The 144179-nt window shown below is 32.5% G+C and overlaps 8 protein-coding genes across 8 annotated transcripts in view; 3 read left to right on the plus strand and 5 right to left on the minus strand.

Moving 5' to 3' along the window:
* LOC137920203 (UDP-glucosyltransferase 2-like) overlaps positions 1-6116 on the minus strand; it is a 20308-nt gene extending 14192 nt beyond the window's left edge. Inside the window, exon 1 of the mRNA XM_068763470.1 lies at positions 5894-6116. Coding sequence (XP_068619571.1) covers positions 5894-6040 — 147 coding nt within the window. The 5' untranslated portion in view covers positions 6041-6116. The remainder of the gene's footprint in view (positions 1-5893) is intronic.
* Positions 6117-18742: 12626 nt separating this feature from the next.
* Positions 18743-25295, plus strand: LOC137920204 (UDP-glucosyltransferase 2-like). The gene is made up of 7 exons (XM_068763471.1): positions 18743-18819; positions 19722-19914; positions 20729-20926; positions 21650-21869; positions 22424-22643; positions 23590-23809; positions 25025-25295. Exons 2-7 carry the CDS (start codon positions 19748-19750, stop codon positions 25293-25295), a joined length of 1296 nt encoding a protein of 431 aa, XP_068619572.1. The 5' UTR covers positions 18743-18819; positions 19722-19747.
* Positions 25296-27513: 2218 nt separating this feature from the next.
* Positions 27514-33921, minus strand: LOC137920449 (UDP-glucosyltransferase 2-like). The gene is made up of 8 exons (XM_068763815.1): positions 33768-33921; positions 32968-33055; positions 31893-32085; positions 31473-31667; positions 29962-30181; positions 29246-29465; positions 28206-28425; positions 27514-27787 (listed from the first exon to the last, which is right to left on the minus strand). The coding sequence occupies exons 1-8, from the start codon at positions 33918-33920 to the stop codon at positions 27514-27516; spliced, it is 1563 nt and encodes a 520-aa protein (XP_068619916.1). The 5' UTR covers position 33921.
* A 4569-nt stretch (positions 33922-38490) lies between these two features.
* On the minus strand, positions 38491-46525 carry LOC137920450 (UDP-glucosyltransferase 2-like). The gene is made up of 8 exons (XM_068763816.1): positions 46373-46525; positions 45239-45326; positions 44711-44903; positions 42150-42347; positions 41421-41640; positions 40498-40717; positions 39730-39949; positions 38491-38773 (listed from the first exon to the last, which is right to left on the minus strand). The coding sequence occupies exons 1-8, from the start codon at positions 46523-46525 to the stop codon at positions 38491-38493; spliced, it is 1575 nt and encodes a 524-aa protein (XP_068619917.1).
* A 5298-nt stretch (positions 46526-51823) lies between these two features.
* On the minus strand, positions 51824-59139 carry LOC137920451 (UDP-glucosyltransferase 2-like). The gene is made up of 8 exons (XM_068763817.1): positions 58987-59139; positions 57903-57990; positions 56488-56680; positions 55285-55482; positions 54832-55051; positions 53623-53842; positions 52847-53066; positions 51824-52094 (listed from the first exon to the last, which is right to left on the minus strand). Exons 1-8 carry the CDS (start codon positions 59137-59139, stop codon positions 51824-51826), a joined length of 1563 nt encoding a protein of 520 aa, XP_068619918.1.
* Positions 59140-68512: 9373 nt separating this feature from the next.
* On the plus strand, positions 68513-83203 carry LOC137920223 (UDP-glucosyltransferase 2-like). The gene is made up of 9 exons (XM_068763495.1): positions 68513-68605; positions 73782-73936; positions 74863-74950; positions 75916-76108; positions 77381-77578; positions 79567-79786; positions 80549-80768; positions 81498-81717; positions 82893-83203. Exons 2-9 carry the CDS (start codon positions 73790-73792, stop codon positions 83155-83157), a joined length of 1551 nt encoding a protein of 516 aa, XP_068619596.1. The 5' UTR covers positions 68513-68605; positions 73782-73789; the 3' UTR covers positions 83158-83203.
* Positions 83204-94233: 11030 nt separating this feature from the next.
* Positions 94234-103648, plus strand: LOC137920224 (UDP-glucosyltransferase 2-like). The gene is made up of 8 exons (XM_068763496.1): positions 94234-94392; positions 96481-96571; positions 96824-97016; positions 99517-99714; positions 100534-100753; positions 101169-101388; positions 101843-102062; positions 102907-103648. Exons 1-8 carry the CDS (start codon positions 94240-94242, stop codon positions 103187-103189), a joined length of 1578 nt encoding a protein of 525 aa, XP_068619597.1. The 5' UTR covers positions 94234-94239; the 3' UTR covers positions 103190-103648.
* Positions 103649-109983: 6335 nt separating this feature from the next.
* LOC137920222 (UDP-glucosyltransferase 2-like) lies at positions 109984-129514 on the minus strand. The gene is made up of 9 exons (XM_068763494.1): positions 129432-129514; positions 122067-122222; positions 121514-121619; positions 118911-119100; positions 116225-116419; positions 114865-115087; positions 113747-113966; positions 112058-112277; positions 109984-110260 (listed from the first exon to the last, which is right to left on the minus strand). The coding sequence occupies exons 2-9, from the start codon at positions 122220-122222 to the stop codon at positions 109990-109992; spliced, it is 1581 nt and encodes a 526-aa protein (XP_068619595.1). The 5' UTR covers positions 129432-129514; the 3' UTR covers positions 109984-109989.
* Positions 129515-144179: the final 14665 nt, after the last annotated feature.

Below are 144179 nucleotides of genomic sequence, written 5' to 3' on the forward strand. Positions count from 1 at the left end.
TAAAAGAGAAAGAAAAAGAAAAATGAAAATGATAAAGTTAAAAATAACGAAGATGAAAAGCGCCTGCTGTAAATATATTAACAGCTGCTACTACTAGCTACTTACTATAATGATATATAAGTATAATGTAATACATGTAGTACTTTATTATCACATATAATTCTTTATGCTATTATACATGTACATAAATGTGTATGATTTTTATAATAGTTTTGATTAATTGACATCTAATTTAATTAAAAGATAATTAAGACGCATTATATGTGAGTATATTGTAATATCGCACACAGTTGCCCACTAATTAATATATCATATCATCAGTAACGTTATCATACATAAATCTTTTCACGTACAGATTAGATAAGACTACATTTAGGCAAAATATTTAATGGAATCAGGCGTTACCTTGCGGAAGTCCATCCTAAGTAAGAAAAGGATCAATATTTAGGCACTTCCGCACATGCAGTGGTAGTCGTGCAACAAAGTCCACCGTAAAATCACTCAACACTTGTTTCACCCCTCCACGGGGCATCTTCAGTAGTTATGTTACACCGATTAGTGCCAAACACAGAGTCACTGCACTAATCGGTGTAGTTCGCATTGTTTGCCGCATGCCCATTTGTTTTGTTGCACGACTACCACTGCATGTGCGGAAGTGGCTAAATATTGGTCCTTTTCTTACTCAGGCAAAATCTATTATGTTACGTTGAGAATTCTGCTACCCATCCTCTGGAAACTTGTTTGTGAGAAGTGGCAATTCTATATAATTAATGCACAAAATATGAAATATAAACACTGTATACCCGGAATAGAACACGCGATCTAAGATCGCAATTATCAGTCCTCTATCGCTGTTTTTTATTTGAAACTTCAAAAGTAATATTTTCAAACCAGTTTTAATAAATGACCTATAGTAAATATTAAATCTATTCACGTTTTAAATTAATTTAAATTTTAAATAACTTTTTTAGATGTATGTGATTATTGTATGGCATCTTAATGTTATATTTTTTATATATATCTATGACTGTCTCACCCGGCAGTCTTCATTTTGTTTAAGCTTTGTATTGCGCCTCCGGCAATATACCGCAGATGCGCTTTGATTTTAATATTTAGTGGACTGTACTGTGACAGAACATCGCAGTACGATTTAGCAAAGAAACTGGTGGCTTTGTTAACATTGGTTATAATTACTGGTTTATGTGCTATGCTATAAGGTACCGTATAAGACACAGTGAGCGAAGATACGGGCTATATTCGATTGCTGCTTGGCGCTGGTAGCTTTTGGATTTTACAACTTCTTTGGACTCGACTAATTGATAAAAAATTTACGTCAAATATGACGCCTGACGTGTTTTATTGATATCTACAAGGTTGTCGGTTGCATTACGAGGATACGGTAATAGAGTTGGAACTTGTGCGCGACTTTCAACTGGTCGGAAATATCGCCATTCAGTCATTTCAGCGAATCTCGAAGCGCGCGGTTCCTTGTATGCACTCTCGGCGTAGGCCCTCAAAGTGCAGGACACGAGGATCTTCTTTCGTGTATGTATGCCTAGCTCATCGCTAGCCAAAGTACGATTAATCAATTTGAACCTCAACAAATAAATATTTAAATTTTCTAAGAACAGTGTTTATTGTAACGCGTTGATGTTGTTTGAATACGGAACTAAAGAAATGCAATCGGAATTGTGAATTTTTTTATCGTTTATAGGCGAAGCATTTGACCCGTGTGTCTCGTCTGATGCTAGGCGATTACGAGGTCTAGGATGGTATGATTGCCTAGAAAAAATTTATTCACTCTTAACTTAAATAATGAGAATAAAACTATAAGACATGTAAGTTGTTCCAGTCCTATAACAAACGTAGGTTCAACAACAGCCCTTGCGATTTATTTATCGATATTCAAAATGAAAGTCGCATTGAAAAATATTATTTGTCATTAAAGATCTTGTAAAAATATACGAATACTTGAAAAAAAAATATGAATGAATGAAATTACGCACTCACATGTTACGGCATGACCAAAAGAGGTAGTAAATAAGTATATATATATATATATTTCAAATAAACCTGGATGATTTGATCACTATGTAATCTGTAATACAAATTTATTTTCCTAGTGCAATCAGGCAGGCCAATAAATTGTATCACTAAAAAGTCTGCATTGTTTACTAGGGATAGTAAATTACAATTTATTCTATTTACGTTGTTTATTACTTATGAAAGTATCGGTGTACATTCATGCATTTGAAACATGTCATTGGAAAAGATATATGTAGCAATGACACACTGAAAAATATACTTTTAGCCCCTTGAAAGTCTAAAAACATAGTTTACATTTCTTAATGGATCTTTGAATCTTTTCAAATTTTATGTTTTTAATTTCGATCTTTTGGAATATAACCGAACCATACTTAAGGTATTATAGCAAACACAGTACAATATTCGGTATTTATAGAGCTCTAGAAAACACAACAGTACTCGGTACGTGTTTTCGTTTATATAATGCGATTTAAAATAACCAAAAAAATCGGCCTCTTTAAGTATAAATGATTATGAATAATAATTTGAACTAGAATAAATTTGAAGTTTAACGAACAGGTAATGATTAAATTTGAATTAAATTAACATCTATGTATATCATTTATACTTATTTGACAGAAATTTATGATCGAATTGGGTTTTTTATGTTAAACTTTTCTTTTTACTAGAACGTCAAATTTTATTGCACAATGGTTAATTGTTTTTAAATATTTAATTATAATGATTTAATTCAAATTTAGAATATTGTACAAAAATCGCAAATAATATATTACTTTTTATTTTTATCATTATTTCACGAGGCTTGGACATTTAGCATTTTCCCCTTTGTCTGTCCACCTTGGGTAGACGTACTCCGTTACATTTGCGGGTCCGTGGTTTCTACTATAGAATCTGAAGGCCATTACTTCTGCACACAAAGCCTCTCCACTGTCTATTATTGCCAATCTCTTACGTCTGTTTCCTTCATGTAGAAGATTCTCGAGGATGACTTCGAGCTGGCTAATAAGACATAAATAATTACAACACGTGATGTCAAGTGTCGCAAAATTCAATAAGTAAAGGTTTCTATGATTTATTGTTAAATAAATACAATGCAAATATTCAAAATACTCGTTTAAAATATTCATATCATTCTGAATTTCAGGTCAATCATGTAAAATTCGTTATTACGGTGGATCTAGATTCAAAGCATTCTTTGTCCATACCAATCTTTTTTATTATTAATATGAATAAATCACTACCAATCAAGAATATCGAATAGGGAAATATCAAAAATCTAACCGCAATTTAGAGTTGCTAATGTAACCGATAAGGTCGTATCTAAATTGTCAAGAAATTAATGTCATAATTGAAGTATATACAGGATGATTTTTATAGATATAAAAGCTTCAAAAGGGTGAGTGACAAACATTTGTTACACCTATTTTCATTCACTCTGTATTAAGTGATCAGTCGGAAATATGTTATATTAATTTTTTTTATTGCAAAGCGCTGGACTAATAACGTTTGTCAGTACAAAGTCTGCAGAAATAGATAAGTAAATAATATTTAGTTTTAATATGAATTTATTCGAACTATGAAAACGCTTTTTCTTACGTTAAGTAGTATTTATGAAGCCATTGATTTTTGGACAGTGTAGTCGTTTCCGCCTATGCCTCCCCCAAAGATATCTATGGGGAATAAACCATGATTGCCACGCTTGGGAGGGAGAATGGTCATCACATTGTGGTAAGAAAAGAACTAATATATAGCTGCTTCCGCTGTCTAACAGTAGTCGTGCAATAAAGTGCACCGCCCGCCAGTCCGCTAATAAATGCGCATGCGGCAAACAATGCAAATTACACAACTACCACCGTAAAATCACTTAAATTTTGAGTAGCTGTATATTAGTCTTTTCTTACTTAGGATGGACTTCCGCAAAGTAACGCCTGAATCATTATACTTTGTGGTATTACAGTACGGTTAAGAGGCTACTGCCTATCCTCTGAAAGCTTGTTGGTGAACAGTGGCAATCCTATGTAATGCACAAAGTGTGAATTACAAATGATTGCATCTCGGGATTCAAACCTAAAGTATCGTTCTCTATCGCTGCTCGGATGGAGAGTAAATGAAATTAAATAATGGCAAATGCGATGTTATACATTTACACCAATATACATTACCCTGTATAACCTGATTTATTTTATGTTCGTGAAAACTTTACTTATTTTATCGTGTCTTATGTAAATATGCACCATTACAATAGCACGATAGTCGATAGTAAAGATAAAGATAAGAAAAGCATGTTCGTTTATTAAAAATGCGACTGAACAAATGGTAATAATTTCTTAAAAGTTCTGAGAGTCCGGTTGAGTTTTCACACCGATTCTCAAGTTAATACGTTTACAAGATGCATAACGACATCCATTTTTTGTATTATATTCATCTTTACCGAACAGACTTCCTACTTATCTAAATTAGAAATAATTTTAGAGCTGTCATATTTTTTCGCACTTGTTAGTCATTACCGAACTTACCAAAAAAGGTTAATTTCATGATTTAAACGGAATTAAAATCTGTTAAATTTCATTTAAAAAAAGAGCTGTAGAGTTTCCAGCACATCTCAGTAGAACAGCGTTCTGAGCCGATAATAAGTTATTACTTATAATGTTAAAATAATAAAAGATTTCAAATTTGAAATGGTGTTATTCGATTAAAAACTTGTGTTTAAGGCCCACATGTTTATAAATTTGGAATGCGTACAAAAACATTGATTCGGGTATCGATACAATCTTTTTAAAATTTAACGTTTTCTTATGAATCATCTACACGATTATAAACTTAAATAAAAACGTGCAGAGTAAAAACAAAACAATTATAAATCAAATTAATGATTTTTTTCCTTGTACAGATACAAAAGAAAGAATAATATAATATAAAACATAAATGCTTACATAATGAAAACCTTTTTTTATAGTTGATTTAATCAAAAACGTTGTTCACTTTTATTTATGTATGGATTAGTATTAAGATGAAATATAATGTTATTTGTTTATGTTTTTGTTAACAACTTTGACGTGCGTTGACTTATTAATGTAAAAAAAACATTAAAAATAGAAATTATAATGTAGTACAATTGACGGTCTTATCACTCGAGAAATTTTTTTTATAGAACCCTAGCATAGACGCAGAAGATGGGCAAGTAACGGGCAGTTGACATGTAAATATACGATATAGTATACGAAAATTAATAAATAAATATTTCATGCCTTTCGCACACAGCCTCATTGGAATCTAAACATGTACGTCTGTCTGTCCTCTGAGCCAATTTTAAATAAAAATTTACAAAGATAATGACAAAGGTTATTGTTTACTTTATTGCACACCTTATAAATAATACATTTACAAGTGTTTACGTTATTACACAGGAGTATATTTAGTGTTATCGCATTCCGAGTCTAAGCTTACTCTATAATAGTATGGTAATAAACGAAAATGATCAAATGCACGTTAGATACAAAATAAATAAATATGTACATATTTATTTACTTTCATTTATATTATTTATTTATTCATTTATTTAATTATTTAATGCCTCAACCATCAAAAAACCTAACGTGTGTATAACATGTATACGAGTGAAAATATTATTAAAATTTCGTCGAACATTTATATAAAATTAAAAACAATAAAGCATCGAAATACTATATGAACTTCGAAAACAGTTCAAAAGTTAGAAATTACTTGAGAGAGAAATATGTATAAGATAATAAAGTTGTTAATAAATTAATTATAATAAATAAATTAACGAATTCATAAATAAAGTGAATCGTATTAAATTTTGTTTAAAATATGTAAATAAAATTACCTCATGTCCATCATCCAAAAGGTTTCGAACAAATCCTTCACCGAGCATTGCGTGACTTCTACCGGGAACCGGAAACACAATTAAGACTTTATAAGCCTCGCAGACGAAAATAAATAACAAAATAAGTATACAACAAGCGAGCTGCATTTTACAACTTGTTTACAAGCGCTTGCAACTCGGAGTCAGCCGATACTCTGAACTGTATTTGTTCAAGTGGTTGATACAAGGCGTGTTTATTCATTATTATATATCGAATAAACAGTTAGTTCTTAAGTATACGTTGCAATCATAAATGCATTTAAGAAACGACAATAGGTAACATTTTACAGTAGGCTGTGCATTATTGTTATGGACTAGGGTGGCCAAACTTTTTTACAGTTAGAGACATTTTTTTAAATTTATTATTTTTCTCGTGCTGCAATCAAATATGTATTTAAATAGTTTTAATTAATAACAAAAATAATTTGTACTATTAATGATAAAACACGTTGGTCCCCTATACTCTAAGCCAATCTCACAGTCGCTAAACTGGCCTTCGAAAGAATTGTACCCGAGATGTTGCTATTAGATTAATTCAAAATGGGGAGATCCGTAGACGAAAGAGAGTAAAGCACATAGCTCACCTGATTGGCAAGTTGAAGAGATAGGCCACACGACCGCTAGAGCCTTCAGTTTCTGACACCTTGGATGGACAAATGGATATCCTCCCACAAGGTGACCTTGTTGTCTTTGTCGGAAAGCGCTAAATGCACGCTGCTTACAACTGATCCGGCAGTGGAAGTCGTGCGGTTGAAATGATGATGACTATGATGAAGAGAAAGCTTGCAGCAGAAAACTTGAAAAATACTTTATTTTCTTCTATGAATAAAACTTTGCCACGTTATTTTTTAGTATGTAAAAATTTTACCAACCTATACACAAAACCGGGCCACGAAGCGAGCCACGAAGCGGGCCACGAAGCGGGCGGGTTAGTAAGTACGATCAACCCTTACTTTATATTTGTTAATTTAAAATTTTATTTTTTGCAAAACAATGTTTGCGGGGTCAGCTAGTATGTATAGAAAAGTGCAATATTCACACGTGTTCTGAATTAAAATATTAAAAATTAAATACATTTTTATAATTCTTAATATATATATATATTTTACAGAATTTCTTAGTAATTCTTTTAGATGCTGATTAGTTAGCAGTAACAATGTGTTTGAATCTCACGATAATATTTTTTTAATGTAATCACTAGAGACACAAATTATCTATTATACTAATAATTCGAGGTGTGATTAAAATTCGGTGTCTAATTTTAATGCAAACAAAGTTATTAAGTTAACATTAAATTTAAATCAATCTTCTACAAAGTACTCTTCTTGGATAGCAATGTTTTAATGGGACCGGAAAGTAATGTCGTTTCTGTCGACATATTTCACAGAAAAACCAATTAATTTTTACCGTTCCGGCATTGAAAATTTGTATAACAGATGGCATAAAGTTGTTGATAATTAAAGTGAATATATTGTTGATTATAAATGAAAACTTGTTAAAAATGTAGCCGTGTAAATTTAACTCAAGAAAGAGGCATTACTTTCCGATCCCCCTAATACTTGTCCCAATATATTACGGTTGGAAGCATTTCTGAAATATCTCTTTCAGATGGTTTATTAACTGCTCTGTCGTAGTGTTTCCTTTCAGTGCATTGTCAAATTCCGCAACGACTCTTCTTATTTGCAAATGCTATATGCGAGACCGTACGAAATGTTTAGTTCTTCGGCAAACTCTCAAATCGTAAAGCGAATGATTTTCGCTATTCTTTTCAAGTTTTCATCGGTTTTTGAGGATAAAGGATTCCTCAACCTTTGCTTATCCTCAACCGATTTCTTTCCGCATTTGAATCGCTAATACCACTAAACAGCCTTCAAAATTATCACATTATTACCATATACTAATCTTAACATTTCCTGAGCTTCATTAGCATTTTTTTGCGACTTAAAATAAAATAACGTTAGCGTGTTGTGCAAAATTCACGTGCGGACATAGATACAGTAGTTCCTGATTTTAAAATTCATTCATCGTATTTCATATCACACCTCTTACTTACATATTATTTTTTATCCATACCCTTCGTTTATTTTATCTTAATAAATCATATAATACATAGTGTATATGTTTTGCTTTGTAGTATTTTATTTCTTTCTATAATGATTTTTATTTTTTTTATATTTTAATTCTTATTGTAGTATTAAAAAAGAGCATCGTTTCAACCAATAGATGCTAGACGCCCGCTGCAAGACATAAGACTCTCCTAAACATATCGATAAGGGGATATACTAACATTACCACCCTTCGGCAGGTGGTTTGGCGATTGTAATGTGGTTTTATGCTACGTTGAGGATGCTGCTGCCATTCCTCTGGAAACTTGTTCATGAGTAGTGGCTTTCCTAAATAATTAATGCACTAAGTGTGAATTATATATAATAATATATGCTGTATCCCGGGTAATGAACCAGAGACCTACGATCGAAAAACAGTTCTATACTGCTGGGTTACCACTATTCAAATTTGAATAGATATTTATAAGTAAATAACTTATAATATTTGTAATGTGACTTTTAAATCACTCTGCAGATTTTTATACAGGGTGGTGGTAAATTTTTTTTTAAATAGGATTAGCTAGGAGATTGGTGCCACTGGAATCATTGAATGTGCGATTTTTTTTCAATGGTTACTCATTCGCCGTCAAGGCATTTAAGTCCACTGGTAAAGACTGTGACATGCGATCGTTGGTCGCGGGTTCGATTTCTGAAACACCGTCATACTCCATATTCACATTATATAGGATTGACATTGCTTACAATCAAGTTTCCAGAGGATGGGCAGCAGCATTCTCTGCGTACCATAATACCATATACAGCGATTGCCCACCACCATCAAGCGTGGCGATTATGGTATATTGTACCTAGAATATAACTTCCATATTCAACGTACAAGTGATCGGTACTGTGCAAATATACTGCGTTCCTGGGCGAAAAGATGTTTTACACAACTGCTCGCATATGAATACCTCACGACCACGATCCAGCCGATCTTCAGGGACTCCCAAAAACGTTGAATTTAACATTGACTGAAGCCCTAAGTGAGGATCTATTTCCATGTAATGTCTCTGATTTATCATGTTTAAAATTTCATCAAAGATTTTACATAAGACTTGTAAAAAATGCTATTAGAGTGTGTACGATATATTAGTTTAATTATTTCACTATTATATTAAGTATTGTGAAACTGATGGCAAAAATAAACTCGTCTGAGTTTCTGGGCGGCTAAACCGGTGAAATTGTCGTAGCGGCCAGAGCCTAGGCTTCCTAGGGAGCCTTCGAGTTTTGCGTGTTATTAAGTCTCTTGGCGAATTTCATGTCGAAGGCATTCTTTTCCAGTTGACCGTTTGGGCAGTGCAGAGATTAATTGATAAACGCAGGTGAAACTGTTTAATATAATAAAATACTAGAAATATAATTACAAAGGAAATTCTATTATTACAATTTATAATATTATTATAATTTATTATATATTTCTAATTTTAAAAGATTCTAGCTTATATTTTATTGAGCTCCTTTGTCATTCTTCCGTTGACGTAAACGGTAAACGGCGGTTGTGTTTTCGGCTTTCGGAAAACTAGGTCAAATATAAGTATCTAATTATGTTTATAATGTACATTAACATTATTATATAACGTGTAAACATGAATACATTACAATTATTATATCACTGGGTATTTGAACTTTAATATTCAGCTAAAAAAGTATGATTTGAGTATTATTATTACATGAATCTCCGTATTTAAGATATATCGTGATTTATCTAATAATATCTAATAGATTAAAAGATCTCGTATAGTTGGAGTGTACTCTTTCAACGCTTGTGCGAGAAAAGCAAAGACGAGAGAAATAATTTTATTGCTCAGCGCCTGCAAGAATATTGCAAGTAATATTTTAATTATAAATATATGCTATTTTATCTTCGCCTAAGTTTAAAGATTTACATAGATATTATTACGAACGGTACGTCTACGTCTTTTGGCCCCAACAGCCTTCGTTTACAAGAGCGATATGACGAGCAATTCTTCGAGTTGTTTCCTCAGTGGACCTAGCCATTTTGTCATTAATTAAAAAAATTTAAAGTGCCGCTCGGAGTATGCGAGGACAAGAATCTGTTTGGAGTTGTTTGGAGCTGTTCAGTGGCACTTGTATTTATTAAATTAAAGAGTAATCAAGGTCGTTATTGGTTGGATTATATCAGAACACTTTTTTATAAATATATTAAATTTATGGTTCAATTTATTCAATATTGGTGTGAAGTTAGTACTAACTATTCGCATTTGTATTACTGCTTTGTTATTCACAGTTCGTTAGAATCACCATCGTCTTTATTTATGCGACCACATATTGTCATAATTTTTTTTTAATAGGTTGTGTGCCGTGTTTTCCTTAAATCGGGTTATTACTACGAATTCGGTACTTTAATGCAAGGCAATCATGATTGCGCATATTTTTTTTTACCAAAAATACTTATTTTATCTACGTGTTTATCTAATAATAATATCACGTTTATGATATAATGAAACGAACTATTTCTATGTGTATTTGTTCATTCGCTATTTTTATTATTCCTTTGTAAAGTAAAAAAAAAAACATGGCATTAACCTAATAATAACATGATACGTTAGGTATTTTTAAACACAAAATCCTTCGGATATCTTAAAGATTATTAGCTCAGATTGTTTGAAGATTTAAGTTATCCTGTGTTGCACACCTCGGGAGATTCAACGAAATTACCAGATGGTGATCTCTGCAACCTGCAGGCTTGTAACATAGTGTAGTTAGTTTTAGTATAAATGTATTTTAGTATGTATTTAAACTAGTATTTGTTACTACTGTTAATATGCTAAGAGTTTCTTTATCGTTTTGAGAGTTTCTCTCAGTTCATTAAATATTAAAGTCCAAGCGACTCTGCGGAATACGGCTGGAGGCACAAGATCGCAGTTTTTTTAATCTTTCTGTCTTTTTTTTGCTAGAATGATCTTTGAGGGCCATGATCTATCAGAAACGGAGTAATCATCATCTTTATGCCGCGCTACCTGTTCTTATCTTCCGCATCGTGGAGTGCGTGAAGTCTGGTGTGTTAGGTGTTAGGTAGTGTTATGTAGATTTGATCCATCTGATGGGACTACGACTTGAGGACGTTTGACCTGAACTTTTTCAGTCGCCAACAGTTGCTCAGGGCTATGAGCGTCCTCTGTGTGTGTATCCGAAAAACTACAATACTCAGCGCACGCACGTGGTTGTCAGCCTGGTTTTATTTAAGATTGTACAGAAAAAACGCCTTCGTGCAATCCATGCAATTTGCAATATCTTCCGCCAGTATTATACCTTGAATGCATCTATACGATTTCGATCACTCATCATCAAAGTACTTTCGTAGGACCCGTAGCTGAATATTTAGAAGACTAAAGAATTATCTAGTATTATTTTTGTAAAGTAAATACTATCTAACATTTAAAAATACTTATTATGTGTGTCCGTGATAACTTTCTGATCAGAGACGTGGTCGCTTACGGTAGGCTCTATAAGAACGGTCAAGGTCAGTCAGAGAGTTTCGAAGGTGGCTCGATTTGGCTGCGAGCTCGAATCAGAAATGACGTAATCCGTTCATTACCACGGACAGAGAGATAGCTCGAAGAATTGCTCACCGGAAGTGACAGTGGGCGGCGCACATCGCTCGTGCAATCGGTGGCTGTCGGGGCGGAAGTTCTCGAGTGGTTACAATGAGCCTGTACGATGTATTTGCGAGAAGTTCCTACGATCTTTGAGATCTTTGAGATATCTATCGACTAATAAGAAGTAGATACGTATTATTAAAAATATTAATTTGTATTGTGTAATATTAAATGTTCTTTTTTAAAACAATTATTAACGATTTCATATTTATATATCGTAGTTAATAATGATATGCATATGTTATGATATGAACTGTTAGGTATAATAAATCTCTTATTCGTTTAACATTATAAGTAAGAAGAGTTACACTTTTTTAGTATAGTTTAAGGTAAATGGGAATACCTAGTTTTATAGTTATGCCATTATAGTTGATATTGAATAAAATATTCATTCGTTGATTGACTGGCCAGACCACTAAGAAATAGACCTCTACCTAAGATTGTCATCATAACCGGTGTTATGCTGCCCATCTCCAGCGACTTCCCGCATCCTTGATTTTGTCTTCGATCCTCGTAGCGTGGAGGCTGAGTCTACTGGTTTGTGGTCGCCACTCGGGAATCTTTTGGCCCCAACAGCCTTCGTATAGACGAGCGATATGACGAGCAATTCTTCGAGTTGTTTCCTCAGTGGATCTAGCCATTTTGTCATTAATTAAAATAATTTAAAGTGCCGCTCGGAGTATGCGAGGACAAGAACCTGTTTGGAGTTGTTTGAAGCTGTTCAGTGGCACTTGGATTTATTAAATTAAAGAGTAATCAAGGTCGTTATTGGTTAGATTATATAAGAACACTTTTTTTAAAAATATATTAAATTTATGGTTCAATTTATTCAACATTGGTGTGAAGTAAGTACTAACTATTCGCTTTTGTATTGCTGCTTTGTTATTTACAGTTCGTTAGAATCACCATCGTCTTTATTTATGCGACCACATATAGTCATAATTTTTTTAAATAGGTTTTGTGCCGTGTTTTCCTTAAATGGAGTTATTACTACGAATTCGGTACTTTAATGCAAGGCAATCACGATTGCGCATATTTTTTTTTACCAAAAATACTTATTTTACTTACGTGTGTATCTAATAATAATATCACGTTTATGATATAATGAAACAAACCAAATCATATATACAATAAATAGAATATGCAGTTTGTTCATTCGCTATTTTTTTATTCCTTTGTAAAGTAAAAAAACCTTGGCATTAACCTAATAATAACATGATACGTTAGGTATTTTGAAACACAAAATCCTTCGGATATCTTAAAGATTATTAGCTCAAATTGTTTGAAGATTTAAGTTATCCTGTGTTGCACACCTCGGGAGATTCAACGAAATTACCATTTATATCTTAAATCTTCAAACAATCTGAGCTAGAAATATTTTCTCATTTAAAACATTTTAAATTATATTATAATAATGGTATTATATTGATATTTATACAGAGTTAAATAGAGTTTAGATTTAAAAAATAAAACTGTCTTAGAGTATATTTTAAATTATTACAATAATATCAATTTATTGAAGCATTTCCGCTTGTGAAAAATCAGTGCAGAGAGTTACTGTAAAAAGATCTGAGCTAGTGTTACCAAGACCGCTGTACTACGTCGTAGGAATGCGCGGGGAAGTGGGAGGTGTTGAAATAGAGCATCAGACCGATGGAACGCAGCGGTTGATACCCAATCCTCCCTTCTTTATGCGCGTTATACAAAAAAAGGAAAGAAAACATTTACGTGATTTAAATATAGAATCTAAGCAAAAGAAAACAGAAGAAGGACAAACACTAGCAAGTTTTTAATATTTTTTAAATTACTGGTTATTTAGTTCTAGTACATCATTGGAAATTGTTCTAGTTATAAACTATGTTGCAGTCGACAGCGTCTTTCTCCTTAAATAGCGACATAATTATATGATACATTTATACGTATTAAATAAATAAACTAAAAATTTAAACCCGAGAATCTAGAATAATGGTTAAACAGATATAAAAAATCATTAATATTAAAGTAAAACCCAGAGACAAAAAATAGGTTTATTATCTTTAACGTCATATCAGATATGATTTACTCACCAACTCACCGCCATTACAAAAGATATACGCAATTGGGCGGAAACAACAGCGTATCATTCGCTCCGGTGCAGTTAATCAAATTCGTAGCTGATATTAACATTGAGCGTGTTTATTCGTAACTAAATTTTAAATAAATAGATTTACATTATTATTAACATGATAGGATAATTGAAATAAAGTTTTATAAGAAAATATATTGGAATAGAAATATTTAGCGACGTAAAATATCAAAATAAACAAATTCAAGGTAAGTAAATTTTTTTTATACTTACAATTGGTTATCATTCCACATATATATATATATATATATATATATATATATATATATATATTCTTTATTGTACACGTTAAGATACATTAAATAAGTGTTACAATAATATACAAAAAGTACAATGGGCGGTCTTATCACACAAGGCAATCTCTTACAGACATTTGGGTAACACATACAATGGGTAGTTTACGTGTACAAAAAATACATACGAGTATTTACAAACAAACGAACATAAACATACATAGACATACATATATATATATATGTATATATATATGTATATATATATATATGTATATATATATATATATAAATATATATAAGCATAAATGTCATGTACGTAATTGTTACATGTTCTTATTTTATAACCGAAACCATGAAAAGTATTTAACAACTTAGCTGCCGGTCAGGCGGCGGCGCACGATGCCGGCGCCGGCGCTAGAAGCCTGCCGACCAACTTATATGAGCAATTACGGCGCCGGCATCGTGCGAAGTAACACGGTAACGTGTCTGTACTGTGCTTGAACGTTTTAACTTCGGTGTTAAACTATTAGTTTTTGGTTACGTGTTATAATTTTTTTTATTTCGCCTGCAAAATTATTACCGCTTCCGCTATGTGCCAAAAAACGCGAGAGTGATAGAGAGAATTCTTTTCGCAGTGTCGGATCTCGGGTCGGAGCGTAATATATTCAATTTCTATTTTTTTTCATTTTTATTAGTATAGCAAATGAAAGAAAAGGACCAATATTTAGCCACTTCCGCACATGCAGTGGTATAAAGGCATTTATCAGCGGGCTGGCGGGCGGTGCATTTCATTGCACGACTACCACTGCATGAGCGGAAGTGGCTAAATATTGGTTCTTTTCTTACTTAGGATGGACTTCCGCTAGGTAACGCCTGATTCTATTAAATATAGCAAATGGTACTGAATTAATAACATTTGTATCCATTTTAAACAAATAAACAACAAAAAAGAAAGTTGGCTTCTGACTGACAAACCATGTTCAAGACCCTCGCAGTGAAGCTGTTAAAAGTAATGAGCAAATCCTATATCATATAAATGATTTTGAAGAATAGCCTCTAAATGACTCAGTGTCGCAATATTAACAATTGAAATATTACTAACATGTATGAATACTCATAAATACAAACATAAATGTAGAAGCCATAAACTTTTAACTAATAAGTAGGTACTTTACCAAAACTTTTACCTGTTTACACACATCTTTGTCTATACTTTTATCCATCTAAACTTTTACTTCAGTTTGAACTATGTCTTCAGCCCAACATCGGCTTTTCATAATTCCTTTTGCTTCACAAAGTATTTTTTCAACTTAAAGTTGTTTCTGGACATCTGTTGCCTTGGCGGTGAGAGGTTTGTAGGCTTGACACTTCAGGCATAAGGCATCAGGCTTTCTTCTTCTCTTTTTGTTTTACGTTGTCACATTCTCTTCTCTTTTTTTCTATAATATCATTAAGTCTGATAATTCCTAGCAGATAAATTTCATTAAACACAGAGTGATTGATTTAAAAACTTTAAATGGGTAAATATATAGCTCATTTATCAGTAAAAAGATAAGTGATCACTATGCAAAATTGAGTAATATTTTTTTTTCTATTGGAATGCGTCAGGCCCGATCGATGCGATTTCCAGCAGTACAACGTCTACATGAACAGATAGTACACGAAAATTTATTTATAGTAGGTAGTAAACCTAATTTTGGAACACACTTTTCACTGCTTTATTATAATTACGTTTTATATAATATCTGAAAATAATGATTTTCAATTAGGGTGTATTATACATTAATAGCAACGGCAGCAAACGAGTTGTACATTTATTACTCTAAAGCAGTATTTCCCAATGATATATATAATCGAATAAAATCGAAATATTTTATGAACTAAATCAATTTTTAGAACAGCCTAAAACAGTTCGCGACCCTTTTGAATTTCGTTTTCAAATGCATTAATTTGCTAAAATATATATTTAAGCGTATTATTACGTTTATGTTTTACATATATTATTGCTGATATATACAAAACTTATTTGACTAAGATGATAAATTCAATTGATACTAAACGGTTTGTTTTCGCCTTTTAATTAAGTTTTGCAATCAACTCTGCACGCTTTTGGTTCATCGATAACTTTAAGTTTGATATTGTTGTTGTAAAAGGTAACTAAACGAGACTTCAAATTTATAGGGGTTGTAAGTTCCTCTAACATTAAAGTAAAGCAAGCTGCCCAGTTTTGCTGTGTTAAAACAATATTATCAGAGAAGGTTGAGTCTTATCATTGACCGTTTGAAGGCACTATTTAGAGGCACTGTAGTGTTTAAAAAAATTCCGAAGGATTCCAAAAGTATTGAGGAAATCAAAGTCGACATACGTTATTAAAGGTCGTCGAAAGACGCTGAACGTGGGCCGTTTCTTACCGGCTTTTTTAAATTTTTGGTGAAGGCCTATGTCTAGTAGTGAACGACCTATGGATATTTACAATGAGATTTTAGGGTAAAGAATCCATCATAAGTTTAACCAACACCCTTTTGTGGAGAAATTTGCAGACAAAACATTTCCTGATGTTAGTAGCAGGATACCAGCTTCATATTTTGTAACTGTCACACTCGAACCCACGTATGTTTACTATGTTTTCGTCATATAGCTATCCCATTAGTCCTGACCGATGCCACACTTTAAGCGAGAAAAGGAATAATATTCTTGTTAGGTGACAACGTATTTCGGATATAGAAATTTTCTAGTACAAAATTCTAAAAACAAACTACGGAGTGTCAAGTAAACTACTTATCTGTTCATCAGCCGATAGTCGCCCTCTGAAAAGCATAGGTCGCCCGCATAGATCGTTACGATGATCGGTCTTTGCGCTGTTTCGACCCAGCGACATCTAGTAACCTTGACAATGTCGTCGGTGCTACTAATGGAGGGCTTTTCCATGCCGATTCAACGGAAACCGTGTATTAACAGCATACGGCTTTTTAAACAACTTCAGGAATAATATATTGAAGTTTCTTCGCAGTCGCGTGGCTTACGAATGGCACATTGTGAGGACATTTGTCAATGCGATATCCTTTTTCAATTTAGACGTTACTTGAAATATTTTGTCTTTCAATAAAAAATATTATTACACTTTTCACTTAAAGCGAGGCGTCGATCGAGATTCACGGGTTAGCAATTGGTTTTTTTTTTTGACTGACTGTCACAGCTGCCCAAATGGCATTTACAGATAGTGCTAGTTTGAGGTGTCAGGGTGCAGAGGGTGCGTTTTTTAAAGAAGTGAAGCACAAGTATTCCCGGGGGAGCTTTGGCTCAGGCCGCTATGTACTAATATTTTGCCAGTTGCCAGTTGCCAAGCGGCGGACGGTCCATAGAGTGGCCAGGCTCAAGGGCTTCCACGTGTGGATCTATCACTAGTCGACAATAACCGTTTAGCATTCCTTCACAAAGGCGCCCTATAGCAATTTGGTGATAAAATATATATTTACGTAAGCTCAAGTGTGGCAGCTAAAAATCTTTTATTACACCAATAAACGTGATCCATGCTCTTCCTAGATAATTATCAAATATTACACTTATTTTTTATTATCTAACTTGTATCTGATACGATTATTTTCGATGTAAGTTCCAATAAATTTATTAAAACATTAATCTTGTTAATTTTTTAGATAATGGGTTTCAAGATATACTTACTATTACTTCTTGTTTCTTCGTATTTATGCGAAGGGTACAGAATACTGGTGCTCACTCCGTTCCCGGCGAAGAGTCATTTTATTTTGGGCAAAGGATTGGTGACACATTTGACGAGGTGAATATATAAAACTTTGTGATGTGTTCAGAATATTATTATTCCGTTATAATTTTTTATTAAAATAAATGGCAATGTTTAACCAAAAAGTGACTACCAAAAAGGTTGTAATTATTTATCTAATTCGTATGAAAAAAACTGAAAATGCAGCGTAGTACCTCCACCTATAAGTTGGACCGAGCACCTTGTTAATGTTGTGGGAAGACGCAGGTTGCAAGCCGCTTTCAGTAGGTCCTATTGGGAATCTATGGTAGAGGTCTATATCCGGCAGTGTCCTATGGCTGAAATGATGATGAACTTATTAATATAAACTTAAAAGAGTAAATATTCTTCTTAAGTTAATGCATGGTTCGCGACTATTTATTCTCGTGTCTTCTGGAAAATTCGACATGGTAATTAAGTATGAATTCCACGATTAACGCCGTCCGATGGTCAAAGTGATACTGGGGTAATATATCCAAAACAGTTACATTTAAATATGAACACGTAGTGTTTTATACTGCGACGCGGAAAAATCCCTGCGACAATGATTGGGATTTTTATTCATGGAAGAATACGAGAAGAAGTCCAATTTGATAAAAAATATAATCAGATTGAACTCCACTATAATAGCGTCTTTTAAATTTAAGCTTACAACTTACTTACGAGGTTTATAAACGCGACCTGATCAGAGAAGAACCCACAAAAAACTCATATGAGTTTTTATTTGGTAGCTTTAACAATATCCTTAATAGAGAACGCTTAAAACTCCTTCACACTGGAAAAGAATATTTTATTTTCGTTTAATACAAGAAATAAAAATAAATTCGCAGCGCATAAAATTCGACTTAAAAAATTTTAAAATCCTTAATGGTTATGGGTGTACATATATATAATAAAGTTCCGCAAGATATCTTACACCTTCTTTATCTTTATAGGTTACATTTGTAACAACGGAACCAGAAGAAAAGTTGGATCCCCGTGTACGGATTGTCGATGTTAGTGCGAACTATGAAATCCAACTGGGTATAAACATTTCAATATTTAATACATCTAATACAAATAATATAGTAAATGTCTGTTTGTTCATTAACTAATAAGTTCGATAGCTGAATGAAAAAGAACAAAATAATAAATTTCACTACTAAACAGCTTAGTTTAGAAATTAGCACAGTGCTGATGGAAAGAGATGGAAACTAACTTTAACAAAGAGAAAAACATTATTAGAAATACTAATTTACGGAAAAGCGAAAGAATATATTACAAAGCTATTTTGCAAATGAACTGGCGAAAATCGCGGTAGCAAAAAGCGTGCTTCTAGCGCCCGAGTACAGCCAACAATAGCGAGTGGCGGCCGACGCAGAGATTGCTTGATTCGTTTGTAACAATTTTGGAAAAAACGTTTCATTATGTGTTACTTTACTACGAGACTGAATCAGAAATGAAGATATTTACAGAAGAATCAATAGTCACCGAAAAAGCTTGAAGAACTCCTCGTCTGAGCTGGTGACGAGGCATAGGAAAGTCTTCACTAGATAGCGGCGTTCTTTAAGGGAGGTTGAGGCCTTGCAGTAGTGGTCTACCGGCTGAGAAGATGATGATGTGTTACTCTCTTATTGTTATCCCGTAATGAGTACAGGCCTTCTCCATCTTAGTCCAAATTTTCTCCTTCCTTCTCTATTTCATCACACTATCTATTTCTTCTTAGGTTGTCTCTTCTTTGTTTATCTATTGGTTGTTCCATGTTACACATTTTAGAATGTACCTCTTATAATTTACTAGATGATCCTTCCAACGCCAATTTCAAGAAACGGTTCTAAATTCAAAGAGTTTTTAATTGTTGTCACCATGTATTTGTATCTGTGGCAAATTTGTTTTACAATGTTTTATTATTAATAATAATAATTGTATTCACTGTTGTGTTTCAGATAATTTAATAAGTTTGGAAACCTCAATGGATAACGAAATTGATTTTATGGGCATCGTTGCTCTTGCCGAGTTATTGGCGAATTTAAGTAAAATGACTTTGGAGAATCCAAACATGCAGAAGATTTTAAGCGATCCTAATGAACACTTCGATTTAATTATTGGTGAATTGATGTACGACGAACTGTACGTTGGGTACGTATTAAAATTGATTGTAGAAAATACAATCGAATTTATAAACATTATTTGTGTAGCCGGTGAAATGGCTGATTTAATCAGAATGATCTTGGAAAATTAAAACATGCAGAGAGGGTATTCAATCTAAATGAAAGAATCGATTTGATTGTTGATGAATGAACGCGTAATTACTTTTATACCGTCGGATACTCACTGTTTGACATAAACCTCCCCTACAAATTTTAAATAGGATCGTTCGTAACGGTCTGCATTAAAATGTAGTCTTTCCACCTTGTGGAAGGACATTCTTCGCTTCGCGCTTGCATGTTCGTGGTCTATACTCCGAAACTTTATAGCTCCAGCGACCATCTATTTTGCGCTCTATGAGACCTGTCTACTGCCACTTAAATTGCTATGACATTCTTTCGTTCATCTAATAATCTCCTCGGAAAGATTGTTTAAAAAAATAACAAACACTTAATTCAAAGTTAAGTTAGTTAACTTTGCATGTTAGTATTTAATATAGACACGTCCAAAAATATGAAGGTACTTATAAAACAGCAATTGGAAGTTATTAATCTGTTTGTCATAAATGTCAGTATGATAAGTAACTGACATAGCAACAGTAAATAGAGGCGAGAGGCATTAGATTCACCGGATAAGCCGCAAAATGTTCGACGCAGAAAACTTGTTATCGGTCCTATTGGAGATTTATGTTAGAGGCTTTTGTCCATCTTTGGACATCTTACGTCTATAATAATAATGATCTGTTCTAAGGTCGCTTTGAACGTCTTTGGATTTCACCCGTAATAAATCATTTGTAATGTTTTAGGTTACAGGCAATATATAAATGTCCTTTCATATGGTTTTCTACAATGGAACCTAACAGTATGGTATTAAGGATCATCGACGAAGCGTCAAATCCAGCTTATGTACCTACCGGTATGACCAATAATATAACACCCTTCACTTTCGTGCAACGTGTTCAGGAATTAGTTTTTCAGTTAGCGTCTTTAGCTATGAAAACATTGTAAGTATTATTGCTGCATTTTATATGTTTTGGTATGTAGATTGTAGATTTATATACTAAAATTTATGTTATTATATTTACGCGAATATAACACATCAATCAATGTTTGTTTGTTTGCTTACAATATTTGAATAAATTCTGGTTCAAGAAAAGTACGCTATATAGTTAGATTAATTACATAAGCCGTCATTCTGAATTCAAAAAGGTTTTACTAACATATTTATTCTTAATATTTGAAGATGAGATTGCTAATGTACCTAATTTTAATAAAACAATTGATTCGCAGTGTCGTAGGTTCTTAAAGAAAAAAAAATTATCCTTTTTAATTGCAGCGACTTATCCAGCGTAAACAATTAAGTGAAAGAAATAATTTTTCTTTGTTTATTTATATTTTTTTAACCTTAAGTTATGAGTGCCTTGTTGGTCATTCTCATCTATAAGTACAAACAAATTGTTATTCCGTGGTGACTAAAAAAATATTATTATTGTTTGAAGAATATTTGTATAAAGAGAAGCAAATCCCAGCATTCCATATATTCAGCGTCCGGATGCTGTAGTATTGTAAACAGACGGAAAGGGGTAGGGAGCGCATACCTGACGAGCATAGCAGGTTTATTCGGGCCTTCACGTTTCTGCATTTGCTTCAACTTTCCCCGACCAAAACATCTATTAATATAATGGTATATCCATAATTCTTAAAAATGATTTATATTTCTTTTTTAGCTACCAATCGTACATTGAAAACAGAGCGTATGAGGAAGTAATAGTACCAATAGCGCGGCGTAGACACAACACAGTGCCTACATTTGAAGAGCTTAGATACAATGTATCGCTCATACTTGGCAACTCCCACGTGTCAATGGGAAAAGCTATCACATTGCCCCAAAGCTACAAATACATCGGAGGATTTCATGTAGACGAGAAAGTGAAACCTTTACCAAAAGTAAGGGAAAATATTTATTACAATGTACTACATAAATTTTGGTGATAATTCATTCATGAGACTTGCAATTGTAGATCTCGGGTCCGGTTCGTAGGATACAATCTTATTTAATCCACACTTTGTGCATTAATTATTTAGGATTGTCACTGATTACAAATAAGTATCCATAGGATACAGCAACGTCCTCTGCGTACCATAATACCACACTGCGATCGCCAACCTGCCTGCTAAGCGTAGTGATTATATTATATCCTACAATAAACAGGGATTAGCAAATTGAAGTGGCAATGGGTAGCCATGTAGTGCACAGAATAGATAGACGTTGTGGCCTAGTAGAGGTTCTTGAATTGAAGCCAACCGGTAAGCGCGTAGGTCCTCGGAAGTTCTTCTTTCAACTGGTATTATAGGAAATCTCTTTGGGACGCCTAAAATGATTATCAATTGATCATAACGATGCTTTCTATTTAAGCTGTCTCTATATGTAAGATTCAAATTAAGAAAAACTTGATTGAAACTGTACTAAACTAATTTGTAAAAATTATATTTTAATTCAGGAGCTAAAAGCTGTGATGGACAACGCAAAGAATGGCGTCATATACTTTAGTATGGGTTCATATTTAAAAAGTCACGAACTGCCAATCGAAATTAAAAAGGGACTTTTAAAAATTTTCGGCGAATTGAAGCAGACAGTCCTGTGGAAGTTTGAAGAAGATCTGCCAGACAGACCGAAGAATGTGCACATTTTAAAATGGGCGCCGCAACAGAGCATTCTGGGTAAGCGTTGATTTATTTACTGTAGTGCTACGTAAATTTCTATACTGCGTCTTAGATTTCCGCATTTTATATCGATAGGCAACAAAAAGAACTGACGAACTTTGTTTCGAAAGAGTCATATGTTTAAAATTATTTAATTATATTTTTATATCTTATTACATTTAAAATATTCCGGTTTGGTAATTTTTAATTTAGTTATACAATTATCAACGGCTCTACGGTTTTCCTGTGATTTTAGCATTCTTAAATTGCACCTTGTTCATCAAATTGAAAGGCTTTTTTGTCGGCCACCTTTAAATATGTAAATTAAAATAAGCATACTTTCGAATCGACAATCGACATAAAATTTAGGCATTGTTATTCCTATAAGAAGCTACCACGGGCTCGGAAGGCAGATATATATAAGAGTCGGCGAGAAATTCAGCAGCTACTCTTTTAGAAATATAATTTTATAAAGAGTTCTTGACAATGATTAGCTTCCTGAGTGAGCATCAAAAACATTTAATTCCACGCATTAACATCAGTATAGTATTCTTAGGTAGAATAATATATTTTTTTAAAAACGTTTTTGACATTGTCTTTATTTATTTTTTGTAAATACGAATAGCTTGTTAGTTTAGCAGTAGCTATCCTACATAATTAAATCACAAAGTGTGAATTGTATATGAGCCTATGTCTCGGGAAATGAACTCGCGACCTACGATCATAAATCTCAGTTTTCTGCCGCTAGGCTACCACTGCTCGAATGAATCAAAGATAAGATTTTATTTACGCCCGCTATAATTTTTAATATTATCTATTTATTTAAACGCACATCTTGTTATAACACAGTTGGTAACATCTTTTATATTATTCCAGTGACGTATTTATCGAAATATTTTCATAAATAATAGTTTTTAATGTTCTACATATTTAAATTTCGAATTAAATCGAATTGTTATTTCAGCGCATCCTAATTGTATCCTGTTCATAACCCACGGAGGATTACTCTCTACAACAGAGACCATTCATTTTGGAGTACCCATCATAGGTATACCGGCTTTTGGTGATCAATTCCTCAACGTTGATTTATCTGTGAAGAGAGGGTTTGCGAAGTATGTGCGACTCTCTAACAAGATTGTTGAAGATCTAAAGCTAGCCATTCAAGATATTCTTAATGATCCCAAGTAAGTAATTTCGATTTGTTTAAATCTGCACACGAGTCTAAAATGTTATTTTAACTTAAATCAAATTTAATGTTTTGTTAATCGGTAAATGTTTTTATTATTCTGATGTTACGGAAATAAAAATTAGTAGTCTCAGGATTACGTATCTTAATAACACTAGAATTATTGGCGGAATACTTGAATCATATGTGTCGTATCAGTACAAACGTGTTTTAAGAGCATTCACAGAAACTCATGTGCGATTCATTATTCAAATTTAATAATTCTTTATTCAACGTATTATGGATAACATCCCTTATTGTCAAGTTGAGTATACCAGTTTTTTGGTTTTTAAATAACTCAGACCTGTGAAGAACAGACGGAAGAAACTTAGCGTAAATATAATTTGTTTAAAGATAATATTCGATTACATGTTTAAAAAAATAGTTTGAAGGTCAACACATCAATCCCAAGAACTTGCTATCTTCTATGAAGTCATTTACTGTGTACACAAACGTCCTTTGCCATTTTTTAAATGTAGCAATAGAAGCTTTCTGGACATTAACTATGACAGGGGTTCTATTTTAAAAACTTTTATATTTCCCATAGAAAGATAAAACTATAATAAATGAATTGTATAAAGTCTAGGATTAGGAACACAATTTTTTATCTCTTTGAAAATCGGCAATGTTTTTGTTGACATTCAGGACATTTTAATAAAGGTATTCTATTTTATTTAATGACCCCCGTTTTTAGGCGGCGGAAAATGAGTTTTTCAATTTTTATCGTACATTATCTTTCGTCGTTCACATGATCTGTCATTCTTCGTGTGCAGATCTTCTTTCTTGCATCTCCTTCCATCATTCATCTACATTCCTAGATCGCAGTTCTTTACATAAATTACCACACATTATTTATTATCATGGAATCTTTATACCTGTTTTATTTATTTACATTTCTTTTGTTATTTTACTATTTGCTTATATACGTATGGGCAGTCGTATTAAATAAGTCCACCTATAAGATAGACAGACTACCTTGTAAAAGTCGACGGCTATAGGTAATCTCTGGGATAGGTCTTCCTCAATTAGTGCACACCTTACCTCTGAAATTACGATGACGACGACGACGACGACGATGATGATGATGATAATTGTGAAGCACCGGTCACGTTTTTTTTCGCTGAGTTGTTACGGTTGTATTGCAGTTTTAAACTGAATTTAAATTCCTTTTCAGATATACCGCAAAGGTTAAAGAGCTCTCTTTCATCTACCATCACCGGCCAACGTCACCCGGCAAGGAGCTGGTACACTGGGTAGAACACACGGTGCTCACCGCTGGCGCCCCACATCTTCGCTCTCCTGCGCTCCACCTGCCCTGGTACCAGAAGCTCTACCTAGACCTTCTGGTTCTCCTTTTATCTGCGTTAACTCTTATAACTTTTATCATAAAACGTTTGCTTTCGAGCGTCACACCAACGAAAAAAGACAAAAAGAAGATAGACTAATCTATTCAAAATATTTTAATAGATAATTTTTTATACAAGGAACCTACCTCCTATCCTTTAGGTAATATTATTTTTATTTGTAAATTATATTAAAAAAATAATTGTTTGTAATTATTTGACTTTTTATTTCAATATCATTATTATTTCAGTCACAGGACGTCAACAGTTGGAGATAGGCGTCCTTTTATTACTTATCCGTGATCTAGTACAAATTAGTTCAGACCATTTTCAATCAAGTATTGATTAATCTGAATCTTGTATATAGAGACAGCTTTTATTAGGATAAAAAAGCATCTATAAGATCAATTGATCATTTTAGCCGTTCGATGACCACAGATGGATAAAAAGCGTCCCATATAAATTTCCCATAAAACTGATTTAACTTACGATAACCCTAATAAAGTCTTTCGCTGGTTTTACCAGCCTGTGGTCTTCACTATAGAACTCTAAAGTTCCAGCTCTCATATTTTATATGTGCTATTATTTACGGCGTTTTCGACTCATTCATGATTCGATCTTGTCAAAAAAAAAAACGCCAGCGTAACCCACACCGCAGCTCGTCAAGCGACTGTTGTCTTCACCAGGTTTCATCCGTAAGGCATCGCTGTGTGTATATTACCTGCACAAATTAGTCGTAGATTTATAATTAAAATATTGCTTAAAGTTTTCTAGTGGGCTTTACTTACTATATTGTCCTGGGATATGAGAGTACCAAGGCGCCGAAAATCAACGTCGAGTCGTATGCTCCATGTATGCGTCTTTTTAATTGCGATCTCCCTCGTCTCATCTTCGCATACAAACTTCAAGCAGTTACGTGTATTATCTTTTAAACTGTAGAAGAAGAAATATCTTCTTCTGTATGGTACAGAAAATATAACATTTAGATGGTTCATCGTTATCATAATTTATAGCCGTAACAAGTCTACTGGCATGCTCCATATGCTTTTCCCATTTATTTTCAACAGGACTAGTAAGAAGTTGTGTATTGTACACTTCTAAATTCTATTATTAATAGTGTGGAATAAATTGAATTAAAGGATGTGGAATGTGAACGTAGGTTGGGTTGCTGTATTAGAACATTCAAATCAACTCAATCTGAAGGTATCAACATATTAAATTAAATAAAACAAACAAATTGCAAATTTCATTTTAATTTATTTGATTTATGTATCATTTTATGATTCACTTCTATTATTATATTATAGTTTATTATATAGTTTTTGTTGGTTTTATCAGGCCGCTTCTAACTAGTTCTTTTGGAAATATATGATTTTGTCTAGTAGATGATGATGTTTGTTACAGATAATAGTCTAGAAAAAGCAGTAGGCTGGTTTTGTATTGTTGAAAGAGTTTTATCGCAGTAAATGTATGGCCAGATCTTAAGAAACTAGAATTTAATGGTCCGCCGAATATTTGCCTATGTTTTCTTGGAACAAACTTTTCTTTAAAATACTTCCAGACCGGTCTCCTGCATTACAAATTATCAAATAGAATTAAGTCATCAATAAATATCGAGTATTAGGACCTCCGTAGGTTCCTTAGATGAAAAATTCCGGAATATTGTTTAATAACTGTATGGGGCGGTCGTGGTTCCACGGTAGAACTCGTATTCAAGAATGTCCTGACTTAATTTTTTTTTAATAGAAACCAAAAGGATTTCAGAAAAATGAAACTATTTAAAAAGAAACTAATGACTAATTCTGAAATTAAATTGTGCTTGTTTTTCTTTGTAGTTGAAAATCCAAGCTAATTTATGAAATATAAGCTAAAGTTTACTACCAATGCTTTCAATGCAGGTGCAAAGTGAAAAACAATAATTTAATCAATTAAAAGAAAAGTGAATAATTACAAACTGGTTATTTATTATAAAATAATTACAGTAATATTATTATTACAGTTACATATTAATAATGACAGTAATATTATTCTACTGATAAAACTAAGAGGTAGAATTTTCATAAAGAACGCGTTAGCCTCTGCCCGCTTCGCGTTGCCTGCACTGCCTTTGTTAGAAAAATGTGCATTTTGATGAAAAAAAACCTATACTTTAGGAGGTAGGCGTTCTTAACTGAATTCTAGTAGGTAAAAGAATTATTTTTCAAAAATTTCAATTCTCTGAGTCTTATGGATGCAGAGACATCGTGATGAGTAAGTACATACACAGGTGGAATTTTTATGTATATATAGAAGATAGACTTTAAAAAACATTTTAAATGGTCTAGTTTCTTTTCTTATTTTTGTCTGGATTCCTCCGTGCGATGTTCCTTAGCAAGTGTCTTATGATGTAAACTGCCAGACTGAATACTGTTAAAACAAGGGCAAGTAGATCGAGGTAGATCTTCTGGTACCAGGACACAAGGAGTGCGGGCGAGCGCAGATGTGGAGCGCCGGCGGTGATCACTACGTGTTCAACCCAGTGCACCAGCTCCTGGCCAGGCGACGTCGGCCGGTGGTGGTAAATGAACGACAGCTCCTTAACCCTCGCTGTGTATCTGAAAACGAATTATAGTCCAGTTTGAAAGTGTAGTACATGCAACATCACTCCAAAATGGATAGGCGTAAGCTCAGGATTCATTATAGGAGGTTCTTCCACTGAGAGTAAAAGCTACGATGTTAAGGTCGTCGCAAGACGCTGAATGCAAGCCGCTTCTAACCAGTCCTATTGGATTTTTTTGAAGTCGCGCTTTGTCCAGATGTGGACATGCTACGGCTGAAATAATGATACTGATGGGAAAGTAGATTTTTCAGGTAGCGGTGTGTTTCTACGAATGGTCTCATAACACATTTTGATTGTAAATGACAGGACATTTGTGTTTGATCAATAAAAATTAACGTCCGTCCATCACTTGTCTTGCGGCAATAAATCTTGTTTTACTGATTACGTATACATTCAAAATTAGAATTACTCACTTGGGATCACTAAGAATGTCGTGAATGGCTAATTTCAAATCTTCAACAACCGAATATGAGAGTTTCACTTGCTTTGCGAAACCTTTGTGCACGGCCACGTCGACGTTGATGAACTGATCACCAAACACTGGAATCCCTATGATGGGGACTCCGAAATGGATGGTTTCAGTCGTAGACAGTAATCCCCCGTGGGTTATGAATAACACACATTTGGGATGTGCTGAAATCGCAATTTATTTTAATTCATAATCTTAACAAATTCATAATCTTAACGTTAAAATATATCGATTACATTTGAAAGTATTTGGTGAAAAGAGTCGTTGAATGTAGTAGTTAGAGTTGTATTTTTAAGTTTATTTTCGAGCCCTGTCAACTTAGCGTGATAACAACATATTCATCAACAGAAATACGTAAGATGAGAATTTATCTAAAAAATAAGTTGGTACAATATTCAGAAATATGAAGGATGTTACCGTCGACATATTATCATTATAAGCCTCTGTAACCTTAACAATATGATATTAATATAAACAATGATTAAATAAGACTAATGTAAAAACGGTATAATAAAAACTTTTACATTCGTTTTGTCATTACTGTAGGTCGTTTTTGCTTTGTAACATCTAGACGGAATTGAAGGAAATCTGTTTCTATGATATCCTATCCTCTACTCAGCTCAGTAGAGACAGACTCTCCAGATACTGACTTGACTTGATCAGACTAGCAAGTAGAAGGTCCATGTAGTCTTTTACCATCTTCTTTCTCTACAATCAGTAGTTCTTCGTCTACAGCCAATGTGGCCAGAATTACTTAAGATCCATTGGTATTATGCATAACCTAAACTTTATATTGACTTGATTTTAAGTAATAATTTTTTGTGAAGACACAAACAAGAATTCACTGTACTCGTAGTAATTAAAATGCTTGTGACATCCTTAGAAATTGTAACATGTTTTCGTTCCTAAGTTCGAAATGGGAGATGTTTTGGACCTGCATCGAATAATGTAATTTCTTCTGTTAGTAAAAGTAGTTCGTCTTACCTAAAATACTCTGCTGCGGCGCCCATTTTAAGATATGTACATTCTTCGGTGCGCCTGGCAGATCTTCTTCAAACTTCCATAGTACTGTCTGCTTCAATTCGCCGAACATTTTTAATAGTCCTTCTTTAATTTCGGTTGGCAGTTCCTTGCTTTTTAAGTTAGAGCCCATACTGAAGTAAATAACGCCGTTCTCCGCGTTATCCATTAGCGCTTTTAAGTCCTGAATTCAAAAACAATGGGTAAAATTTAATTCGATTAATTTTTCAAATATGATTTGTTTGGGATTAACTATTATATCTATAATAGATAATGTAGTCTTAAGATTTAAAAAAAAACTTTTTTTTTTTGTGAAAAGTGTTAACTTTTGTTCTAACCTAACTCTTGTTAATGTACTTGTTAATGGCGGGCGGTGCACTTCATGGCACGGCTACTGCTACATAGCGGAAGTAGCTATATGGCTAATATATATGCTTACTTACTTAGAAAACAGAATGTCAGATATTGTGGCGGAGGAAAGGAGAAAATAAACAAAGTTCAAGTCCCAAAAATTCATAGGGGAGCTAGAAGTTCCCAGAGACAACGGCAATAAAATACATTTCTAACGCTAAATGCAAGCTATTGGAAGTCTATGGGGGAGGTTTATGTCCCGCAGTGAAGTTGGGAATATAATATATAGTTAAACGAAATATATGGATGGTAAAAATAAGTTATCTTACTTGTGGTAAAGGTTTAACTTCTTCGTCGATATGAAACCCGCCAATTGCTTTGTAGCTTTGCGGCAAGCGCACAGGCTGCCCCATGGACACGTGTGAGTTGCCCAGGACAAGAGATATATTATACTTCAGTTCTTCAAACGTAGGCACTATGTTGTTTCTACTGCGCGCGATTGGTGCTATTATACGATCGTACTCTTTAGTTTCAATGGACGTGTAATAACTAAAACAAAACGTTAATGATATATTTTTGATACAAGATATCTAACAGTATCGAAATGCAATACAAAAATATTCATTAACCACTGTATTTGTTTATATATGATGATTATTAGATTGGCAAGTGGAAGTAGCAATGGTTACGCTACATAGCGCGAAGAACAGTTAGCAGAAAAGCTCTTAAGGTTCTATAGAGGAGACTGCGGATCGGCAAACGTCGTATAATATTACAAATCACAAAGAAGACAGATATCCTTGTTAAGGTGGTTGAAAGACAAGAAATTTATGAGGTCTAATAGTTGACATTCTACAGCAGAAATGACAGTTAAGATTAGACAAATACAAATTTCAGTCTATATTCGTTAATAAAGCAGTGAAAAGGTGTTGCGTTTTAATTTCTATACAAATTACTTCAACTGGTAAATTTAAACACTGCTTTTCAATGTGATCTGACAAGGGGTACATGAATTAGTTTATAACAGTTTAGTTTAGTTTAATGATGAATTTTTTGAAATTAAAACATGAAAAGATATCCAGTCAAGTAAAAGATAACTGTAAAAGAAATTTATAGATATATAATACAAATAACTTAGTGATTAATATTGTAATGAAAAAGTAAATTAATTCGTAAAGTCGTATAAAATCTATACACGTGTTGAGAAAATAATGAATTTTTAGTTCAGGAAGCCGGACTCACAATTGAAGTAAGTTTTTTCTGTCAGTACCGACACTTTTTAATTTACTGATATTGACATCAAATCTTTATTCAAGTATACTTAAATATTTAATGAAATCAGGCGTTACCTTGCGAAAGTCCATCCTAAGTAAGAAAAGGACAAATATTTAGCCACTTCCGCACAGTAACATACCTCCTGAAGATGCCCCGTGGAGGGGTGAAACACGTGTTGAGTGATTTAACGGTGGCAGTTGTGTAATTCGCATTGTTTGCCGCATACGCATTTATCAGCATGACTAAACTATCTTCAGCTCGGAATGCTAATCTGCTAAAAATAACCGGCCAGAAACTCACTCAACACTCACTTACTAAAGTTTGGTGTATACATTATAATATCAACCCGGTAAATGAGTCAATAAAACAACTTTCACAGCTATCGATCATCCAAGAACTATTAAATGATATAATGTGGTTTATTTTAAAATGTACTTTTATTTTTTAATTTAAAACTAAGAAAAGATACGGTTAAGAAATCTTGTGGAAATTTATTATATATATGTGCACTCAGTCCAATGAAGCATTTGTTATCTTTTTCAAGGTTACAGGAACGAATACTTACAGGTCTAATGCCATACCGGATATTTGAATTCCTAGTTCCTGCACACGTTGAAGGAACGTGAATGGTGGTACGTTGCGAGACATACTGTCTGGTACATAAGCTGGATTTGTAATCTCGTCGATAACTCTCATTACCATCCAATGAGGTTCAAGTGTTGAAAACCAAATGTACGGACATTGGAATATTGCAGGCAACCTAGAATAACATCCATCAATGATATTAGTGTTAAACGTAATTTGAAAGTCATCAATGATATTACTTTAATTGTAGACCTTCGTTATGAAACCGTGAGAGATATTAAAAGAACTATTCGTACTTACTGTGTAACAATTACTTGTTTGTAAGTACATTTTCAGAAGTAAACATGAAATAGACACAGATAAAATGACATTGAATCAAATAAGCGCTTCTGATACCTACCCAGCATAGAGATCGTTGTACATCCATTCACCAATAATCAAATCAAACCGTTCATTTGGATCGTTCAATATCTTCTGCATGTTAGGATTCTCCAAGGTCATTCTGTTTAATTCTACCATTAGATTAAAGAATGTCACTGAGTCGCCCAAATCTATTTTATTGTCCATTACGGCTTTCAAATTTAGTAAATTTTCTAAAACAAAGTTAATAATAGTAGTAATCTCTTTATTAAAATTGTAAAATTAGAAATATAATACGCGGAAACGAAAGAAGAAGGATACAGATTAACTAAAATGAGGTAGATATAGTTAAACCACATAACATCGAAAAACTTTTGGTTGTAGACAAAATAGATGGTGATAGACCACGTGTACAAACACCTACCCATTTATCTGGTCAAGCTTAATCAATAACTGGACTCCCTATTTACTACTGCCTCCAGAAAAGCAGTGGATAGGGTGGCGCAGAAGAAGCTTGTTATCGCGATCCGTAAAAACGCTACTTACAGGGTGGGTATTTTTCATGACATAATTATGTGGGTTTTAGCGATGTACAATTCTAGGTAAAGACTAAAAACGCGATGACGCAGCTGCATAAAATATAGCCGCAAAATTTTGAGAAAATATGTAAATAAAACTAGTAGTATAAGTCAGCCGTGGCCTGTTAAATATTTAGCCACAGGTCAGGAACGTGAACCTTAAAGAAGGATTATCACGATTGTAAGTATTATTTCGAAATATGATACTAGAACTAGAACTTTCATAAGTTGTTGTAGATTCCGTGTATTACGCACAAAAAGCACGTACTACGCAATCTCGAAATCAAAACCAGGCTTTCACAAGTACCGGATTTCATTTGTCAGCTGACCATAGAATACGGACATAACCTCGAACAACTAATGGTGATTAGAAAAGTCGAGGGCAAGCGTTCAAGTCAAACTTAAATCCTATCACTTTGAAACAAAGTTTATGCCTCGCTCCACAGTACCAAAGATAGAAACAGGTGCCGCAGCTTTATGAAGACGAATTTTACCCCGTGTCTTTGGGATACCGATTTTCTCCGTTTATTTACATACTTGGTATTGCTGCATAGTTCTCACTAACGTCCACAACGCGTACCAGAGGATGTACCTTTTCTTTTGGATGCGCTGTTACAAATGTAATCTGGAAAAAGAATTGTTTTAAAAAAAAATTTGTTAATTACTTATGAGTACATAAAATTATTCTTAAATAATTTTATTAGAGTCAATATATTGACTATGAATTAAATAAATGTAAAATATAATAAACTATTAAGATTCTAAACTAAATTGATAATTTTCCTGATTTAATCTAGAGGAATATTACACGTATTACAAATTAAAAAGTTTTATACATTTGTCATACTAATACTTTAAGAATCCGTTTACTATCCGTTCGTTACATAAATGCTACAGACCTGAGGGAAATAGGTAAAATAAAACTATGCTTATATTTTTAAAATAATTTAAAATTGCATTCTGATTTACTTTAAAATACGTCTGACGTTTTCAATAGAAACATTTTTCCTGAACTTAACAGACACGCGTTGTTGGAAATTTCCTTTAATTTAAATATGGGAATTTTCTGAAAATTTGATATAAAGATTTAAGAAATCAATATAATCTCAGTCAAATTAACACAATGTTTTAAATAAGCTATTTAAAAAGTAACTTAAATCAAACAAAATATAACTATTTTTTAAATCTTTGCTAATGCGTTTAAGCTTATGGCTGTAAATTTAGTCTAATCTGATTGCAAAATTATTTTCGGCTCAAATTCTATAACCGGTGTCAGTTTGACATTCAAACGAAATATACAAAATAATGTATTATCGATATAAGTTGTATATAATTACCTCGTGTCCTGCTTTCGTCAAATGTTTTATTAATCCATTACCTAAAATAAAATGACTCTTTGCTGGAAACGGAGACATGAGTAGTATCTTGTACCCTTCGCAAAGATACGAAGACGTTAGAAGTATTATACATAAGCAAATTTTGATTATCATTGTCTGAAAATAAATAGAACAATAAATATTGAATTGTGTATTCTATTATTTAGATTGGTTCTAGAGTGGGGGCCACGAGCCGTTAAACGCTGTCTGAATCGACTTCCCACAAGGTCGACATAATTAAGGTCATGGGAAGTTCCTAGATGCGGGCAGCGCAAGATTGGTAGTTGTGGCAATTTTTGCTGAAAGTATATGTCTTATAATGAAAATGAGTGAAAATTCTAACAAAGTACTAGAAACAAGTATAACGATTGTGTTTGATCGGTCCAAAAACACTTGTGTATAAAAAGTAATGCCTATTTCTTAGTTGCGCCATATCTTATTACGGAGTTCATCGATTTCACGAAATTTTTTTTTAAAGTTTTTTAAAAGTCGTAGTACTTTTCAAAAGATTCTTTTAGAAATTTTATTTTTTTACTAATAAATACGCAGAAACTTTAAATATTTCAGAAAATGTAATGACACTGCACATTTGACAGTTCGTCATGAATTTCGTACGTTTGTCAATATGCTCTGAAATTATTTTGTTAGACAGTTGACACGCTGCTAATTTATACCGACGTTTAACAGCTGCAACAGTCTGTATTTGACGATTACAAAATTTATTTATTTATTTCACATTGAATCAATAAGTAAAGTATCAGAAAATGTTACATTAATATTTATTTTAATTGAAAAACAAATACTTCTGACAGCAAGACCATTTGGTACAGCTGAAATAAAATAAATTTAAGGATTGTTTTCTTTTTGTCAGTTTAACACTATTTGACGGTTGGCAATCTTAGATAAAACTTACTACTGTGTAAAATATTACGCATTATTATGATTAAAATTGATAACTGTCTGGACGTATTATTTGATTTTAATTTGTATATAAAAATGTAAAAATAGCACATTAAAATAATTTATTATGGTTGTTAAAAGACAAATTTACTAAAGAAAAATTTTTATTATTGTTTTAATTATTTTATTAGACCAAAATTTTTAACTGACTTTATAATGTCAATACGTAATTGTAGGCGAAATAATAAAAAATAATTATACGTTTACTTACCGGAGTATGTGAATATTGATATCACACGTATGTTTTCTTTCTGAATCAATTGTTTCTTTTATAAATCCGTTCGATAAACCAGTCAACGTCGAATTCTAAATGATGAACTCATTTTAAATAATATCAGTTTTGAATTTGATAAACCGTATCGGAGCTGCCGATACGTTGTTTCTCCGTAGACGTGCGTATCGCATGCATGTTTGTCTGTCTGAAAAAATCTTATGTAATTACGGGCATTTGACGTCACGGACTTTAACCGATTCTGTTTGCCGGTTCTTCGCGGCAATTTACACTTTTGAAAACCTTATTATAACTACTTGTTAGAAGTCAGATTGTGAATATATATTTAACTTAATGAAACAAACATGTTTTAGGTTGCATTTGATGTGTTTGAAGTTATGCTGCTAGCCGTTTAAGGCTTTGTGTAGCTTCATCGAAATGGAGTCTGCGGAAACGGGAGGTGCGCGACTAAAAATTTACACTGGGTGACATAGTACGTACCCTAGTTACATCGTAAACGCACACGTGAAGAGGGACTATACCCGTGTAGGTGTATAGTGTAGTGAATGAGGTGTAGTGTAGAGTGTAAGTTATAAGAAGCGAGAACTACTCGGCGGTCTGAAGCGACACGGGCTTCTCCAGGTCGCCGTCGCCTGAACACGTCTAGATGGGCGCGGCCGCTGTGTCATGAGCATAAGTGTAAATGAATATTCAGAGCATGTTGCCCTACGGGGGCTAAAATTTATTATGATTCAAATAGTTTGGTCCGGTTTGAAAGATCCTATTTTATGGCGACAAAAACAAAGACTGTCAATTTCCAAAAGTCTCAAAGTTTCTATTTATATGAGAATACTGGCTATTTTTTACTTAATAATGTCGTACAGAAAGATTTAAGAAGTATAATATTAAATGAAGAAAAAAATATGAACAAACATTACATTCGAATAAAAATATCATTGTTATATTTACCTAATTAGGCGCCTTGTTTGATACACTTTGTTGATAAACATGCGCATTTTGATAAAAAAATGTGTACAATCACGTTTTCTTGCATGAAATTAAATGAGGCGAATAAATTCTTCGTTTAATACATAGAAATATAATAATGCAAACACATTTTGTAATATTTCAACATCAGTATCTTGTTGTTGTCTCCGTTCATATTACGCGTCTTGTTCTGAAACTATTTTAAGTTTATTTATACGTATTTAAATATATCAAAGTTAGTAAGAGATGTCTCTTTATAAATTAATTACCAAAAGAACAATGATCGACAGTTATGACTTAGAAAGTGTGGGAAGGAGATCGAAATAAAGTGGAAGATAGAGAGGGAGAAAGGCAAAAAGAGAGATGGAAACTATTAAAATAAAAATTAATATTAATTGCTTTATCACTTAAATCAATTTTGTGTTATTATTTATTGTTACATATATTATAATCTTATAGAATATAAAAAAGAAATAAGCACACGTATGGACAGAAAAAGCTATCTCAGCTGTAAAATGTATGAAAAAATTGAAATATTTCGAGAAATACCAAAATAATCAGCTTCGTCTTTATTTTAACAGCCGAAGAAAGTCCTGCATTGCACAATAGTCTTATCCTTGGATAAAGGAATACCAATATAAAACTAGTCAATGTGTTAGTTATCTCTATATTTATCTACGGTTTAAAAACGTGGATATCGAAGAAGGTCGATCTATATCATATAGGTGGCTATGACATATGGTGCTGGTGAAAGACGCTGAAAATGCCATGGATTGCATTCTTCGCCAACGAGTTCATCGTATTATTATTAAGAATTTTAGAGGGAGAAAGGAAAAAGAGAGATGAAAACTTGATATAAATATTAACATTAATTACTTCATCGTTTTAATCAACTATGTTTTATAACCATGGTACTGAAAATTAAAAAAAAATGGTAAGTCAGGGGGTATGACCAAAAATGCTATCACAGCTGCACAAAGTACGAAAAGACTGCAACCTCTCTAGAAATATCAAAATAGGTAAATAGCTAAGGTTCATTTTTATTTTACAGCCGAAGAAAGTCCAACATTGCACAAAATTCTTATCCTTGGATAAAGAATTACCAATATAAAACTAGTCAATGCGATAGTTATCTCTAGATTTATCTACGGTTTAAAAACGTGGATATCGAAGAAGGTCGATCTATAACATATAGGTGGCTTTGATTGCATTCTTCGCCAAAGAGTTCATCATATTATTATTAACAATTTGAAGATCAAGGTTTTTTATCATATCTCTATCGAGTACAGGAATTTCTCGATCATGTAGCAAATGTCTGAGAGATCCCATTGAACTGAAGGGACTTCTACGCGCTGTAAAGCCTATCTACTGCCTTTTAAACTTGCCAATATGTGTTTCACCTTCTTCTTTTCAGCCGATGAACGCATGCTGTAAGGTATAGGCCTTTCCCGAAGATCCCTACTATGACCAGTCCCGCGCTCTCCGCATTCAGCTATTTCCCACAAATTTAACTATGTCATCGGTTTATAATTATGATTATAATTTCACCATAATTATTTTTTTACAATCGCATCAGGTCACCAATATACCAGTCAATACGTGTGGCTGTGACTTATGCAATGCAATTACCAGTAAATGTATTTACTTTTTTTTCATTGCGAATAAAGTTAAATCCAGGGGACTAGGTGGTACATATACTGAGATTATTTTATTTTTAATTATTTTATTTTTAATTTATTATTAAAATGTCACAGTGTCACAATTAGCTAGAAACTAGAAACGGATTGAATTATAAGGCATCAACAAACTTAAAACTACAAGCGTTTCAAAAGCACACAGATCAGTTAGCAGACAGAGCAGTCAATTTAAAAATTAAATATTAAAAATCTTTTACACTATAATAGGATTTCTTTACAATTTTTTGATTAATTATTTTCACAAATTTATTACAACATAATTTTGAGAGATAATAAAGAAACTTATTGTAATGTCATAAATAGTTTTCTCACAAATTTAGACCACAATACAATGACGTCAATTGGTGACGTCAGAATTTAGATTAAATATAGGCGTTCGAATTACTTTTGATTTTTATGCATAACTAGCTGATCCCGCAAACGTTACTTTGCAAAAAAATAAAGTTTTTAATTAACACATTAAAAATAAGGGTTGATCGTAGAGGGGTAAAAATTTAAGGTTGTGTGTATTTTTGTATGTTGTATCATAAAAAAATAAAAACAAAAAATTTTGTCTAAAAATTAAAAAAAAAATTTAGGGGTGGACCACCCTTATCACTAAGGGGTATGAAAAATAGATAGTAGCCGATTCTCAGACCTACTGAATATGCATATGAAATTTGGTAAAAATCGGTCTAGCCGTTTCGGAGGAGTTCAAGTTCGAACACGAAGATTTCTCCTTGTCCAGCTGATCACTACCCTTAGAGATGTGAATAACGATGCGAGGATTTATTACTCGAAATGAAGACAATGTGAGAGTTCTATTCTAATAGCAGTCTTCTAGAAGATTCTAATTTCGTTTCTTTTCTTTCGATATTGTCACAGAACACAATTTCAATAAATACTTAAAGATATATATCAGAAAATATTCTAAAATAATTAAACCACTGAGTAAAACAGCTGCAAGGTCCAAATACATCTTTTTATACCAGGCAACGTCCAGAGCTGGTGAACGAAGGTGTATCGCACCTCCTGTACGAATGACGTGTTCCACCCAGTGCACGAGCTCCTTCCCTGGTGGTACCGGTCTATCGTGGTACACAAGAGATAACTCCTTCGCTCTTTTTTTGTACCTGTAATAAAGATATGATCAATATTACCATACTGTATAGAAAAAAAGAGCAGGTCTATTTTTTCATTCGAATAAAAGAAAAGAAAGATTAATTGACATGTTGCTGGCTGGACAGAAAAATTACAAAAATCTAACTAATCTAATTCTACATAGAAAAACAAAAGTTTTTGTGTTTAAAGGTCTTGTTAAACTAAGTAAAGTTTTAATAACTTTTTAATTTTGAATCTCCACATAATTTGATTATAGTATCAATTTTCTCGCGAGATAATATCAACGCGGACATTTTATTAACATTTGTGTGATATTATGTGTATTCATTATTGATATTTTTTATACGTTCCAATATAGCTCTTGAATTGGCAAATTAAAGAGACAGTGGATAAGCCACAAGGCGTAGAACAAATAATCGCTTTGTCCTTGAGGTTTTGTAGGTCAGACCTTGGAACGGCAAGTCCAGTGGAGGACGTTAATCCGCAAGATGGAAAAATATCATCGGAAGATACTGAGCTGTCCGATAGGAAATCTATATGACCAGCTGTGGGCGTACCAAGACTGAAGTAACGATGATTATTTGTTCCAATTTTTATTGTATTAACTTAAAACTGTCACTGTTCTCAAATAATGGATATAACCGGTATAGTTTAGAAATAGTAGTCATCGAAATGTTATTTAATTATACTTAAAATCTTGATGTAAGGTTTTTATTTACAATTTTCATGTTAACGATTATTTTAATTTGAATCACAAACAAGACTCTACATAAAGTACAGAGCCATATATACATAACAGCCCTATGGTATCATATAAAAATATAACTCACTCAATCCGAGAAATGGATTAAAAAGAAGTAGACATTTCACTTTCATTAAAAACAAATTATACTTTTTTTTTCTCCGGTATACTATGAATTCAATTAAAAACAATTCCATTAAAATTCTGTAATTGATTTTAACTCACCTGGAATCGTTAAGAATGTCATAAATAGCGACTTTTAGATCTTCAACCATAGAGTAAGAGAGGTCAACTTTTTTAGCGTAACCTTTTTCAACAGCTCTGACCATATTACTGAACTGATCGCCGAATACTGGAATTCCAATGATGGGTACACCGAAGTGAATCGTTTCTGTTAAGGACAAATATCCACCGTGGGTGATGAAGAGAACACAATTTGGGTGAGCTGAAATAGAAATAAAAAATATAAAGTATTAAGAGAGTATGTTGTTAAAGCGAATTTGAATCTGATTTTTATTGACAGTTAACGGATAAATTTTAATCATTTATATTTAAGTCTCAAACCAAAAATCTGCAGGATTTCTACACAATTCACAGAACAACTACACAATTTTTTTTTCCTATGTGTATCTTATTTTGTATGTTACAGTCCAATTTAATCCGCGAATGTCGCTGCTACTGCATCTGCGGTACAGGTCTTGCCTAGTATGTGGAGCAACAGTACTCACGTTGGCACACTAGCATTATTATGACTGTAATTTTAATTTTATAATGCAATGTAGTTGTATACTATATAAATAAAAAGTTAAATTCAATATCAGAAGCAAACCCATTGCTGTAACAAGAGAACCTTACGGTCTAAACAGCCATTAGTTCTATACGCTATGTCCTGATTTCTGCCAAGTAACATTCAATTTGCAAATCCGCACAGTTTTTTCGTCACTGCAGAAAATATAACAAAGTCAACCATTAACTTAAAGTAACAAAACTAACCTAAAATGCTATGTTGTTGTGCCCACTGTACGATATGAACATTATTAGGCCGATTCGGCAAATCCTCTTCGAACTTCCAAATTACAGTTTGTTTGAGCTTTCCAAATATATCTAATAGTCCTTTTTTGATTTCGGAAGGCATTTGTTTGCTTTTTAAATTGGATCCCATGCTAAAATATATAACGCCATGTTTAGCAGTATCCATAATTGTCTTCAAATCCTGTAAAATATAAAGGTTTAAAAAGTTTATTGTTCAGTAAACCAACATGACACGCATCTAATCAGCCGTTGGATGTCCACAGCTGGACATAGGCATTCCCAATGGATTTTGGTGGACAGATGACATAATTAAGATCGCTGGAAGACCCCTTCGTCTTCATGGGAACCATAAGACCTGCCATCGTGGCGATACTTGGAGGAGGCGTTTATCGACTGATAGAAGAAGAAGTATTGTGGCTATAATCTTGGGTTTTCATTGTGTTGCGATGGATTTTTATACACTCACAAATGGTGTTTCTCTGTTGGCATTCATAGCTTCACCAAGTTTAATGCAGAACACAGTAGGAGTCAACCATGAAGTCTTTGTAGAAACAAGGCCCGGGGGCTAGGTTAGTAATCTTTTCTTTGTAGAACTAGTGAAAGATGATAGAAGAGAACGCTAAAAATACTGAAAATTATTTGTAACAAATATCTCTGTCATAGATTTAAAACAGAGGAACAAGATGGTCTCAAGAAGGAGACTACAATAAAAAAACTTCGACTTATTTCGTGTTTCCATTTATATGAAACCTTCAAGGGAAGCGAAAATAGGCTTTTATGGAGCAGATTCTTTCTACCAAACGCTTTTCTACTTTTTACCATCCAGCGGAAGAGTATTCAAGTTTGTTTCATTAAGTATTAATATTTTAATTAGTATTTATTACCTTGGTCAACGGTGTGACATTATTATCGATGTGAAATCCTGCTATGGGTATATAATTTTGCGGCAGACGAATCGTCTGTCCTAAAGACACGTGGGAGTTTCCAAGCATAAGCGATACATTTCGTTTTACTTCATCAAATGAAGGAATCTGTTTTCCTAGTCTTTTAAGAACAGGTACTATGATTTTTTCGTAATCTTCTTTTTGTGTCGGGTTCCATTTACTGTTAAATGAAAATCTATGTACTTAATATTGAAAAATGAACTTATCAACGAAGTATTCTCACATATCAATGTTAGCCATAAAAAAACATCGAATGGTTGTTTGAGCGAGCAATTTTAGTGTTTTGTTTTGCCGATGACTTAAAAACTTTGTAATTCAAATTTAAATTATCGATGATTTAGTCTAACTTATATCTATTGACTTTGTAACCAACGAAAATAAGGCCTATCTAATTTGAATTTTTTAATTCCTTAACTCATTACATACTTAATTTGCTTTTTATTGTGAAATTTTTATTTTTATAATGAATCGGACTTAGTAATCTTGTGTTAATTTTAAATTTAGAAAACTACTCTCTATGTTTGCTGTCAGACAGAATAAACTTCGCAGTGTCAGCTAATAAAATATATAGAAAGATTTTAACATAGTTCTCAGTGAACTTAAAAGTTTCTTGAAGTTAAGTAATAATAATGTATTATTGTTCTCTAAAAATAAATGAAAATCACTTACAAATAGTAATTTAATATGCCATTTACTTGGCAAAATAGTTCCTGTACTCGTTTTATGAAGTCCAGCGGTGGCGTATTAGTAGATAGGATATCTTGGTTGTATGATGGATTTGGTGGATCATCGATTGTCATCAAAACCAACCAAAAAGGTTCAGTAGTTGAGAACCATATGAACGGACAGTCGAATATCACTCGTAAACTGAAAATGAAATAAAATAAATGAAATATCAACGTATGTCATTTACTAACATAAAACTTGTACTTAAAATTTGATTTTAAATATATGCTATTTTGAATGTATTCACATCTAGTTATAGATTCAGTTACTTTAAGCGTTGCACTTTTCGGAGACTTAGACAGATCTTCAAGCTCTGCAATAATGTGACAACTTTGTAAAACAATTTGGTTCAATACTAACTTTAGATTTACGTTTAAATCGCATTCAATGTTCAGTAGTTTTAGGTTTATCTGAGTTACCAAGTCCAGGTAAAACATGTCTAGTAACCGTGAATAATCGAACTATATGGGGTATATTTCTGGGATCAATAATGTAACAACCGAAGTCAAGGTACCTGAGAAAGTCCTTATGTAATGTTGCTTAAAGTAGGTCAAAAATGACTATTAAGTCATGTTACATAAAACTCAAAAATGCTTTAAAAGTAAAAGCAATAGGGGTTTTTGTATGACGAAATAAAATTAATAAAATGTATAATTATTCATTAAATGATAATAATGACGATGGTTACTAATTAGAAATGAAAAGATCCGTAGAGGAATGAAAGTAACCGGCGGGCAGGCAAGTTGAAGTAGCATTGGGGAGGCTTAATTGCGCATAGAACAGATGATCCCTGGGGCTTTAGAGTTCTGGAGTCAAGACCATGGTTTAGCAAGTGAAGCGAATACATCGACCCAAAAGAAGCTAGCATCCAGCGTTCTGAAACGACCTGACCACCTGTCCACTTCAAACGGATCCTATTAGAAATTTACAGAGGAGGTCTAAGTCAAGCAGTGGAAGTTCAACAGCTGAAATAATAATAATGATGACTACAAAAAATGCATTGTCTACGAATGCTGTGTTTAAAACTCTACCGTGTATCATAGCTAGAAGACCACAATATAAATATATCATTTGACAAAAACAACTAATATAAACTCTTTGTAACGTGCTGCCGATAAAGATGATGAAATGTGTGTTTCTTCTGAATTAAGCTCGCATCCTACAATTGGGCTTTCACCTGGGTGACACTATTATGAACTATTTATACTAACAACTATTATCACTTCATTAGAATATCATCAAAAACTTGAAGCAATAAACGATGACATTTTTTTTTATTTTGAGTATGTCGTTGGCAACTGTTCTTGCTTAAATTGTATTATAGCATTGTTTTTCCCTTCTAAACAGCCAAGTTTTATTAAACATTTATTTGCAGAAGTGTAGGTTCGTATATTGTACAAATAGAGAACATAAATTGAAAGAAAGAAAAAGTAATTTATAAACATCATCATTATTTTATCGGTAAGATGTACACCGCTGGAATAGGCTTTAAGGTTCTCCAGAGGAGACCACAGACCGGCAAGCGAAGCGTAGGATTTTCATCTACAAGTAAGACAGACGGCTTTTCCAAGGTCCAATTAACCCTATTGTATATCTATCAGGAATTTATAATACCCACATTGTTAATAAATGTCTACATGTAATATTTCTTCATTATTTATTTATGTATGCATTTATTAACCTGTTATGCGTATCTAATGAAATGTAACAATTAATAATTTATATTACAACATTAGAAATAGATATCTACACGTCGTTAATTTTTTTATAATCCATTTACATGTTAATATATGTTCGTAAGAATTTTAATGTAAAAATTAAGAATTTAAAATAGCACAACACTAATAGATGCCTGCATGACGTAATATTTGTTCAATACTTATGTATAATTATTAAATAATAATTGTTCTGAACCAATTTCGGAACCTCTGCTTAGTCCTATTTATTTTAAGAGAGTAGATATCATTTTCACTATTTTTCCAGTGTTATATATTAGGTTACCATTGACGTTAGCAGTCCTGTGAGGAATAATTAAGAAATTTTTATAGTTGCTTTCCAAACTTTCGCATATATATGTTTAAATACATATGTACATATATTTATAAACGTACATATGTGTGTGTGTCAGAACCACGTAGTTCGGTGACACCAGATGGCGCTAGTTGCTCGTAAACCTATAAAGGCGTAACCAAGCGGTGGAATCAATATAAATAAAGAAGATTTAACAACAATACGTATATATATGTATATATGTACATATTAATAATCTGTACCATAAATAAATTGTGATCGTTTCAGCCGCAGGAAGTCTTCATCCGAGATTTCTGATAAGACATATTAGAAGAGTCCACATGTGGTCATCTTTGTGGGTGGTCGTTCTACGCAACAATTGATTATTCGTGATGATTTCCACTTCAGATGTTTAATGCACCGATGCTACTTCAACAAGCCAATCCACTGGACAATCATAAATAAATATCATAGGAATCTTGCACATTACTTACGCTGTGTAAAGTTCGTTGAACATCCACTCAGCGATTACAACATCGAAATGTTGCGTCGGATCACTTATCAGTTTCTGTATATCACTATGTTGCAATGTCATCACACTGTAACGTCTCATTACTGAAGTAACCAAATTCATATTGAATACGTCTATCTCCTTATTCATTATCTTCGTCACATTTCCCATGTGATCTGCAATTAGTAGAATTAATTTTTGTATTGTATTTTTACAATAGAAGTTTGTGCAGCTAGCCCTAAGTCTTTCACAGTTTCGCCGGACATGAGTTCACGGAGCGTATATATGTATGTATATATATATATATATATATATATATATATATATATATATGTAATGTACTGTCATTACAGTAAACATATGTTTGGATTATAGAATATGATCTTGCAAGGTATATTAAAATTTACTGTAGGAAACAGGCTGTATCTCTGTTTTACAAGTGGCACTAAGCGAAATGTTTGGCCTAAATGTAGACAGTGTTTTAAATCGTAATTATTCATGTATGTCTTACCTGATGTTTTATCGAGCGTGTCACCTACAAATATTTCTGTTAGGTTTTTAATTGGTTTTTTGTTTGGCGTCGAAGTAATTAATGTAACCTGAAACAAAATATTTTAACATGTTGTACCTTTACCTCTATTGATATAATTGTAATACTTATGAACAGAACTGTCTTTTCTTTCTCCCATAACAAAGTCGAAGAAAAACTTTTTGTCAAGAATTTTTTTTTTAAATTTATAGTTTCTTAGTTCACTTGAATTAATTATTTTAACATTTTACACAGTAAGCTACCACCGCGCCTACCAAGAATTACTATAAATAGAACATAACTCAATGGTATGATTATCTCGTCTAATATATACGCGTAAGAATAAAAATATACATAAAAATAGCTATGTAGGTAATGTTACCACTAAAGTCGAGCTTATTATATCTGTATCTTTATATCTTTATATCTCTGGACTCCATAAAAATAGTAACTGTTTTTATAGCAACTATATACAGTTATACAATTCAGTTTCAAATAATATCTTTTAATTATCATGTAATATATTTAAAAACATTACGAAACCCGAAACTTGTAAAGGTATGATTTATTTACATAGTCATGTTTTAGATAAAAGTGATAGCCCAGCGGTAGAAGATTGAGACTTGATATAATAAGTCATGGGTTCGATTTGAAGGATATAATCTTATATAGTTCACAATTGCATTAATTATATAGCATTACTACTACGGGTTTCTAGATGACGGACAGAAGCGTCCTCTGCGTACCACAATACCACACTGCAATCGCCAACACCACTGCCAAGAGTGGCGATTATAGTAAATCCCCCTTCTTATAACATCTTCAACACAGAAGTTAACGCAAATCATTTCTAAGCCGTTTTTTCAGATCTGTGATCATTATTACTATTTTAAAAAAAGAATCACCGCCTGAGTTGATTATAGATTCTTTTTAGATCATGGCGCCTCTGGAACCTTCTTAGTTTTAAGGTAAAGGATACCATTACAAAAAAGATCCATTTGATTCAAGTTTCTACGAGATTAGGATCTCCTGATATTCTTCTCTAACGTACATAAGTGATTATAAGTAATCATTTATAAATAAATGAGTAAATCAATAAAAAAATGATTTTATTACCTCATGTCCGGCGTTAACTAGATGTTTAGCTAAACCGTTTCCTAACATTTCATGACTCTTCCCGGGTATCGGTGAAACCAATAATATTTTATAACATTCACATTGTAACAATATGGTAAGGATTAAGACACACAAAAAAATAAACTGTTCCATTTTTAAATTTAACAACCGACTAAATAATAAAGTACACTGAAATACTGGTGTTCGTTTTCATGTGCATATTTAAACACTGTATTTAATTCGATAAAAATGTATTATCATGCTCGAGTGTTTATCTCGAAGACAGGTTGTTTTTACAATGGTACTATCAAATTTTATAAATTAGGAGACGCTTATGAAATTTAATTACTATGCCAAAAGAATTTATTAACGTACTATTGTTTGAATCTTTTGGCAGAATATCATCGTTGGACTACACTAGTATATTCTCAGAATGTGCAACGTTTACAATTATTTTTTATTTAATATCCTTTATTGTATATGTTAGAAAATATATACATAGTTTCATAACAGTAAAGAAAAAAAAAATCAATGAGTGGTCTTATAACACGAGTCAATTTTTCCCAGATGACCAAGGTATGGAAACACCAGAAGTGTATCACCACTAGAGGTATAAATAACAATTCGAATATATCTGTAACAAATAACAATTACACAAATATTCGAATCGTATATTTTTGTATAATCTGGTAATGCTTTTCAAGCATGCTAAAGGGCTTTTCGAAATACATTTATTCTATAATTTACTTTTATTTGTATTATTTCATATATGGAAGTATAAAATCTTATCATTAATAGATATTAATTATAATGAAATAAAACAAATATTACAATTTATTTATAATATGTATTATATCTTATTTAATATAAATATATATGTTACTTATGTAAATAAAAATAAATGTTACTTATGTTATAATGATATATGTGTGTTTGTACATTTGTCTGTTTTATACACGTTTACTAGCCATTATTTATAATTTTACCTTTTCCATACTATGGTTGTCTGTAAGAAGTTGCTTTGTGTGATAAGACCGCCCATTGTACTTTTTTGTTTATTATTATGAAACTATTTAAATGTATTCTAACGTGTACAATAAAGAATATTAAATAAATAAAATAATATATACGGTTTGCGTCTTACTTTATTATTATTTGTCTGTTTTATTCATTTACTAAAGTTTCGTTATAATCATATGGCCGGCGCAACTATACAAACATTTTAAAATTTGTGCAATTTTATACGAAACCTATACTATCATCATGTCAACGTAAGAATTTCACAGCTGGACATGTGCCTCTACTAGAGATTTACAATAGAACCGAAAAAACATATGTAAACATTTTTAGCCAACATTAGGTTTAGCCGTTGCCGTGCTTATTAATAACCAAAACACATAGTAATAAAGTAAGAAAAGAACCAATATTTAGCCGCTGATAAATGCGGGCTGGCGGGCGGTGCACTTTGTTGCATGACTGCCACTGCATGTGCGAAAGTAGCTAAATATTGGTCCTTTTCTAACTTAGGATGGACTTCCGCAAGGTAACGTCTGATTCCATTAAATACATAGTAATTAATCTAAAATAAAATATTTACAGTTTTTATCTTCCATACCAAGAGTTATATTGAGCTCTGTTTACAAATGCGGTTTATTTAAAAAATTCTCAACGAAAATAAAGGATTTTTAAGTGATAAAATAGCATAAAAATTAAATTTAGAATCTAGTTTATTATATTAAATTGCGCTTTTCCGGCACTCATTTAATAACGTATAAAAGTTATCACTATAACCGATCCTAAGTAAATATTGACATGAATAAATAAATATGTTGCATGTTTACTGTTACGTCTGAACGAAGATAAAAAGATAACCTTAGAACTGCAATATTCAGATACTAGTCAATAAATGTATGTGTAAGGAACCTGGTCAATATTATATAATATTTAAGGTTTTAATATAAAAACCTGCAATGCCTGAAGACGAAGGTCTTTAAGTGTGTATTGACGGTGCTGACATGGATCCGAAACGTGGCCGCTCACGGTGGGCGTTTTAAGAAGGCTCATGGTCAATCAGAGAATAACGAAGAGAACTATGATCCGTTTTTTTTTGTTTTGGCCCCTGCTATTGGAGGCCTCTCGTACCTACTCTAATTAGTTGGGATCAGAGTCTTTGTTTACAAATAAGTTTTTCAAATTTTTATCTTTATTCTTCACTCACTGTCATACTTCTCAATTTCTTTTATTCTTACCTTATTTCCATCACAAAATCTTTCATTTTGTTCTTTCATTTCTTCTTGCTTTCATCGCCTTTCTTCCATCATCTTATTAGTCTTAGGTGGCTAGGTACATTTTTTTATTATTTACATATTATTATTTAAAAAAAAACCATGATCCGTTGTTGGCTACAAGAATTATAAATGAAGAGATCCGCAAAAGAATGTCACTGGCGAAGCTGGGAAAATTGCTAGTCGGAAAGGCCATTGGTGCCGAAAGGTTTCCGACTGGCGACCACGATTCGGTAGACACTGTGTAGGTGTTCCCCACTGGGTGGACTTATGACATAGTTATGACCACGAGAAGTCGTTCAATATGGACAGCGCAGTGTTCTTTGCGGGAGGCATACACCTTGTAGTGGGCGTCTGTTGACTGAAAAGAAGAACTTGATTTAATTTCCTTTCGTTCCGTCATCTATAATATAGATAATTAATATATAGTAGCCCTCGAACAGATATACACATGTTACTTGTGCGCTATTTACTAAAGTCGACCCGTAAGCTACTTGGAACTACGTGCATTGCGTTACGTGATTTTCTTTCACTTGTGTAGAAGTGTCCGAATATTTTTCATAACCACTATCACCATTTCAGCTGTAGGATGTACAATGTCAGGATATATGCCTCCTTTAAACATTTCCAATATGAACAGTAGCTAGTAGCCAGCATTCATCACCTTCTGACGATCTTTACAAAGTATTATGTTCGCTGAATAATTAGCACAGTAGACAGATGACCTATAGGACCTATATAGACCTTTTGAAAATCTATGAGTAAAGATATGTACGACGGTGAACGGCTTACGGCTGGAATGATGATGTTTATACATCACGTACTTATATTGTTAATAAATATGTTTGATAGTTTTAATGAATTATACGAAATTGTTTTTTCGTTACGTGTTATTTCAAGTTGGGACTATTCGGAAGGAGCAGAACACGTTAGTTACCCTACCAAATGATTCAGCAGTTTCTTTTTTTTTAAGTATAAAAGAAATATTGGTATATTTATCATGGTATGCTTATCAAAATTAGCATTATTATCTACAGTATCCAGAGGTCAAAAAAGTCATTGGTAATTATAAGATTAACTGCTATGTTTGACTTACTAGGAAGGCATTTCTAATTTCTACGTTAAGCCATCGAGAATACGACATAGTGATGTATGTTAAAATTTGACTTGCGATAGTAAAGTCGAACGTGTATATCGAATAACAGCTTAACTGATAACGTGATGTTTGCGTCATGTATAATCATTATTTAACATGTGCGAATTGAAATTGTAAGCAAAATAATTATCGACAAGATCAGAATACATGTTTACTGTATTATCGATAATGAGTAAGCCTACACTGTGTGATATGTAGTTTGGTAGATAACTCATTTTTACTATTTATCTCTCCTTCTTTTTCTTTTCAGCCGATGGACGCCATATAGGAAATCAATAGTAACCGTCTATCGCTGAAATAATGATGACGACGGTGATAAAAATATTTGCTAATGGGTACTTTTTACAATGAACCGCTCTGGACACCTAGTGATAATCGACCTTAATCCTTTACATGCATGGTCTGAACTAGCTTCTCATGTTAAAGATATATACGTTATATATCTATTTGTAATATGTACCCGACGTAAAGAAGTTTCGAGGTGCCATCACTGTCATACGCAGTGATATGAAAAGAGAGTAGAATTCTTTATTTTTTTGCTGTTACAACTAGTCATCTTCGGCCAAGCAGAAATTTAATATAACTGCTATTAAAATGAGAATAATTTTAAATTTCAAATTTCGGGGCATCGCTGCATTGTTAGACAAATGTCTGAACCTACAATTTATCATTGTTGCCCGGATGTTCATTTTATTGATAATTTTTAGAAGTAATAAATGAGACGATTTTATTAAATAAAACAATGTCAATGTCTGTGACATTTTGCATTCGTACTCTTTTGATTTCCTTTTTTTATTTATTTACGAAACTTTACTTAAGCAGCGTTCGGAGAGACAGGGATTAAATATATGTTCTACTTAATCTATAAGACTTATATTACCAATCTTGCGATAATTAAGTCCTTAGTCTGACAATTTATACGGATTTTTTTTAAATGATGTATTATTTCTGTTACTTTCTATTATTTTTCTCTTTATTTTTTTTGAACATTTATTTCTTGTTAAGAGTTAGATATGAGACGATTTCCGACGGTTCTTCTCCTCCCAGATTCCTCACTCTCTTTCTTATTGTCAGCTGATGGACGCCCACTGCAAGGCACAGGCGTCCCAAGGCTGGACACGATGACCATGCCTGCGCTGATCTCATCCAGCGACTTCTCGTGATCTTAACTATGTCGACAGCCCACTTAGTGGCTGGCTTAGCCACGTTGCGTCTACCAGCTTGTGGGCGCCCATGGTCGGTTTGTTGGAAAGCCAACACCTTATAGTGGGCGTTGACTTTAACAATGAATGAATCAAAAATTATTAACTATTCTAATATAATTACTAAAGAAATGTTATATAAAAACATACAGTATTTTTAATTTTCAACCGATTTTAATGAGACTTAATTTTTGTATGGAATCTATGGCAAAAGTTATATTATAACCTGATATTTGAAGCATTAAATTATTTTTCAAATTAATTTATTGGTCAAATTTATTCGTATGTTTAAAAAAAATATGAAGGTTATGTACGAGGAATCTATTTAGCCTAGCGTATTAGCAAGCTGAAGGCAGTGGCAGTCACAAAGCACCAGAACGGAGGGTCCCTGGGGAGCAAGCGCAGCGAAGGACATCTAGTTAGAAGTTGAATAGATGAGTTAATGTTCTCGAAAATTACAGACCGCTTGCTATGGGTCTTATTGAATATCTCTAGGGAAAACCTCTGTCTAGTAAACGTCCTACGACTGAAATGATGACGACGACGACGACGATGGTGATGATGATGATGACGTTTTACACCAAAGATGGATATTGTACATATTTTTGTATTGTATTTGTATTGTAGATTTAAAATATTACAAAGGAATGAAAAAAAAAACATAGGTTAATTTTCCTTTTATATTCTATTTTTATGTAACAATAACGTATAAAATATTGACATATAAATTAAGATCAAGGACAATGTCTTTAAAATATTTATGGAAGTCATTCAGTAATAAAAGGATTATTATCTTATAGTGACACGTCTACTTTCGTTTCTTCTCATAGTTGGTTTCCTTTGTACATAATGCAAATAAATACCAAAAGAAATATTTCAACAAGATGAACACAGCTAATAAAAGTGCTACAAGATCAAGGTACAGCTTTTGGTACCAGGGCAGATCAAAGGCCGGAGAACGGAGATGCAAGGCTCCGCCTGTGCGAATTACATGCTCAACCCAATGAACCATTTCTGCACCAGGAGTAACGGGTCTATCGTGGTAAATATGTGACAGTTCCTTAGCTCTCTTTGTATACCTGTAATAGAATTTATATTTAAAAAGATTGTCAGGATATAAGAATATAACATCTGATAAGTCCAATATATTCACTACCAACAACGTGTTTGAAATTTCAAAAAACATTTATCGATGTTCAGGCATTTGCTTAATCAGCTTCATATAAAAATACATACAAATATAATCTTTACTTCAATTTTATTCAAAAACAGTACAAGGTTTTTACGAGACGGTACGCGATTTATTTAAAACGATTCGATGCTCTGTATACATGTATTTATATTTTTATACCTTTTAAAAATAGTAATAGTATAAAAGTAGAGCTTTTGAAATGCCACCTTTTTATAAAATGGACGTTGCAATGAAAGGATATTTTATTTTTGTAACAAAAAAAACCTTTCATTAAGTATAAAGGTTTATCGTGGTGTTTATCGCTATTGAGACGTGTGATTTGAAATTAGATTTCTTTAGGAAGTCAAAGTTAAGAATAAGTAGATCTGTCGACGAATAAAAGTTACCAACATGGCCTAGGGGATTGGCATGTTAAAAGTTTAGGTTGATCAACAAGCTTAGCGTAAGACGTTCTCCCCCAAGTTGGCCAATAAAGATATTAGCTGCAGGCTCTTGCCAGCCTGTCTTATTGGAAATCTATGGGAGAGTCTCAATGTCCATCTTTGGACTTACGACTGAAATTATGATGATTTGAAATGTTTTATCCTTTATGCAAAAGTCAATGCGAAAACAGCGAATTAACAACTAATTTTAACTCACTTGGGATCATTAAGAATATCAGCAATGGCGACTTTTAAGTCCTCTACCATGGAGTAGGAGAGATCGACTTTTTTAGCGTAGCCCTTGTTCACAGCTTTTACCATATTACTGAACTGATCCCCGAATACTGGAATTCCGATTACAGGTACCCCAAAGTGGATTGTTTCTGTCAGAGACAAATACCCACCGTGCGTTATAAAGAGAATACAATTTTTATGAGCTGAAAATAGATTAACAATTTAATTATCTTTGTAATTAGTAGAAATTATGATATATTTATTTATTAATATTATCATTCACAGTGATTTCTGGCTTCTCCATGAGAAGATTACCCCGACCCGATGCAAAATGAGCGCAGTGAAGCTTGGTTACGGAAACCAACAGGCAAGATAAGATCAGAAGGACAATGTCCCAATTTGATAGAAACTGGAATTATTTTGAGCTCCCATATATTGACTTTCTTCTTCTTAAAAATATGAGGATTCCAAATTTTTCAAAAGTTGTCGTGGAGTTTTTTTTTTTACTTATTCTCCACAACTATAACACATTGCGAAGCAGAGTAGAGTCAAAAATGAAATAGATTAAAAAATCAACAAGAGTTCTGTTACAAGTTCCTATTTACGTATTTTATCTTTTTTAAAATGCGATCTGATCTGAGAAGATCCAATAGCAGACTTGGGCGATTCTAAAAGGCAATCATGCCGATAAAGGCATAAACTATGGAGGACACAGATAAAGTATTTTTCCCTCCTAAAATAATTTTATTTTATTCTTACCTAAAACGCTGTGCTGTGGCGCCCATTGCACGATGTGAACATTCTTAGGCCGGTTTGGTAAATCTTCTTCAAATTTCCAAATAACAGTCTGTTTAAGACCACCGAACATTTTCATTAGTTCTTTTTTAATTTCATCAGGCAGTTCTTTGCTTTTTACATTCGAGCCCATGCTGAAATATATCACACCATGTTTTGCATTGTCCATCACCTTCTTCAAGTCCTAAAATTATTAACTTCTTTATTAATAAAAGTAATGCATTATTTTTTGATTTAGCTGTAACAGATCTAATCTTACTTTGTAGGATTGACATATTTGTTAGGATTACAAAATTATATCTTAATAGGATAATTCTTATCATGAAAAAAACTAGGGAGAGTTTCAACTACTTTCTTACAGATGTTACTGACATGTGGTTTAAAAAAAACTATCTCATATTCACTACGACACCCTAACATGAGGAGACGAAAATGCTATTACAATAGTGAATGCACACACGCATACAGACACGCATACACACATGTGCTCTCAACATAATAAACATGGAACAAAAAAAGTTAGTATGACGGTAAATTAAACTGCAGGTTTATTTACAATTAATAATCTCTTTGTAGATTTTATATATTAAACCAAAGAGTAATGTTTTAGTTATAGAAGAAATAAGTTTCTTATAAAAGTATTTATGACTAAAAAGACTCCAGCAAAAAAGCAATTTTTTAAAGCAAAAAAATGAAACGCAAAATCAAAATAAAGAATTAATTAATTTGAATGATTCTGTATTGACTTTTGTCATCATCGTTTTATCGTAAGAACCCTCATATTCACATTGGCCTCCCTGAAGGATCGGGTGGAAGCGACGGAAATAAGGAGTCGTTCCGACGACCTTAATGATTTGTCGACCTTGTGGGCAGACGTCCAGAGCTACGTTTGCCAGACCGTGGTCTTCATTATAGAACTTTGAAGCCGCTGCAACCATATGTTTTGCGCGCTTTGTAACTTGGTCTCTACCACTTCAAGCCGGCTACTTCTGTTCTAGCAGCTCGAGCCGAGACAACTCCAGAAGTTCTCGGAGCTTCGTTACATTAAAAGAGGCAGTGATAATGCAATAAAAAAAACTTTATTTTATTCATCTACGAATATACTCATTTGTAATTCGAATGATATTTAGATAATAATTGTTTTTAGGTTTTAATTTGATTGGAAAATTTTACCTGAGGTAATGGTTCCACTTTGTCATCAATATGAAATCCAGCGATAGCTTTATAACTTAAAGGTAAACGAATCGTCTGTCCCAAAGACTCGTGAGAATTTCCCAGAACTAGTGAAACATTTCGTTTAACTTCTTCAAATGATGGCACTGTTTTACCTCTTTTCTTAAAGAGAGGTGCAACGATTTGTTCATAATCTTCATTTTCGACGCGAGACGATACACTGTACATATAGAGAAATTGTAAAAACCTTTTTTTATTATTGACGTGCTAAAAGGGGTACATGAAAACATTAGTTTATTTATTTTTAATAACATGATTTTTTTTAATTCCGTATATATAACGTAAGAGCCTGGCAAACGTTTTCGTTGCGTCCTCAACAGAAGGTTATGTAAGACTTCTTTACATGCCAAAAAAAATAGATTTTATGTAAAAACATGATTAGAAGGTACTTACAATTGATGATATAACATGCCTATGATCTGAAATGACATCTCCTGCACTCGTTGTACGAAAGTCAATGGCGGCACGTTCATAGAGAGGATATCTTGGTTGTAGGCGGGATTTGGAGACTCGTCGATCAATCTCAAAACCATCCAAAACGGCTCAGATGATGAAAACCAAATAAAGTGGCAGTCAAAAATCGCCGAGAGTCTATATATAATAAAAGAAAATAAAGAAATTATTGTCTTATATACATCTAAATTTAAAAATGTAATAAGATATCTTTTTCATTAATTAAAGGTTTTACATTTATATTGTTAAATATCTTTAAATTTTCGATTTACATGATTACAAAAGAATTTTTTTTTAAATACAACAATTAATTACGAATGAAATAGCGTCGTCATTCATCATTTCAACCCAATATAGGGATAGGTCTAAAGATATCAATAGGGGATATACAATAATCGCCAGGCAATTAATTGGCAGGCGGGTTCGCGATCGCAATGCGGTATTATGGTACGCAAAGAACGTTGCATCCCATCCTCTGTAAACTTGCTTGTGAGCAGTGACAATCCTATATAATTAATGCACAAAGTGGGGAATCTTTGAAATTCTTTCCCGGGAATCGAATTCGCGACCTACGATTATAAATAAGTCCTCTACCGGTGGGCTACCATTGTTAAATAAGGTATATTAGATGTTTAGGTTATTTTTTTATAAGATTTTGTTTTCTAATTTTTTAATTTATATGCCCGGACTATTTTGATGTGGTCACTTTCGAAGTACCTCATTAAAACATTCTCCATTGCCCTATACATAACTGAGTGTTTTTATAGTGTTTTCTATATATTTCCAAGCAATATCAATATATATCCATAGCTAAAGAGCTATACTCGGAGTTTTGCTGCGATATCGAGTCAAAAGAAGGGATCTAAGGACAATCAAAGTCACTGACGTAGACTGTAGAATTAGCAGTGTGCGAATCACGCTGCTCGTGCAAGTGATGGCTGTTGGGGGTCGGAAGTTTTTCTAATGGCGACCACGAGTCGCAGACACAGCATGGGTCACAGGAAGTAGCTGATGTTGGCAGCGCAAGACTGATCATCGTGGAGATCTTTGAGAAAGGCAGGCCTTGCAGTGGGTGGCTATCGGCTGATATGAGATGATGATTAAATGTATTTATATATTTTTTGGGTTTCATTTATTACTTACGACGAGTACAGTTCGTTGAACATCCATTCAGCTATTACTAAGTCGAATTGTTGTTTTGGATCGCTAATTAATTTTTGCACGTTGTCATGTTCTAGAGTTAGCACGCTGACTTCTCTTAGCGTAGTTATTACGAAGCTCAGACTCAGAACGTCAAACTCCTTGTCCATTATTCTCTTGACGTTCACTCTATCGTCTACAATAAATACACCAAATTAAATGCTTGTATATTATTAATAATAATCTTTAAATTTTTTACGAAACATTATATGTTTCTTTTGTATAGAACCGTTCAACAGTGTATTAGTAATACTTAATACTATGCCTTGACTTGTCTAATGAGTAGACTTAATGTTCTCTAGAACTTTTGATTTATCAGCTAAGGCGGCATAAAGCGTCTAATTGTGACCCAAATAAGGTCAGTCCTTGTGGGTAGGCGCCCAATGCTACGCTTGCTGCGCCGTGGTCTCCATTTCAGAACCTTACGCTCGAAGCTTATACGGGTTTTTTTTAAATATAAATCATAACTTTGTATTAATTACTGAACCCTGGTTTATTTATATATACAGATATTATGTTGTACTAGGTGGAGCGGAAGAACCAGGATCACTAACGTAGCTCGAAGAATTTCTCGTCTGAATTGGCAGTAGTGGGCGGGGTATATCGCTCGTGCAACCGATGTCCGTCGGGGCTGAAAGGTTCTGTTATTGTAACTACGATCCGGTAGTCTGCGGCGTGGGTGGGCCCCACTTGGTGGACCGACGAATGAGTTAAGATCGCTGGAAGTCGCTGGAAGTCACTAGAAGTCGCTGGAAACGAGAAGCGCAAGACCGGTCCTAGTGGCGGTGTTTTTGGTGGAGACCTATGCCTCGCAATCGACGTCCAATGCAATGCGACGACGGCATTCTCTACCAGTTAACCATTTAGTTAGACATAAATTAATCAATGTAGATATCTTAAAGAAATAATGATTAACCAAAGAAAAATAAGTAGACACCTGTGAGGGGTATGAACGTAATAAATAATATATTACCGTCACAATTTCATCCCTAGATTAATAATAGGAAGTGTTTTAAGCGGCTTGCATCTAGCTTATTCCGAAAACCTCAACAAGTCCGTATCCGTATCCTCCTTAATGGTGGATATTCTACGCTGTGCTTGTCCTTGGTCCTCACTCCAGAGCTTTAAAGCCCCAATGGTCATTTGTTCTGCGCTCTATGTAGCCTACCTACTGTCAACTACTTTATTGGTAAATGTAATCTACGCTTGTTTGTAATTATTCCGTAATCTTCACTTTGAACGCTAATCCTTTATTGATTATTTTTCATTATAAATAATAAGCAGCAAAACAGATATACATGTGTGTAAAATTGCAAACTGTTTTTGCTTTTCGTAATATAAAAATATGTTTGATTTACCTAAAGAATTCCGTACTTTATCGCCGATATCGATCTCAGTCAGGTTTGCTCTTTGTTTATTGCTTGGACTAGAAGTGACTAAAGTTACCTAAAAAGATTAATTTAATTAACTACCGTTAACTCATAAATTATATCACATTGTCATCAATTATTTTTAAATAAATTTTGGTTCAATTGTATGGGTTATTTGTTTCGATAAATATTTATTTTGTTGACAAAATCTATAGACGCTCCTTGTTATTTTTGTAAACAAAAATAAAAGAAAAGTAACGGGAAAAGATTTTGAGGAAAAATAAAAAAAAACTAAAGAGAAATGCGTCGAAAATTACTATTTTACTTAATAAATTATTTAAATAATAATAATGATACGATTTTTTATGGATACGCTCTAAGTTTAAAACTTGTGTCGCCTATCTTAACAAACTTGTAGCAAAGAAAAATACAAATAAAAACGAAAGACAGCGGTCCTCATAAATAATTAATGTTAGTAAAAAAAATCTAATGGTAGTCTAAATTATTAATACAGATAAAGAAATCTTATTTCATTATTTTTCCATTAATTTAATTTTTAAGTTCTCGGTGTGTATCTTAGATCTGTAGAGACACACAATATGTGTTACGTAAAAACATAGTCAGAAAATAAATAATCTATTAAATATTAAAATATAAAATTATTAGAAGCAAAAATAAAAATGATTTCTTAACAAAACAGAATCAGAAAAAAAACACAATTGACGAATACAATATTTACGTTCTTATTTTAATTATAAAGAGGTGTTTACATTTTAATAATTATTACTGAAAACATTAATTTCTGGTAAAACAACTGAGTTCAATGTCATCATCGTCATAATTTCTGCCGACAGATATCCACTGCAAGGCACGCCCTCAAAGATCGTCATGATCCACGCTTCGAGCTGTGTCAATAACGGTTTTTCTTCGAATCTCCTCGTTTATAATACGATTTCGAAATGTATTCATTACAAATACATTCAAATTTATATACTCGTATTAAAAACGTTAAATCTTTTTCCAACATCTTAATTATTAAAGATTATGAATACAAAAAAAATACATTGAATACCTCGTGTCCTGCGTTGACTAGATGTTTGGCCAAACCGTATCCTAATATTGAATGGCTTTTACTTGGCATTGGAGAAATTATAAGTATTTTGTATGCATCACAGGAAATTAACACGGCTAGTATCACTACCAAATATCTTATAGGATAAGCCATCTCGTGAAATAATTTTTTAGATTATTATTTTTATTTAAATCACTATAAACATCACTGTATTATAGATTCGACACCGCGTGTATTATACGTATGCTTTACGGAAGCAAATTGTTTTAGGTGTCTTTACCCGATAAATAATTGAGATAACGCGATAAAATATTTTTTATCTAAAAAAAAATGTTTACAACGATTAGCAAATCTAGATCGAATGCTAAGAGGAATTGGTTCTAAACTATTTAATATGTATGTTATTTATCTATTTAGATATACATTAATCCTTTATAACATTGGGACGATCATTTTGTCCTGACTCGCTTATCTAGCTTTAATATATGAACTATACTAAAAAGTGACGGCTGTAATAATTATTAAGATATATGTATTATTGATCTTTAAAAAATATGCTCAGTCTGATTATAAATACTGTTATAATTAAAAATAAATAAAATATTAATTTTGAATTTGGAATCTGTTATAAGAATCAATGTTAAGTTTTCTCATTTTCGCGCCAAGATATTGTAAAATATTTTGTGATATTAAAAGGGAATGGAATGATAAAGAGAACCTAATCGCTGTGATTGTATTACATGAAGTAGGTATGTTGCCAAAAACAATTTTTACAACTCTCCATATGCGTGATATTGGTCAAAGGTTTATGTACCGGGCTATTGATATGTACAATGAAACCTCCTTTGTTTGTTTCAGAAAAAGATTTAGCCGTCTACGTATTGTTCGTACGTCAAAGGCGATTAAAGAGCACGGGAAAGAATTCGAAGAAATCTTGTTCCAAAGCAAAAGATTTTATCTGAGTAGATAAAGATGGCATCCAGAACCACGTCGCGCATTCAAAAAAAAGCTTGCAGCCTATAAGAGACCCACCGATGATTACTTATCAAATGTAAAATCATAACAACTGCTTAAGTGGTACGCAAAGGGAGATCACAGAAAAATTTTGTGTACGAATGTGGAATTTTTTAAAATTAAACAAAATTTTACAAACAAAATGACCGTATTTATTCTTAAAGTTCTAATGAAGCTTTACGATTAGTAAACAGAGTACAACGTAGGCATTATCTGACTTCAGTGATGGTTTGGTGGGGTGTTAGCTATGAAGGAGTGACTGAATTATATTTTTGAGAAACATCGGCACTAGTGCATCAAGATACCATTCTTAAGAAGGTAGTTAAGCCCGTTAACAACACCATGTTCAATAAACAAGAATAGTGCTTTCAACAAGACTCGGCGTCGGGTCATAAACCTCGATCACATAATCGTGGTTGGAAAGGCGCGTTCCGGACTTCATCAGAGGTGAAGAGTGTAGTCATGTAGTCCTGATCTTACTCAACTGAATTATAATTTATGATCGGTTTTAGAAAGTAAGGCTTGTTCTGAACGCCATGATTATTTGGAGTCACTAAAACAATTCATATGATTAGTATTGTAGCTAATACAGAATAATTTTAAAGATTTTAATGTTTTTATATTAATACATAAAAGTAATAAATGTTACGTACATTTAAAAAAATGTTGTTTTCCCTTGTTACAATATTTATGGCAAGACTATGTATGTATATATATATATATATATATATATATTGTGATTTGATATCTTTTACCGGGATTTTCAAAATATTTCTTTGGTTTTCTTTAAAGGAAAATGTTAAGAGTTATGATATATGATACTAGCTGATCCCGCAAACGTTTTGCAAAAAAAAAATAAAGTTTTTAATTTGAGGGGCGAAAATTTAGGTTTGTATGTATTTTTGTATGCTGTATCGTAATAAAATAAAAACCAAAAAAATTGTCTAAAAAATTATAAATAACATTTAGGGGTGGACCACCCTTATCACTTAGGGGTATGGAAAATAGATAGTAGCCGATTCTCAGACATACTGAATACGCATGTAAAATTTGGTAAAAATCGGTCAAGCCGTTTCGGAGGAGTTCGAGTTCGAACACCGTGACACGAGAATTTTATATATTAGATAAATCATTTATTTTATATAATCTTAAATTTTTCCAGCGTTTCGTAACTCAAATAATCTTTTAATTGGTCCGGTTTGCAACGATAACAATATTGCTATATACAAAACAGTTATCGTTAAGTTTTTATGTGAACTAGCTGTCCCTTACTCGTTTCGCGTGACTAATACTACTTATTGTGTTAAAAAATGTAAGTAAATAATTTCATAAATACGATCCTTGGTAATTAAGAACAAGTTAAAACAAAAACACGTGTTTTAGGTCCAAAAGAGTTACCGTTTGAAAATATATATATTTTTAATGTATCCTAAAGTAAGAGGCTTGCTTGCGGTGGAATATCGTGTAATCTTAACTGATCTTGAATAAGCGAAAGAAATATTTCTAACAAATTTGTGCCTTATAGTTCCAGAGACATATAGTGAGATATTTATTTATTGGTCAGTATACAGGTGGAAATCTCTTATAGAAGGTACAAATTATTTTGTTTATGTATATACAGAGTGATTGGTTCTAGGAGTAAAGTTTTAAATGTATGAATATATAGCTCGTTTATAAGCAATATTTTAGGTTGACGTGTATTTTAAATCACCTCTAGAAATGATCATTCTGATTTAAGTTACATTCTTTTTTTTTACTAGAATGCTACATACCAATAACTTTTTGCGGTATAAAGTCTGTAGTGTCAGAGAATAAACATTTACTAATTTTAATAGGTAGTTGTTCAATTTTTGAGGACGCTTTTTCTTACGTATAGTCATTGTTAGATTAATTATCAAACATGTATATTTGAATGGCAACATTACTTGGCTAAAATTATTTTTTTTTTTAAGTTCAACACTCTTCCAAAAATTGCCACGGCCGAAAGTTGTAGCTCTTTAAATTCAACAAAAAGCCATATTGGTTATATAAAGTTTCATACAGTATTCTATTTCTAAAACCCTTGGTTTTTGAACAGTATTTACTATACATTCATTTAGAGCTAATAAACTACACATCAACTCACTTAAACCTTATGCACCAATAACCAATTATCCTGTACATAAAACAATAAGGGAGTTTTTACCTACCACGTCGAGAAAGGAAATCATTTTTGTCATTCGCCTTAAAGGTTGGACTATGAAAATGTACATAGTACACTACGAGGGACTCAGATTTTTAACAAGTATGAAAAATAGTTTATATAAATTATCATAAGATTTGTATCGGTGTGAGATAAAATTAATGTATTTATACTTAGTAACTTGGTAGCGCAAGCGTGTTATTATATATTCACAATAATAATAGTAATAGAATAATGATTAGTGTAATCTATAATGTCAATAACGTAGCTTGAAAATTTTCTTGTCTAAAGTGGCAGTGCGTTGGGCACATCGCTGGGGCAATCTATGGCCATTGTGACCGAAAAAGACTGGAGACGTGACCACTAGGTGATAGAAGTATACAGTGTGAGCCTTCCACTAGATGTAACGATGAGATACTTAAAATCACGGGAAGTCGCTGAATGCGAAGATCTTTGGGTTAGGCCTATGCCTTGAATGATGATGATAATAAAATATCTTTTTTATTCTACTTCTTCTTTGTTCTTGTTTCTTCGTTCTTGACTTTAGTTCTACTGCAGACTTCCTGATTGATTCGATCTCGCAGTACAACTCCGAGCATACTCATCATTACTATCCGGGTCACCTTGAAACTTACATAATAAATACAAACCGATATTAAAGAGCAGTGTACGGGCTATTTATAGATTGCAACTTATATAAAATATTAAGAGGACAATCCGTGAATCAAGGTTATAGATGCTTATCTTTGTTTTTCTGTTCTGTTGATGTGTGATGATGTGATCTGTGATTCTTGCTTTTTGCAGTAATTAGAATAATAGTTCTGCCGTTAGCTACGCGCACCTATAGGTAGTAACATAGTAGTCAATCTCAAAAAACAAAATAATAAAGATGAAATAAGTTGTCAGTGTGTTTATAGATGTGTGTGTATGCGCATTCACGATGCGAGAGAATGTGTGTTAACCAGAAAGTTTCCTTTCCTGACCTCTCGTACTTATCTTGTTGTAGGACAGGGTTTGCAACGATTTCGAAGAATATTCTTTTATTGTACTAACAACGTCTTGATTAACAAAATTAATGTTTTTAGTGCCGTCGGCACATCCTTATTTATACCACTCTCTTGTTTACTCAAAATCTTAAATCACTTGTTTACGAAATATGTAAGACACATATTTCGTAATTTTTTCTATAATTAATTTTCGAGTTACGCGATTTTATAGCGCGATCTCGCCGGCATATTATCAAGGATTTTAACTTGCATATTCTCTGTAGAAGTACGTGCCCGAAGGCTTTAACAGCTACATCTGAGAGGAGTTCACAGAGCGGAAGGGTCCGTGAACCTAAAGGATTTTATCTATGTAATCATAAAATATAAAGCTCCATAAGTAATAATTTAATTAGTCAATCAATTTACAAAACTTATGAAGTTATTTACAACGTAGTCTGGCCGATATGTTTATCAAGAATTTCTTTATGTTACTAGCTGACCCGGCAGACATCGTACTGCCTCAATCGATAAATAAGATACCTAAACTATTGTATAAAATAATTTTAAAGCATATAAATTGAATCAGTATTTAATGAAAAAAGCATATTTTTTAAATGAAGCACGAAGTTTTATTATCATTTTCGACACATATTGCTTAATTACAAAATAGAGTTTTCCTGAAATACTGGCTATTAATAAGGTTTAAATTTGATATTGACAGACACACACTGCCATGTTACAGTTTGTAAATCAATTTAAAGCTTTCTCATAAACTACATTTTTTTTGTTTTGTGCTACGTAAATAAACAAAGAAGACGGTCTTCCAACGCGCGAACACAACGTATAATTGTCCATGCGCGAAACAGAGAAACTTCAAGTTAATTCCGCAAACTTCTAACGACTGTCCCTGCGATTTATTTATGGTCATCGCAAAGGCCATACTGGAAATTGTAAGCGTTTAAAATCGAATGGTAAATCCGGTGGAGTCATCGGTATCCGCAGGATCAAGACATCCTCTCCTTTGTATTTTCCTTTTATGATTGTTGCCTCAATGACGTTACTCATCAGCTTTTTGACAGGCGTCTTGTTTCGTTGCACAGTCGAGGTTGATTAATGTTACGTAGCATGATGACAAGTGTGAGGTGGTAATCCAGACAGTTCCAGTGAATTTAAAAACTCTGTGGGATAGTGGACTACGGCAACCTGGGACATGACGGTGTCGACTGATTTGAAGCAAACCAACTGTCCTGAAAGAAAATTCTGAATGGTCGCATTGAGATTCTCGACATCTTTATTTTTCGCCGCCAATATTGCTCGTTTAACCAGCCAATTATGGTTATTGAACTTTTGCGCTATATTTGGTAAAACAAGCTGAATAAGCTCCTCTTTTGAGTCTGTGAAGTGACAGAAATCTGTGGGTAACGTGACGAATCCGGTCTAGGTGTCCAACTGCAACTTTATTATTTCCAAGTCTAACAAATGCATCGCAAACATATTCGCAGTTTCATCTCGTTGCAAAAATACTCGCATGTTAGTTGTTAATTGGGGTATCTTTAAATACTGTCACAAATTCGATGATTTTAGGCATGCATTTAGTTCATCATAACTGGAAGAGTCTGACAAAAATCATCTGATAAGAGTCATGGCCCCACCAAAAATACTTTAGTTGTCACGAAGGTCTTTCAATGTACTGTCCAGTGCCTCCGGTGACCTTTTATGGACATTGTGCATTCATCCCAAACAATCAATTTGCATATCTGTAGGATCTTGGCCATTACGCTATTTTTGGCGATGTTGCAAATTGATGTTTCGGTGATTTGCATGTTTAATGTTAATTTTAAGGCAGAACGTGCAGTTCGCCCGCCTTCTAGCAGAGTCGCAGCTATTACAGATGAAGCCAACGCTAGAGCAATATCATTTCGCGATCTGATCCTCGCTAAAAGCAATAAAATTAAGAACGTTTTTATGATTCCTCTGGGAGCATCAAGGAAATAAATTCCACCAGATCCACTGTTCACAGCTTCTATCAAAGTGTTGTTCGCAATTTTTTGTTGTTGATTTAATTGTGCAACATTTGTACAAACTGTTTCAGCCAATACTTCAATATCATACTGTTGCTCTCTTTGCAAGTCGTTTTTTAATGCATCGTGCATATGACGATTTGGTGCTGTGATTCCCAAACACGAAAATACTTTTTTTGCCATCAATAGATACATATCTTCTATCATGATCAATGTCTCATTGTAATTTCTACAGTCATTTGTAGTGTATGATTCAAAGTTTGACGGCGCACACAATGCAAATTATCCTCAGACATATCATCTCTATACTTAATCCACAAATCTTTTGGATTTGCGGGGAAACATGTTGTTATAATAATCGCAAACAATGTACAAATTTGATGCGGCTTTTGTATCATCCTGGAGCGAATTGTTCTCAAGTAAATGCAATAGTTGACATGCCTCGGTAAGTCACACAGTTGTCCCTTAACTGTTCTCGGTTGTTTAAATTATGTCAGACCAAGACACAACCAACAACAACAACCGTAAATAATATCATTCATCATAATGTAAGATGAATGTATTCCTCTGATGGTAGCTGTCGTTGGTTCAAACTGATGTATGTTAATCGTTCAGTCTCAATTTTAGACATATGAGTCAACTGCAAACTGATGAAAAAATCTTTGACACATTAAAATATGATTTACTTCACCTTGACGGATCATGAGTCTGTATGAATAGAAATTCATAGAAATAACTTTTTTGTTGGTTTCAGCACCTGCGATCAAAAATTATAAATTTTTAATTTGTTACTTAGATGAATTGAATTAAAAATATTATTTAATCTTATTCAATTTGTTTACCTGTTACTTAATTTACCATTTTGATATAAAAATGGTATCCATCTTTCTCCTGCCAAAAGATCATAGGATATTGTAATGCATCATAACTCCTATGTGTTTCAGATACACATTTTAAAACACTATTCTGATGATGAAGCACAATATCTCTAAATTGTAAATTTTCTCCCACAATGACAACAACCACTTCGTCAATGCTAGGTTAAATTAACCAACTTGTGTCACCGGCAGGTGTTTTGTCAGCTCGAATGATAATGTTATGGCTATCAGATGGCATCCCACCCGCTACTTTAAACATGTTTTCTAAATTGTTATTCTGATGAAGAAACATTTAAATTAATGCACAATGGTTCTCTTCATTGTTGGATTGTGAGCACAATGATTATCAACTTCTGCATCTGAATTGCCCATAAAATAAATTTGTAAAAATTGACTATCTGCATCAGGTACTGGTAACAGTGTCCCCAGTAAGTGATAAATTTGTCCTTGTATCTGTAATATTTAAAAATTTGTAGATTAATTATCTCCGATATATATATATATATTTCAGTACATATTGAATATTATAAAAAATATTCTAGTAGAATACCTTGAAAGTGGGTATGAAATTGTCCTGTATAATATGTGTAGCGCTAAATGGTGTCATCTGGAAACAGCTGTTATATTTCTGAATGTTGGCCAAGAAGTGTTTAGAATAATTTCCAATCCCAGAAACTAAAGATCATAAAGGATTTGGTGGTGGGACCAATTGTCGCAATTTTACTTTGCCTCCAGCACAACATAATCCAGTAGATTCATGAGTGTATTTTAACGCCTTACAATATTTTCAAATTATTTTAATTTCCCCAATTGTTATTGATTTGTGGGCAGAATAATCAATTGCTGGATCATAGTGGAATGCAGCTGGTTCAGGAAACACAGGAGCACTCCTTCTGTGGATTCGATCAATTTCATTATGTCGTGCAACAGCAAGTTGTGTTTGATGTGCACGAACTCGTTTCATTCTAAGCCTATCTACTTCATTATCACTCACTAAATAACGCAGTTCTGACATAGCAATACGACTATTTTCTTGATCAGGCTCCCTCTGGTCATCGGTGCGGTTAGCACGTGAGGTAGATTTTCGCACATTTGATTGACTGCGACGACCTGAGTCAGGTCGTCTTCTCCTCGGCATCATAAATTGTAAATAATCAAAGTGAGAAAATTTCTCTCTCGCTTAGCAGTAGTGTCACAATCACAAAATATACAAAAAGGCACATTACTTGGAATGTCACTATCACAAAGGATCACCAAAGTAAATAAAGTTCTCGCGCACACATAGATATTTCGTAACACAATATCGTAATACTATTTTCCGTGTTCTGAAGTGCGACAGGATAGATTGACATATTAGTTGGTTGTCAAATCTAATGTCAAATATTATGGTTGCGTTCAGAAATTTAATTTGTGACAAATCCTAAATACAAAACTTGAAAACTAAATAGAAAACTTAAACACTTATTTATCAATATAATTGACTCTTTAAAGTTAGGAACACACCTACATTTCTTAGACAATAGTGAGTGATTATAATTTAATAAGAACATTATTGAATATCAATAAAGCTCAAATTGACTCTAAATTTTATTTAGAAAACGTTTATATAGGAAAAAGAAAAGGAGCTGTTTTTAGGGATTTCCCGGCAATTACTCGAATTTTTATCACTTTCCAAATTTTCCCTAGACCTACACGAACATTTTAAGACCAATATAAAATAAATTCGTTCAGCCATTCTCGAATTTTAGCGAAACTAACGAACAGCAATTGATTTTTATATATATAGATTACAAAATCCAGGGCTCATCAAAAGTAATCTGTGTATGTTTGCTTAATATGGCTTGATAAATAAATAGCTGATAAATATACTGCATATACATACTTAGCAAGAGAACTTAGATTAATGCACTTGGGGGAAACAATGTAAATAAATTGGTATACGGAATGATTAAAGTTGTAAATGCTTTAAAGGGGCGAATGAATAGTTTATTTGCCGTCAATTAATGTATGGTATTACATTATCTAAAAATCAATGGGTTCAGAAAATATTAAAAAACATAACAATGATATAATAAGAGAAAGCATTTTAAATTTTCGAGTTTATCGTTATTTAAAAATATATTCAAATGACTACATATAAAAACTAATTATTATTTACTATCTATCCCTGCAGACTTTGTACTTCCGGTAGTTATTAGCTTGTCGCTTTCTAATAAAAAAAAAACAATTTAAATAGGTTGATTACTTTTAGGAGAAAAAGTTATTTTAGTGACAAATGAGCTGAACATTTACTCTTTAAAGTTTTCCACTTATACACATACAGAATAATAACTAAAGTGTCGCCAAGTACTAGTTTATTTTATTAATATAAAACATGTTTTTCTACTCTGTTTATGATATGCACTATACGCGTGTACACAGCACACAAATTGTTGCTACACAGTGCACAGTACTCGTGCAAGTGTGTTGACAATACTTTACATATAGTTAAATAAAATATTAATCATTATTTCTTAAACAGTTTTGGTGTATATTAAGGTAATTTTTTATTTCTTTTTTCATCTAATATATACTATATTGGAAATTCTTTCGATAGCTTTGAGAAATCATCGAGGAAGTTATTCAATCAAATCAGAATATTACTTATTCAAATAGGTTTTTACAAGCAGTATTGTCAGTCCTATAGGAAGTTACCAATTGCTCAGAAAGCAATTCTGCTGAGAAGAGCCGGCGAGAAACTTAACAATTGTTCGTTTCAAATATAGTTTTACTCATTGTAAAACTAAATATAGTTTTACAATGGATCCACGACATTAAGTAGCATCTTTAGTGTGCATTATCAACATTTAATTCCACATATTAACAACAGCACAGTATTATTGGATAGAATAATAAACTTTTTCTATAATATATTTTTAATATTGATTTTAAATTTGTGAAATTGTTTGTTGAATTTTATTGTACATACTTACCTTAAACAATAAATAATTTAGTTTTATAAAACGAAATCTGGGAGTTATCAGCTCAGATCATGTGTTTTAAAGCCAAGTATTGGAAAATGAGAATCTGAGTTAAATGTGCATTGTAGATGATTTTTTTACTACCTCACGTAATATTTAGCTGAATAGATAAATAATTAGAAAAACATATCGTGATTATTTGTTTATCGAAGTAATTAGCAATGATAAATTGTGAACAATATTATTATACTGCTTAGATCAGTGTTTTTTTAACGTGGGGCCCACGCCCAACAGGTGGGCAATTCGAAACTGGGCTCGACACGAGTTTAACCCTTTCGCTTTAATGTAAAAATAATGTTTGTTACACGGCGTAAGAATTTAAGAAAGGCTAGGGTGTTGCATTGCACAAAAAAGGTTGGAAAATTCTGTCTTAGATTCGAATTCACCTAGTTAGTGAATCATTGTTTGGAAATATGTACAATTTTACAATAGGATCCCACGTCATTTTCAGAAAGCTTCTAGCGATATATTAAAAATATACCAAAGATTGCTCAAGGAATACTTGTGTGCCAAAGGTTTAGTTACTTCACAGAATATAGCTAGAACCATCTTGGGCATGAGATTTTCTTTTTTTTTTTCAGCCAACAGACATTCGCTGCAAAGTTATAGACCTACCCAATAGATATCTATGGGAGGATATACGATTATCGCAGGCGAATAGAAACGCGGCTTGGTTTTAGGTATACATAGGACGCTGCTACTCTCTGGAAACTTGTTTGTGTGCAGTAATAATAATATATATTAATGCACAAAGTGTGAATTATATAAGTATCCAGACGAACTCGAGACTTACGTCGCAAGTCTCAGTCCTCTACCGTACGGTTATCTCTGCTTAGTTATTGACTTGGCCTGATTATATCAGCGGGTATGTAATTATCAACATGGTCATTACCCGTCTACTTTCTTTACAATTATTTGTATGTCAAAGCTATCTGATGTCTGCATGAAGGTGGCCTCGGGGCCAAAAATAATTTAAGGCTGATTAGTACAATACGAGTGACTAACTTAGACTTGATCTTAAGTTAGTCAAGGTTAGACAAGCTGTTCATGGTATGCGTTAACATTTTACTCCCGCATTATTAAAGTAACGAAGGAAATTATGGAAAAAAATGAAAAATAATCCTAGATATTAATTTTTTACAATATATCACTGAAAAAAAATATGGTCTGAGACTTGCGATCATAGATCGATGATCCCCGGGATGATTACTATAATTCACATTTTGTGCATTCATTATATTTGATTGCCACTGCTGACAAGTTACTAGGGGATAGACAGAAGCGTTCAATGCGTACCATAATACTATGCTGTTTCCAACTTGTCTGTGAATATCCTCCCATAGATATCTTTGAGAGAGGCCTTTGTATTACAGTGGGCGTCTATGGGCTGAAACGGCAATGAACGACGAGTCAACGAGGCTCCCTATTACTGCCTCTGTAAGGAAAGTAAAGGCTAGATGGTTTAGATAGATCTCATCTTCAATATCATCAACTTAGATTAATGATGAAACAAATGAGAAGAAGATATCCTCAACATAGACACTCAATAATTTGTTGGTGTTAAATCATATGATCAAGACGGTCTTTAATAATAAAAAAAGCATTCAATCAAATTATTCGATTGGAAAACTTGGTTACATATATTATTAAGGAAAATGTGTCATATGGTAGTTTTCTTAAACAAAGTGATGTCATTTTAAGAAGCAATGTATCCTACTTTCTATTAAATTGGACTCCTTTATCATTCTATTCTTGACGTCCACGTGTGATCATAATAAATGATCTAAAGAGGAAAATAATGCAAATAAATCATAAAATTAAAAAAAAAAGATATAACAAAAACAATAACCTTTTCCTTTTACGTAATTCATTTCTTTTTCTTTTACGTAATTGAAACCAGATACGTAAACTTTGAAAAAATTATATAAGCGTATATTAATAGCGTTTATTTAGCGTTGCAAATCGTAATGGCGGTTTAAAAATGCTAAAGCAATAATATTCTAGAACGTGATTCAAATATAGAATGTGAAAAATAACTAAAGAATTAAAACAAGTCACTGATAGTTATTTTTAGATTGATAGATGATGTAATTTGAATCGATGGCCTTATAGTAAATGAGAATGCTCAAGGTCGATAAAATACATGAAGCTTCGTTGCCATATCGTATCTGTAATGAGGATATTTACAAAAGAACTTAGTTAATCAACGTAACTTGAAAAATTGCTCTACATAAGTGACAGTAGGTCGAAAAATTTTACAAGTCGGTAGACGCAGGATAGATAGGTCCCTACTGATTACATTGTTAAGGTTTAGGGAAGTTATTAAATGCGGATCTAAGACTGGTCATTGTATACATATTTGGGTGAGGCCTAGCACTGGGCGTCTTTTATCTGATGTTATGATAATAATTTGAAGATAAAAATCTTTATATGTGTAGAGCTATAACAGTTTTTCTAATTTCTTGATCGTTTATTTAATTTTGAACGTCGTGCACGTTTTGAATCTTATAATCGGCTTACCTCAATGTAGTAATAATTTAAGAATCCAATTGACTTGTATTGATCAGACTAGCGTGTATACTAGAGTTCCTCAAACTTTTTTGTGTCGTAGACCCATGCCATGTTTTTCCGTGTTGGGTAGACCCTTTACTTACCTGATATTGATTTCCTGTAAATTACTAACTGTAGTGAAGTTTAGTGTTAAAAACTTAAAGTAAAAACACATGTTAATTTAAACATTTATTAATTGAATTTAAAATTAAAACTACTTAAAATAAAATTTTGTATCTGTTATTTAAAATATAGGTAACATTAAATAAACATAAAATAAACTGTAAATAGAATAACATGGAATATATACTTCATAGGTACTTTTATAAATAATGTAAATAAATGTTTTGATATTATAAGATAGTATGATGTAAGTAAATAGGTACTATTAGTGTATATGTTGAGATCCACTATCGTGGACCCCCATTTTCATTTCATGGACCGCCAAATTTTTTTTCGCTTACGTAGAATCCTTGCAGGTTGTCATAGACCCCTAGGGGTCGATATAGACCACTTTGGGAATCACTGGTGTAGACTATCGTTCATGTGTTCTCTTACTGTCTACATACTACTCATAATTCGTCGAGCTTATTGGGTTGCCTGCAGTTGAAGTGTCCAGAATAAATTAAGACAAGTAGTTAATGTATTCTGGAGAGTCAAGTCTTCATTTTTAGTTCGTCGATAATGTATTACACGATACGGTACATATGGGTGTGATTTTTAATACCACATTTAAAAAAGCCTTAATCAATTTTTAAATACTAGTAAAATACATTTAAAAGCTTGTAACTTTATTTTTTTATACTAACTCGTTGGATTAATATTAAATATAGTAGCATAATATGTTTTGGTCGCATTAAATGATAAAAAGACAACTTTACAGAAAGACTAATTTAAGAGTACATATAAATGTCTTCTCGAATAAAAATATTTCGAATTTGAATTTTTAATATAGTTACAGGATTGCTTAGTAGTTGAAAGAATCTCAATTTAGTTATTTCAATGTCGAATAACAGTACATAAGTGTTGTATAAAATTACAATTCACGAAAAATCAATTTTTGGATTAAAACTAACTTGTTGATAATGATAATATATTGTTTTTGCTATTTTACACGCAATTTTACAAATTATTTCACTATATAAGAATTTTCTTATTGTCAAATAATTTCAATGAATTATATTTATTCACAGATAATATATTTTTTTTGTGACAAAAATGATAAGTATTCGGTCAACACAACGAGTCACCGAAAAAAAAAAACTCCAGAATACGATGTCGAATTGCTTTACTACGATATAAAGCAGTGTTTCCCTACGTGAACCCTGCGCCCCATAGAGGGGGCATTTTGATAGTTAAGGGGGCAATCGTAAAATAGACTAGACCCGAATTTTTTTCCCTTTAATATAAAAATTATGTATGTTATGTGGGGTGACATTTAGAAGGGCTATGGTGAGGCATGGTACAAAGAAGGTTGGGAAACACTGGTATAAAGTGAAAATTGCAAATGACCACGAAAAAACCCGTTTGAGTTTTTTGTGGGCTCTTCTCACATCCGGGCGCGGTTGGAACTCACGTAGCTTTTAATTGAAGGATGCCTTTTAAGGAGTGAATTTTAACCTTATTCTGATTTTCTTACCATGATGTACTGAAGTGGCCATTGGAAATGATCTTTAATGAATAATAATAAAATTAATTTTAGATTATTAGGTAATTGACATAGAGTAAACAATACGATAGAGTAATACACGAACGCATTCACCTTACGTAAAATACTACAAAATTTATAATAGCCTTGTTAAAAAATAACAAAATTTACATAGTTATTCAAACCAAAAAGAAATCGGCATGATGTATACAAGCAGTATCTCACGATGCTACGCCACCTATTAAAGGAATTGAAGGAAGGTCATATAAATATAGGTAACGGCACGGCAATACGAAATATGAGTCATTAGAATGACAGTGGTGCCATCTTTCAAAAATTGGTCACACCAACATAAAAACCTTTGTGGGTTCATGCACAACAACTTTGCTAAAAATTATTATATGGATAAATGAATAGTTTACGATATTATAGAGGACATACAGACAAACATGCACTTATAACTATAAGATAATTTTTGTACTACGAGTATCTTCAGTTCCAGGTATGTGGACTATCAAGTTGTTGCTAACAACATTAATACTAGTGGAATGTAATGCGTACAAAATTCTTTTATGGTGTCCATTGCCAAGTGGCAGTCATGGCATACTTGGTGACGCCTTCGTTAATATTTTCCTGAACGCCGGTCACGAGGTAAGAAATATTAATAATTATTTATTCTAGTACAGGGGTGTAAAACTGGCGGTTCGAAATGCATACTTTTGCGACCCATTTACAATATTCTTGGGTCAATTTTGAAAGTAGTCTCGGCCATTAAAATTCCTCCCGAAATTAACAGAATATAATACCAAAAAAGTAATGTCAAATATCAAGACGTAAACAATAATTTAATGTTTATTATAATGTACTAGTCAAAATAAAAATATATCTTATATTGATTTTTTTGCGGACCACCTTAGCTTTTGCGTTTGACACCCCTGCTCTAGTATCTAGTAGCTTCATTAAGTAAACCGGTTGGTATGTGACTTTAGTTGAAACGCAATTATGCACAGCGATCGCCAACTTTGGCTTATACAAAATAAAATAAAGGTACAAGTAGATTATAACTACATTTTAGAAGACGTAATATGTTTATCAAAATGTATATTTAATAGCCTTAAGGTTGTGAAAGGTAGCCCATGAACCGTCAATCGCAGCGTAAGATGACCAGGTATATACTGGACATGTAACATTGCTGAGGTCGCTGGAAAATGCATGAAGCAGGCCGCATTCAACTGGTTCTATTGGAAATCTTTGGAGAAGACATATCCAGCAGTTGACTTTGTACAGTCGAAATAAAGATGTTGATGATATTTTTATTAAAATATATCATTGTATGACGCTTTATAAATATATATACGGTACATATACCAAAATAACATTTTATTTTTTGTCTGTTTGTTTGTTCCGGCTAATATCTAAAATGGCTGAATTGATTTTGACGTGACTTATACTGGCTGGTAGCTGATGTTATAAGGAAAAACTTAAGCTACTTTTGTTTGAATTAAATTTAAAGTAATATAAAAAACGTAATAGTTTTTATTTTAAATGAGTATTAAATCAATTTCTGTTACATACAGGTTACTTATATATCTTCAATGACCAAAATGTCGCCTGTTCCAAAGGTAAACATAATCGACGTGAGTTCTAACGCCAAAGTCTATCCAGGTGTGTCAATATGTTTTTTATTTATTCAAGTTTTGTTTATAACTAGACCACAGTTAACTAAGTGTGTATATCGCAGAAAAGCAGGGCATTATAGACATTTATATTTATATGTAGAAAATATTTTAAATACAAAAAAAATGTTTATGGGCATACTAGCTGACCGCATAGAATTGTCAAAAGTGCTTCGGTAGTCGTAGTTCGGTTTATTGATTTAGTGTCTTAATTTAAAAAAAAAACATTTTTCACATAAATTATATTTATAACATGACTTTTTTGGTGTTAAACAGCTTTTTAATAGACATCTAAGGACCGAAAATAAATTCGCTTTGTAATTTGTATAAAAAAGATATGTTTCCGTCTTTTAACTATTTGTTTTATTTTTTCTCTCTATTCTAATCTTTTTCAATAAACATAAATGTAAGAAAATAAGACACGTCCATAACAAGGTATGAACTTAAACCAAGAAACAAATGAAGCATGCATGGGTTCGTTGCTCTTTATACCGGCTGTAAAGGTTTTGCACTGTTGCAATTGCTGAAGATACTAAATGAGCTGCCTTTACAATTCTGTAGGATGACTATTCTTTTTTAATTTAGGGTAACATCGTGTCACTTTCCTTTCAAGGTGAAAGACAGGGATAAATATGATTTATGCCATTAAAACCACGGTAATCGACTTGAGTATGCTTGTAGTGATTCAAGATTCGTTACAGAACACAAAAGTGTGGGGTGACCATCTAATTTCTTATAATAAATGGATTACATATACATGTTTAGTAACACTGTTTCACGATTTTATTGGAAAATTATATATCTTATGATTTGGACGCGGCAAGAATAAATTTTGCCAATCATACTTTTAGTGTTTTTAGAGTATTAGAGTACCCATATGAGTAGCACAACAGTTAAAGTGAAAAAGAGACTTTCTATCAATAAAATGTAAATTAAAATAATTTTATGTTCCAGATGAATTATTAAACATCACTTCTATAATGGAGGGTATGTCGGATATGACACAGGATGATTATTTCTTTCCGATAATAGACGAACTTAGCTTAGTGACGTTACAAAACGAAGATGTCCAGAAATTATTAAACGATGAATCTCAACATTTTGACGTCGTGATCGCTGAATGGATGTACAATGATGTATATGCTGGGTAAAAAATATAATTATTTTTGTTAAATTGTATTATTATTATAAGCTACTTGGTAATCAATCCATTTGTTAAGTAAATTAGAATTATAAGTATATTGTTAAACAAATTATAAAAATAATAAACCAAAAATTGTCGAACTCTGTAGGGAAAGCGAAGTAAGTAAGGCGATGTATAAAAGAAAAGTTTAGAAAGGAACGAAAGATATTGTGAAGGAAATTAGAAGATAGAATGAGAGATACTGAAGTATACGAAAGATGAATATGATAATTAATTGAAATTATGTGAAAAATTACAATGCAGTAATGGGAAGTCCCGTTAACTGCCATAAAAAGAATAAGTAAGAAAAGGACCAATATTAAGCCAATATTAGACCAATATTAAGGAGGGGTGAAACAAGTGTTGAGTGATTTAACGGTGGTAGTTGTGTAATTCGCATTGTTTGCCGCATGCGCATTTATCAGCGGGCTGTAACACAGGGAAAAACAGACTTCAGCTAATTTGAATATTTCGATAATGTTTCATTAAAATTCGGAAAACAAGTGTCATATTCATTTTTTTAATATACCTAGTAATCTGTAATCATTTTACAGGCAATTAGTTGGCTCTTCATTTTCTTAATAATTCTTCTGTATAGTTTTTTTTAATTGAAAAAAATTATATAATTGTAGATTATATTGAATATGTATAATCACGTTTATTACACACATAAATATAAAATAGTAATAATAAAACATCAAAAATTTACTTCAAGACTGAAGTTTAAGAATCCACATTACTAAATATATCTTTACATGTGATTCATACTAACAATTAAAATATCTTTTCTCGCTTCTTTATTTATTAACCCAAAATAACTAACCTAATAATTAATGCTGTGATGAAATTTGTTTGAAAAGAAATAAGGCATAAACAAAAATTAATTAATATCAATTTTAATAAACACATCATTTTTCGGTCGCTGTTTTGTTAGATCAAAACTTCCCAGAGACATCTTGCAATCTCATTTCTAATTCTGTTTTTTTCTCCTTTGATTTACCCGAAACATTCCGATCTGAAAAAATTCAATTGATAAATAAGGATAAATGAGGAAATTTGTCAATAATATTATGTATATTTAAGATAAATTTTTAAAGTTAAGTTTTTTTAGTTTTAATAATGGTTTTTGTTTAATGTTAATAATGAATTTTGTGTTACATTGAAACTAAAAAAGAAATTAAAACGAATTATATTTTAAGTTCCATTTTTCGTATTAAATTTGTTATTTTATTTCAGTCTTGCTGCACTATACGAATGTCCTTTAATCTGGTTTTCCTCTCTGGAACCTCATTGGCTGGTTTTAAAAACCATAGATGAACCTCTAAACCCTGCTTACAATCCAGACAGTATGTCTGCGAAAGTGGTCCCTTTCACATTTTTGCAACGTGTGGAGGAACTTTGGCTGCAGTTATCACGCGGTTTCTTTAGAGAATTGTAAGTAAATTTTAAAGTATATCTATACATAAATATATACACACATATATATACACATATATATGTATATATTAATGTGATTAAGTAAGCTTCGTATTGCTGGCTACTATAGTAACAATGCTTTTAGGTTTTAATCACTTTGCACACCACCACCATGCACCACTTATACATTTCTTTGTTCCTCAAGATCAACTCAAATGCAATAACAGTGGCAATATTACTAATGTCACTCGATTTTACGGCATTATGAATGATTAAAAATAGATAACATAAATTCTATATTAATATAGGAAATGAATACTAAATATTTGAAGACTTTGTTAAGGGCATTTTTTTTAAATCAGAACGTGTTTGGAAACATCGTCTCACTTTAAATAGAAGAATATAATCATTATTTTAGCAAACGACCTTCCATGCTAAAAAAAATTATTTTTTTTTCAATAGGAACCGTTGTAAGCGGCCTGCATTCGGTGTCTTCTGACGACACACACACACGTATACTACATTTACGCATATATACACGCACACATTCACATACACATACGTACACATAGGCAGCAGAAAAAGTCGTTATGAAAAAATTATTAATTAATATTTTCAACTTAAAAAACAAAAATAAATATAGAATGTGATATTAGTAATAATTGTAACATAATACATTTTCAGAAATTTAATTTATATAAATAAGACTGTAAATATTTTTTTCATAATTTAATGTGAATCAAAAAAGGCAAAAAAGCGTGTTACCAATGATCGTTTTAGCACATAGACTGCCATCACAAGGCATATGTCTCTCCCAAAGATATTTATTAAAGGGTATACCAACATCGTCACGATTGGCGGTTGTCGATCGCTCTGTGGTATTATGGTATGCAGTGGATACTGCGGAAAACTTTTTTTTACAATGGTAATCCAATATAAACAATGCACGAAATGGGAATTACATAAGATTGTATCATGGGCGCCTGGCCTCTTTCGTTTTTGACATGACTTTTGCTAAGTCTGTTCGTTTGACGTGTCAAGGCTAAAATGTTTAATGTATAAATACATTTAAAAAACTGTTAAGTTAAACGGTTTCTTGATACCCATATTGTGGTGGTTGTGGAAAAATATGCACCTAGTCCGCCATATTGGAACGGCGTCCATCTTGAATTTTAAATTTTGACATAATCATCGTGTTTTACTAGTGTAGCCCCTTCATTTGATACCCATATTGAGGGGGTTAAGGAAAAATATGTATATCTTAGATTTATAATGGTATTGTTTTTATTATATTGTATTGTCATCTAAATTAAATGTGTCTACCAAATTTCAGATCAATTTGACAACGAGAAGGTGCTTAAATTTCAATTTCTAATTTTGACCCAAATAAATAAACAAATCAATTCCGTACGGGTCAAACTAAATAAAACCGTTTAATAATTTGTGTTTCGTATTTGTTCGTATCGGGTGGCGAAAGGATTATATCCTTCACTTCAACGGCGAACTACCGATCTCAGAGCAGGGCTCAATCGCACTCGAAGTCTCGCTAACGTTACTCCACGAGCTACCACGAGGTTCCTGAAGGATTTACCATCTGCTGGTACCATTACCGCTTCAGGACTAAAGCAACAAGCTGTGTGCAACCACGTACTTTTAAATCGGGAAACATCCAGAGCAGGCAATAGTGGCTGCAAACGTCTGCCCCTATTCATCAGGCCGTCTATTCATCATAGATCGTTCGACAAAAGTTCAATATTTAATTGACACGGATTCTGACCTGTGCGTTTCCATGATCGGCATTTGACGAAGGCCGAAAGAAGTCATGTTAAAAACGAAAGAGGCCAGGCGCCCACAACGCGAATTGAACCCGCGATCTACTATCGCAAGTCTCTATACTCTACCGTTGAGCTATCACTGCTAAATGCAAATTAGTTAGAAGTATATAATAGTTCCTATTTTATACTACTCTTCTACTTTACTTACTAATCTAATGATATTTGTTACAGTTGGACATATAAAGATGTTACAAAAATATATAACGATATTTTTTCACCTTTACTAACGAAGAGAGGACGTGCTCTTCCGTCATACGAAGAAGTGAGATACAACGGCTCTATGATGCTGGGCAACTCGCATGCCGTGTTGGGACAGCCGACTAGATTACCCCAGAACTACAGGGCAATTGGTGGTTTCCATATCGGAAAGAACGTGAAGCCGTTACCTGAGGTAATACATTTTTTACGTTTTTCCGTCTTTGTGAATACGATTTACTATACAGTAATACCCCGCTTTACGCGAGGGATACGTTTAAAAAAATCGCGTTAATTGAAATTCGCGTATAAGTCAAAAATTATTACAAAAAATACAAATCATTTTAATCAATCACTTTAATTCTAGGAAGACTTTATGCAATACATACTCTTATTTTTTACGGAAAAATACATCTATTGTCTTTTGGGTAACGTTTTGTTTACGTTCTTGTAAAATACGTTCATAACACCCAACACTGTTTTTAATTGTTTGACAGATGGTCAAGACACCATAGAGAAGTTGATGACTCATTATATTTATATGCACTCTTTTGCGTAATTCGAGGCTTTTAAGCGAAATTTGCAATTCGCGTTATAGTGAAACCGCGTATAACGGGGTCGTGTAAAGCGGGGTATTACTGTATTAGGTTTTGGATTTGAATTTATTTCCTCATTAATTTCAGAAATACACCGTTGGGAAACTGACAAGATTTAAGAGGAAACATTATTTTTCTCTTTTATAATTATATATACACATCACTAGTTTACATTCAATATTAGGTATATAATTATCATTTAATAACCCGGACTCTTTTTGAGTTCAGTGATCTCCAGACCCTTCCTGGTCATATAACCATTAGTTTCAGCCCAAACATGGGTATTAATTAATACTATCTATATGTTACCCAAACAGAAAAAAATAGAAACGTTATTATAAGTTTCAGTTATATTTTTACAGAATCTAAAAAGAATTATGGATGGTGCAAAACACGGCGTGATTTACTTCAGCATGGGCTCAAATTTAAGAAGCGTCGACTACCCACCAGAGATTAAAAAGGGATTGTTGAAAATGTTCGGCAAATTGAAACAAACTGTATTATGGAAATTCGAAGAGAAATTTGATAATGTACCAAGCAACGTGCATATATTAAAATGGGCGCCTCAACAAAGCATATTAGGTGAATGTACTGCTAAGTTGTCTATCATTTTGAAATAATGCTTTTTTGTACAAAATATCAGACAGTATAGCACCCATATCATATCATATTGTTAGATATACACTGCTAAATAAAGGCCACCAAAGAACTTGTAATTGACTATGCCTGCTCATTTCACTATGTTTATAGAGAAATCTTTTACTGTTGTCGCTATCTGATTATGGAATGAGCTACCAGAGGTAATTAGATGCGCTCTAAGTACTTAAAAAAAATCGTAAAAGAGCTCTCCTTCGTCTCTCAGATAGGATATTGTGTAACATCTCTTATATTTATCATTAATATATTTATGTAGTGCTTTCCTTGTGCCTTTATACATATATATAAAATACATATGTGTATAAATACATGTATATAATCGGAGTAAATCTCCATATCTTCATCCTTGTCATTATGTTAGCTATAGGTATCCAATGCTTGACAAAAACCTCTACAAAAGATTTTCAATGGGACTGCTGAGAAGAGACCAGAATCCAGAATCTTCCGATGACCTTAACAAGAATGTCTTTCCACCCTGTGCGAGGCCACTTTACACAGCGCGGTGTACTCTATAATATGTGTAGTGTGGCGCTTCAGTTTACCAATCAGCTGGTTTATCTGGTTCTCCGTGTATTACACAAAATTTAAAATATTTTTAGATAAGAAATGATTATAGTACCATAAAAAACAAACTCATGTTTCTTTGTTTTTCAGCACATCCGAATTGTGTTATGTTTATCACACATTGTGGTGCACTGTCAACAAATGAAGCAATTCACTTTGGCGTACCCATCATAGGAATACCGGTCTTCGTTGATCAGTTTGTGAACGCTGCAAGAGCAGTCGCCAAAGGTTTTGGAAAGAAAGTAGAACTTGATTATGGACTTGTAGACAATTTGAAAGCAGCTATTGATGACGTCTTAAGTACTTCAAGGTATGTGAAAAAAAATAAAGATATTTATTCGCAATATGACCGTTTGGAAGCGGACTGGATCCATTGTTTTCCGAAGACCGTAACTAGATATCTGTCCACCTTATGGATGGTGTCCGACACTACGTTTCCTGGTCTATTGTCACTAGAACTTCAAGTCCCAGGTCACTGTGGTTCGAAACCATGGTAGGGCAGACTAAGGACTTTTTTGGTTTTTTCTTAATACCAATAGATAGACCTAGTAAAGTTTAATCGAAGCTGTTCTATATAATTTTTTTGAAAACCTAGTAGTCAAGGCAAAAAAAATTGTTTATGGTTTTTTTTTGTATTAACTGAACCAAAAGGAGTAAAATACTGTTATATTATAATAGATTCACCTTTGTAATCTTATATACGTTATACCCTGGGTACTATACTACAAGAATGCACTGTATACTAATGCCCATAGATGTCTATTTATGAGATAATTACATCGAAAAAATATTAAAATAGCTATTAGATTTTTAATAATTAAAATAAAATATTTGTATGAAAAGGACCAATATATAAGCTACTTCCGCCAATGCAGTAGTAGTCGTGCAATAAAGTGCACCGCCCGCCAGCCCACTGATAAATGCGCATGCGGCAAACAATGCGAATTACACAACTACAACCGTTAAATCACTTAACACGTGTTTCACCCTTCCACGGGGCATCCTCAGGAGTAATGTTACACCGATTAGTGCCAAACACAGAGTGATAAAATTAATTGTTTGTGATAAATAAAATATTAGTGGTAATATATTGTTTTTTCTTTTAAAGTAAACAAATGTTAATCTACTAGTCTTACTAAAAGAAGAAATATTCTTGAAAGTATTTTTGAAATAAATTATTACACATGTATGATAATGCAACACTGTACCGCGCGTTAGGTATGCATGAAGAGGAGAGTCGCTTATTTCCGTAACCCGCCTTCAATGAAAAAAAAATCATTAAAGAAAAAAATAAAAAACTTCACATACACCTTTTGCTTAGTTATGATTAAAAAAAAAAAAACAAAAATATTCTTGGCGAAGAAAACTAATAGGTTTAAGTTGATTATAGTTTCTTTCAAATTAAGCTCTGCTGGCATTCTTCTGACATACAGACGTGGTCATTGTTATATCTACATATAATAGATGAAAATTATATATTTTCAGCTACCGGGAAAAAGTAAAAGAGCTTTCTGCGATATACCACGACCGTCCGATCACGCCTCAGCAAGAAATTCTATATACCGTGGAGCACGTGATTCGAACCAAAGGCGCACGATACCTACGCTCCCCTGCACTCATGGTGTCCTGGTACCAGAAGATGTATTTAGATCTTCTAGCATTAATTATTGTTGTTATTATTTTAATTATAATTTCAATAAGATATTTACTAAGGCTGATTAGTAAGAAGAACAAGTCAAAATCTGATTAAAATTATGTTGATTTATTTTTAATTTACATACATATATTGTTCTACTTTCTTTAATGATATTATTTCATTTATAGAAAATAAAACTGATTTGGACGATCTGTTGATCTGTTGTTTACAATACATTACCATAGATTAATGTTAAATGTATATTTGTAGTATACAAGATGATTGACTACAGGTGGTAAACATTCAAAGGCAAAAGGGCTAATTAATGTATTATTTAATGAAATCAGGCGTTATTTTGCGGAAGTCCATCCTAAGTAAGAAAAGGACCAATATATAGCTACTTCCGCACATGCAGTCGTAGCCGTGCAATAAAGTGCACCGCCCGCCAGCCCGCTGATAAATACGCATGCGGCAAACAATGCGAATTACACAACTACCACCACTCAATCACTCAACACGCGTTTCACCCCTCCACGGGGCATCTTTAGGAGTAATGTTACACCGATTTGTGCCAAACACAGAGTACAACATTAATCACAACACTAATTATTTATTGCACGGCTACGACTGCATGTGCAGAAGTAGCTATATATATTTGTCCTTTTCTTAATTTATGTATTCTACACCCTATTATCAAACAAATGGTTTCAGAAATACTAAACAATGTGATGATAATGTAGTAATCAAAGCTTTATAAAAGTCTTATTATTACGAACAGAATTAATTATATTTTACTATCTGTGCCTGTAGACCTTGTACTGAAATGTTTAATATATATTGCACAAGATTTACTTCATTCGGGAGGATGAGAAATAGGTGTAAAAGTTTTACATTCAACCCCTTAAAACCGTTGTATCTATATTCGATCATCTTTTATATTCTTACCTACCTGTACATTGACATATTCAATTCACTTTAAAGAAAAATAAAAGAAGAAAACAAGCTAAAATTAAACAATTGAAAGGTTCCCGAGTGGCGGCCACGAGCTGGTAGATCTGGCGTAGGTAGAACCTCCACGTGTACCAAGCGAATAGATAAGGTCGCGGGAAATCCGTCTAGGTAGGGCCCGCGTGCTATAATTACCCAACCGAACAACGCGGCCCCAACGAACGCCGGCTGCAGATCGATGTTTCCCGCCCAAACCTACTCCAGGCTTATGATGCTTATGATTTTATTTCTAATATACAAAATGTTAATTTATATCGTTTATTTGAAATTGTATGTTTGTGTGCGTGTGAAACTATGTAATTGTCACATCGTATATATATTACAATATATATTTATCTAATAATAACATGCTCTTTGAGCATCATCCACAATTCTTTAATTCTCTCCACATAAGTTAGAACAGAGCTTCGCCGGTTGCCTGTATTTATAAGTGGTGCGGTCAATTGCTCTACATGTAAATGCTGTGTGGGCCGATGCTCTTACGGAATGCGCCGTCGTCCTTCTCAGACATCAACAAAAGACGATGGCTATTAGTGTCATAAGGGGCTTTTGTAACATCTCTTATGAAGCAGCATATGCTTAAATCCAGGCCACAAGCTTGGATATATCAGAGGCGCTTGGAACTGGGAGCTTGCGATCAAGCCTCGCCAGGGGTATTGGGACAGCAGACGTCCTTCACTCCACAGTTGCTGCAAAGATGGAATGATTAAGCAACCTAAGGGCAAGGATCGGCACAATCGAGCTATTTGTCCGGTCTTGCAGGTATGGACGAACAGGTGGTATAGTACTCTAACATTCTGGAGGGTGCAGATGCTTTCTGGGCATGAATGATTTGGCAAGTACCTGTGTCGCATAGGCAGGGAACTGTCTGCGATATGCCGCCATTGTGATAGCAAAGAGAATTCACCTTAGCACACACTTGAGGAGAGTACAGCTTGAGAAGAGCTGCGCCGAGACACTGTAGGGAATGACTTCTCGTTACCAGGCTTTGTTAAGGCGATGGTACGGAACGAGCAGTCATGGAGCACTGGTATAGCCTTTACCGATAGGGTGATATCGCAGAAGGAGACTGTGGAGAGAAAGAGAAAGAACATCTTAGCTCCCCATCAGCAGTCGGAGACCTGAACGACGGAGAGTGTTATACCGCGCCTTTCCAATTCCATATCCAAAAATCTTAGTATTGACTTAGCGATAGAGTCAGGGTGATCCGCCGCAAGTAAGAAGTCGAGGCACTGGACCATCGCCGTTGAAACTGTGAGAACGTTTTCACATACTATATGTGAAAGCGTTCCCGTAGTTTCAACAAAAGGAGCAGAAAAAAAGAGCTTCGCCGGCTGCACAAGCGATATGATCATTTTACTGCCACTCCAGACAAGTAGTTCTCCGAGCTAAATCTCTTTCACTCTAAACAGAACACGAAATTTGTTAAGTATAAATAACAAGTTCAGTTGGAGAAAGTCTGCTTGTAATATTGTCAGAGGAATATCAGCATAACGAACGTGAAACACACACATTTGTTCGCTTTTATACCCATTCCCATGGTTTCTACTTTCAAAATAGAGAAGAGTTTTCTACAGCTTGTCTAATAGTTACTGTCAATAAATATTTCCATCAATATTTTTTATATTTACCTTTCTATCAGTTTTCCTTAAGTTTATTGTTTAATCGTAGTACATAAAAATAACTTTTTGTTGTTGTCATATCGTCCTTAACATTTCTTGTTAAAACTAATGAATAATTTAGTTTTAAAAGACTTCAACTACTTAATCGCGTTATCTATTTTATTGTTATATTTATCTAATCCTATTCTGAGTTAATGAAATCACCGTGTAAACTAGATATACTGAATTATTTATTATGCAGAAATCATTGTGTCAAGACTTATTAGTTAAGTGTATAGATCTATTTGCAAATAGTTTATATATCCTTTCATAAGTATATGATTCATCTTCACGTCGACGTTCGACTCGTCTTTATCACGAACGTAGGACATAAATAATTAGATCACACGGATCACAAATCGACCTACACAAAGCTCGACAACCTTGCACAATGACGTCAAGTTATCAAATAATATTCGTAAAATACGCGTTAATAAATATAAGCAATCTACGAGTATACATTCAAGTAGTGATTTATGGTCATATACTCCGAAAACAATATCATTATTTCAGCTGTAGAGCGTTCTCAACTGGATCTCCTGGCCTTTATCATAGATTCTCAATAAGAACGATTGGAAGGGAGAGTTTTCTGATGATCTAAATAACGTCATCTGTCGTTGCTTACCGGTTCTTCATTTCAGATTCTTCAAGCCCCTTATGAGCTCTTTGTAGCCTGCCCACTGTCGCTTCAACTCTCTAATCTGTTGAGATATGTTGATCACTTTCGTTTGTTTAAGTATCTCCTCTTTTTTAATTACATATTGTATTCACTGATCCTGGGAATAAATCTTTCCATACCTGAACCGAAAGACCATGTTTCTGTACCATAGGTTAGCAACAATATTTTTAGTAGTAAAAAAAAATTGTAGCTAATAGCAATTGATCAAGTCGAAGTTCTCTCCGGCACCCTTGAGTCGAAATGTGAAATTATTATTGACGAGGAACAGGAGCATCGTGGAGAATATATTGAGTCTTCTTATTCCATGGAACGTATACCTAAGAAATTTAATAGATCGGCGGTTTCGCGAAACTGTGGTAAATATTCGTCCGAGTTGATGCATCTCAGGAAGTTCCCGAATCTCTTAAGGAGGTTTTATTCTAAGTGCCCTTTGTGTCTTGTCCCGTCGACTCAGCTGAATCTACAAATATCACTCAAACAATAGTATAAGTCAAAAACTTGGCATTAAAACTAGCTTTCTTCCATTGGACAACAAGACATACGGATTCATCTGTACATGGTTGAATTTTCTTCCACCTGCACTAGCATTTTGTTAATACTTTTATAGTGCGAACAGCCAAGGAGTATTAGTTATAATTGGTTGTTTATAGCCAATAATAACTTAAAAGTCTTTAAGACAAGAGTGAATAGGTGTCTTCTAGACAAGCATGTACTATCGTAGACCTTGTCATCGCTTAAGATCCGGCGAGACAGAGGTTAAACGTTTCGCCTAAACGTCGATCACCACACGGTTACACACTACAGTGTTACTAACAAGTCTCAAGTTAGATTAGCAAAATCGACCACAGACAACCAGATAAGTTCAAAAACCTACCGGATGTAGGGAAAAAGACGGTAACAGATTATTACTAGTCTTTGACAGTTGAATGATTTTCTTTTTCTAGTGTATATGTTGATTGGACTTAAAATCAGTATGAACATATTGCTGAAGAATTGTGAATAGAAATACTGACAAGACTGACAAGAATACTGGATGTTTCGTAATTTTTGCTAAAATCCATTTACAGTAAAAGCGACAAAAAACACTCCGTCTGATAATTATCTTAGCAACAGTTCTTAAAACATATTAAATAGGGTAATCTTATGACTTAATGAAACAAATTTATAAGTTACAACTATGTGAGTGTTTGTCTTCAATCCAATTTATCAAATGCTATTATAGCTTGCCCTCTTCGGGTTAAATAAATACAATAAATACTTAGCTTCTTAAAATATAAATGCCTCTTCATTTCTACGTATCGTCAAATTAAGATACAAAATTCAAAACATAAAACAAGGAATCAATATTGTGATAAATAATCTGCGATACTTTGGGATTGGAGAAGAAGGAAGACAAATGCAAATAAAAATATACATGAAAAAATTTTTACTCGAACTTGTTACCTCCCTGTCCCACACAAAACAGGGCCATTAAAACACTATGTACTGTCTATATTGGCTTTGAAAAGATAATATTTTAAATACTTTGTCGCAGTGTCCTTTTTATAAGTCGAATAATATTTGTTAATTTATTTGTAGTCTGCTTCTATTTACCGAATAATTTCAACTGGACTATTTTGAATTCTGTTTTAGTCTTTCTTAGTCGACGCTTTTTAATTTGAGTTCACACTGAAGTAAATAACATGATCTTTAGTACCATACAAAACTCCCATTCATAATATGTTTCAAAGCCTGTAAAAAATAGCAACTAACAATATTATCGGGAAAGGACCTTAAGGTCTGCGATGCATATCGTTAACATGGATGACTTCTTCTTCTTCTTGAAGTGCCTTTCCAACTAGTGGAGGTTGGCTATCAGCTTCCTGCTCTCTATTTTTCGTTCTGCGTAATAGCTCAGCAGCGCTGGCGATTCCGGTCCACTCTCTAATGTTACGAAGCCACGACTTCTTTCTCCTACCAACCTTTCTTTTACCAGCGACCTTTCCCATCATGATAAGTTGAAGGAGATTGTATCGTTGGTGTCGAAGAACGTGTCCCAAATAAGCGATTTTCCTTCGTTTTACTGTGAGCATTAGTGCGCGTATATGGCCGATTCGTTTCAGAACTTCGACATGGATGACGTTCACATCAAATGATGTAAATATATCCGAGTGAATATAAAACTTCTAGAGAAATGGAATAGAGCGAGACAAGAGAGAATTTTATGTATATATTTGTCTATATCATATACACAGTTGAATAAAAATTTATCGGGTTTAATTAAAGAGGACCTAAAAGAAGGGACTTTTGTACTTTTAAAAACATTCTTAGTTCAGACACTGCATATAATATTACAACTATCAACGACTAAGTTATGATTTATAAGTTAAAATAACGTTAAACCGTCTATCTTTTTCAAAATTCAAAATATCTTACTTATTTAGAATACCGACAGCAAACGTAATTTAAAAGTACATCTGTTATATGTTTCTTGGTGACATTTGCTATACATACAATATACAAAATTGTTGAAAATAAAACCACATGAAATGAAAAAAAAAAACTTTAATATTTGTAAGCATTTACGTGCTTTTCAATCTTTGATTAACTAATATTTTAAGCGGGACCCTACCACTGGTTGGAAACGCTGACCTTTTAAAAAATCTTTTAAATGAAATTTAACAAATTTTTCATATGTAAATTATAATGTAAATGAGTCAACAAACCAAATTAACATATATTTTGATCAACTAAAAACTTTTGAATGCTATAATAACATTTATTTAATAGTATATTTTTAATTTTAGATTTAAAACCAAGAAATTGAAGATCTAAGATATCTTATAGAAACAGCATACATAATAGATGCTTACACCAAAATCCATAAAGGATGATTTAACCTGATGCCAAAAAGTATATTAACGAAAAACTATTCGGTATTTTTTTTATTAAATTTGATTTATTTAATTATTTATTTATTTACTTTTAAGGAGATAGACAGTAACAAAAGGCAGTAAGAAAGTACACACTTAGAAGCTTAGAAATATAAAATTAGTTGCAGTTGTTACCTTATAACTATCTCACTGAGAACATGTAATGATTTATAGTCAAACAATGAAAAAACAAATAAAAAAAAACATTACTAAACAGGGATCAAAGACAATTGTTTATATATATTTATAATATTATGGTTTAAATTGCATTGTATGTACTCAATAATTTCGAACGAATTTTTTTTTTAAATATTTATTTAATTTAATAGCATTACATAAGACAAAAGACAACATAAGAGCGGATAGCGTACAATTCCTCGCAGTAAATGTTAATTTGATCCACTTTTAGATAAAGATCATTATCATCCTTATTTCAGTCTTAATACCGTCTAATGCTTTACAAAGACCTCTCTAACTAATTTCCAATAAGACTATTTTTACCAAGTCCATTTACCATACGACTTGTTTGCTTAGTAACCGCGTTAATATCAACACCCTCTACTTTTAAAACTGATTTATGTACAATCTATCTGCTATATTTATTTTATTAGGAAAAACGTTTATATAACTGTTTGTAAGCATAGTTTGTAAGTGATGTAATTAAACGTAACAAAACCGTGTACGATAATATTGTAATATACTGAGTTATTTATAATATTGAGAAGTAATTGTTTTGTAGTCTTGTATATAATAACACAAAATAAAATATTTGAAGGAAAGAGAAAAAAATATTTAACTGGAAATATAAATACTTAAAGTTTCAATAAATATAGCAAAGGATGGGAGGATGCGTGAATGTAATGTAAATGAATGATGTGAGAATGATAGAAAATATGAAGGATGAAAGAAGGAAGAGTAAGAGAAATTGTGTAGGACGAGATAGAGATGGTGAAAATCCTTGTAAAATATACCACTGTCCCAAAAATAAGATAAGCGAACGTGACGGCCTCAATAACTAGAGTTATTGAGGCCAATATACATTTAAAAAAAGATGCAATTATTAAACAAAACAATGAATCATTTGAACTTTAAATCTATTGGGTTTTGGAGTAAATCCCCACTAAATATCTCATTTGTTATCGCTTTCTGTTTCCGGTCATTCATTACGGGGCTTCTTCGTGTCTAAATTTCCAGACCGGAAACTAAAACCACACCATACGTTCGTTTATTTACGCATAATATTTCCCCTTTTGAATCATTTGTAATGTTTACTTGCGTAGGTCACGAGGGGAATGACTAAAGGGTAATTTGTTAAAAACTATATTCAATATATGTTCTCTTGTAAGCATCATAGAACTTAAAATATGTCGTCACGAGAACTCTAAATTGTTTTGAAAAGAGCTAAACATAAAATCAGCTGGTTTTCTTTGCTTATGTGTTCACGTTTTCAAATATTCTTAATAAAGTACAAGTATGAAAAATTTATTTTCCAATTGTCATCATTTTCATATCTGTCACAAAGATCGCTACGATAGCTGCTCTTCCGCTCGTATCAATGATTCCTGTGCATTTGTCTGTTTTCTTCATCCACCTAGCTGTAGTTTTTCTTCTATATAGACTCTTTAAATCTCTGCAGAAGTATAAGTATGTAAGTATTATAAAAAATATTACACGTTTTTTATCATACTTATATAGAGTACGATGTCACATTTCATGATAATGGTATAATTAACTCAAAACTCCCAGTGGTTCTTGTTGATTAAATTAGCTGGCTAGTAGAAGAACCAGAGCAGTCACAATATTAAAGCCGTTGGTTATCCGCAGCTGGGCATAGGCCTCCATATAGATTTCCAAAAGAACCGGCAGGAAGACGCCTTCATTCATTATCTTCCAAAGACTTTAATAAGGCCGTTCACAAACTGTTACAGACTTTGCTAATCTCAACACATTTTAGGAAAAATATGGTAGATTTCTTCTTAAAAGCTTTATCATCAGTTATTGTTAATAATTAGCTGGTGAATTCGGATAAAATGAATTAAAATACAAGCCAAGGAGGTCATAGTTTTTTTCTGAGATTAGGTTGAAAATTGTGGACATGGTATGACAAAAATAGTGGTGGTTGAAGTATAGGATGTTCATTTCATGTTATTGCAAATTTTTGTGGTGGGTTTGTCTGGTTGTGAACGTACTTGGACTTGAATGATGACGATATTGATTGGTAAAATAAATAAAATAACTTATGTGATTAATTTTTTCAGATTTCATTGAAAAATTCAGCTTATAACAATAATTAATCAGTTTGTAACGATTGCAAAAGGAGCGCGCTACATATGTGGGTCTGTGTGAGAGTGCTCGCCATATATGTGTGTGCTAGGTCGATTACGTATTTCATTACGCATGATACAATAATTATTTCATCACTAGGTACTTTGTACGTCTGACTTTAATTGAAAGTATTTAATAATAGCAGAAGGTACAAATAATTTGAAACTATTTCCGAAATAATCCGTGCGCGCAATGAATACTGCCTAAATTAAATATAAATAATGATTTGACAATTGACCTATAAAAGAAGGTGACGGCATTTAAAATTTAACATTTTAAAAAATATATACAGTTAATTTTTTTATTTAAGATGAAAAATTAAATTATTTCCGAAAAGCCTAATAAAGTGGCGATCTTGACGTATGCCTCGCCTTTACGTATGTTTGCTTAGTGAAACATTCTTAGAATATGACGTTTAAACAAGTACTTGAAAGCAGCCACTACAACGCTAGTATTAAGTATGCTTACAAATCATCAGACAGATTGACGGCAATTTTCGCGGAAAATGAGTCAAGGGTTTATATTAACATGGACATCCCCTAGAAATTGAAATTAAAAAATAGACATTCGTAAATGTATACTTACTCATTCTGTTGGTCTTATTTATGAATAAATCGCCATGAAAATCCAACCGTAAACCCTTAAATGAGACCGTGAACATTTATCGGTTGTTAAAAGTCACCTTTGTAGTTACAGAGATAAAGGAACATCCGTTGTGGACATATGACTTTATTAAGGTCCTTGGAAAACATTGGAAGGTCATTTCCTCGCTAAATTATCAGAAATTAATCGTGACTTATCTTGGTAATTGTAAAACTAGAGACCGGCTCAAACAATCCGGCAATTATTTTTATACTTTTCTCAAATCGCAAAGAAGGTTTCTAAGTATAAGCGCGCTATAAATAGCAACAACAATTGTTTTCGCGGATTAAATTTAAAAGTTATCTCTATTTATTAAAATAGGTAATGTGACGTAGAGAATTTATATATATATATATATATAGATAAATGACTAAATAACATAAATCATTTTTATTTTTGGCACGAACGGAAAACGTCAATGAATCACAGTACGTCGACTTAGTTATCTTTACGAGTATTACGTTGTAATTTCTAGGGCTATGGGAGTAGGTGCTACAATTTAAACGGATTAAATGTTAATTTTTAATTATATTTATTTTATTTTTAAAGCATATCAATAACTTTACAAGTATACACGAACATAATTAAGTCAAATTAAAAATTAAGAACATACATTTATGACAGTACGACATTTTTATTTTAATTAGATAAATCAACACAATTATCCTTAATCAATCTACAGGATGATTGATTATAGTTGTAAAAGCTTCAATAAAGTAAATTCATAAGTTATTTGCAAGGGCGTTTATTACTACATATTAAATTTAATTACCATATTCTGTCTGTCCTTGCAGACTTTATATAGCCAGTTATTGGTCTGTTTCATTCCAGTGAAAAAAAAATTTGAATAAATTTCAGAGAGATCATCTTATGCAAGGTGAATGAAAATAGGTGTATAAGGTTCAAAGGTCTTTGCGGACAAATTAGCTACGTATTTACCTCTTTAAATCTTTTATACCTATAACCAATCAACGCGTAAAAGAATATCTGCGTTAAAAATAGTGACTTACGTCTCTCATAACCACGCCCAATTCTGGTTGGTTTTATTTCAATATCAATACGGATCGGATTTCGTATCAGACGAAACATCTTTGTGAAGATGGTGTGTAAGAAATAACGGAACGCTATAAAATCGCCAATTGTACTTCTCTGGTGATGTTGTGTTAGTTGTACATGTTTATTCATCCACCATAGATGTATAAAAAGCATATAAATAGATATTTATATACTAGTAAATGTATAGGTTATATGCTGTAAATGTATAGATCTTATCCAAAAAACTCACTGGTTTCAGATATAACAAATAATGTAAAGATAATATGGTAAGAATAAGATATTTTAATACTACTTTTATATTTCGAACAACCAAGGTACGGAACAACCTACGGAAGAAGTTGTGTCCCATTTACTATAACTTGGGAGTATACAAAAACCAAGTAGCGTCGTTTTAAATTGTATTAAATTGTATTTGTACCTTCATTTTAAAACTGCAACATACATATAGAGCTAATAACTTTAATATATTTCCCTGAATATGCGTGCTTATTTTAAACTTTCTACAAAGTATTTATTTTTTTATTAAACACACTTAAAGGTGCATTCAAAACTTTCATAATTATTTATCAACGTTGGAAGATGCAGTTAATTTATTTATCTTTGCCATGTCGCTAATGTTGATTTGTTTGTTTTTATAAACACCATTGCACATTCAACAGCGCATAGGGTTTTTCTATATTGCGGTCGATAGTATGACAAATGTTATACCATAATACGTCAACTTACGTCATAAAGTGTTTTGTTTGAATCTGTGACAACCCTGGATGAAATAATAGGTATTATAACTTGCATATATAAAGTTGTCAGGTTATTTAGTAGTCGATTACCGATCCCAGACATAAATGGTGCACATTCTTGACAAGTGCTCATCACAGTTAGTAAATTTTAACCAGAAGGGAAATTTTAGTTAAAAATGTTTATTAATTTAACTGTATATTTTATATTATTGTGGATGTTTTCATTTTGTATGTCGTACAAACTGCTAGTGGTGTTTCCGGTGCCTGGGAAGAGTCATGCGCATTTAGGAAATGTATTTGTATCGCATCTTCTTGATGCCGGTCATGAGGTGAGTAGGTTTTTTTTTATTATATTTCATAAAATAGATTTAAATAACGACCACTTTAATTTGTAATTCTTTATTCAAATTTATTTGAAACAAACGTTAGAGATTCATAATGTCATTGGCCTATTGCAGTCCGAAGAAAACAAACTTATTAATAAAACCTATTTAAGAGTGATAAACGTGTCGATGGTTAAGGGGATCCTCTGACTTGCAGCAGGAGTGTATTGGATCACATGATGACGATTTTTGATCACTTTTTTTCTAGATTTAAGGTCATAACAATAAATTACAATCGCTTATATACAGTAGAAGTTTTGTATTTTATCTAATTGGCTTCAATGAAATGACTATATTTTTACTATTATGCTTTATGATAAATATTTTTTACATCTTAAAATCGCCTGTTCTCGATGTCGATCGACCTCAAATATTTCTCAACTAGGGACAAGTGGATTCGGAAAAGAGTAATGTAGTTTAAATATATTCTTCACTACTTATTAACTTTTTTTTCTTTTGGCACGAGGATGGTGCTAGCTTCCTCGTGCCTCAACGGAAGTATTAGACGATTAATTTCTATTTATACAGGTTGATAACGTTATGCAATTTTGTTTCGAAATAAATGATGCAATAAGAAATGTACATTAGTTATTGCATCATTTCATTTTGTACTGATATCGTTCTATTTTCAAATATGTAAAAATAAGTTTGGTTGTTTAGAAGGGGCCAGTTTGAAAATAATATTTTAAAATTAAAAATATATAACTTTTTAAACACTTTCAAGATTATTACATCATTCTATCATTTCCTAATTGGCGGTAACTTAAAAACACATTTCAGTGTTATTATTGGTGTAATGTGTGAAAATCAAGTTGCATGATTTTTTAAATGATTTTAATTGCTTAATCAGCAATAGTCTTTATAGATTACGGTAAGCTTTTGGTTATAAAACTCTACCCAGTGTTACTGTTTACAAATAACTTAACATGTTAATACGTAATCGTACAAAACTTAGTGATGAATCGGCTATGAGAAGTGTTTTAATAGCGACTACTGAATCTGACATCGAAGTTGTTCGGTGCTGATAAGGGAGTTATCGGTTAAATATAGCAAGCTTGGGCATTTTTATGAGTTGAAACAATTTCTTTTTTTTTGAGATTATTGGGGTGTTATATACAGATTACAAACGTGACATTGTGCAGTGTTATATAACTTTATTTTTTTGTTTCCTTTTCGTTCCTTCCTTTTAGTTGGGAACAGGGATATATGGATGCAATAATTTTTGCCGATTCCTTTTTATTTACAATTTTTTTATCATCTTTAATTTATGCTATTACATTTTATTAACTTCATTTATTCTTTTTTTTTTCATCACCTTTCACACTCAGTCATTTCATTTTAGGTCTATTTAGTTATTTTCTATATATCACAATTTTTATCACTTAAACTATTATATTATATATGGTTTCTACAATTTTCTTCAGTTCTCCTATTTATATTTTGTTTACATTATTATATAACTCCAATAAGGTTGTTAGATTGATAAGACCTTTGTTTTTCTTGGCTCAATTAGGCGACTCTTGTAGTCTCTCATGGTTGAATTAAATTAAATATAAAACCTAAACGACCATGTAAATAAAGATATATTGGGGGACTGAAAAGTTATGTTGTTTCTGTCGATATATTTTACAGAAAAACAGATTGATTTTTACTGCTCCGGTGGAGAAAATTTATGTACTAGACAAAAAAAAGTTGTTGATAACGAACGTGAATTGTTCTTGATCAGATATAAAAACTTGTTAAAAATATAGTCGTGTGAATTTAACTTAAGAAAGCGATATTACTTTCTAGTTCTCCTATTATATTAATAGAATTACTTTATGAATAACACAAACTACACTCATGCATGGTCGTTAAAAATGGCCAGACTGCCAATCGAATACAGCCAGGTACTAGGTTACCATAAAGCTCCTAGCAACACCTTCCAACTCTGTTCTTTAAAGAGTCATACATCTGTTAAATTTAAAAATGCCACGCTCTGTACAACCTTTTTTAATCACATGTTTATTTTATAACATAGTTCTTGTGTTTTAGGTGACATACATCGCACCTATCCCTATGGAGAGCGACAATCCGCGCTTTAGGCAAATCAATGTGGAATCTGTGCGGAAAATTTTTGGTGCCGGTAATTATTTTTTATTTATTTATTTACTCATTTTATTTTCAATATCGGATCATTTTTATTGTTATTTCTCTCATGACGTATACAAATATCGAATGATGCCTCTTTGGCCTATACATGTCGTATACAAAAGGTAATCGATCCATTAAGACAATAATAAAAATTAAAGGTTAAAAATCGGAGTTAAGTTTCAATCAATGAATGACGCCTCAACAAAGTTTAATAATTAATATCATTAAATTAAAACCATTTCAGATAAATTTATAGATGTAGAAAAGTTATTATCGAGAGAAAGCGATATGAAGGACATGAGTGTGGTTTTCACGTGTATGTTCAACCTAGCGAATTTAATCTTAAATCATGAAAACGTACAAAACTTGATCCACGATAGTAACGAACAGTTCGATGCGGTTATTGCAGAGTGGATGTACAGCGACCTTTATTCTGGGTATGTATTTTTTATTATTTTACTATACTATGAACATGCTCTTACAATTGACGGAAGATGCACCTTGATATCCGTCGGCAATAAAAACTGTTGTTTATAGAACGTAAATACTAAATACACCAATACCTCGCTTTGCGTCGTTTCGTATTGCGTTTTTTTTTAATTGTGTCGCTGGTTATTTAGTACTAATTTTCACTGTGCGTCGCTAACGACGCAAAATCTAAATTTTCGAGGTTGCGTTGTTTTGGGTTCGAGTCTTTAATTTTTTTTAATTTCCTTTTTTTTTCCAAAAGATGGCAACACTTTCGTTTCTAATTGCGCCATGCTATCAAAACTCGGGGATTCCCGTTCAAACTAAAAATCAACGCAATTTTAATACAATTTTATTTTCACTTTGTTTTGCTAATTTTGGAGTTCAGTTTCAATTACGTGGTATGTTGTAATGTAGTGTTGTGCTTTTTTTTATAAGAGAATAATAAATTGATATAAATTTTAACGTGTTGTTTTTCGTTACGAAAAAGGTATATATTTATCCAATTTATTTATTGGCAGAGTTATAATATTTTTGTTTTTTTTTTTTAAATGTTCATTCACACATTCTATTTGCTTTTTAAAAAGTTATATTTTCGTAACCCTGGAACCTATCTTCGATCTTTACATGGTTTGCTATAGAAAATCTTAATTCACCTTGCGGCGTTTTAATTTGCGTCTTGTTTTTTTGGAACGTAACCACGGCGCAAAGTGAGATATTGGTGTACTATAGACGTGTCCACTATGAATCCATCGTGGGTAGGCCCATTATGAGGACTAGGGGGAGGTATGTGCCTTGCTGTGAGTCGTCTGACATAATGATGGCTTACATACTGAAATACACTCTTCTTAGATTCTTTGATTATTGATTAAATTTGAAAATAAAGAGGTGTATGTATAATAAGATAAGAGAAGAGAATAGATACAGAGAAAAATAATACTGCATTCTAATATGCTACAGTAAAAATAGGAATCAGTTTACGTCTATTCTTCATCAATGACCTAGCAAAATTAAAAAACTCTTTTCTTATGCTCACTGTTTTCGATTGTGAAGTTTTCTTCACTTTAGCATGAATACCATACATCATTCTTACCTATTACGCATGCACTATGCACAGCAACAAAATTAGGGCGGATGATAAGTATTGGGAAATCCCCGAAATGAGCTCAAGCCTGTCACAATACACTGACGGACGCGACCGGGGATTTACCAGTTCTGTGCGATAGTCGCCCACGTAAATTGATCAATTTTGTGGTTAAATAAAACTTTCATTAGATGTGCTTATGGTTATTACTTCGATTTTTCTTTAGTCGTTTTCGTATTTTCACCACACAGACGCCCACTGCAAGGCCATAGGCCTCCCTTAAAGGAATTTATAGGAGGGACATACTCACGTAAGCGCGTAGCAGGCTGGTGATCCCGGTGTCGTATACGAAGTGGACGCTGCTCATCCTTTAGAAACTTGTTTGTGAACAATGGCAATCCTATATAATTAATGCACAAACTGTGAATTGTATAAGATTGTATCCCGGGAATCAAACCGCGACTTATATCAAAAATCTAAGTCTACTAACACTGGGCTATCACTGCCCATTAATTCATTTTTTTTATTTAAAAAGAAATATTGTTTATTATTTATAACAAGGACTGGGGAGTCTTTTGTAATCTACGAGGCGCAGCGGGACTACCTCGACATAGCGGCGTCTGATTTAAAAACAAATGAATGTATTATTTCTTAGCAGGGGTGTTTTACCACGGAAGACTTCACCAATAAAGATCGATCTGATTCTTGATTAAAAAGTTGTCGACTTATATAAAGAAATATTTTTATTATAGAAAAGATATAGTAGCTACATCGTAATTTTTTAACCAGAATATCTTGGTCTCTCGTCTGCAAATACGTCAGTTGTAGTATTGTAGCAAAATTTATATTGGAGATGGGTTAAATTATGGAAAAGGCTTACGTCTTGCAGGGGATGTCTCAAGGCTAAAATGATGAATATTATTCGTAACTTAGCTTATTTCATGTCTAGTCTGAATGCTTTTTGAGAATTTATTTTCATATTTTCACTTCCATTTTTTAAATCTATGAGGAAGGACAATATATCGCAGTATATGCTGCAAATTGGATAGCACTGTGTTAGAGATTTGAATCATTCCGTTTACCTCATAGAGATCGATAGACAAAAGAAAGTATTAAATAGCGCATAGAACAGACAAACACTGGTGGTTTACTGGCAGTATACGTCCAACCATAAGATGGTTGACCTTGTAGATGAAGGCAGCTTTCCCCCGGTCTTGTTGGAAATCTTTGGAGGAAGTCCATGTCCAACAGTGAGCTTTAGCGTCTGAAGGGTAATACGATGATGTTGTTGTTGGTCTGACACAATATAACTAAGATTTATATGTTATAAAGAAAATTAAATTTTTTTGAAGTATGAAATAATTATGAAACATTTTATTTTTCAGGTTATCAGCGGTGTATAATTGTCCGTTGATATATTTCTTGCCTGTTTGTCCGCATAACATGGCGCTGTCTTTAATAGACAACGATCTTAACCCCGCCTACACTGCCGACCACATAAAGTCCGACACAGTACCACCGTTTACATTTTTGACGCGCATTCAAGAGTTGATGAATTTTGTTAATTGGAAAATGCACAGATGGTAAGACTATACATTTCAGATTACTTTAACAAACATTTTTAAAGCTAGCTTATGGTGATGACTTTATTCGCTCCCCTGCACTCATGGTGTCTTGGTACCAGAAGATGTATTTAGATCTTCTAGCATTAATTATTGTTGCTATGATTTCAATTATAATTTCAATAAGACGTTTACTAAGGCTGATTAGCAACAAGAACAAGTCGAAACCTGATTAAAATTAAGCTGATTTATTTTTAATTTATACATAATTAATTGGTTTATTTACTAGTTCATTATATTTGTTTTTTGGTTATATATGCGAAAGCTTTAATGGCTTTTTATCGTTCATTAATCACCCTGTAAAGTTTTCTATTGGAATGCAACCGAACAATAACATTTGGCAGTGAAAAGTCTGCATGAACAGATACATAAACAATAATAAATTTAAATATGTTGTAACTTGTATTGTGAAAACGCATTTTTTTACTATATTATCAATATTATTCCTGAAACCATTTATTTATGAGTAGGTTGTGTCATATATTAATTTACAGCAAATGTACGCTGTGATTGACGGACAAACAAATATTGTTTTAAAATAAATTTTAAAAATTTCTCTTTAAAATTTTAGAAATATTGTCATTATAACGGTAAAAATATCGTCGCATATCTGAAAAATCATTGAACAGCACATCCGGAATATATTGTTTCTCTGAAAGCCCTATCTAAATATTAATCCGTTAATGTAAAATATACTTCCCTGTTTACGTATAAAGTTTTTGTAGGTTCTTTTCTATTTATTTGATCATTACATACAATAATTAGAACATTTTTGAACAGGTGGGTCAATGACCGAAACTGTCAAACTTTTGACAAGGCTTTCAAACAGGCTGTCAGCAAAAGAGGTCGCGTATTACCCTCTCTACATGAGTTGAAGTACAATGCATCACTTATGTTCGGAAACTCCCACATATTGACAGGGAATGGCATGCCTTTACCCCGTAATTTTATAGAAATTGGTGGTTACCATATAAATTATACTAATGATACGTTACCTGAGGTAAGTGAACAATTAATATATTTCATTGTATTTTAACTAAATATAATAAAATCACCGTTAGTCATAGGACATCTACCGTTGGATATAGACCTCATCTATAGATTTCCAATAGGGCCGATTGGTCATGTGTACACCTTGTGGTATATAATTAAAAAATAAACGAATAAAGTTAAACAGAAATTCCAATTTTTTTTTGTAAATTTTATCAGTAGTTTTCCCGAATGAGAATCCGTAAGCTCACTTAAAAAATTATAAACATTTCATGGATCAAAAATTATGCGAAAAAATTATCTGAGTAACATATAATACGAGTGTAAGGTGGCCTCTTCAAATTGATCTTATTAAAACGTCAGAGTATTGTATATTACTAAATACTGCTTGAATTTTATAACATTAGTATTTTTTTCTCCCAAAGAACTTACAGAATATAATGGATCGTGCAGAAAATGGAGTTATTTTCTTTAGCATGGGCTCCATGTTGAAAAGTGCCAAGTTTCCCGAGAAAATAAAAACGGAATTGATACAAATGTTTGCTCAGTTAAATCAAACTGTCATTTGGAAATTCGAAGATACGTTAACGGAAAAACCAAAAAATCTTCATTTGATTGATTGGGCACCTCAACGGGCTATTTTAGGTGAGTTATAATAATGTTTATTTTTAATCTAAAACTATCCCATTTTAAAATATAGTTATTGACACGTCATCGTCATTATTTAACAATAGGACGTCCACAGCTGGACATAGTTCTTTTAGATAGATTTCCAAGAAGTCCGGACGAATGTCTGCGTCCATCCATCTATCCTCGTGGATTCCTATGCTGTTCTGCTCCGTGTTCTAGAACCTTATGACTCAGTAGCCAGAAATTCTGTACACTTCGTGGTCTGTCCACTGTCACTTAAACTAGATTTATATACTTTATTCGCCTGCTCCATCTCCAATCTTCTCTTTTCTAATTTGGCCTCGAATAGAAATCTCAAGTATAGGCCTTCTCCATCGTTCGTTAAGCGACTAAGAGTTTTTTAATTAGGTTAGAATCAAAGGTAAAATTTAATAATTCGTATTTAAAGAAAACTTTTTTTACTTTTCAGCGCATCCAAACTGCATTCTTTTTATCACACATGGAGGTCTACTATCAACAACCGAAGCTTTTCATTTCAAAGTACCGTTTATTGGCATACCGATGTTCGCTGATCAATTCATCAATGTAAATAGAGCTGTCACAAAAGGAGTCGCTTTGAAAGTTGATTTCAATTACGATGCTCCGATAAATCTAAAAATTGCCATCGATGAAGTACTCGGTAATCCAATGTAAGTAACTATTTTAAATTGTTGATTTATCAACTCTATCGATATTATATGATTTCCGTGAAATTAGGATCTTTTCTATATATAGACAGTTTGGTATTCCTTGTGATAAGTATATTAGAATCATAAATCGACTCACAGAGGAAAAGTTTCATCCTGAAAAAAAAAAAGTCATATTTTGTTCTACTTATTTCATACACACCAAAACTTTCCTTTTCGTCGTTTCGTTTTGCGTTTTTTCGAAGTTGGGTCGCTGTTTATTTAGTACTAATGGTCACTGTGCGTCATAAAATTTTCGAGATCGCGTTGTTTTAGGTTCATGTCTTTAATTTTTTTTTAATTTTCTTTTTTTTAAAGACAATTTTGTTCAATTTTCTTAACCCTGGAACGTACCTTGTATCTTTACACAGTTTGCTATAAAATTCTTAATTCATTTTGCGCCATCCAAATTATATATATATATATATTAATGTTAGGTCCGCATGTCTCAGTTTGGTAATTAAAATATACGTTACTATTATAGTTGTCTTCTTAATCGTAACGTATTAAATCGTTGATGGTAGTGAAAGATGTTGCTGTTGTTCCTTTTGTCTTTCTGTTTTAGACACCAGTTGTTTGGTTATTGCTTTAAGCATTAAAGCTTTTTGATGACCAATGTATATAACTAATTACAAATCATCATGTATATGGTCAAAAAAGTCAGTTTTCTTTCGTTTCTCATTCGATAGAATATTGCTCGCCACAGCAAAAGGAAAACATCGTGCAGGACTATTCGTTTTCTTAGAATCTTATTTTTAACGAGGAGATATATAAAACAATAAATAAATAGATTTTAATTTAATTCCAGGTATCATGAAAGGATAAATGAATTGAGTTATGTATACCACGATCGAAGAGCTGCACCAGGAGAGGAGATCTCAAGATGGGTTCATCATGTTATTAAGACAAAAGGAGCGCCTCATCTCCGCTCTCCAGCACTTCTTGTCCCCTGGTATCAGAAGATGTATCTGGACTTCATTTTATTAATTTTCATAATTTTCCTCTCCATCATCATCATCCTCACCGCTGTTATCAAAGGATATATGTACACTAAAAATAATTATATTAGTTTGTCTAAAAAGTACAGTTAATGTGTAGTTTTATAATATTATACTTTAGTTCATAGGGACTTTAGGAGGTTATAATATCACAATTCCCTTAAAATATCTTAAAGGTGTCCTCCGTCCGAATTTCGTTATAGGATTTCATAGCGCGTCTTTTGTTCCTAATATTTATTTATTTAAAACCGTTGTACATAGCATGTAAGTAATATTAAGGTAAATATAACACATGAGTGCATTCTTTCCCAATCTTAGTTTAGGCTGAACAAAAAGCCTTGTTGTAAGTATGGGAGTAAAGATAATGCTTAAATGTAAAAATTGTCCCATAAATCAACGTCAACTCATAATGGTATGTTGTGCTAATAGTTGTGAACCTGGTAAAGTTGGATTGGCAATGCCATACTAGTCCATTAGATTGCTTTAAATACTACTAGTCATTGATCGCTATCTTGGGAAATTTCTAGAAGCATTGCCATACATTTTCTTTAAGCTTTTTCATGCTATTTTCTTTTAAAATACTCGTAAAAATACATAAATATCAGTGATAGTTGCTATAGCTAATACCGATTTTTGGTTGGGTAAGAATGCTTCGACTGTTCTATTTTTAAATTTTAAGTCTGACTTTTGGTTGCATACGATAGTTTCTATTACAATAATAGTTATTATTGTATTAAGTACAGACATAAGTACATCTGTTCTTGTGTATATTAAATTATTTTTTGTTCCTATATTACTATAAGATAATGTTTTACCAAATTGTAGTATTATTGTAACCAAAGTCAATGGATCGTCTACCTAAGCGACCTTATGTAATGTAAGGACTCGAGCCGAGATTATTTAGATATATTAGATGTAAAAATAAATTAATAAACTTTATTTCTTCTTCTATATTTGTATTGTCATTATTATTTATCATTTTTTATTCTCATTTAGTATCTACGATTGGATACTCTATCCAGAATATTTTCAAAATCTTCACACTCATTTCAAATTATTGTAATAATTTATATTTGTAATCTCACACTGTTGAATTTAATAAATGGCACATCAAGACGAAGATGATGACAACTATATTAAAATATCAATTTTACACTAGACACAAATTATACTGTGATACATGGCAGTTACAATCGAGTAAATGGTGATAACCTAAAAAATGGCATCCGTGCGTTACAAATTTCTTAACATCTCTTGTTGACGTCAAGTTGTTTGGTAGACTCAGCTATTCATATGAAATGCCTTTGACCTGAGAAGAACAAGTGAAAGAAACTTAACGGGAGTAAATACTTCTGTAACGTTCACGTTTAGTATTGTTGCCGCAGTAGCCAGTATCAAGATAGGGCCTCCAATATACGCGATTTGCGAGTGGAAGAGATTTACCATCTGTGCACATTGTAAAGGAATATGATAACCAAGATATGGTATTGTGGCGACTTAAGTGACCTTTAGTTAAAAGATCTCACCTACCTTACGCGAGCATTCATCGTTAACTATGTTCAGGCGCTAAACGCACGCTTCTTATTGCAAACTCATTTCAGGTTGTTACCACTTTAGTTAAAAGTCCGTTTGTTTACTAACTTATTACTTATTAGTTCGAAAGGTTGCAAATGAGTTTAGGCAAAGGTAGGTGCGTTCTTTTTTATACTTAAGTTTGCCACAGCTGTCACAGTGTTATCACATATGTACAAACGTTATTTACAATTTACACGACCCTAACGCAATGGTAGCGAACACATCACAGATGGCATTCGAATTCAAATCTGTGTTCGAATTTCAATTTGAACGCCCTTAAATGATTTTACATAAAAGTATTGTGGCTAGCAATACGGAACGTTAGCGATACATTTCTTTTTAATAACATATTTAATAAATTTTACAACAGCTTGAGGATGAACAAATCATCACCAAAATGTGATAAATATTTTCTAATCATTTAGTGCAGTGGCCTTTATCACATAAACATCAGAATAAAGTTTTGTTTTAAATCTAACAATGGGAGCTTATTGAATTATCGGTGATCCTTTTGTAAAAGCTTATATATTGCCTAAATAAAGAATTTTTAACTCGGTGAAATCAAGACTTTGTACTTCTGATATTAATATTGTGTATGTTAGAGTTGCATTTATTTTATGTCATAGATATTCGAATTCCTTGTACTAAAATACGTGTTAACTTATTTTTTTCTTTAGCGTTAAGTATTTTCAATGTTGTGTACTGAAAAATATTAACTTGTCACTTTTGTACTCAATCCACTATTAATATTAACTCAAGATCAAGTGTACTAACCGCTTTCGCGATATATATGCTGTTGGTATTGTGCGCTATTAGAACAAATGTTTTATAGACTCCCTTGCTTTCTCTTGGTAACGTTTTGTAAATTCTCCCAATCGATTCCTTCCAATCAAAATAATTTAAAACTCCCATGCGATGTGACCTTTACTCGACGTAAGCATGCAAATTTACTCATTCTTTGATTTATTATATGTTATATATGTTATTATCCCGTATATATTTAGAAATATAATATTAATTTTGATCCTGGCATAATGTTGGATAACCTATATAAAAAAATAATATTACATTTTGGGAATGTAAACTGGTATTCGAATTAGTCAGTAGATATATTCCTGTGTTAAAAATAATAGAAAGTACGGCTTATTATCAAAGTCAAGTATCGACGCCAGGATATTCATCTTACATCGAGCCTCCGTCGGGCACGATGCACAGTACATTCATCACACTTATACTCGTGACACGGCGGCTGCGCCCGCCTAGTTCGCGTTCAAGTGACAGCGGCCAGGAAAGGCCCGTGTCGCTCTCAACCGCCGTGTAGTCCTCGCTTCGCATAACTTACACTACATTTCATTCACTACACTATACACCTACACAGGTATAGTCCCTCTTCGTGCGTTCGTCTTAAATGTAGCTTGAGTACAATCTCCCAGATTTTATGTTTCCGCGGACACATTTTCGACGAAACTGTACAAAAGCCTAAATCAGCTAGCAGCATAACTTTAAACACATCAAATGCAAAAAAAAATGTCAGCTAATAAAAGCCTACTGCAAAGCATAAGTCTATCCCAAAAATCGCCTAGAAGGCATCCCGCGAAGAACTACTACTTATGAAGTATGGCTTTTTAAGATAATAAAATCAGAAGTTATATTTTAAAAGTAATTAAAAGTATTCATTATTTAAACAATTTCACAGTAAATTTATAAACAATACGAAATGTTCAATGAAGAAAACTAAATAGTTAGTTGAATTTTTAACCACTCAACCATTGAAATATCACGTTAGTTACGGCTTATGTGGTACAGTTTGCGCGCATAATGATAATTTTGTATACGAGGATAAAATTGTACGCTTCGGTATGTCGTCTTTTTATAAAACAAGCAATTTATTATTCATTACACGAAAACATCTGCACAATAACTTTTTTATAAGACTCTTCCGTTTAAGAAACAGCTATAAAAATGTATAGTAAACTAAAAATGTTATTTATAGATGTTTTGTAAATAAAACTGTTTATTTGAATTTTGTAATGTTTTTTATTTCCTCCACATATATATATATAAAATAAAATAGTAATAACATATAATGTAGCTTATTGCAGAGTTACCACTTTGTTTATTGAATTCAATGTGAAATATATTTCGTAATCGATAAATACTGATCGCTGCGTCTGTCTGTTAATATTATTTTGCAGCGCGCGAATTGTCAAACTCGAGAAGTTCATAACAAATATTCAAATGCGCAAAGTAACAATAGTCATTATGTAAGTTTTCAAATTTCTATGGATTATTCATAATTTTTTTCCAAAAGAAAAAATCTTTTGCAAAGTATGAAAAAAGTTGTATGCAGTAGTAATAGCAGTAACAGTGATTACCTAACAAAATCTTTGAGTACTTTCTTAATTGAAAATAGGTAATTTTAGGCCAGAAAATCAGAAAAGCACTCCTTTACTGTATGAGAAAAATCTATATTGTGAATAATTTAATGCCTACATGTCTTCATCTAAATTGCAGCTATTATTATTATCTTTAACCTAACCTGCTATCCATTCTAAATCCACAAAACCACTCGTTTTTTCACCCACTAAGGTATAAGTCTCCCGCAAAGATATCAATGGGATATACCATAATCACCACACTTGGCAGGCGGGTTGGCGATCGAAGTGTGGTATTGTGGTACGCATAGAACCCTTCTGCCCATCCTTTGAAAACTTGTTAGTAAGAATCGCATAAAATTAATGCACACAGTGTGAATAATATAACATTTTATCCCAGGAATCGAACCCGCGACCAATCCACTGCTCAACTGAGTGACAAGATCATTAATCACTTTATGCTACATGTACAGAGAGCTGTTCATGTGATCGTCAAATATATAGCAGGTGACTCTTAAATTTTTTAATGAAGAAACATCATAGCGATGCATAGTCCATACATATTTAACAATTGTATACAAAAGAATGTTAATATAAGAAAAATATCAACGTATTTGATCATTTACATATAACTTCTTATATATAGCTAGTAAACATGGTGATGATTTTAATATACATTAATTTTGCGTTGTCATAATTTAAATGATTGCTATATTGAATTTTTTACAGTGGGACTGTTTATATTCCATATTGACTATATTCCATTTAAATGTTACGCAATCAGCTGTCTACTGCAGTACAAAATATATCGATATCTGTTTTACACCATAAAAGAAGCTTGAAAAATATTTTAAAAAAACAAACTTTTCAACAAACAAATCTTTAAAAAAACTGTTAACAAGTTTTATTTAACACATTGATGTACCTAGTAAATCGACACCATAATACGTTTATTTGAATTGTAATGATAGATTATAATTATTTCCTGGTAAACGAGCCCGAGATACAATTCATTATCTATAATAACTTAGTTATCGTAAAACGGTAAAAATAAATAAACAAGCAATTCCAGACCTTCGACATGACCTCGAGTTAAATGTGGCCAACGAACTTTGCGATAAACATTGTTAGAACAACGCGTCTAGCATTGAGTTGCCAATAATTATGTTCAAGGCCATCGATATGTCAGATTGCAATTACTTCGGACAGCTCCGATAGATGTCGCTAGTAGTACATTGCCTCGCGCTTTCGTTTAACCGACGTCAGAGAACTCTTTGATTCGGCAACTAATAAATAAACAAGAATCAACGATGGCATGAGATATATATGTCTCTATAAAACTAAATGCTTTGAATTATAATCAACAACTCTAGGCAGGCAATAGTAACCGAACAAGTGAAGGTATGGACCTCCCGGAAGTTCAAGAGCCAAAACGCTAAACGTGTGATGATATCCCAAGCCAAGGTTCCCTTTCAGGTGCCAAGCGACACGATACTTCATGTACCTCTCTCCGATGTAACCTAAGAGTTCAACGTTCTCCCAAACTGTAAACTGGTAATGTTTAATGTGATGTAACTGAGCCGGATTGTAGCATCGGCTCGAGCTGGGTGATCTCTGTGTCTCTTTCGAGTTCTGCCTCCTCAAGCTTGCAAAATCAGTATATGCCAATAAGAATGTTGCTTTGTAAAAACAAGACCGAAAAGAAAACCGCTATGGTATATATGCCTCCCTTTTAACAATATTTTTATAAGTGAAAAGGACTAAAGATTTTAAAGTACCCTTAAAAATCTTTAGTCCTCAAGCAATCTAAAGATGCGTTTACTTTTTTTTTTTAGAATAGTAAGTAAGTAAGAAGTAGCCAAATTATTGATTAAATTTTATTTATAATGAATTGGAAGATTATTATGTCAATGTTATTTAAATATAAGAACTGTTTTAATGAATATTATCAGAAAATACCTCATTACCTCATACGTTTTGTTGTTTTAATTTACTCTTTGCTTTACGTTGAATGATGCCATTGTAAGGAAATTCAATTTGATTCTTGTTTGTATCATATTGGGTTCTTTTGCGTTCTTCTCACTACGAATACAAGTCATCACTATAAATGAACCTGAGTAGGTAATAATTTGAATGTATGAATGAATACTAGATGCTTATTTATACTTTAGTAGAAGTACAAATATATTATTATATTTATATTGCACAATTCAAACCATAATTATAGTGAAATACCTGATCAAAACTTGCAATAAATATGTCTACATAGAAGCAATTCAAAATTTATTAGACTCTAAAAGATAAAATATTCGGTGTTATTGTATGGATAATGATTATATTAATATCGGAAAAATTATTTAATTGACAAATTAAGCCTGGGTGAAAAAGGAAAAAAAGTGTATTATTAAATAAATCTTATTACAACATTCATGAGTTATTAGTTAATTGTAATACGTGGACCTCACGATGACTCATTTACATAATTGTATTGTAATGTAGACATAAAAAATGATATATTCCAATTAAAACAGCAATTGTCGAGATTCTGGCCGGCTCTTCTCGGCAGATCAACGTTCCAACTCGGTGTTATTACTTATAATGTTGAAGTAATCGACGATTCAAAAGCGCATATAAATGCCTACTTCAATGAAGATATTTTAAATTTCGAATTTAAATTTTTACATCAATTTAAATATAAGTTTCTTTAAATTCTTCATTTGATACCTTATCATTGCAGGAGCAACGGAAGGTGGTTTCTTGGCTTAATTCAGCATAACCTTTACACTTTTCGATATGTATGCTGATCCATATTTGTTGCGATCATAATAGTGATACATCAAAGCTTCCATGACTTTATACCTACACCCGTAGAAAGGTCACCGCCGATGATTTCAGTGGTAAATACAAAAATAAAAAATACAAACATATATTTTTTTATTTAGATCAACTAGTCTTTGACTTTAGAGTGTTATATTTTAAGTACGTTCTTATAAATTTCTTAAGTAATACAACGAGCAGATATAATATAATTACAACCAAAGCAATTAAATCAAGGTAGAGTTTTTGGTAGAGAGGCACGTCTATGGCCATGGAACGTAAATGGGTTGCTCCACCTGTTCTCGATACGTATTCTACCCAGTAAACTAGTTCTTCACCTGGTGGTAGGATTCGATCGTGGTATACTTTCGACAGCTGCTTCGCTTTTTGTCTGTAACTGAGATAACAGAAATTAATATATATCATCGTCACCATCTACATATCAGCGAATAGAGGCCGACTGAGGGAAAAGGCTTTTCTGAAAGATCGCTTCGACAACCCGTCCTGCGCTGCCTATATTAAGCGACATCCCGCGATCTTAGGTATGTCTACCAGCTATATACAATTATATATATACATACATACATACATATATACATATATATAGATATATATATGTAAGTACCTTAATTTGAGATAGACTACAGATTTTATTCCATGAGCTTCCTAATATTTTCTCGAATTATTTAAAGAATTGCAAGAAGAGTGTTCAAAAGCTTGAAAAAATTTAGACAGCATAATAATGAAACTTCTTGCGTGACAGTTCACGCGTTACATGTGAATTTATCGTTTAGCTGCTGCATCGGTCAGCATGTGTTGTACATAAAATAAATAAAGTGATCACTCTCAATTAAGTTGAAATAATAAAATATATAATTGAAAAAATAGCCACTTTGCACATGCTTATCTATAAATACATTTCGTTTCTTGTACTGTGTTGTGTGCAAACTAAATAAATGGTAATTTCAGTTTTTGATTTCGTCGAATCAAACTGAAACGCCACTTGAGTGAATTTTTTATTTTTTATATATTCATTATATATAGAACATTTTTTACTGTTTTCTTTAATGAAAATCTTGTAATATGGGAAATAACAGAAATATTATAAATATATCTTAGTGTTTACCAATGCTTACGTCGACAGCAAAATTGCATCGATAACAGAAACTAATGTTCTGATTATCGCAATCGACGACAGAATAATTGTGTAATATAATTTACAATTTTTTTCTCTTTTCAATTATTGGTTTATTGAAGTTGTCATTTATTTGATTGGTGCTTTAAAAACCAGTCTCCGACAAAAAATCTAGAGATTTAATGATATATCTTTAAAGATAAATAGGAATGTTCGGATGCTTTTATTACTGACGATATTTTTTAATAATCGTAGTACAATGCTAAAAGAAGTATTCTTTTTTTCAGCCAATAGACACTCTCTGCAAGACATAGGTCCACCCTAAATATTACGATGCGCCGCGTCTACCAGAACAAGGTTTTTTTTATTAATTCTAATTTGTATCGCTGGTGTTTTTTTACAATATTTTTTTTCGTTTTTACTAAACGCAGACAGTCGGGAGAGGGTTGCCGCTATTTGATACGGATCTTTCTTACCCCAGCTGCGAGGCATGACATCGTTTTATAATTTTTCGTACACAATTTTCTCTTATGGATAAATACAGCTAAAATATATACATATTAACCATACAATTTGGAATACTCAATTATATTTTTTCTGACACAATTTTCTCTTATGAATAAACACAGCTAAAATATATACATATTAACAATACGATTTGGAATACTCAATTATATATTAGTTGGTACATTATTTTATTTTAAGTCGCTGCCCATGCGCTACAGACCGTTAAATGCCTTATGATTTAGGACAATGTGCCGGGCCAACTCATCAAAAGATTCTGCTGTAGATTTTTTCTTGAGTAGGTACGATAAGTTGAACGGAGGTATATTAAGGTTTTCACATAAGGTCACGTGATTACGTCTTTTGGATGTGCATTCGGAGCAGTGTATGAGTAAGCCCAGCTCGTGGTTGCCACTCTGAAATTTTTCTTTTGAATATTTACCTTTGAAAATTTCATCACCATTTTAGTCGTAAAATGTCCACTGCTGGAGCCTCTATAGATTTACAATAGAACAGATTGGTAGCGGTCTGCATCAAAAATATTTAAATACTTACCTATCATTATTAAGCATTTCTTCTATAGCGTTCTTTATTTTAGGCGCCATGTCTTCTGCGAGGTTAACTAGCAGACCAAATCCCTTGGCAACAACTGATTTCATATTAATGTACTGATCACCCAAAGCTGGTATACCGATAACAGGTACACCTATATGTATCGTTTCAGTCGTTGACAGTTGACCGCCATGTGTAATAAATATCTTTAAATTGGGGTGTGCTGAAAGAATTCATTTAAAAAAGGTGATTTAAATTTAAGGTTCATCGTCTTAATAATCATGTCTGATGATAGACGCCTGGGAGAAATGTCTCCCCCCATAGATAGCCATAATGAACGATTCTGCGTTGCTCGCATTTAGCTACTGGCTATTTTATTTATTATTATATTATTTTTTATATTTTTATTATTACTTTTTCATTTATTTTATTTTGTTTCATTTTATTATATATTTATTATTATATTATATTTATTTTATTTTATTTAGTACTTGACATAGTACTGTCCATGTAGTATTCATTTCTTTTAGTGTCATGTAATTGTATTCAAATTTACTATGCATGCAGGTGGTCCATAGCACAACATGAAATCTCAAGTCAGGTAAGAAATTAGAGGAATAGGAACAAAAAATACTAATGTGTAACAAATAAAGCTAAACTAAACAAAACAGAAAATTATGTAAATATGCAAAAATTGTTTAATTGTGAAAATAAATAATTATTTTAATTAAGATGTCATATTTTATAATTATATTGTAATATCCTGTTCCATAAATATGATAGGGGATAGCGAGAGGACCCCAATAGAAAGCAATTTAAAAAAAAGAATCTCTCAGCCTTAAAGATCTTGAACTTCCTTTCTGCCTTTATTTTATAATTTAAATCTTATGTGAAAAATGGTGATAGACACATGAAAAATAAACTCGTAACGTCTAAATTTTGTCTTTAAAATTAACAAATCCTTCGTGGGTATCGGTGAACGCATAAAAGCTCCGCAAGATATCTCAGACTTTCCGTTTTAGTTCTAAATTTAAAAATGGATGAATAATATTAAATAAACCTTATCGTAGTATTCAAGAGTTTTTAGATGATCAAAATGCGTGGAATTCTGTTCGTTGACACATTCAAATGATTGTTATTAAAATGTAGATATGAAAAATTCTTAAATTTAATTTATAGGAGAAACTGTTGAGTTTCTGGCTGACTCCTCTCAACAGATCATCGTCATTGTCAATTGCAGGATATATTTCTTTTTGACTGATTTCCAATAAGTCCAGTCGGTAGCCTGCGTCCAAAGTTTTCCGACAACTTTGACAAAGTTATCTGTTTACCCCGTAGGTTGATTTTCTACACTACACTTTCCTGTCTGTAATGTTCAATATAGAACCTTAACAACGTATAAGGTACCTGTTTTACGCGCTATATGGCCTGCACACTACCTCTCCAACTTTTTTTTTACTTACCGCCCTCTGATTCTCTCTATCTTATTTGACAGGGATTTTTATTTCAGTAATTTCACATTTTTTTCCCACATCAATTTTTTTTAATACATTGTAATTTTTTATTTAAGTAATATTTAATTACAGCGTATTTGTTTCAGGTATACGAGTGATATAAGTATTAAAATTATGCATGATATATTTTATGTATATAAAAATCATCATTTTGTTTTAAAATGAAATAAATACTCACCTAATATACTTAATTGTGGAGCCCATTTAACTAAATGAATGTTACTTGGAACATCCTTCAGATCTTCCTCAAATTTCCATATAACAGTTTGTTTAAGTTGACCGAACATTTTAAGAAGAGATTCTTTCATATGAACAGACATATCGATGCTTCTCAAATTTGAACCCATGCTGAAGTAAATAACGCCGTGTTTCGCTTGATCCATGATTTTTTGCAGATCCTACATAAAGTACAATCGCTTACATAAGTGTATAAAATTATTCTATATACTTTATCATAATTATCCTGTTACCAAGCAGATGATGGATGTTGTGATTCAAGAACGGCTCGATGAATTCGGCTAATTATTTGACATATTCATTAAGGCACACGGTAAGTTTTTATAATAAGAATTCATGGGAAAATTGGTAAAAAAAATAGACAAAAACATTTCCTTTTCTATATAAACCGCAACAAAAAATTATAGATAATATAATTTATAATTATATTATAAAATGACGTCAAAAACGCGTGTGAAAGGATGTAACCAAACAAAAAATATACTCACATTATTATTAAAGTCTTTGAGTGAGTATTGAAAACTATTATCTATATTACATCGTTATTTATAATGAAGACATTAATTTTCTTAATTAGGTGATTGTTCTGATATGAATAAATATTTTTTTGCCGCGGCAGCTAGCTCTCCTTGTGAAGTATAAATTCTTGAAAGAAATATTAAATATTGAAAGTCTACTCAAACCCACTTGTGGAAAAAATCGTAAAATTCATATATAAATGATATCTATACGAAATTTCAAGTTTGTACGCTTTGTGTATCTAGAGATATTGTAATGAGTCATTATTTGAAGAATTGCATATATACACACACACATATGTGTGTATATATATATATACATACACATATGTGTGTATATATATATATATACATACACATATGTGTGTAGTTAAATTGAAAGATGTCTATGGAATTTTTAAACTGTTGAATAATGAGTAAGAATTCCAGAGTCATATTTTATGATATAACAGAAGATAACGGTAAAATGTAGACGGGAAATCATAAGGAATATCAATATAAGAGAGTCGTAAGTAGAGAAAACACACTGGAGTAAACATACCTTTGGTAGAGGTTTTATATTCTGGTCTATATGATAGCCTGCAATATATTTCGCGTTCTGTGGAAGTCTATAAGGCGTTCCTATTGACGGATGAGAGTTCACCAATAATAGAGATCCGTTGTAAACAGCTTCATCGTATGACGGCATAGAGACACCTCTCTTAGACGCAATAGCGTTGTAGACGCTATTGTACACTGATTTCTCCAATGGAGTTATATTTTGACTGGAAACGTAAAACATTCATTAACGATGTTTTATCACAACATCTTTACCAATTTTATTCTTGATTTCTATCGACGTTAGATATTTTTTGTAATAATACATAACAGTTTTTTTAAATACAAAGTTTCCTTAACTAAAGAGGTTTTAATTAAAAACCTTTTTAATACGCATCTGTGTAAGAGTTTTGAATTTATGAGTACTTATGAGTACTGTATGTGAACATGAATTTGTTTTTGTACACTTCTTATTTACAACGTAGATTCTCTACAGTATTTAGGTTAAAGTTCCTACTCAATTTATATACATAAATTTTAATTTATTAATTCATTTAACTATTTTTAAAAATAAAGAGAGCCACGGAACGGTGTGTGATTTATATTTCTCTACGATATCGAATCTGGAATGAGGAAATTCAGAATAACGAAAACTTTGTCGTGTCGATGGACAAGCCACGTGCACGCTGTATAGTTGATGGTTGGGGCCTTAAGATTCTGGAGTGAAGACCACAGCAAACATTGAAACATCTACTCACCAGTTCGTCAGGCGACCTTCTACTATGACGGCCTTACGGGAAATCTACGAGGGAGGCAACAGTGGACAAATCCAAAACAGAAAAACAGACATTTTTAAGACATAAATGTTTGCGAGCAGCCTTTTTAGCAACCTCGACTACGCTGCGGTTGCTGATCTGTGATCTTCATTCCAGAACACCAAGACCCCAGTAATATAAAGAGACAACATAGTAGAGATCAATTAGGTTATAGTTTCTATCAAGTTGACCTCTTGTGACATTCTTCTATTAACATACACAAGTGGTCACTTTCAAAGTTGTTTGTCTGTCTATTCTGTGAGTATCTCCGCGCACATTGCTACTACTGGAGTCTCAACTCAAGAATAATAACCAGCGGACATTTGTTCATCTATTTTTCTTCCCCCTAAACGTTAAGGGTGGTCCACCCCAAATTTTTTTTCTTGACAAAATTTTTTGTTTTCATTTTTTTATGATACGACACAAAAATACATACAACGCTAAATTTTCACCCCTTTACGATCAACCCTTATTTTTTATTCGTTAATTAAATTTTTTTTTTGCAAAACAACGCTTGCGGGATCAGCTAGTAATACCATATATATTTACCTAATCATAATATACTTTTTGAGCATCATCCATAACTCTTGAACCCTCTCCACGAAAGTTAGAGGAGGGCGACTTTCTGAGAAGAGGTCAACATTGTACGACGTATTTGGTATTTCGTCTATAATCTTTAGCACTTGCCAATGAGCTTCCGTAGATCCAAACCAGATCTGCGGGCATTGAAACAGTGGACCAATCCTGGAAATCAAATTTATTATAAAAAAATCAGATTTCAAAACATCTTTATTCGAGTACACCTATCCCCCGATTTATACGGTAGATACGTTTCTGGGAAAAACGTGTAAATCGAAGCAGAAAATGCATAATTTCGCTATTTAACAGTTGTGATTTTTTTAATATTTTTCGGTATACACAGAAATAAAAATAAAATGCATTGAAAAGTTAAAATATTTAATATATTAGATGCATTACAGAAGACCAAAAATAAAAACAAACGTGTTTTATTATCCTTTATGACTGTCAGAAATTACTCATTCTTTTTTTCGGAATCGAAGGTTCGAATTCACTTTCATCACTCGAAGTTATTCGATGTTTAAAGCAGGAATATTTTCATTATGAGAGATGGTAATAAAATCGGTTATTAAAACAAAAAAAACTTATTTGGAAAACAGTGTAAAAGCGAAAACGTTTAAAACAAGTACCCTGTAAATCGGGGGATAAGTGTAGTCATTTTAACATCATAAGTAGTAAGTTACCCGGTAGTAACAGGTTGCTAATCTACTGAAGAGCTGGCAGAAACTCAACAGCTAGTGTTTTTAAAATAAATTTATAAATTATGTCAACCATGTAGATGACAACAAACCAAGTTCAACACATTTCGACCAACAAAAAATGCTTATAAGCTATAATAAGATTTATTATAATAGTATACTAGTAATTTTAGCTTTAAAAAAGAAAAGAAAGTTCTATGGTATATTTCGTATACGTCGTAACTTCATTATATATATATAACATACATACATACATACATACATACATATATATATATATATATATATATATTTATATATATATATATATATATATATATATATATATATATATATATATATATATATATATATTTATATATATATATATATATATATATATATATATATATATATATAAATATGCGTACACTCAGACAACAGCGTGTAATTATAAACGATTTTATTCGAAAAACGGTTTATCTTTTCATTTATTCAATTTTTTCTAATTATATATTAATTTAAAGTAATCAAATTTCGAAGTTAAACTTTATTGTCTTTACGAAAATATGCAATAAAGTAAATTAATTTTATCAGCTATCGGTTGAACTAAAACGTAAAACTAAAAATATTGCGTCCAGTTTGACCACTAAAACTGTGAACTTTTTGGTGTATTTAATATTATTGTGTAATAACATTACTATGAGGAAGTCCTATAACTGTTATTACGAGTATGTATGAGTAAGATAGGATATATATAGAGGATATATATAGGATATATATAGAGGATATGTCTATTATTTTATATTTGAAAAATTATTTATTTTTTATTTATTATTTTCACTTTGATCTTTTCTATTGATCACTAGTGGAGCCAACAGAAAAATGACCGAAGAGCCCAATTCGAAAGGAACTGGAATCAAATTGAGTTTCTATTTAAAGACGTTTTTCGATTAACCTATCGATTGCCTATGGACATATCTGTCCGAGCTCCCCGGGTGCGTACGGGTCAGATCTGCCCGAAATAAAGTAGGCTACATTATATCGAATCTCCTTAAAAATACAGTTTAAAATCGCTTGCACTGTATGTTCTATAGACCACATGATCATAATATAAACAATGATATTTCATTTATCATTTTAAAATATTCGTCCCTGACACTGACGGGTGCCATATTGCGACGAACGAAGGTTAAACAAACTGTCGTTCCTTATAAAAATACTTTTCACTTCAATGTATGACCCAAAAACAAAAAAATATTAATATATATATATATTGATTAAATTGTATAGTTTACAATAAATTAAGGTACCTACTATATCATTATCATTTTAGCCATAAGACGTCAATTACATAACACCGGGTTCCCACGCAGATTTCCAATAGAACGGGATGGAAGCGGCCTCCGTCCGTCATCAACCAAGGGGTCTGTTCACTTTGTAGATGAACCTAATACACTTCGCTTGAAAAACTATACATAATTCTATACAAACATTAGTAACACGATTTAAAGTTCCACGGACTATGCTCGTGCTGTTCCGTCAATCTTCTTTTAAAAATAGATACTCATAAAATAAATAAATTACATGAATACACGGACTTAGTAATTACTGGATGTGGTTCAATACTAATTGGCTTGTGACACAATGGCTGTTATTAATTTTTTTATGATGTAATAAAATACACGTTTTTATTAGATAATAATTAAATGTTGTTTAATAGGTGTGGCTTGTATAAACATTTTAAAAAAATGTATGTATGACCATTAATCCATTTGATACTCTTTGTAACAATGATATTCTAGTTTCTTTTACATATCTTAGTAACTTTAAACCAGAATTTTTAATTGACTGTAACTTTTGCATAAATCATATTAGATGATAAAAACATTGTCCGCTTATTTGAAACGATCATCCCCTTTTACTGATTAGTTATAGGGACAGTGGTAATTAGTTTGCAAATAATGTAATATACTTACCCCGATCCCAGCTCGCTGAAAAACCATTCCACAATGGCGACATCAAAATGTTCGTTCTTGTCGCTGAAGAAATCCACTAAAACCTTCTCCTCTAACGTTAGCCGATGAACTTCGAAACAGAAACGTAGAAACAAAGGATGGTCTCCGAAATTTCCCGCATAAACTAAATTCTCCAATTTGAACAAGTCACCTAGAAATGTTGTTAATTATTTTAAAAAAAGCATATGTTATGATATCAATTACACATAAAATACGAATTTAATAGTACAGTAATACCCCGCTTTACGCGAGGGATATGTTCCAAAAAAACTTAACTGATTTCGCGCGATTCGCGAATTCGAGGTTTATGATTAAACATAGTCAATAATAATAATTAACAAAAAAATACAAATCATTTTAATCAATCACTTTAATTCTAGGAACACTTTACGCAATACATACTCTTATTTTTTTACGGAAAAATACATCTATTGTCTTTTGGCTAACGTTTTGTTTACGTTCTTGTAAAATACGTTAATAATACCCAACACTGTTTTTAATTGTTTGACAGATGGTCAAGACACGGTCATCATTATTGTCTATACTCTGCAATGTGTCCAAACCTGAATAAGTTTTGGGAATAACCGAATTATAAATTTGGGAGTTCCCGCGACCATAGCGAAGTTGATGACTACATTATATTTATACGCACTCTTTCGCGTAATTCGAGGCATTTGAGCGCGAAATTTGCAATTCTCGTTATAGTGAAACCGCGTATAACGGGGTCGCGTAAAGCGGGATATTACTGTTTTTATTTTTTTTCAGTCAATGGACGCTCGCCACAATGACAGGTCCTGCGCTGCCCGCAATTAGCGACTATTTTTGTTGTTGGTCTACGTAGTGGGCCTACCAACGATGCGTCTACAGATTTGTGGTCGCCACTTGACAACTTTTCGGCCCCAATGGTGGCACTAACTATGTGCCTCGGTCACTGCCACTTCAGCAATTCTTTGAGCTACGTCGGTGATCCTGCGGATCCTTGCGGATTTCCTCATAATAATACTTATTTCATCGTAATTATCTAGATATGTTGTTTGTCTAATAAATGACTCAAGTGTTTAATCATTTCCTCTTATTATCACTTGTAGAATAGAATTAAATTATTAACAGCAAGTGCAGTGTGACAAAGCAAAAAAGATCTGTATATTGCGATTACGGTTTTACAATGGACACAACTTAAAATGTTATGGATGTCGTATATGTTATGTTTGTCGTAAAATAACCAAAAACGGCAAAGATTTTTGAGTTCAATCCGCTCCATTTCCTTGTACCTAAGAAATGGCAACCTACACTCTCATATACGTGTTTTTTTTCTTTTTTAAATTCGAAAATTAAAAAATAATCCAGACGTTATAAAGTTATAAACGGCGTAACTAACAAAACTTAGCTTTATATATAGAGTGATTGACAATAGGCTTATAAGTTTTTAATTTAATATGAATTAATATATACACAGTAATGATAATATAGTAGTAAAACGTGTTATCAAAATTCGTTTAAAAATACAAAATTACTATATATAATATTAAAATTAATTATTGACAACTATCTATCCCTGTCGACATTGTACTGATAGAAGTCATTGACCTGTTGCATTTCAATTACAATAAATACATTTAAAAAACTTTTAAGTTAAACGGTTTTTTGATAACCATATTGTGGTTGTTGTGGAAAAATATGTACTTAGTCCGCCATATGACGGCGTCCATCTTGAATTTTAAATTTTGACATAATCATCGCGTTTTACTAGTGTAGCCCTTTCATTTGATACCCATATTGAGGGGGATAAGGAAAAATATGTAATCCGCCATTTTGTATCGGCGGCCATCTTAGATTTATAATGTTATTGATTTTATTATATTGTATTGTCATCTAAATTAAATGTGTGTACCAAATTTAAGATCAATCTGACAACGGGAAGGTGGTTAAATTTCAATTTCTAATTTTGACCCAAATAAATAAACAAATAAATTCCGTACGGGTCGAACTAAATAAAACCGTTTAAAAATAAAATAATGTAACATCTTTATAAGTGATGACTTTATATTTATTTACATAGATGTAAAATTTTAAGCTTTTAGTTGATAAATAAACTACACTTTCATCTCTTCTGCTTTTAAACATATAGCGTGTACATTGTTTACATTGCGTTTATTTAAAGCGTGGTACGATATAAACACAGTTTATTTTTGGATGTGCGTAATACTATCAATACTCGATACAGAGAGTAAGGATGTCAATGTATGCTATCAATATATATATATCAATGTTGCCTGTTAAGTTATTGTTTGTTTATGTAAATAGATTTCGTGCTAACACTTTTAAAAAGTGATCCTATTTAAAATAGCGAAAGATTCATTACAATAAACATAAAAGTTCCAAAAAGAATTTATGGTTGTGTGTTTAAGTCAGTGTAATTTTGTTCTCTTTCTTATTTTCCTTCGTCCTTTTGTTATAATATAAGTGTATAATTAATTATAACATTTAATGTTTAATACAACTTTTATTTATGATGTAATGAAATGTAAATGAAGTGTTTTATAAATATACAAAGCGCTTCTTACTTATTCCTTGAGCGTGGACCCGTGTTCTTTGTCCTATGATGCTGACATCAATCTCCTTCAATCTCGGCTCTGGTTTATCGCGAGGAAAAGACGTGACATGGACCACCTAAACAAATGAATTGTTTTTTTTTTAATTCGAAGCAAAAAGTGACACCATTTTGTTAATTTACAAGATGTCAAGTTCAGTGAATTAATTTAGATTGGATTTTTACTGTTTGTTGTTTTTTTATTAGACCCAGTTTTTTGGGTACGTCTCGTACCCTCTGTTTTTTGGGACGGGGACATTTTTTGGACTTTTTTACTGTTTTTTTATATACTCTTGTATCAATCTTCTTAAGATCTTTTTTCATCTAATTACGTTCCAACTTCTTTTACATACTTATCGTTTAATGCAATGACTTTCTTCCTTCATCGAGTAACATAGACCACTTTTATATTAGAATTCTTAAAAAAAGAAATAAACAAAATCAACTGAATTTTTGTCAAATTCCACGCGGACTTAGTCACGGACGCAGCTAGTATTATTGAAATATATAAAAAAGGTTCTAATTACCTCATGTCCTTTTTCTAGAAGACGGCTAACGACTCCTTGTCCCAAGATGCTGTGGCTCTTGGAAGGCATAGGGAAGAACACGAGTACACGAAGTGCTTCATTATTCAGTACTTGCGTAAATAGGATAAGAAGAAACGTTAACTTATGAAGAAACATCTAGAAATAAAAAAGTACTTATATTCATTTTAGTATTCCTTTATGAATATCATTTCCACTCTTGTACGTCATGGAAAGAATTACTTCATGTTGACATTCTTAACTTACGACTATATCGAACAAATCCTGCTTTGGAATGAGACCATAACAAACTTAGATGTTTTTTGTGGTCACTTTCTCAACAACTGTAGTGTAGCCATACATTTCCATTCTATTAAACAAGTTTTTTTTTAAAGCCATAAATTTAATACCTGATATTTCAGAGATATTAAGTAACCGATAAAGCCTAGCGGTTTGGCATTTTATAGTTGTTGTTTTTAAATGTAGTGCAGAGAACTAATGGTCACTGCTTTAAGATTCTGCAATCACCGTAGTACGTTCGTTGCGTAGAACACGAAGGGTGAACAAGGGTGAAGAAGGTGAAAAGAAAGCCTAGTTAAGGTCGAAAGACGATAGATGCAAGTCACTTCTAACTACTTCTATTGGAAATCTATGGGGAAAGCCTATGCCCAGCATTCGATGTACTAAAAACAAAAAAACAAATGAAGCTGGAACGATGATAATAATGATAATGTGTGAGTGTGTCGTAATACACAAACTTTCCTACGATGATGTATCATAAACAGGTTATATAACACGAATTTTGTATTAACATTAAATTAAAAAATAACACAACAGGATTTTTTGTTACATTTGGCAATTATCAATGCAAAATTATATCGCTTTATATAGAGATGTTGATGCTTTTATAAAAATCCCGGATCTATTCATATAATTACGTCACGGATTTAAATTTCAAGGCTGTAATTGATTCGCTAAACTAAGACCTAAAAAACTTATAAAGGATGTACTGGTCAGGAACGAGTTTCCTGGCGGAACCATGGCGCCGGCCGCTGCCGAATCATCAAGCGCCGCTGATTATGTCTGTATAATAGAAATAGAAATTATATAAATAGTATAACATATATAGGTAAGAAATTAGTACATAAGATATGGAGTTAATGTTAATTTTATATTAAATAAGGCTTTAATCAATTAGACGTAAATTAGTTAGATATAGAGAAGTGAAAGAAAAAAACAAACATGCTATGCCATGATGCAAAATTAATCTATTAGTCTAACACAGGGGTCAGCAACCTTTTTAATGAACAGACCAATTTGAATTTAAAATTTCTTAGCGTGCAGCGTATAAGGTAACAAATATCAATACTTAAACTTTATTTATAATAAATATTAGAATTAAAAAATTATGTTAAAAATGTTGAGATTTCACATACAAACTTTAATAAAAAATCTAAAAATAAGAAAAGAACAGAAGTACAGAATAATTTGAAATTTTTAATGAGATGTTGAGCACTGTTTTTCCAATGCAAGCTTATATATATATATAGATTATATAAGCCGGAATTGGTAGGCTATGTGTACGCAGCTTTCTAATAGTGATGATGGTATGTTCTATCATTTCAATACAATTAATTTTGTTAAAAATAAATTCAATTTTAGAAGTACTTGGCGGGCCGGATAAGCATGTTTAAAGATTCGGAAGCGGCCCGCGGGCCCCGTGCTGCATCCTTGGTGTAATAGATAGTACACAACAATGATAAGACCTAGAGTTCGTAATTTGATATACTAATTAGGAAATTAAGAGAGAAGAAGCCTGTAAAAAGGGTGGTAGTCTCTGCCTGTTTAAATGTTCATTGCGATTATTAATAAAAAAGAATATTGGTTAAAGTACTTTACTATATGAATACAAGAGTTATGAAGAATTAATTATTTTAAAATATGACAGAACTTATGACCCAAATAAACGTTTATAATAAAGTAAAATGAAAAGCTGTAGTTAATAAAAGATACATATCACTCTTGTCACGCTAATATTTACTGTTCAAAACGTAATCTTAAAATGTTAAATCAAGACTTTTTCCTATAAAATATAACCGGATACTACGTGAGATTCATACAGGTGTTCGTGAGATATGGATAAGGTTTTTTTAACGTCTTAAAAAGTTGGAACGGACATAAAACTTCATTTTTTAATTTTATGTTTTATTCTATTTCGGGTATTGTTCTGTAAGCTATGTTTCTTATTAATATTTATACATATTTATTAATACAACATTATTGAACGAAGTCAAGGATCATTTTTTCGTGTATTTTTGTCTTTCGTGTTGGTAAAAAAAGCAATGAACTGATCATGTTCGTACCCGGCTCACAATTACTAATTTTTAAATAAAAATGATCTGGTTCAACAGAAACATGAACAAAATAAAAAAGAAAAAAAAATGAAGACTAGAAAGAATTCATATGACATTCGTCAAAACTTAAAAATATGCAAAGTGCACAATTCGTAATCCGTCATGACATCTGATTACTTACTCGGCGAAATATAAAAGTAGTTGTAATCCTGAATAATACTGTAAACTTTCGTGCTATCTAATTTTGTCATACTTTGTTGTTTTTTGTGATATCCGATAATTTAAATTGTTTATAATGTATTTAGCATGTTTTTTAAAATTTCATACCCATTTTATACCCATGAAGTACTGATTGATAATTGAATGTCGTGAAATGATGCAATTTGTGTTACAATAAACTGACAATTCCGGTGACCATAAATGTTGCGTGATGTGTTGAAATTTCATGGTATTGATAACCATATTTTGTTACGTTAAGGATCTGTACAATTACTTCTGATGTCACTGTAATATTATTTTTAAACTTCGACATGAAACCAACGTGAATGTTATCAATCTCGTTATTCTGGCTATATCGGATTTAATGCCGAAAGTATTTTCTACCTGTTAACTATTAGAGCTATGCAGGGATATATAGCATAGCTTTATATAATAGGTAGATTGGTATGTATATATATACTACATAATACGACTATTAACTATAACAATATAAATATAATTGGTGCAGCGTTCCCGCTTCATGTTGCTGGCTAGTACGGCCACAATACTTTTATACCATAGTATAATATATATATGTAATGACATTTCATTCTTGTGTGTTTGAATAAGAATTCGGACGCCATCAGAAATGTGGTCGCTGCCGTTTTATTAGGAACATGTAAATTGAAAACATAAATACTCTTTAAATATACCTTATTCGATTAGTCTTGGTAAGCATTTTCTTCGCAATCGCGCTCGGGTACAAAATGCTAAATGCATTTATTTAATCGAAAGGAGATCAGATACGTGCACCGGCGATAAGTTAGCTCCGCGTGCTAATCGCGTATAGAAGTAATAGTATAATATATGACCTACATACTTGACGCATAATAATTCGAATAAATAATTAATGTCGTATGCTGTTTCTGTTGATAGTATTAGCACGGGGGCTTTTACAGCTTCACTGGAATTGAAGGGTCAGTGAACTTGTCGTATAATGTGGCGATGGAAGATTTAGAAATTTCTCAGACTTTTTTAGCAATGATTAATAAAAAAATATGTGACGACGATGATGAATAAGTTTAATTCCGTGAAAATATATTCGAGTAATTCTAACAAAATAAAGATTGTGCAATTCTACTTTAAGGAAAATCATATTAAATAGTAAATTTTACGACGTGTAACACGGTTGTGTGTTATGAATGGTTTAGGTAAAGGAAAGAACGCGGTTAATACCCGTATACTCGTATAGTATTCGAAGATGTATTAAGTAATAAACTTGCAATTGCGTTGTGTTAATGTATTAGTTACAAATTGTTTTCGAGTGACAGAGATGACGATATTTTTATGAATACATTAATCGTAAGTGGCAGAATAATATTGTTTTGTCTGCCATTACAGACAATTAATAAAAATAGAACATCGGAAAAGAAATAAGGAAAACAATAATAGACGCTTTAAAATATTCTAAAAAACAAAAATGGGATTGGGCGGGTCAACTACACGCATGGACAAAGAAACTACCTGGTGGTACTAAAAACAAACTACCTGGCGAGGACCAACAAATAAAGAATTAAAAGGTAGACGAGAGGAAAAATGGATTGATAAAATAAAAACAAAAGCTGGAGAAAACTGTATCACCAAAGCAAAAGATATACAGATGTGAAGCAAAATGGAGGAGGCCTTTACCCGTAGATGGGTCCATAATGATTTAATCCATAATAATGTATTATTTTCTTAATATACTCGTACATTAATAAGTAAATGAAAACATAGACGAAAAGAAAATTAACTTTATTTATATTTCATGTTTCCAATTATCGAGTAAATATGGAACTACATTTAAGAAAATTGAAACTCTTTACACAGGTTGTTGATAATCACAAGGTGTTATGGTTGTGGAGAAGAAGCAATAAGTAACATCACAACAACACATCTTTTATTAGTTTATACCAGTTAATACTAGACAATATCCGAAGAAAAGCAGTTAAACCTTTTCGATCGAGGTTATGATTCATAAAATCATGCACTTCAATACTATTTTAATTGATATTAAACAGTCATCATATAATATTCGGAATAGAAACACATGAAGGGCTTATGACTTCGACTTTACCTCGAGCAGTTATTGAGAAAAAAAAAGACAAAAATGATCATGAAAATGTGTTAAATATGATAAACGTAAGAAGGTTAAAGAGTTTACCAAAGCAAGAAGGGAGCTCAGTATGGCCAATGACACCTGTATCTAAGTATAGGTGGCAAGCATGTACTCTCATATGAGTGGGTTATGAAAAAAATTCCCTCTGACACTATTCAAGTTACGAAAGAAAATAGCAGAGATATAAACTTAACATTTGTTCTCCACGTTGTAATAAAAGAATAAAAATATTTAGGATAAATAAATAGGACAAAAGAGTAAATAAATTAAGTATATAACAACCAACTTAACCTTTATATTTACTACTATACTACTATCTAAACTAGAAAATATTATTTTTATAAATTCTATCACAAACCTAAACTGTTAAACAAATCCAAACATTAAATTTGTATGTTATGGTGTCTTCCAATATATATATATATAGGCAAAACAAAAACATAAAACGTTAAAAAGACACAAAAAATATATCCAAAACCAAAGAAAAGTCTATTTCGGCAGAGGCTTGAGAATATAATATTAAAGTTCAAGTATTTAAGACTGTAAAGCTCTCATAATACCAACAAATGATGTCCACGAGGATGTAACAGAGAAACAGCACATCAAAACTTAAAAAAAAAACGCTATGAATGACATTGGCTTCTAACACAATATTTGTTCCAATAGTAATCTTAAACAATGTGTAAAATGTGACACATCATTTAAGTATACAGTACAAAAGCAAATCTACGTAATATAGTCGGAGTGTATCATCTAACGGATGATCAAGGTTTTTAAAAGATCGGTACGGAGTATGGAATACTCGGAAAACTGCATTTATGTATTGTTTAATTGTTTTAGCATATAATTATATCGCTATTAAGTAAATGCTGTATATTTAAATGTACTATTCAAGCCAGAATTGATCATGTGTGTAGAAATATTTTCATTTATAGATGTTACGAATAAAAATATACGTTTTATAACTGTCGCTAAGGAAGCATTCATATGATATATGTCAAAATGTGTCTTTGTAACTCAGAAATAAATCCGCATTCTTTTTTTAATTTTTAACTGTTTTGATATTTTTTATTACATGTTATATTGTTTCTATAGTGTAATATCTATCAGGTACAACATTCTATGCCCTATATGTTTCAAATAAATGTGTAAAACTGTATGTTGTATTAAATCTGTAATTAGTTTCTCTAGTGCTTATTTTTATTAAATCTCAGAGTGACCCGATATTTTTTTTCAATTAAATATTACTGTGATCAAATAGTAAGGTCAATTTGTTTATAAAATATAAATTCTTCATTTCAAATTAATTTTGCCCTCTTCAAGGTGATCCCTGTCTGATAAAACGTACTTTTCCAGGCTTTTTTAAGTTATCTTAACAGTCGGAATAGTCTTTTCCAGTATATAGAGCCTTTTACGATTAAGTAAGAAAAGAACCAATATTTAGCCACTTCCGCACATGCAGTGGTAGTCGTGCAACAAAGTGCACCGCCCGCCAGCCCGCTGATAAATGCGCATGCGGCAAACAATGCGAATCACTCAACCGCCACCGCCAAATTACTTAACACGTGTTCCCCCTACGGGGCACCTTCAGGAGACACTCTGTATTAGGCACTAATTAGTGTAATATAGCTTTTACGATTAGGTTTTTATCCCCTCAATCGAGTATAATCGGCGTCCCAACTTTGGCCTTTTGAGTTTGCTGAATAGCCAAAAGTCGCACGGAGCCAAATCAGGCGAATACGGTGGTTGCGGAACGATGTGGTTCGAGATTTTGAAGCTTCTCTTCCAAAAAAATTGAGCAATTTTGGCACCAATCTTGACGTGTTTGAGACACAAAACAACCTTCAAAGTGATTTTTGCCGAGCCAAATGATATTCCAATTTTTGACAAACAGACGTTTGGTAAATGTTATAGACAATCCTATCAACCTTGGAAAAAATACCTGCTTTTATGCCCGGTTATTTTAAATGACAACTTCACATTACTTTTTGATCACAGTTTAATGAGATAAACTCTAGTTTTGACTAGATATTTCCAGTTTGAACAATGGCTTTTAGTCAAAATTAGTTCTTATTAGCGAAAACGCGATCTAAAGAACTTTTTAACAGTAACTTATATGTATATAGGCATAGGTGTGTACATAAAGAGACCGATTTGAACAAAAATATAATTCAAAATTTTACTACTCCTTGCTTGTTGCCTTTCATCCATCGGTTAATATAAAAAGCTTATAATTTTCAAAACTTTATAAACCCAATTTAGAACCACGTCGTACCACAATACGATTGCATTTTATTTTTAAACCCAATAGCAGTTGCCAGATGCAGGTTTCAATCATTATCGATGTCAGTTCTTTTGATATTTTTTTTTCTTAAAAACCACCTTTCTATAATAGTCCAGTTCATTCCATTAAGTTACATGTGACTAAAATTAGCGATATTACATCGAACTTAAAAAAAAAAACAAAAAAGGTTTAATAGATGATAATTTTAAGCGAAGATTAAAAAAACGCCAATAATTGTACAGCACAAGTTTTTGCGGTGAAAATTATTTTATAATGTCCACAACATTAGCATTTATAATTAAACAATATATAACATCTTAACTACATGAAATAACACAATAATTGACACAGTTGAAAATAGTACAATGACTTACCTTGACAGTGAAATCACTGTCGGGGAAAATCCCGTATTAAGAATATTCTGTACCAAAGCGTTCACTCAACTGTGATTTCAACTGCACACTGAACACAATGCGTATCGAATATACGTGACTTGTCGCTGTATTATCGCACGGTGACCATATATCAGTGCAAAAGGAGACATTTCCTTAATAAAAATAATGTAAATGGTCCTTAAAATAATAATAAAAAAAACAGAAAATGCACATTATTTTACGAATTTTATTACAAACGTAATAAATAGTAGCGTATGTTGTGAATGCCTGTCTTTTAAACTACAATAAGTCCGGTATTTTTTTAACTGCTTTGTATTTGTATCTAACGTTATTAAGCATAGCAATTCTTAATAAATAAAATAAAATAAACATTAAATTTTGAAAATCTATCAATATGATATAGCTAAAACAAACTTAAAAATAAATAAGACAAAATTTTAAAATTATTATCAATTATGATTTGTATTATGAAACTAAATTATTGAGTACGTATAGATAGAATTGTTTTAGAGTATGTATAAGAAATTATAACAAAAAAAAACGTTCTATAAATAAAGTAACTTTTCTTTCGCAAATGCATTGCAATGATATCTATTATTATACTAGCTGCGAGTTCCAATCTGAAATGAGAAGGTCCGCAGAAGAACCAATAACACTGACATATCTCGAAGAAATGGTTGTCTGAAATGGCAGAAGGCGGAGTATATCGCTCGTGCAACTGATGGTCGTACGGGCTGAATGGTTCTCTGGTGGCGACCAAGAGTCGGTAGACGCTGAGTGGGCGTCCATCGGTGTAAATGAAGAAGGAGAAATAATTTTAATATGGTTACAACATTAAAACGAAATATCGCTCCTTTGCTGTTTACTAACATATGGTACTCGCTTTTCAAAAATTAATGATTTCAGAAATAATAATTTTGTTTTCTGCCCTCTGCTCAAGTTGTGACTTACTTATACTTGAACTACAATCGCTTGTCGATTATTCCTGATTTGTATCACATTTATTTTGGTAGAATGATTAAATATAGATTTAAAACTATAGTCCATACCGTGATTATTCAGTTACTGAGTTAGCTCAGAGTCTATTCATAGTTAATTAGAATTAATTATGGGGATTATTAATTATTATGATAAATATTAAATCGACGGGACTACGAGGTACCAGAGCGAGAGGCAGATATAATGCCAGATGGGCTAACGATATCGTAGCTTCGGTAGGTCACGGGAGGCTCGAAGTTGCCAAAGATAAAGTAAAACAGAAACCTTTGGAGGAGGCTTTTAAACTTAAGTAGTCCATAAAAACAGTACAAAATTATTAAAACTGTTATCTAAAATATAAAGTTACTAATTTATGTCATTTATATGTAATGAAATAAAGATTTACTATTAATATTATTAATTATGAGAATGTTGACCAGTAATAAGTTACAAAGTGAAGTCATAACTTAAATATACTTATATATAATAACTTACATTGAAAGAGATAGACTGAATACATTATTATTATAAATAAATATACGTTTATAATCATACGAACTGTCCCTTACTTCCCCTTCCCCTTACACTTCGGAGGCCCGTGCTAACTTTCTGTAGATGTTATTTCAAAAAATTCCTCCTTGGTAATTTTTAAATTGCCAAAAAAATATTCTGACCAAGTTTATACCTATAAGAGCAAAAGTTTAAAAATATGCATTTTAAAATGAGCGAAAATTACCATGCCGGTAAAATTCCGTAAAGTCCATTCTTATCTGATCTATACTTTACGTCGTTGTTGTTTTATTTCTGCTTCTTCTCCACAACCATAACACCTTGCTAAGAAAAACAGAGTCAAAAATAAAATAGGTAAAAAAACAAAAAACAAAAAAATAATTGACGATCAATAACAGTTCTGTTAAAAGATTCAAAGTTAAATTAAAGAATTTTATCTCACCTTCAAAAAAAGTTGTATCAAATTTCAAGTATCTAAACTCCTTGGTTTCAGATATATCGCGATTAGTCTATACATAGGTGGTAAATCTCTTACAGATTTTCAAGCCAATCGGAAACAGGAACAAAATGAAGATACTTATCACATTCGTACTTTCGATAATTTAATTTTAGATAAATTTCCAATAAAGCGTAAAGTCCAATTGTCATAAATATACCTACGAAATCTACTAATAATATATATGTAGATAAATAAAATACATATACATATATAAATGTAATACCTCATTGTTTAGGAAAATGAAAATATGAAAATGTCGTACTTTTCCTTTGTAAGTATACAAACCGATGTTCCGCATTTCAAATCTTCAAAGTAATACTCATGTCAACAGACTGTTATTCCATTGAAAGGCACTAGAAATCAAAACATTTTCCGGGTAAATGATAACGTAGTGTCCCATTAATCAACGTCAAAATCTATGTCACATTATTCTAAAATTATCCAAAAAATTACAGGGATTTTATACACTCTTTGATATTCTTTTCATTATTATGACTAAAAGTTATTATTATCTATATGTTGCAGCTTTAATGTTTTTCCATTACCATGTTACAGTGAATAACCTTAAACGACAGTCAAAAATCTGACCGGATTTTGTGTTAAAATAGCAGTTTTTATTAAACCATATACTTAAACGTATTATTATATAAAATATAATTAATCTTGCTGATCATGGTTGTATTTTTATTAAATTTTTGGGATGTTTATCAGGCCTATCGGTCGATTTCAGTATGACGTTAATTTATGGGACACATATGTAATTTGTACTATTTATTATAGTATGTGGTATTCTATTATGTGATCCCTTTATGCTTTTATGTATGTACATCTATTATACTGACATTAAAATTGTAACAATTATGACAAATTTCTTGACTTGGGTGTTTTGGGGTTAATTGCTTTTTGCGAAACGCGTTTAAAGCCCTCATTTTTTGATTTCAAATTGAAGGCAGAAGGGAGCTCAATGCGATTTTAGTTACGACAAACTTAACTTTTCTGGCATTCATTTAACATAACGAAGTTTTTTAACTGATCTCTATAAATGTAAAAATAACATTAATAAATAATTAATTAAATGGAAATAGGTATAATGAAAACAAAATACGTTTTTATGAAGCTTATTTAAATTTTTTCTTGTAAGATGAGTTAGAGGATCAAATTTAAATAATGGTGTTTATCTCGATTAAACAGAATTAAACGTGTGCACATAATATGCATACAATAGACATTATTTTTAATTTTTTTACAATATGTATAAAAACAATGCTGGACCTATAAAATTCGTCTTTCTGGCTAATAATTCTACATTACCCTTCCTTTTACTATCTCTGAAATATTACGCAATAAATTTAAAAAGTTAGGTTAATAAAAACTTAAAAAAAAACTTTATCTGTGTAAAGAATTTTTAGTAGTTTTAAAAAAAGTTATTTTGGGAATGAATTTTTCTAATTACTAACGATAATTGTAAACGTGGCCACCAAAGCATGTCATAGTTTCTTAGTGAATTTATTGGGGAACTATTTATTTAAGAAATTGAATAGAATTATCAAAAATTATAAATTGGACTATGGGAAAACTAAATAGAAACAATGACTGAAGATTTTTTCAACGAATTTTTAATGGCAATCATGTAACAATATTATCGTAGCACTTCATTTTAATTATTTTGTTTTAATTGGGCCTCGATTTTTTTGTCATTTTAGCCTATAGACGTCACTGCAACGCAATATCTGCTCTAAAAGTATAGTCGCCATGCTTGGCAGGCGGGTTGGCAATTGCAATGTGGTATTATGGTACTGTGATAGTTTAGGCTACTGCATATCTCTCGGAAACTTTTTCGTGGGCATGAATAATCTTATATGATTAATGCTAAAAGTGTGTCTAACCCAAAAATCGAACCCGCGACCACATGTTCCACTCCTCTAACTTTGGGCTACCAATATTACTGTTAGTGTTATTGCTCATTTACTTCCAACTATCAGAAAAGCATTATCTGAAACAAACTCACTCTTGTATGAGATAATTTCAGTATGCACGATTTTCTCACTACTAATTGTTATAGTTGTTGCACTTGAAGCTAAGTATTTTATCGTCTAATGTAATACTGTGACCTAAAAGTATGGTGAATTTGTTAATAAAATGTAAATATTTAATTTATTTTTTCAAATCAATTTTATTTCTTTCATCCCTGTCCAATAAAACGCACTTTTGCCAACGCTTCTTTCAGTTCTGGAAACGACCGGAATTCTATATTTTTCTGGTACAGCCTTCAAAACCTTCGACCTGTTTTTATTCCTCAATCGTGTGAAAATAGTGTGCATTAGCCTTTTAAGTTTATTGAATAGCCAGAAGTAGAGCGGAAGCAAATCAGGCGAATAAGAAGGTCGCGGGACGATATCAGTTGAGTTTTTGACGCTTTCTTTCAAAAAAAAAATCAATTTTGGCACCAATGAAGACTTAAAGCGTTCTGATAAAATTGGAACAATTGACCAAAACACGTGTAATTTGAAGATAATTAAAATTTTTGACAAACAGACGCTTGGCAAATGTTGTTAATAGTTTTATTAACCTAAGTAAAAAAAAAAATTGCCTGCCTCCTTAATGATCGGGAGTTTAAAATGACAATTTCACCTTTTTTATCTCTATATCATAGTACATACAATATGTCACGCTTCAAGAAAAGCGAGAATAGTCATCTTATTTATAGACGACGCACTTACAGAAATATTTTAAATCCACCGCGTTGGCAAATGTTGCCATAACGAGCCGCTCATGCGCCGCGCGACTGTGGGGAAGTTCATGATATTATTAACCCTGGTGTATAAATAACCATGTAATATCTTCAAGCGTTCCGTAATAGCTTTTCGTGAGGGACAGTAATGTGTGCTTACAAATAATATTATTTTATTTTATTTAGGGTAGAGAAGTCAGTGGCCTAGCTAGGGGGTGGCGAGCGGGGCGGCCGCACCAGGCACCACAAGGGGGGGGGGGGGGCTCCAAAGTTGAAAATAATTTATTTCAATTTTTTTTGAATGATGAATAATGAAATGTTAAAAGAAAAATGGAAACCATAATTTAAAGTAAATAACATAAAAATAATATCGAATTTTACTATTTTTGTGCTAAAAAAGTTGTTAAATAATATGAACATTAAAAAAAAGTAAACGGTTACAAATTATAATATACACAGAGTTTAAGCCTTTCATTCGCAAAATGAGCAAAGTGTTTTTTAAAAGGGCCCTAAATCACAAAAACTGTGTTCAAGAAATGTACAAGAAGATATATAGGTGTTCAACATTTAAGGATAAGATCCTCTCCCTTAATATATAAACCACAAAGATGGGTGCATAAAGGGTTCACAAAATTAACCAAAACCCGCTGGAGCGCAAGAGAAGATGCTGTTAGATTGGTAAAAACCAACTTTATGAAGATATTAGAATCACTCGAAATTTTGACAGGTAGAAATGAAAGTACCGATACAAGGGCTACTGTAGGGGGTTTATTGAGTTCTCTTCAATCTTTCACTTTTTTGGCTTATCTTGGATTGTGGGAACCAATTTTAAGGGAAATTAATGACGCACAATCGTATATGCAAAAGAAAAGGCTAAGTGTTAGGGAGTGTGCTATGAAATTGAAAGCTTTAAGTTGTTTCCTCACAGATTCAATAGAAAATATAACTGATTCTTGTTTGACTTTTGCTGAAAATATATGTTCTGAATTAGGAATTTCAACGGAACAACCTAGACGAATTTCTAGAAATAAGAAAATTGCTGGAAGAGGAGTTAGTAATGAAAATATAACTTACAAGAACAAATTAAGGCATGAAATAAGTACATGTGTAGGAAAGATAAAACAAGAAATATTAACAAGATTCGAACAGTTGTACGAAGTAGCTGGCAAATTCGGATTTTTCGCCCTCTCAGTTATTAAATAATCAATTTGATATTGATCTTTGTGATGCACCTGATGACATAGACAAAGCAGAATTTTTAATTGAAAGAAAGAGACTTCAGAATTTCGTGGAAGCTGCACTTTGTAAAGATATTTTGAAAACCGAAGGACCACTAGAACTCTTGAATTTCATACATAAACATCAGCTGTCCGATTTTATGCCTAATATTGTAATACTGCTAAGGATTTTTTTATCTCTCGGAGTGAGTGTAGCCACATGCAAAAGCAGTTTCTCAAAACTTAAATTAATTAAAAACTACTTAAGATCAACAATGTCACATAATAGATTAAATAATCTTGCAATAATGTCAATAGAATATAAACTAGTCGACACTATTGATTTTGAAAATGTGATTAATGACTTTGCAGGCCAAAAAGCGAGGAATGTTCGTTTTTAAATTTTCCCAATAAAATTTATTAAGATCTAATGTTATTTTATATATATTTATTATTATTTTGAACCATAAAACTTCATTCTGTTCTGAATTTTGAAATTATTTACACTCTTTAGGGGGGAGGGGGCACCAAGCTCCAATCTGCCCCAGGCCCCAAATACCATAGCTACGCCACTGAGAGAAGTACTCTTAAAGGCATTATTAATTCATGGTAATTTCCGCTATACATTTTGACTTATATGTTGCCTTTTCCAAAGGGTTTTTAAAACAGTTTAAATAAACGGTTTTAATATTTCCGATATAACGGAACTGTGACACATGTTTGCTTCGATAAGTTACTTCGGGAAGATAAGTGGTAAAATTTACAAAAAAGCATATCATCCTGTGATCAAAAGCGAATTCACCTCGAAAACGAATAAGTAAACTATGATCGATAAACGTGTTTCTTTAGTACGGATAAAATAACAAAATCCTTTCTTTAAAAGAAGTATATCGAGATATACGGAACTACTAAACAGAGATGTACGGACATTTGTTAATGCATCATAACAAACTTATGTAGAACTTTAATTTCGTTCGCTATTAAAGATATAAATGAGAGTATTTATGTATTTGGTACGATACTACGGTACGGTACTATAAAGGGTTACTATAACTGCAACACTATTTTACAAAATTGTTTTTTGTCCTTATCAGCGACATCTGTATGAAACTATAAAAACCTCGACAAGAGACAAAATCGTACAAGCTTATTGAGATTTACAAAATCAGCACTAGATGTCAGCACTAACATATAGATTCTTATTTAGAAGGAGAATAAGCTTTCATAATAGGTGGCGTATTTAAACAATTCACTAAAAATCTTTTATTCATCACTGTGTCTTTTAAAAATCTATATTAGAGAAGGCCGGATGTTTAATTTGGCATAGTAATTAAAAGCTTAGGGTCAAGCTTAAGTTTATAGGATATTGTCTTCTGCTTTGATGTAATCAAACCAGATCAGTTGATGTTGACTTGACTATTATATGTAGCGTAGGTATATTAATCTACAATAAAATCGAAGCGATCGATATTTCCAAAGCGCGTATCATATATCTTCATGAAAAAGCTACGTCGAATATTGAAAGTTTAATATTAAGTGAGTGAGAAAATCACCATAAGTTTTTTAACATCGTCGACTTCCTAATGTTTCTCAATTCCAGAGATCGTAACCACTTCTCGCAAGGAACCGTCGTAGAGTCTCCTACCATCAAACCTGAATATTAGGCACTCATACGGCGTAGTAGAAGTGGCGTTTTATCCAGTGATTATCAGCTCCTGTAGGTTGCTGATCATCCAAAATATTATCCACCTTTGGGTTAGTGGTTTTGACTGCCTGAGTATTACTAAATTATCTTTTTCAAAGGAGATTATAGTGCTTGCTGTTCCATGGTCTCCATTCCAGTACCTTAAGGTTCCAACAGCCATCTGTTCCACTTACTTCCACTGACAGTCTACGTCGGTTATGTTTATTAGATTTTGTCAAGAATTTCCCCTTAAATAAATACCGATAATAGCCATAGTTTAAATCCCGTAGTTCATCACCTCTAACGCACATTCAACTTTAACTGGGTGCTGTTTTTATTTGTGTTTTGAACGTCGTTTTAGCAAGAATATCTCATGGAAATACTAAGGCTAAATTTTTCCTTTACCCGGTGAAGAGAGTATTTTTATACTTATTTCATTTTTCAAAGCGAATGAAAATATTTAATCTAAAAAGCAACAGGTGCGAACGGAATAAAGCGTCCGAGCACTTATTGCACCGCTATCTGGTTCGCGCTCCCCTATTTTCTAAACAAGAAATTGCTCTCTACTTACGAAAACATTTCACGCTATTTTATAGCATTCGGCGACGTTTCCCTGTCGCTCGTGTCGTTCGGTGTTTATTGTCGAAGCTACAGCGGAGAGAGAACTCAATTTACGCAATTAGAATATTTTGAATTTGTTCTCATCACAGCGTTATGTTAACATTCTGTCGACTGCACTATTGTAATCAAATGAAAGGAACGTATGAGCCGAAAATTGTAAAGAAATATAAAGATTCGTTTACATGTGGCTTTTTTGGAAAAGCGATTTTTTTCTCGCAGTAAAATATATCACACTGACACTTGTTGTTAAACAAGAACATATAAACCACTTAGACTTTATAGCTTCTTAAAATTAGTAACTGTTTCGTAGGCAACTGTGTAAAGTATTAATATACACTTTGTGACATTCACAATTCTTACGGCTTATCATTATAAAACTAAGACTTTTTATTCAGGGAAAAAAAGTTAATATAGCGCAATTTCAAACGCATTTTTTGTGAACAAAACAGACAGATAAGTAAAAAATTGTAAATAAATTTGAAGATCAGTTTACATGTATATATAGTTTACATGTATGTTTTATTGTCATCTCTGTGGACAAGAAATATTCGACTTAATCCACTTAAAGCCATTGCAATGAATTTGTTTTTCTGTGACCCATTACTAGTGGCCTCCGCTCGGAGAATTAGGGCAGCTAAATTACTGCTAATAAAAGTACCTCATGTCGCGGCTATGAGCATAGAAGTATCGCTCAGGATACTTTACAGCAAATCTACTACACTGCTAATAAATTTTCTTCACTTCTTTTAATCCAAAAGCGAAAAGATGTGTTATTTGATGATAATCATTGTTCATGTATTGGTCACAGAAGATGAGGAAAAATATCGAGATGGAACGGATATTCATTCTTTACTCGCACACATATGCACACACGCCCACACGCATGAACACGCCCACACGCATGAACACGCACAAACATAAGCACGTTTAAGTACTAATATTCTGCTGAATATAGCTCAAATAAATTAAAACTGACTCCTTGCATATAATAGGTGTACTGTTTTACTTGGTCGTATAATAGATGGCGCGGTATATTTTGACATGACTTGAGACGCTCGTACATACCTGCTATTAGTATCTTTGATCATTTAAGAAGCTCACCCGTTAATTTGGATTTACTAAGACTTCCACTAAGAGAATGAGGGTGTTTAAGTAGATTTTCACATTTATAGCTTTTTTGAGAGGTGACAGAGATATAAAGTCACTTAAGTTTAACCTCTTTATTGCTAATAAGCTCAAAGTCGCCCATTGGTATCTAGGCACTGGTCACAGTACTTATTCCATTGGATTAGATTAATAACATGCCTTAGGTTGCGGAGGTGGATGTATCGTGTAAACGAGTGAACCGGATATTAGAGAAAATATCAACTGGAGCTTTATAGGTAAGCGAAAGGGTGGAACAAAAATAGTTTGCTACTATTTTATCAATGTTATTAATACATTAGCATATTTACGATAAAGAAATTTGAAGGTTAGTTCACATTCAGCTACTTTTTTCAATGGTTTTCGTCATCATTATTATTATTTTAACCGAAGCACATTATTCATTACTGAACATGTATCTTTTTTATAAATTTCAAATCTTTAACAAGACTGATAGAATGCAGCCTGAATCTACCCGAAGCAAAAATAACCTTAACAAGAATGACCTTGTGGGCAGACGTTCTACTCTGCGGTTGCTGGTCAATGGTCTCCAACCCAAAACCTTAAGGCTTCAGCGGTCATTAGTTCTACATACCCTGTCGATTGTCACTTCAGTTTATTTGCTTTAGTTTGTCTAAGGATCGCCTTATTCCTGTTTCAATACCATTAAAAACAACACACCCGAGGATAGCTTTCTCTATAGCCCTTTGTGCAAACGTAACCTTGCGAATAATGTTGGATGCTCACGTCTCTCAATATTAAATTTCAATGTCGTACGTCATCACTGGTAACACCTGGAGTACTGGACGAAAATATTTTTTTTACTGGAATATTTATACGTAAGCATGTTTATTTATTTATATATTTAAAGGTAATTTAGGCATGATGATGTCCTCTATCATGACTGAAATGAAAAATCGTTGTGTGAAAGAAACCGCTTAGCTGTTCCGTACAGATTACTTGTATTGAAATAAATATACGATACACGGAAAAAATATCATAATAAGAGTACCAAGCGCTAAACGAAGAGCGCCCGATAAAAAAAAAAAAAAAAACATTTTTCTTGCTAAATGCCATTTATTAGAAATTACGTATGCATAATTATAATATTGAAGTTAATATTCACACAAAATAATCATTAAAGTTGTGTTAAGCGATTTTGATATAGTAAATACGAAATTAAGAATGAAATAAAAACTGTAAATGAGGTAGAACAATGTCTCTGTCGATTGTTTTATATCTGTTATTACTTTCAAAGATATCTTTTATTTAGTCAGCACTTTTAAATCTTTTACACTGTAATGGGAAATTGAACAAGTTTTGGTTTAATAAACTTTTCAAATTTACTCGCTGGAACTTCTCACCTACAAGAGAAGCGTAGGATGTGCAATTACAAGGTGTGCAGACTTCCTGATTAATGTGGTCGTGAAACAATTGATCCGCTTCAAACCGGTTCTATTGGAAATCTATGAAAGACGCCAATATCTAGAAGAAGACGTATTAGGGCTGACAATAATAATGGTGCAGAGATGTATATCAACCATGCACAAAGTTGCCTGCAAAAGAGTTATTGATGTTATGAAGCCGAGAGAGGCTAAGATAAATATGTATAAATTAATGTATGTGTGTACGTTCTGTCTATATATACACGTTAATTACCCCTTATACATCCATCTACGGTTTTTAACACTATAGTTGTCTGGGAGAAGTCACCTGGTTTAATAAAACCGCCTATTGTACTTTTCTTTTCTTGTTTCTTTACTACTTTGCATATATTTATATATTTTATAGCGTATACTATAAAGTGTATTTAATTAAATAAACATTTAGTAGATATATTTGCTTAGTTATAAAAAATATATAGACAGATGGTATATTTACAAAATTATGGAGAAAGTATTTAATATGTAAAGAGATTTATGGAACTTTACAAATAAATTCTTTGTTTGCTTGTAATTTGTGCCGCTTTATAGAAGTTTTTAGTACGGCTAAAGTTGAATAGACATCTGGTTTTAAACTAATGTTGTATTTCTCTTGAATATGTTATTTGACTTATGCAATGACTTCTTCAAAGTTATACTACTTTGTCGCCGACTACAGTTTTAGTATGCAATGCCTCGTTCAGTAAGTATGGAAGTTAGCCAAATATTAGTTGTATTTTAAAGCAAAGAATTATTTATGTATTTTACTTGAAGCTGAAATTTTTTTATACTTTTGTTTGTTTACTGGCATTACTTTAAAATAAAATAGCTATGTTCTGTACGGTACTGAACCGAGATGTTCAAACCTCATTTACATTAAATAATTATCAGTTTTTATCATTTATTCAGCCCCAATTAATACAGAATTGTAACCGAGCCTTAATCATTTAAAGTAGGTTTTTAAATAAGGTTTGCATTAGAGTTTTTTTTTAATTACACAACACAATATTATATTGATCTCTCTTGAATGGATTCAGAGGCAGAAAAAGCAGAGATTAATAGGAGTTTGAAAATCGAACAAATAAACTAAATGAAACTATAAAAAAAAACATTCAAGGCGCAAAATAGTAGTCTTATGAAAAATACAGCACATGATGTTGAGTGAAATATTATGAATGGCCATTTTTAAATACAATTTTAAGAAAAGTTTATAATTAATTTTCTACATTCGCATTACTGCGAACTAAACTTTTGTAAATATCGGAAAATCTTATAACAATTAGACTTGTATTAAAATCTCTTTGGCTGTACTATTTCTATCAGACTGGTTTTGATGACATAAATTAGCAATTGAAAAAAAAGTAAATGAAACTTTGTTTCGAGCTATTTTCTCTTTTGTTTTTTTTTTCTGTCTGTCAAGTTCAATAAATCTTATAAAGAAATTCAAGACATTTGAAAATTACATATAAAAAAGAAAACATGCCATGCAATCCATGATAAAAATTGTAATATTTATAAATGTTATGCAGTGTTAGGGAGACTTGTATATGGTTTATTTAACTTTTTAAGTGTTTTCAATTTTGATGCTAAAAGCCACCGCACAAAATGCTAGATATTTGAGCATGTGACGAACAAACTGAAAGAAACGACGACGTAACGAATCACTCTTTATTGAGACGTAGTTAAAACGAATCGTTTTTTCAAATGTTGTTAGCTGGCGATAAAAAGTGGATCATCTACGACAAAAACATTTAAATAAAATGGACCTCATTGTCGAAGATGGGTCAGGCTTCAGAGACAGAGGCAAAACTCGAGGTAACTCGCAGTAAAGTGATGCTATGTGTGTGGTAGGATACAAAGGGCAATGTTTTTATAAAAGTTCTCTTTTTTGCTGACCGGACTGTTTCTGCTACTCAAAAGTAATTTTCAGATTTTCTCTTTTAAAGTATCGAGGCTTGCGAGCTTATGGGGAAGCCTAGGATCAAGCCGTTACACATTACAATTTATCCATCTATCGCTTCGGTGACACTCCGTGAAGTGACTAGGTTTCAGGGCCCCCCTATGAGATGTTAGGGCTGTCACACGTTCATAATACCTTGTAACGTTGCAAGTTAACGTCCCATAAATCTTAGTTAAAATTTTAACCAAAAAAATATAATCACGAGAAACGTCTCATAAATCGCTATACAGCAAAAAATTGTTCAACCCTTAGCGGGTAACGGTACGTCTCAAGTGGCGTGGGGTCGTGGGAGCGTGCTATTGGTTTAACGGATCTTTGTTTTTATAACAAAAATTCCAATGCGCCCGCGCACCAGCACACAGAGTTTACACCAGTGCTCGGGAGAAGGATCCTGGCCTCGGTCGCGTTCACTAGCTAGGTGTCGTCTCACGCACCGACGCACACTCTTTGTGTCGGTTGCATTCACCAGCTACGTGTCTTCTCACGCGCCGGGGCCAGTTAGAATTTACGTTATAAATTCACGCCTTGATCCTATTCATTCTCCGGGCATCATTTAGTTCACGCCACAACCTTTACATCGTCTCGCACCCCAAGGGGTGCTATCTTTACACTGCAAAGTTTATACTACGAGTTTTAGACTGCAAGTTTTACACTGCAAGTTTTACACTGCAAGTTTTACACCGTTGAAATTATATCACCGTGCACCGGAACCGACACATACTGCAACCTACCGGCGCTCCCTGCTCTCGACTTGCTGCCGCCTGACCAGTCCTGGGAGATCGTGCAGCTGCCTACCACCACCATCAGGGGAGTACCGAACTGCGGTGCAAAATTAGACCAGGCCTTCTGCCCACTACCCTTAGTTAAATAATTAAATACATATATATTTTTCTTTGTGTGCTTTTTTTGTCGCCATCAACGACTACCCATTATTAATTCAAAATATATATACTTCTCTAAAACGGCACAACCTGCTTAGCATTCCGATGCAAGGGCGCCTTAGAAGGCCGAATCTTGGCTTGGGCGGTTGCCTGCATGACTAATATTACTACTGTCACTTACGAAAGCGAAGAAGTTGTGGAAGAAACTTGAGCAACTCTTTTATCTAGAATAATTGAGGGTTGGCGCCCCTTGTGACTTAAGATCCTACTTTGTTTTCAAAAAGCCCCGTTGGTTACCGAATGGTGAAGATTTTGTGCAATGTCAATTTCATTTGTATTATTGTTGTCATTGCAAATCTTATAGTTTTTTTTTTAAATCGGACTTAAAATATAAAAAAGGGCTATAACATTGCTTTTTTGTACAGCAAATATTCAAGCGGGCGTATAATGCTCAAAGAGTCCAAAATGTAGTTTAGAGCAAAATTTCTTTTATACGAGTACTTGTTATTTTTCAGTCTAATGAAAATGAGAGCCGTGATATAAACGTTTTAGTGCTAGAAATGACTCCATATTTATTAGATGACAAAGCTTATTTCCCGTAGTCGTCGGTATGATTTTCAACCATATAAATAAGACTGTAGAGTATAATTTAGAAAGTAATGATAAGCATTAAATTACTTTTTCGCAGTGAGGGATATGTCCTGGATTTACGACAGTTGAGAAATTGTTAAATATAATTTATAATAAAAGAATAACATAGAAATTTTGAATTTTCACAAGGTAACTTGCGGGTGATTTATTTATTTGTAATTGAATAATTTACATACTTATTTTTTAAAGCACTTTCTTGTTATAGCACTATTCCTAAATGGTAATATACATGCGAAAAGTGATACCTATATATAACAGTGAGATACCTCCTGGGCCTTTTAGATGTAAAATTATCAACCACAACACACCACATACCAGTACAGTGTCGCCTTAGCATTTACAACTTTAAATATTAGATCGTACGTCGATAGCCTAGTTATATATATATCTAACTACGGCAATTTTAACACAATATTGTACGCACTTCTCGG

The sequence above is a fragment of the Battus philenor genome, unplaced genomic scaffold (assembly GCF_028537555.1).
Source record: "Battus philenor isolate CCGP_79_NKW_IND1 unplaced genomic scaffold, ilBatPhil1.0.hap1 SCAF_18, whole genome shotgun sequence".
NCBI classification, from domain to species: domain Eukaryota; kingdom Metazoa; phylum Arthropoda; class Insecta; order Lepidoptera; family Papilionidae; genus Battus; species Battus philenor.

Excerpts from the sequence above, each read along its gene's own strand:
- LOC137920451 (XM_068763817.1), bottom strand. The coding sequence starts at position 59,139 with ATGGCTTATCCTATAAGATATTTGGTAGTGATACTAGCCGTGTTAATT. Across the intron at positions 53,067-53,622 it reads GCCACAGCACAGCGTTTTAG|CTCATAAAAATTGTATTCTC; the intron begins GTAAGAATAAAA and ends ATCTATTTTCAG. Across the intron at positions 52,095-52,846 it reads GATATTCTTAATGATCCCAA|GTATACAAAGAGAGCTAAGG; the intron begins GTGAGTTAAAAT and ends ATTCTATTACAG.
- LOC137920450 (XM_068763816.1), bottom strand. The coding sequence starts at position 46,525 with ATGGAACAGTTTATTTTTTTGTGTGTCTTAATCCTTACCATATTGTTA. Across the intron at positions 44,904-45,238 it reads CACGCTCGATAAAACATCAG|ATCACATGGGAAATGTGACG; the intron begins GTAAGACATACA and ends TACTAATTGCAG. Across the intron at positions 38,774-39,729 it reads GACATTCTTAACGATTCCAG|GTACAAAAAAAGAGCGAAGG; the intron begins GTGAGTTAAAAT and ends TCTTTATTACAG.
- LOC137920224 (XM_068763496.1), top strand. The coding sequence starts at position 94,240 with ATGTTTATTAATTTAACTGTATATTTTATATTATTGTGGATGTTTTCA. Across the intron at positions 101,389-101,842 it reads ACCTCAACGGGCTATTTTAG|CGCATCCAAACTGCATTCTT; the intron begins GTGAGTTATAAT and ends TTTACTTTTCAG. Across the intron at positions 102,063-102,906 it reads GAAGTACTCGGTAATCCAAT|GTATCATGAAAGGATAAATG; the intron begins GTAAGTAACTAT and ends ATTTAATTCCAG.
- LOC137920222 (XM_068763494.1), bottom strand. The coding sequence starts at position 122,222 with ATGTTTCTTCATAAGTTAACGTTTCTTCTTATCCTATTTACGCAAGTA. Across the intron at positions 121,620-122,066 it reads TTCTAGAAAAAGGACATGAG|GTGGTCCATGTCACGTCTTT; the intron begins GTAATTAGAACC and ends TCATTTGTTTAG. Across the intron at positions 115,088-116,224 it reads AAAAAGTATATTATGATTAG|TCAAAATATAACTCCATTGG; the intron begins GTAAATATATAT and ends TTACGTTTCCAG.
- LOC137920449 (XM_068763815.1), bottom strand. The coding sequence starts at position 33,920 with ATGATAATCAAAATTTGCTTATGTATAATACTTCTAACGTCTTCGTAT. Across the intron at positions 29,466-29,961 it reads AAGTTAAACCTTTACCACAA|GACTTAAAAGCGCTAATGGA; the intron begins GTAAGATAACTT and ends TTTTGAATTCAG. Across the intron at positions 28,426-29,245 it reads GCCGCAGCAGAGTATTTTAG|CACATCCCAAATGTGTGTTA; the intron begins GTAAGACGAACT and ends TTGCGATTTCAG.
- LOC137920204 (XM_068763471.1), top strand. The coding sequence starts at position 19,748 with ATGGATAACGAAATTGATTTTATGGGCATCGTTGCTCTTGCCGAGTTA. Across the intron at positions 20,927-21,649 it reads TCTTTAGCTATGAAAACATT|CTACCAATCGTACATTGAAA; the intron begins GTAAGTATTATT and ends TTTCTTTTTTAG. Across the intron at positions 23,810-25,024 it reads GATATTCTTAATGATCCCAA|ATATACCGCAAAGGTTAAAG; the intron begins GTAAGTAATTTC and ends ATTCCTTTTCAG.
- LOC137920223 (XM_068763495.1), top strand. The coding sequence starts at position 73,790 with ATGTGGACTATCAAGTTGTTGCTAACAACATTAATACTAGTGGAATGT. Across the intron at positions 73,937-74,862 it reads TCCTGAACGCCGGTCACGAG|GTTACTTATATATCTTCAAT; the intron begins GTAAGAAATATT and ends TGTTACATACAG. Across the intron at positions 80,769-81,497 it reads GCCTCAACAAAGCATATTAG|CACATCCGAATTGTGTTATG; the intron begins GTGAATGTACTG and ends TTTGTTTTTCAG.